This window comes from Anabrus simplex, chromosome 2 (genome assembly GCF_040414725.1).
Source record: "Anabrus simplex isolate iqAnaSimp1 chromosome 2, ASM4041472v1, whole genome shotgun sequence".
NCBI classification, from domain to species: domain Eukaryota; kingdom Metazoa; phylum Arthropoda; class Insecta; order Orthoptera; family Tettigoniidae; genus Anabrus; species Anabrus simplex.
Window position 1 is genome coordinate 148,737,143 of NC_090266.1, and position 144,179 is coordinate 148,881,321.

Sequence of the window (144,179 nt, forward strand, 5' to 3'; positions counted from 1 at the left end):
ATTAACCCTCCCTGTCCTGTCATGAGTTCGCCTCTCATACACACTTTGCAAACCCATCACATGTGCGTAATATGCTTACATGCCTGGTATCCATTCTGTGGATGGAATCACACCCAGGAAACTGCTTGCGCGTCAATATATCCTTACCCGACTGCATGCTGTCTGATGCAGCATGCAAAACCATGCATGTTGTTCTTATTGATACCTCAAAAAGTAACTGTCCAATTTTGAAAATACTTACATATTTGAACTTGTACACGGTTGAACTTTTAGGCCAGATGTATGAATTTCTGCCGTTCCATTTTAAAATATGGAGTTAGTATCAATATCTCGGTTATTAATCACTCCATGAGAATACGTTGCACATTATTTTACAAGCCCCTGGGTATCATTTACAAATATGAAAACAGAATATAATATCTAATGGTTTAGATGCTAGGCCTACTTCCATGTAACATTTGAGGTGAATAACCCTGTATATGTAAAAAGTCCAAGAATATTTTGATAATTTATGCTGCTGAAAAAGAGAGCAACTGAAGCTTCTTGAAACATATATGGATGTTAATGACAAACTGTTAAATGTACTGACAAGGTGGAATAAGTGTGTTAAAAATATATGAATGTATGATAATACTACTCTTCTGTCGGAAATCATCCAGAACAAATTGTGCTACTTTCCTTTCGATCTCTAATTGGGGTTTTACCAGTCACTTAATGCCCTTTCTTTCATATCCTTACCAGAAACCCTAAATACACATATAAGCTCATGAAAATATCCGTAACATTTATTAACAATCCTGTTTATGTGGTAACACCAACAAAGAACTTTCCTTACATTAACACCTAGGTACTTGCAGTAATCCCCATCAAAACAGTAATTAAAAGTGAGAAAACTTTTCTGTTTAGTGAAATATAAAACCTGACTTTTCACCCCATTTACCATCATACTATTGTCTGCTGTCCATCTCACAACATTATCGAGGTCTTTTTGCCGCTGCTCACAATTCTTTTCCATATTTATTACTCTATACAGTATAACACCACCCGCAAAAAGCCTTATCTGAGATCACAGTTCTTTACACATATCATTTATATGTATACGTACGAATATGTACGAAGAACATTAAAAAAAACAGGGTGCCCACTAGTAATCAAGGTCTGATTTCCCTGTATTCTCCTTGTGATTTCTCTGGGATATTCCCAATTTCCCTGCATTCAATTTAGTGGAACATGGTACATACGAGTGACGCTCGTGTATGGAATCTTGAAACATATTTTGCAAGGACACTTACAATGGCACAAAGAACTTGAAATAACTGTATCACAACTCAAACAAGCTAGACCTTCACTAATCCCATCGTACACAGCCACTACAAGAAACACTTCCACCAACGAAGTGACTACATTGTTCACTGCAAGCCATCAGTCAATCACTCTTCAAACCAACAGCTGTATTCATCATGGACGTAATTCTTGAAACTGGCATGAGTGAGCTTGCCAGTTTATAAACACGCTTGTAACAGAAACGTGTGGGTTAGTGGTCAGAAACTCAGGAATAAGTTTCCAGTTCCTTTAGCAAATGGAAGTGTCATTCAAATACGTAAGCTGGTCAACTAGTAAGCAGAGAAACAAGCACCACTGACATTCCATTTGTAGTAGAATTCTTTTCTGTAATAATTTCGCTTTTCCATAATAATTTCTCCTTATTGGCGAGGCAAAATCCGTAATAATTATGGCAGTACATAATAGTTCGCACCTCTATGTTATGTAAATCAAATGGGTAACCTTTAAAACACTGGACCTTTAAAAAGAACATTAAGAAGATAGGAGTTACTGTCTTTCAAAAACAGACATCTGAATAACATGTAACGCTACATATTCGTAGACATGGAGGTAATACACACAGTCTTATCTCAGAACAGTCTAGAGGAGTGTGCTGTTACTGTCATCTGTGGACACAACATGACAAGAGCACATCTGTGTCCTGTGCAGTAGGGTTGGGCAGACCGGAACATTCACTTGTTCCGCAACATTAGGAACTTGAGGCGGAGTGTTTCGGTACAGAGTGCCGAGACACGGGACACAGGACACAGGACTGTAACTGAGTCCTAGAGAGAACTTCGAGAGGCAACAGGACATGCTCCGCTTCAGCTGGAATGTGCCTGAACCGAACGTGCTGTGCCAAGGCCGCACTAGATAGATTAGTTGGCCTTGGCTGTGTCTGCCTGTCGATACCGGCTGTGTGCCGCCCTGTGTTGGAGTGTCAACATTTTTTCATCCAGTTATATCTTTAACTCCAAAGCGATGACCCGTATTTTTCTTGGGCTTAAAAGTTTCCTTAAAGTCCAAATTAATTTTTAACATCATCCCCGAGAAAGTGTTGAGGGAAATTTTCGAGATATTGAAGAAAGTAAATGGAAGTTGAGAGGGAAGGAATTCGAAGTGCAGCTAAAGCAGTGCAGCGCAGAGCAGATTTTTGTAATCCACACAAATCATTGCACCATCGCAAGTTGACAGACAGGGCAGGACAGAGCAGAGCAGGCCGGTTCTGCACGTACTTCCGCCTACCATGCGATGTCTTCGAAACATAGTTTCCTGCGCACGTGTCACGCAGTTAAGAAATGGAGGAGAAAATTACCACAGCCATTCAGTCTCACCATGTTTTGTAGGTACTATATGAATCATGTGGACTGCAATGCAGTATGTACGTATATATGTATGTATGTATGTACGTACGTACGTATGTATGTATGTATGTATGTATGTATGTATGTATGTATGTATGTATGTATGTATGCATGTATGTATGTTCGTGAGAAAATGGCTGAACAGAATTTAATGAAAATCGGTATGTAAATTCGGGGAATAAGGCACTACAGTCTAGGCTATAAATCATTTTATTCACGTTGCGTAACAAGGTAGTTTAGAGAAAGGCCTAAAATGTAATCCACCGAGCAAGTGGCCGTGCGGTTAGGGTCGCGCATCTGTGAGCTTGCATTCGGGAGATAGTGGGTTCGAACCCCACTGTCGGCAGCCCTGAAGATGGTTTTCCGTGGTTTCCTATTTTCACACTAGGCAAATGCTGGGGCTGTGCCTTAATTAAGGCCACGCCCGCTACCTTCCCAATCTTCCACCCTTTTTCCGTCGCCGAAAACCTTCGATATGTTAGTGCGGCGTTAAACAAACAGTAAACAAAAGAATGTAATCCTTATAGGATGAAACAATCCATGACCCAAGTTCTCGCAACATATAGAATTTAAGACAAAGATCTAATGCTGATTATGGAGAGCATCATCGCCGACTCCGTCGCCGTCATCCATCATCACATTTATGTAAAGAGATAAATACGGAAAATCATTTATCATGTCTTGTCAAATATAAATGCAAACGCGTTCACAACAGATTGTCAATGTTGATTGATTTTAGTATCTTGTGTCTTGTGACAACTAGATGAAAATCTAGCAGTACATTTGTAAAGACATATTTTTCCCTCTCCCCCACTGTGATCCTATTAATGAATTTACCATGCAAGTTGGTCGTGCGGTTAGGATCGCCTTGCTATGAGCTTGCATTCGGGAGATAGGGGGTTCGAACCCCACTGTCGGCAACCGTGAAGATAGTTTTCTATGGTTTCCCATTTTCACACCAGGCTAATGTGGGGGGTCTGTACCTTAATTAAGGCCTCGGTCGCTTCCTTCCCATTCCTAGCCCTTTCCTATTCCATCGTTGCCATAAGACCTATCTGTGTCGGTGCGACGTAAAAAATATATGAAATAATCATGAATTAAATTCTTTGCTTAGTCCATATAAACGCCGAACATCGGTAACATAGAAATATTGTTCAGTCTTGTAAACTGGCGAAGGTGGTTGTTTTTATTGCGATTGTCTTAACCTGAATAACTGCGTTGCCATCAGCACAAGGAAAATTGTGAAGATGACTAACAAAATGAGAAAAATCGCGAATGCTTGAAGAAAAAGAAAAAAGAGCCTCTTTATACTGGATGCCCCAGTATCACAGAGTCTAAAGAAAACATGTTATTTCTGAAAACCGACGAGACCCTGCGTGGCAATGTGCGCTCACGTCCACTTCGCAATTTCGTAAGCTTCGCGGTGTTCTGCTCTGCTCTTCCCTGCTCTGCGGCCAACTGCTTCTCAATGTGCGCCCGGCCTAACAGCAGGAAAGTACAACAATGTATTCATCCAGTTATATTTTTAATTCCAAAGCGACGACCCATATTTTTCTTGGGCTTAAAAGTTTCCTTAAAGTCCAAATGAATGTCTAACGTCAATCCCCGAGAAAGCGTTAAAGGAAATTTTCGAGATATTAATTACTCACTAATTTTTTTTTTTTTTTTGCTAGGGGCTTTACGTCGCACCGACACAGATAGGTCTTATGGCGACGATGGGATAGGAAAGGCCTAGGAGTTGGAGGGAAGCGGCCGTGGTCTTAATTAAGGTACAGCCCCAGCATTTGCCTGGTGTGAAAATGGGAAACCACGGAAATCACTAATTATTCACAATACAGGCCAATACATTCAACTGGTGAAAATATTCTTGAATTGGTTACTTTTAAACACCTGCACTGCCATTGTAACTGTGTTATGTGTATTTTATATTGACCGGAAAACTCTTAACCTAAAAGCAGCCTTTGAACGTGATTAGTGGGCGCGAATTTCAGTGTTCCGACTGTTCGTTCACGTTCCCTGCAGCTTTATGCTGGACCATGGCCATAACTACACACAGGCACACACCACACAGCACGTTCCGTACAGGCACACTCCCAGTTCCCACTGGCGCGGAGCATGTAATGTTGCCTCTCGAAGTTCTCTCTACACTGCGCAGATGCAGTCCCGCGCGCCCGCTGCACAGTTCAGCTAGTAGGCGAAGGGCAGTGCATAGTGGCGCTTCTGATGGGACAGGGAGTCAGTGTCTCCGGCTCGCTTGAGAATGTTTCGGAACAATTGACACTCGGTGTTCTGGAACAGCGGAACATAACTGTGCACCGGCACCTTGTGCCGAAACAGGGACATAGTGCCCAACCCTACTGTGCAGTAGACACACAAGCCTTGACGAATCATTACCATTTTTGTGGTACATAGTGACACATCGTCAGCAAGGCCTCTCTGTGAAGGCAATTGCTGACCTGGTTGGTGTACACCATAGCGATGTTGTCAGGACATACAGCCACTATTGTGCGACATCATGCGACAAAAAAATGTTGAAGATCGTCCTTGCAGTGGTCATCCGTGGTCATCAACGGCAGCTGACATTACGTGCAAATCCTTGCTCACAGGCACCTGAGAAACACCGCAACAGAACTGCGTAATGCCTTATGGCAGGCAACTGGTAGGGCTGTGTCTATGCAGACAATCAGAAATAGTCTCCATACCAACACAAGAGTTCCTTGGTGAATACCTGCACGTACATCCCAACACCATGGTGCCAGTTACAGATGGGAAAGGAAGCACCTGGACTGGACTATGGATGAATGGCAGCGGGTCCTCATCACGGATGAGTGCCGAATATGTCTGATGCTAGATAATCGTTGGAGGAGGCTTTGGAGAGCGCAAGGTAACGCTAGATGAGTCCTGTACACCATCTGATATGCCCATCAGAGAGGCGGATCCATCACGTTTTGTGGCACCATTACATATGGGCATCGGATGACACTCATCATCATAGAGGGCAATATGACTAGTGCTCAATAGCAAAACAGAATTTTTTTATTTGCTTTCCATCGCACCGACACAGATAGGTCTTATGGCGACGATAGGACAGGAAAGGTCTAGGAATGGGAAGGACGTGGCCATGGCCTTAATTAAAGTACAGCCCCAGCATTTTCCTGGTGTAAAAATGGGAAACCACGAAAAACCATCTTCAGGGCTGCTGACAGTGGGGTTCGAACCCACTATCTCCCGGATGCGAGCTTACAACTGTGCGCCCCTAACCGCACGGCCTCTGTTAGTACAAAGACAAATGTCACCATGGAATCATGTAACAATGACTCTTATTCAATGAGACTCTGCAGCTTCTTCTACCTAGACCCATAGTCACTCGTTGACGTACACAGTTAGAAGCAGTAGTGTAGATATTATTATTAACTTTATTGGCCACATTGGACCACTTGTGTCATTCCACATTCATTTTCTTTTTACAGGTTGTCCTGTTTGGTTCTTGTGATGTGCCAACTATTTTTCCATTCATTCTGATCGTAATTTTCTCTACTAATTTGAAATTGTGATAGCCCTTCTATGTGTTAATTCTGCTGAAAATTTGTGAGTCTTAACAAAGGTACCAATTTTATTTTTGTTCTCTACTTTTGCTCTCTCGAGTCAAACTGCTCTGAGATCTTGCTGAATTTCATGGATCCATTGCCCTCCTGTCTTCTTTCCAAGATGTCTCATCACTAGTTGTAAAAGCCGATTTTCTGGCAGTTGCAAGACGTGAAAGAAATGAGATTCTTTTCTTCTTCATTGTGCTGGTGATTGAGTAAATCCTTCGACAGACAGTCACAGATGAAATAAATATGGATGATGCACCATCAACCGATCTTCAGAAATTACTAATGGACAGTTAATTAAAAAATGAATTATATTACATATCTGCAAACTTGGCTTTTTGTTTCATTCTACTGTATACAGAAATTAAAAACATCAACCAACTTGTTGACTGAGACAAATAATGAGGTCATTGGCAATAAGAAAAATTCATTCATTCAAAGGCCCCATAGCAGAAACAATAGAAATGAAGGTAAACGAATCATACATACATATTCATTCTAGTGTGTTACGCTTTTCAACATTCAGCCTGCAAGCCTCTGTGAATTAACCTGTAAGGAAGCGTGTATGGGTAAAAATTACCTAGGCGAAACTGAAATATGTATTTCACCAGTTATTTCATAAGTGCTCTTCAGGCCGTCTCTCTCAGCACCTTTCGAATGAACCCACCCAAATGTTTTGATCTTGAATCAGCTGCGCAGGTTTGTTAGTTCCGCTCTTAGTGTGAGAGAAACATCAACTGGGTAAATTTTACCCATGTGCGCGCTCATACGTTTCAGAATGCCATTCTTGTTTATTGTTAACTACTTCGTCTTTACGGAAAAACAGAGCAGTAACTATTATTAAACAAGTGTACGTTATAGTATGTGTGCATTGTTTTTTTATGGTGAGTTTATGTGAAATTTTAGTGGATTTCAGGAAATGAAGATGTATCACTATTCTGTAAAATTAAATTATAAGGAAGACAGGACATGGTGGCTACTGATGGCTGAGAAATTGACAATGTCGAAGAAAGTGATCAGCAGGCACATTCCTAATATGTTCATTTCCTCTGTAGGAATTAGTAATCGGCAACTGTAACCTATTTCAAATGCTCAAGTCACCTATACACAATGTCCAGATAGAGGTGGTGACTAATACTAAAGAAGTATTAAAACTTGCCTATGATAACAATGACATTTACAATAAGATACAAAAGTTGAAAACTAGAAAAGCGCCTGGAATTGATAAGATTTCTGGGGATATACTAAAGACAATGCGTTGGGATATAGTACCATATCTGAAGTACTTGTTTGATTATTGTTTGCATGAAGGAGCTATACCAAATGAATGGAGAGTTGCTATAGTAGTCCCTGTCCAGGTTGTGAGTTTCACAAATAGGAAAAGACTGCGTTGATGGGGTGAAGGTTCCTTTCGGGGATCACTGTAAGTACCTAGGTGTTAATATAAGGAAAGATCTTCAATGGGATGATCACATAAATATGATTGTTAATAAAGGGTACAGATCTCTGCACAAGGTTATGAGGGTATTTAGGGGTTGTAGTAAGGATGTAAAGGAGAGGGCACATAAGTCTCTGGTAAGACCCCAACTAGAGTATGGTTCCAGTATATGGGACCCTCACCAGGATTACCCGATTCAAGAACTGGAAAAAATCCAAAGAAAAGCAGCTCGATTTGTTCTGGGTGTTTTCCGACAAAAGAGTAACGTTACAAAAATGTTTCAAAGTTTTGGCTGGGAAGACTTGGGAGAAAGGAGACAAACTGCTCGACTAAGTGGTGATACCAATATAAATGGTCCGTTATTGGACATTATAAATTTTCCACCTAACTTAATCCTGGTTGCCAGCGTTTTGCGCCCGTGTGCTGAGTTGGGGTCATCAGTTGGTACATAGCACACCCACTAAGACACATGGCTAGTGCATACCGTGGAGGCCACTGCGTAGGCTATTTGGAGCCACCAGCAGTACCAAATGCACTGAGAGACTTTGTCTCATTACCCAAAACGCTGGCAACCAGGAATGAGTTAGCTAGAAAATTTATAATCAATCAATACTGATCTGCATTTAGGGCAGTTGCCCAAGTGGCAGATTCACTATCTGTTGCTTTCCTAGCCTTTTCCTAAATGATTTCAAAGAAATTGGAAACTTTATTGAACATCTCCCTTGGTAAGTTTTTCCAATCCCTAACTCCCCTTCCTATAAATGAATATTTGCCCCAGTTTGTCCTCTTGAATTCCAACTTAATCTTCATATTGTGACCTTTCTTACTTTTATAAACGCCATTTAAACTTATTCGTCTACTAATGTCATTCCACGCCATCTCTCCGCTGACAGCTCGGAACATACCACTTACAAGTTACAAGTAACTATTCTCATTTTGGTTCCGTATTGAAGTTGACGTATGTCTCAAGTATTATTACAATATTATAAGTCCACCTGTTCAATACCAGGTGCATACCGTGGAGGTGTATACCAGGTGTATTGAACAGGTGGACTTATAATATTGTAATAATACTTGAGACATACATACCACTTAGTCGAGCAGCTCTTCTTCTTTCTCTCAGTTCTTCCCAACCCAAACATTGCAACATTTTTGTAATGCTACTCTTTTGTCGGAAATCACTCAGAACGAATCGAGTTGCTTTTCTTTGGATTTTTTCCAGTTCTTGAATCAGGTAATCCTGGTGAGGGTCCCATACACTGGAACCATACTCTAGTTGGGGTCTTACCAGAGACTTATATGCACTCTCCTTTACATCCTTACTACAACCCCTAAACACCCTCATAACCATGTGCAGAGATCGGTACCCTTTATTTACAATCCCATTTATGTGATTACCCCAATGAAGATCTTTCCTTATATTAACACCTAGATACTTACAATGATCCCCAAAAGGAACTTTCACCCCATCAACGCAGTAATTAAAACTGAGAGGACTTTTCCTATTTGTGAAACTCACAACCTGACTTTTAACCCCGTTTATCAACATACCATTGCCTGCTGTCCATCTCACAACATTTTCGAGGTCACATTGCAGTAGCTCACAATCTTGTAACTTATTTATCACTCTATAGAGAATAACATCATCCGCAAAAAGCCTTACCTCCGATTCCACACCTTTACTCATATCATTTATATATACAAGAAAACATAAAGGTCCGATAACACTGCCCTGAGGAACTCCCCTCTCAACTATTACAGGGTCAGACAAAGCTTCACCTACTCTAACTCTTTGAGTCTATTTTCTAGAAATATAGCAACCCATTCAGTCACTCTTTTGTCTAGTCCAATTTCACTCATTTTCGCCAGTAATCGCCCATGATCTACCCTATCAAATGCTTTAGACAGATCAATCGCGATACAGTCCATTTGACATCCAGAATCCAAGATATCTGCTATATTTTGCTGGAATCCAACAAGTTGAGCTTCAGTGGAATAACCTTTCCTAAAACCGAATTGCCTTTTATCGAACCAGTTATTAATTTCACAAACATGTCTAATATAATCAGAAAGAATGCCTTCCCAAAGCTTACATAAACTGCATGTCAAACTTACTGGCCTGTAATTTTCAGCTTTATGTCCATCACCCTTTCCTTTATATACAGGGGCTACTATAGCAACTCTCCATTCATCTGGTATAGCTCCTCCGACCAAACAATAATCAAATAAGTACTTCAGATATGGTACTATATCCCAACCCATTGTCTTTAGTATATCCCCAGAAATCTGATCAATTCCAGCCGCTTTTCTAGTTTTCAACTTTTGTATCTTATTGTAAATGTCATTGTTATCATATGTAAATTTTATTACTTCTTTGGCCTTAGTCTCCTCCTCGACCTGGACATTATCCTTGTAACCAACAATCTTTACATACTGCTGACTGAATACTTCTGCCTTTTGAAGATCCTCACATACACACTCCTCTTGTTCATTAATTATTCCTGGAATGTCCTTCTTGGAACCTGTTTCTGCCTTAAAATACCTATACATACCCTTCCATTTTTCACTAAAATTTGTATGACTGCCAATTATGCTTGCCATCATGTTATCTTTAGCTGCCTTCTTTGCTAGATTCAATTTTCTAGTAAGTTCCTTCAATTTCTCCTTACTTCCACAGCCATTTCTAACTCTATTTCTTTCCAGTCTGCACCTCCTTCTTAGTCTCTTTATTTCTCTATTACAATAAGGTGGGTCTTTACCATTCCTTATCACCCTTAAAGGTACAAACCTGTTTTCGCATTCCTCAACGATTTCTTTAAACCCATCCCAGAGTCTGTTTACATTTTTATTTACCGTTTTCCACCGATCATAGTTACTTTTTAGAAACTGCCTCATGCCTGCTTTATCAGCCATATGGTACTGCCTAACAGTCCTACTTTCAAGACCTTCCTTTCTATCACATTTATTTTTAACTATCACAAAAACAGCTTCATGATCACTAATACCATCTATTACTTCAGTTTCCCTATAGAGCTCATCTGGTTTTATCAGCACGACATCCAGGATATTTTTCCCTCTGGTTGGTTCCATCACTTTCTGAATCAATGTCCAATGTCCAATAACGGACCATTTATATTGCTATTATACATTTACTGATTCAGGACAAATATTTCAGGTTTCCTATGGGAATCAACATCTATATCATTTGATGGCCAAGCAGGCATCAATTTTTGGTAATGAGACAAAGTCTCTGATAGTGCACTAGAACTGCCGGTGGCTCCAAGTAGCCTACGCAGTTGCCTCCACAGTATGCACTATCCATGCATCTTGGTGGGTGTACTATGTACCAACTGATGAGCCCAACTTAGCGCACGGGGGCAAAACGCTGGCAACCAGGAAATGAGTTAGCTGGAAAATTTATAATGTCCAATAACGGACCATTTATATTGGTATTATAAATTTACTCATTCGCGACAAATATTTCAGGTTCCCTATGGGAATCAACATCTACATCATAAGTGGTATGTTTTCTTTTTTTGCTTTACATCGCACCGACACAGATAGGTCTTATGGCAACGATGGGACAGGAAAGGGCTAAGAGTGGGAAGGAAGCAGCCGTGGCCTTAATTAAGGCACAGCCCCAGCATTTTCCTGGTGTGAAAATGGGAAACCACGGAAAACCATTTTCAGGGCTGCCGACAGAGTGGTATGTTCCGAGCTGTCAGTGGAGAGATGGTGTGGAATGTCATCAGTAGACAAATATGTTTTGAGTGATATCTTTAAAAGTAGGAAAGATCACAATATGAAGACAAAGCTGAAATTCAAGAGGACAAATTGGGGCAAATATTCGTTTAGGCCTATAGATATGGGAGTTGGGGATTGGAATAACTTACCAAGGGAGATGTTCAATAAATTTCCAATTTCCTTGTGATCAATTAAGAAAAGGCTAGGAAATCAACAGATAGGGAATCTGCCACCTGGGCGACTGCCCTAAATGCAGATCAGTAGTGACAGATTGATTGAAACAATCTCAATTCAAATCTGAAACTACATTCCATCGAAATTGCTTGAAAATGCTGTCCTTTGACCTCACTAAGGAACATTTGGCATCACGAAATAAAATACTGACTCTACTAACAAATCTCCGAATTTGGGTTAATTGGCTCTCTGGAAAATCTGAAGAAAGGTAAAGTACAGTTCTCAGAAAGCTTCAAGCAGGAAGATGTGAAGACCATGGAAGTATATATATTTTTTTGCTATTTGCTTTACGTCGCACCGACACACATAGGTCTTATAGTGACGATGGGATAGGAAAGGCCTAGGGATTTGAAAGAAGCGGCTGTGGCCTTAATTAAGGTACGGCCCCGGCATTTGCCTGGTATGAAAATGGGAACCACGGAAAATCATTTTCAGGGCTGCCGACAGTGGGGCTTGAACCCACTACCTCCCGATTACTGGATACTGGCCGCACTTAAGCAACTGCAGCTATTGAGCTCGGTCGTGGAGGTAAAAAGGACAGAAAAAAAGAACACAATGTGTTGCGTAATGTGCAAAAAACTAATTTGCCAGGAATATGTGAAGCCCGTGTGTGGAGAATGTGTGGAACAAGCGAACAAGCAACAGGAAGTAATGGATCAGATGTGAAATGTAATCAAATCTGATCTTTTAACACTCTCCACAGCTCTTACCTTCTGCTCATCCCTCTATACCCAATGGGTTTTTATCATATGCGACTCTTTTGATGCAGAAAATGTGTGTCTAATATAAATGATGTATGAAAAAACAACTGAGCCATGCCAGTGTATGTGTAAGCATTATGAGAACTGATGCTTGCGATGCTTGTTGTTTTAAGGGGCCTAACATCGAAGGTCATCGGCCCAATTATGAGAACAGTAATATTTCAATATCCATTCTTATTATGACACGTTGCAGATTGCCATAATTACTCCGAAACTACTACAATTGATTAACGACATCAGTGTATCATCATTTACAGGGTTTCCAATAATTACAATTTAGAATTAAGGAGTATTATTGCTTGTGGGTAATTTTCACCCATCGCTCGTCCTTGCGTCTTGACAGAGAGCGCATGTCCTGCCGGGTAAACTAAATGTAACTAGTTCTGTGGTCTTGTTTAGTCCCATTCACTAACCTTTAAATCATTACAAAATGAGTCTAAATCTGTTGTCTTTGTCTCGCTCTACTTCTCTTGCCCTCCATGTTTGAGTCCATTATTCTCCAAGGTAACCTATACTCATCAATTCACCTCACAAGACTGCACCACCGAAACTGATTTATGCGCTTCATCCTTCTAGTTCATTCCTAACTTAACCTTTACTTCCTCATTCACTGTACCATTCTCCTACTGTTCCTATCTGTTTGTATCACGAATAGTTCATGTTACTTTCATGTCGGTTACTTCTAACTTATGAATACAATTATCTATGCCCATCCATCTTTCACTCCCATACAGCAATGTTGGTCTGAAAACAGACTGCTTCGTGTGCGAGCCGACTTCTTTCTTACAGAATACCGTTGTTTGCAACTGCGAGCTCGCTGCACCTCACTTACTATACAGGCATTCTGGGAGAATACATACCATAAATACGTGAAATGATCTACCTGTTGCATTTTTGTATTCCCAAATTGACATTCAATTCTCTTATGTTTCTTCCCTACTGGCAGTGCTTTAGTCCTGGAAATGCTAATTTCACAGGACATTTTTTTCAAGGTCCAACATATTAGATTGCAGGCTTTCAGAACAGCTTGCCATTAAGATCAAGTCACCAGCATAGACCAAATTGCTCACTATATTTCCACCTAACTCCCTGCCAATTCATAGTTTTCGGTACATGATCCATATCAAGTATGAACAACAAGGGTGAAAGATTACAGCCTTGTCTAACCCCTGTAAGTACCTTGAACCACAAACGCATTCTACCATTCAATTCTCACTGCAGCCCACTTGTCAAAATTAATATGTCTGCTTGCTTTGAATAACCTACCCTTAGTCCCATAATCCCTCAGAGTGGCTAACAACTTTTCTCATGCTACTCTGTCACATGCCTTCCCCAGATCTATGGAACCATAGGGAAGTGACTTCTCATTTCAAAAATACCCCATGCATTGCCTGGGAATGGAACTACGGCCACCTTGGTAAGAAGCCATTGACTAACTTAGTCGGCTATCACGACCCCCCACGATCAGTTAAATGTTTCTTGTTTTTACAAGCTGCTTTGTGTTGCACTGACACAGATGGGTTTTATGGCAACGATGGAATAGGAAACGGCTAGGAGTGGGAAGGAAGCAAATATAGCCGTAATAAAGATACAGTCCCAGCATTTGCCAAGTGTGAAAATGGGAAACCACGGAAAACCATTTTCTGGGCGGCCGACAGTGTGGTTCAAACACACTATCTCCCGAATATAAGCCGATAACTATGGCTTAAATCCCACAGCTACTTGCCCAGTCTTTAAATGTCTCTGTTAGGCCTTTCCTATCCCATCGTCGCCATAAGACCTATCTGTGTCGGTGCGACGTAAAGCCCCTAGCAAAAAAAAAAAAAAAAAAAAAAAAAATGTCTCTGTAACAAATACCTGTATTAAGAGATGTCAGAGTGCCAGAATTGTGCCCTAAAAGGGATTCTTTTATGTTCCAGTAACTCTGCCGACAAAAGTCTGTAACAACTGTTAAATGCCAAACTACCGTAGTGAACCCACTGCCTTGAGTATATCTATGACCAGAGCCTAACCCCCCCCCCCCCCCACACACACACACACACACACACACACAGAGAGAGAGAGAGAGAGAGAGAGAGAGAGAGAGAGAGAGAGAGAGAGAGAGAGAGAGAGAGAGAGAGCTGGTTGTTAAATAATAAATCTAGAACACTAGCCCGTGACCGAAAATATAAACTATACGGTCACATAATGGTCGAAAAAGCAACAGATAGCGAAAAATTAATTTACCTCATTTGCAGCACATATCTTTATTATGAGATCCACCGCAGTTTTACAGTAATACCGTCCATCTCCACCAACGACAAGCACACTGTTCTTTAATTTATCCCCCAACGTGTTCAAAATCGATTGAACGAAGTTTTCCGTGTAATTTTCCTGCATAAAAACTTTCACGGCCTTTCGCAAGCCACTAGTACCCGGCTTCTGCCCATCATAAGGTTTTGTGGCTTTAGTAATAACTTCCAAAGCCATAATTACACGAATATAATTAAGACTGTTTCAAAAGAAAAAACTAAATTATCAGATCACGCGACACTAGTCCTCAAGTCTTATCACACCTCACAGAAAAATGAGAATCATTCAACTCATGAACCAACAGTATCACAGTACTACAGTTCAAGGGTCATTTGAAGAACATAAGATTTGAAGGGCATTGAAGGGGCGCCACTAAATTACCACCTGTATTTGTTACCACCACGGAAACAAAACACTACCGGCTAAAAATGACCTTATAGTTCATAACAAAGTATTCTAAATTAATACAACGCCCGCAGGGATACTGAAAATTTTATTGCATACATGATACAAGATTTGGATATCAATCAAGCAATTACTGACAGATCTCAAAAAAATAAAAAAATAAAATAATAAAAATCGAAAAACTGTACACTATGTCAAAAAAAAATATGTAGAAAATTATTGATCTACATATATTAGCTTTGAGATCAAAAATTTGTTAAAAGTGATAGCAGAAATTCTTTGATTGTTAAAACCACCACCGTCTCGATCCTCCTGCACGATGCAAGGATTTTGCGAATAGGCTGCGACAAAATATCTCCGCTAGATGGCAGGCAAGGACACAATACAGCAGAGACAATACGCGACACTGAGCGAGATATCGAGGGACAGCTATTGGAGCTCTCTCTAGCGAGTAGACCTGAAAACTACTGATTCTCTCTTAAGAGCACGTGTATTTTTGTGTGACGTTTTTGGTGTTATTTATTCGTTTTCAGTGAGTTGACGTAATTAAATAGTAGCGTGTGTCATTCCTTGATATCTCCTCTCAACATGAGGGGAAAGGTATGTGCTGTGCTTAGCTGCATTAACTATGAAGTAGAGACGAATGCGCGGTCGTTCTTCAGGTTCCCTCGTGTCAAAAAAATGTAAGTAATATTGTGTTTGCATATATATTTTTCCAGTGACAGAGGTTTTTATAGTACTTTTATAGTATGTTTGTGGGTTACTGTAGTCACGTCCTAGTTCGTGAACCATAGGCAACGGCTGAGTGGCCTAGTAAGTGGTCCTGAGAGTCGGGATACCAGTTGCTATGGAATGGGAGTGGGCATCTCGGACATATTCTGAGTCGTGGCGCTCCTTGTGCTCAGGCGGCTAGGACTATACAATTCACCGGTGGTCCAGAACCCGTTAGAGGAGAGATCCTCACTTGGACTATGTGCAAGTAGGGCAGCATCCTGCTTCATGAATTTACCGAGCTCAGAACACTTTAAGCAAGCCTCGGACCTATGGGAGTAATGGAGTCCCACTCCCATTTGACAGGCGAGGGACTCCTTGGAAACAACTTGGCGAACGAAATGGAATTCGATGGGGAGCTGTCAATATTAATGGGGCTTATGAAAGAAAGAAGGTAGAACTGGCTGAGTCAGCAAAGAGGATGCATCTGGATGTGCTAGGAGTAAGTGATATTCGGGTAAGGGGAGATAACGAGGAAGAGATAGGAGATTATAAAGTGTACTTGACGGGTGTTAGAAAGGGAAGGGCAGAGTCTGGGGTAGGGCTCTTTATCAGGAATACCATTGCACGCAACATAGTTTCGGTTAAGCACGTAAATGAGCGAATGATGTGGGTAGATTTGTCAGTGGGAGGAATTAGGACTAGAATTGTGTCCGTGTATTCACCATGTGAGGGTGCAGATGAGGATGAAGTTGACAAGTTTTATGAAGCATTGAGTGACATCGTGGTCAGGGTGAACAGCAAGGATAGAATAGTGCTAATGGGCGATTTCAATGCGAGAGTTGGGAATAGAACTGAAGGATACGAAAGGGTGATTGGTAAATGTGGGGAAGATATGGAAGCTAATGGGAATGGGAAGCGTTTGCTGGACTTCTGTGCTAGTATGGGTTTAGCTGTTACGAATACATTCTTCAAGCATAAGGCTATTCACCGCTACACATGGGAGGCTAGGGGTACCAGATCCATAATAGACTATATCTCAGCAGATTTTGAATTCAGGAAATCTTTTAGAAATGTACGAGTTTTTCGGGGATTTTTCGATGATACAGACCACTATCTGATCTGTAGTGAACTAAGTATCTATAGGCCTAGGGTAGAGAAAGTGAAATCTGTCTGCAAACGAATGAGGGTAGAAAGTCTCCAGGACGATGAAATTAGACAGAAGTACATGGATATGATTAGTGAGAAGTTTGGAACAGTAGACAGTAAGCAGGTTCAGGATATAGAAAGTGAATGGGTGGCATACAGGGATGCTGTAGTAGAAACAGCAAGGGAATGCCTAGGAACAACTGTGTGTGATAAGATGGGAAAAGGCGAACATCTTCGTGGAATGATGAAGTGAGAGCAGCCTGTAAAAGTAAAAATAAGGCTTATCAGAAATGGCTCCAAACAAGGGCCGAGGCAGACAGGGATTGGTACGTAGATGAAAGAAACAGAACGAAACAAATAGTTGTTGAATCCAAAAAGAAGTCAAGGGAAGATTTTGGTAATAACCTGGAAAGGCTAGGTCAAGCAGCAGGGAATCCTTTCTGGACAGTAATAAAGAGTCTTAGGAAGGGAGGGAAAAAGGAAATGAACAGTTTTTGAGTAATTCAGGTGAACTCATAATAGATTCCAGGGAATCACTGGAGAGGTGGAGGGAATATTTTGAACATCTTCTCAATGTAAAAGGAAATCACCATGGTGGTGTGGCAAACAGCCAAGCTCATGGGGAGGAGGAAAATGATGTTGGTGAAATTATGCTTGAGGAAGTGCAAAGGATAGTAAATAAACTCCATTGTCATAAGGCAGCAGGAATAGATGAAATTAGACCTGAAATGGTGAAGGATAGTGGGAAGGCAGGGATGAAATGGCTTCATAGAGTAGTAAAATTAGCGTGGAGTGTTGGTAAGGTACCTTCAGATTGGACAAAAGCAGTAATTGCACCTATCTATATGCAAGGGAACAGGAAGGACTGCAACAACTATCGAGGTATCTCATTGATTAGTATACCAGCAAAGTATTCACTGGCATCTTGGAAGGGAGGGTGCGATCAGTCGTTGAGAGGAAGTTGGATGAAAACCAGTGTGGTCTCAGACCACAGAGAGGCTGTTAGGATCAGATTTTCAGTATGCGCCAGGTAATTGAAAAATGCTACGAGAGGAATAGGCAGTTGTGTTTATGTTTCGTAGATCTAGTGAAAGCATATGACAGGGTACCGAGGGAAAAGATGTTCGCTATATTGGGGGACTATGGAATTAAAAGTAGATTATTAAAATCAATCAAAGGCATTTATGTTGACAATTGGGCTTCAGTGAGTATTGATGGTAGAATGAGTTCTTGGTTCAGGGTACTTACAGGAGTTAGACAAGGCTGTAATCTTTCACCTTTGCTGTTCATAGTTTACATGGATCATCTGCTGAAAGGTATAAAATGGCATGGAGGGATTCAGTTAGGTGGAAATGTAGTAAGCAGTTTGGCCTATGCTGACGACTTGGTCTTAATGGCAGACTGTGCCGAAAGCCTGCAGTCGAACATCTTGGAACTTGAAAATAGGTGCAATGAGTATGGTATGAAAATTAGCCTCTCGAAGACTAAATTGATGTCAGTAGGTAAGAAATTGAACAGAATTGAATGTCAGATTGGTGATACAAAGCTAGAACAGGTCGATAATTTCAAGTATTTAGGTTGTGTGTTTTCCCAGGATGGTAATATAGTGAGATTGAATCAAGGTGTAGTAAAGCTAATGCAGTGAGCTCGCAGTTGCGATCAGCAGTATTCTGTAGGAAGGAAGTCAGCTCCCAGACGAAACTATCTTTACATCGGTCTGTTTTCAGACCAACTTTGCTTTACGGGAGCGAAAGCTGGGTGGACTCAGGATATCTTATTCATAAGTTAGAAGTAACAGACATGAAAGTAGCAAGAATGATTGCTGGTACAAACAGGTGGGAACAATGGCAGGAGGGAACTCGGAATGAGGAGATAAAGGCTAATTTAGGAATGAACTAGATGGATGAAGCTGTACGCATAAACCGGCTTCGGTGGTGGGGTCATGTGAGGCGAATGGAGGAGGATAGGTTAACTAGAAGAATAATGGACTCTGTTATGGAGGGTAAGAGAAGTAGAGGGACCAAGACGACGATGGTTAGACTCTGTTTCTAACGATTTAAATATAAGAGGTATAGAACTAAATGAGGCCACAACACTAGTTGCAAATCGAGGATTGTGGCGACGTTTAGTAAATTCTCAGAGGCTTGCAGACTGAAAGCTGATAGGCATAACAGTCTATAATGAGAATGTATGTATGTATGTTTATAGTACTTCTGACCTGCTCGACTCATATTTTAACTGGTTTAAAATATAATACGCATATTTTATTGTATTGTGCAGCAGTTAACCTTCAATACCGATGTGTTGTTGTAGGTGTGATCTGTGGGTTTTGAAATGTCACAGAAGTGATTTGGATAAGGTGTACAAGAAAGACCGGACGTTACGCTTATATAAGAATTATAAGATGTGTTCAGATCATTTCCAGGCCAGCGACTTTAAAAATCCTCGACTATACAGCCAACGGTATGTTACATTTGTATTCTAATTGTACGTAAATATTCCTCAAAGCATCACTATCGACAACATTTTCATACTTTTCTTTCTTTTATCCCTCTTCTCAGATTAAAGCCGGGATTTTATAGATTATCTTTCTGTTAGTAGGCTTCAAGTTAAGAGGATAATTGTTTATATATTAAATGTTAATTCGCCCGGCTGAGTGGCTCAGACGGATACGGCGCTGGCCTTCTGACCCCAACTTAGCAGGTTCGAACCTGGCTCAGTCCGGTGGTACCGTATCATCCCCATGTTGATTAATTGTAAGTTTGATGAATTAAAATATAGATTTCTAGGAATAGACCCACGCTGTATCGCTATTTGTCAAAAAGTTCACCCTAGCAGGGAATCCGACTAAGCGCGCGGAAAGTGGAAGACAGAAATCGAGTAATATCTTCGTGATCTCCGAACGATATGGGATCAGAATACGATACGTGAATGTTTACCGCCAGTTTATTAAGTGGGATAAATTAAGAGATCCAAATCAACGTGCAAGTGTCGATTTAGGATAACCAACACCCCTCCCTCTCGAGTGACCGCCGATGACCCACGCGGGAAACCATATCGTCCATAAATACTAGGAAGTGGAACCTCACAAGATCAGTTGTGTGGAATAGTTTGATACTCTGACACGTTAACACTGCAAGTCAGTACCCTGGGACGCATTCTAAGTCAGTCAGAGCAGAAGGTACGTGAGTCGTTAAGAAAGTGAAGACGAACAGTGAGATTATTCATAGTACTGAGTGTTAATAATCATTATAACTGTATATTGAAGTTAATACATTTATAAAGGTTTCACATGATTGAAAATAAATGATCAACGGAAAGCCGATAGTACTTTTCGATGGCGGTGTGTGGAGCCTGAATTAATAAGTTCAAGATAGACGGTGAAACAATTATCCTAGGAATATGTCAGGAAGTGCCGGGTGACAATCGCGGATCGCTCCGGGTCGAATAAAACAACACCTCGCCGTAAAGTGTCACGGCTTGTGGTTCGGGCGCAAGTGAAAAAAAGAATTGTGAGAGTGTAATGGGCCTTTAGGCACCTAGAAGTGTTTTGTTGTATAAATCATTGTAAATTCATTATTAAGGTGTTAATAATGGGTTATCGCCCAGGAGTGTTTTTTATGTTAATATTATAAAGTGCGACAAGATGCACGAGTATACAAATATGGGGCCATGAGGGTTCTCAACCGCCACGAATCAATGGAATTCTACACAGGAATGAGTACACAAAATTGATATATTTGGGAATGTTATCGCGATAAGACGGGGATAAGTGTAAATTAATCATGGTTACTTAACGTAACGCATGACTCGCTTCCCGAATCCAAGATTTTATTTAAGATAGACGGATGAACTATTTTACATTAACGTAATTATGGGTTAGACTAATTAACTGATTATTTGTTTGTCGTATATAATGTAAATAAGGGTTATATCTTTCAATTAATGCATGCTGTTTGTGAATACTTTGGTTGAAGTTCATTTCAAGTGTCAGGTTTTTCTTTTATGCTAACCCATTTTATTTTGATTTTTCAATCACTGCGGTGATTATTTGTACCTTAGTTTGGCATATTTGTTACCAGACATCCAGATATATGAAAGCGGCAGGGTGTGTAATTATGTGTCTGCGTACGAAAAGTTATGAGAAATAATAATAATAATAATAATAATAATAATAATAATAATAATGCAAGTTAAAGTTAAATAATAATAATAATAATAATAATAATAATAATAATAATAATAATAATAATAATAATAATAATAATAATGCTTGCTGGGTTCGCAAGTTAAATGATAATGATGATAATGCTTTGTAAGTTCGCTGGTGAAAGTAATAATCAATGTGGATATAACATGTGGCGTAAAAGACTTTAATTCGAGCAGTAAATTTGTTTTTTTACATAAATTGTTGATTTAATGTTTTTGGACTCTATAATAATCATAAATATTTCTTTAGAAGCGAAAGAGGCATGTGTATAGGAAGGTCACGCTATGTTCAAAGCCCAGAGTGGTTTGAGTCCATTTTTGATGTAGAGATTCGTGCGGGACAAAAATCTGACTTGAGGTGGAAATTGAGCCGTGCTTATGTTGATGAAGAAATAGATTATTCTCGAAGACTAAGACGATATAATATGCCGATTCCGGTGTTACGAGTGGCAGAATCCACGCACCAAGGATTAATTACTGAAATAAATGTTTGAAGAGTTCCAGTGGAATAAATGGACTTCAAATGAAAAGGAAGGAATAATTTAGCAACCGCAGGCATCGGATGTATTTGCTCAGCCGCGATGTGCCATGGGATTTGGGATTTGTCTTGGGAGGACATACAAGTTTTATAATTCCTGAGCTCTCAGCTCACAACCACAATTTACCAAAGTGCAGAAAACCCCTAATTACATGGAGCACTTGCTCTCACCTAGTAATGTCAAGCCTCTTAGAGGCACCTTTCAAAATACCAGAAAGAGCTGACCCGCTCTCAATCTTTCAAGCCTATTAAAGACAATACCACACTTTTACACATGATTGCCATCAAGGCACGACTTATAATGAAACAGGGGTATCTAGTACCCAGCCTACTGGGCCTAAATAGAAAATTAACAGGTTAACTTAAATGGCCCTAAACGTAAAAAGAATGGAGGCGTGTACTTGCACTCCTACATGAATACTTGTTAAAACCTAAGGGGCACAAGGCCGATTAAACAGGGGCTATTCCCACACTAGGGAGGTGACTCGTATACGAAAAGTTTAATACATTAAGAGTAGAAAATCAGTTATGAAAACGTAGTCACCTCAACTCAAATGAAGGGGAGCTCGAGAGGGTAAAGCACTCTCTATCCCCGATTTACAGTTAAAGTAATAAGAAATTTTTACATAAGCCGGCACTAAGTTACATTTTTAGAGAGGTAGGTTCCATTGAAAGGTTTCGGACCTGCCCCGAGGGCTAAACTTCTGAGCTAGCAAGAAATAAAGATGTTAAAAGGCTATTACCTTTGTTGAAGAGCTGCTGCCCGAAGGAAGAGGCGCTACCCGCCCCCTGCTGTACTTCCATACACTAAGCTAGATGGTGTTGAAGTGGCCGAGAGCCAGAAAAATCAGCAGTTTTTATACTCTCGGGGAAGATTTGAGACCTTTCATGAATAATTAAGATACACCCACAGTCGTTTATTGGCTGACTTACAGTTACATATCAAAATTGGAGAAGAAAGACGCAATTGGCTGAAAATTAATGACAGAAATTATTGATTGGCTAACTTCAAAACTGGCGGAAAGAAAAGATTTATATTGCCAACCCACAAATGAAAGAACGAAATTTAGTAAAGAACAAACTATGAATACAAAATTTCTTCAAATACAGTTCCACCACTTCGCACCAGAGTGCATTGTCATAGTTTTGTAGAGAATGTCCACACTTCTTGATAATTAGTAAACAAAAGCAGTTCGAAATTGACACAGTGACATCTTCTGAGAAACTGTTGAGATAATTAAGTTTTTAAAGTTCCGAGTTTCAGCTGTAGGGGAGTACTTAAAGGCGGAAAATTCAAAATTGTGGCGTAGAGGTGTACCCACCGGTACAGACCTCCCGCCCCCCAAGTGTCCTTCCCTGGGGTGACACAGAAGAAGTTGACGAAAATTAGTTTCCAAAGCAAAATTCCAAGTTTTTTGTTTAACCAAAATTAATCCTCACTTGAAGAAAATTTCTGCTTCCTTGCAAATAGTTTTATGAGAGGATGAGACATTAAGAAATTTTCAAAGTCTTGTACGGGAATTTTTGAAAAACCATTTAAAACACCAAAACCTTTTTTAAGTCTCCTTTGTTTTGAAATAGGTAGTTAGGAGTTAGTTGAACTCCGACTTGAGACTATCTTTGTCGTAGAATGCCAACCACACAATGAAAATTTTGACGGCAAAACCAGCCGCCGCTGTCGATGTCCAGTCGAGGTCCTCCGGACCCCTCAAGCACTCTGAGATACCTCTCTCCCGCACTACGAGAGGGTTAGTCGTGGTGAATGACGCCGCAGATGCGAAGTTTGTTTACAGTCCCCAGATACGTTTGCGGTTGGTGCGCCCCACTTCAGCCTGTGCCGGGAGATAGACTCCGGCGCGTCTTACACTGTAGGACATCACGGTAGTGGAGTGGGCCCTTACCCCACCACGGTGGCGGTAAGGCGCCAAACGGCTGCGGGGCACTGAAACTGTAAGATATCGGCGGCAGAATTGTTGTTGACATCTCATTTCTTATTTTAGGGTACGATCTTGTTGGTGAGGCTGAGGGGTCAGCTGCGTGGGAATTTTTTTAGCCACTTGTATGGTTTAGCAGGAGACGGGAGCTTGGTAATGGCCGCAAGGAAGGGACAGCAGAGTAACCATATGAGGTCTTACATACTTATACAAGGTAGATGAGAAGGCAAAGGGCAGAAGGCCTAAGAATTAGCGAAAAATATAACCTTCAGATTTCCAGCAAAATGTTAATGACTAATTTAAAAAGGGTTTTACACAGGCTTAATCTGTGATATATGTACCCCAAAGATTCTCTCGGTGGCTGGATTGCTCACTAATATTGTTACCGGAGTTAAGAAATCCAAAACGCTGCATGGCCCATGAAATCTGGGGGCAAGCTTGCCCGCGGGAAAAAAGTTTTTGACCATAACTTGGTCTCCTACATTTAAATTGGTGGGTCTCCGTCCACGATCATATCTTTCCCTAACCTTTTCATGAGAAATTTTAAGATTGGCCTTAGCCTTCTTCCAGAGATCTCTAATATTATCTGGATCTATCGTCTCAAGTAGAATATCACTGAGAGACCAAAGGTTAGAGAGCGGCGTGTTGGGAACAAACTTAAACATCAATGGAGCTGGAGTGAACTTATGAGATTCATGAACCGCCGAATTCAAAGCGAAGGCTAACCAATGCAGAGATGTGTCCCACCTGGAGTGATCGTCATGATGGTAGGCAATGAGAGCCGATCTCAGATTACGACTGACCCGTTCAGCCAGAGATGGTTGAGGATAGTACGCTGAGGTTGTTACATGTGAGATGGATAAATCAAAACAGAATTTACGGAAGAGATTGGAGGTAAACGATTTAACATTATCAGAAACAATATATTGACACGGACCAAAAGAAGCAAAGATGGAATTTAAACAAGAAATGGTGGACTGAGCGGTACCCAGCTTAGTCGGAAATAGCCAGGAAAATCTTGTGAAACGATCTACACACACAAGGATGAATTTGTTGGCATTCCCCTTTGATTGGGGGAAGGGTCCTACGTACGGGGCGCGACGCTTGATGAGAAGACAATAGCCCTTGCTTAGTGGACATGTTGGATTTACTAAGCCAACAAGATTTACAGGCTTTTACCAATTCACGAATTTCACCGTCCATACCTTTCCAAATGAACATCTCTCTGATCTTTTCTCGAGTTTTGAAGATGCCTAAATGCCCCCCTAATGGGGTCTCAAGGTAGTACTTGAAGATCATCGGTACAAGAACAGCTGGAACGACAACTTTCACTTTCTTATCATGCCTCGACGGGCAACATAAAACACCATTCCTCAACACATAAGGGACAACATGTTCCTCAGAAGAAAGGGTTTCCATAATAGGAGCCAGCACTGGATCTTCACTTTGATATTTTTCAACATCCCTAAATAGCATGGGAGCATCAGTTAGAATGGCATTAACACCGGGAGGTATGGACTCGGGAAGCGAAGACTTGTCTTCCTGTTCAGAGGTCTCTACATCATTGGCAAACATACGGCTTAGTCCATCTGCCACAATATTTTCAGTTCATCTTATATGCCTAACATCAAATTAGAAGGCAGAAATGCTGATGGCCCAGCGGGCTATGCGACCAGTGCGACGCGGCCTAGCTAAGACACAACTTAAGGATTGGTTATCTGTCTCCAAGTCGAACTTGACATGTTCCAGATAGAGGCGGAACTTTTCTAGCGCAAATAAGACTGCCAAACCTTGAAGTTAATAAATGGAATACTTGGCTTCTTGAGCCGATAGTGTCCTAGATGCATAGGCGATGGGTCGCCTTCCGAGTTCAGTCTCTTGAAGGAGGACTGCAGCCCCCGACGACGACGACGACGAGTCGGTTTGCATGATGAATTTCTTCGAGAAATCAGGCATAACAAGGACAGGGGCGTTACAAAGCGCTAACTTGAGGTCTTGGAAAGCGGCTTGTTGAGAAGATCCCCACTCAAATTCGACGCCTTTCCTACGGAGTAAGTTCAAGGGCGCCGCTCTATTAGCAAAGTTAGGAATAAATTTCCTGAAGAAATTCACCATGCCTATGAACCTGGCAATACCTTGGATGTCTTTAGGAGGTTTGAAATCACGGATGGCCTGTGTTCTAGAATGATCTACTGCGACAACATCGGGCGACACAATACGCCCTAGAAATGACATGGAAGGCTTAGCGAAAGCAACCTTGGACAACTTCACCGTTAACCCTGCCTTACGAAGGCGACTCAGGACCTCTTTCAGATGTTCTAGATGTTCTTCAAAGGTCTCAGAAAATACGACGACATCATCAAGATAATGGTATAAATACTCGAATCTGATGTTGGAGAACACCCTGTCTAGCAGTCTCGTAAGCACAGCTGCTCCCGTGGGGAGCACAAAAGGCACGCGGTTGTACTCATACATGTTCCATTCCGTGGCAAAAGCTGTCAGATGTTTGGATTCTTCGGCTAGAGGGATCTGATTATACGCCTGATTAAGGTCTAAGATGGTGAAGAACTTAGCTTTTCGAAACCATGAAAAACAAGAGTGAAGGTCGGGAAGGGGCACAGATTGTAACACCACCTTCCGATTTAAAGCCCTGTAGTCAATCACAGGCCTGAAGCCACCTTGGGGTTTCGGGACTAAGAAAATAGGCGATGAATATGCAGACTTAGAGGGCCGAATTATACCATCTTTTAACATTTGATCTATGATTTCCTTCAAAGCCTTCATTTTAGGAGGAGATAACCTATAAGGAGGAAATCGAACAGGAATTGAATCCGTAACTTCAATCTTGTATTCCATAAGGTCAGTAACACCAAGAGTATCGGAAAAGACATCTGGAAACTACTGACACAACTTACGAATACTATCAGCTTGCTCCTTAGGTAGATGTCTAAGGTCTAACAACATCTTATCCTGGGTAGGCGAAACAGATGAACATGACACAGAACTACATTTAAGTAAGGGGATTTTGAAATTACTAGCAAACTTGAAAGTGCACGACTTGCTCTGTATGTCGAGCACTAGACCGGTGTGCGACATGAAATCCGCTCCCAATATAATGGGGCAACGACAAGTGCTTGGCCACAAACAGTTTAACTTTCCAAGTAAATTTTGCAATTCTAATTTTGGCATACAGAAACCCTAAAATTTCTAATGGAAAAGTGTTAACCGAAATACATTGAACAGAAGACGAACAAAAATCAGAAAATTTACAAACAGATTTTAATTTGGAATACCATTCAGCTGAAATAATGGAGCACACGCTCCCAAAGTCTAATAGCGCAGTAACAGGTTCATTACTCAATTCAATTTTGAGAAATGGTACCGGTGTGGGGGAATTCGCCGCAATCCTAAGACATTCTTTGGGGCCTTCAAATGATAAATTAGAATACTGACTTTTCACTGAGATTTCGTCGGAATTAACAGGGACTGAGCCTGAAGAAGGTAGGCACGCTGACTCAGCCGATGCCGCTAGTCACTTTTGATTATTTTCGTTGTTTGAAGGTGCACCAGAAGTTGAGCAGGATGGAGTGCTACTAGAATTCGGGCAATTCTTGGAAATATGGGAAAAAGCGCCGCATTTAAAGCAACCTCGGTAAGACCCTGCTCCATTCTTTGTCCCGCTAGATTTAATCAATGGACACTTGTTCCGAAGATGGTTAGGCGACCCACAAGCATAACATTTGCGGGGTGTGAAGGTTCGGCGGGGAGGAAGCCGAAGACTACTTGAAGAAGTAGGGGGCTCCCTCGCGACACGTAGTGTGTCAACATATCTAACTCCCTCGACTGAGACAGCCATAGCTTCTAATTCGGCAAAAGTTTGTGGACGTGACGCAAGACACAAGTATGACCTGTAGGATGGTGAAATACCTTCCACATTGGCCTGTAAAATTTGATATTCAGGGAAATGTAGAGCAAATACCCTAGTGTAAAATTTAATATCTTAGATGAAGTCTGCCAAGTTTTCATCCAATCGCTGTACTCTATAATAGTACTTCTGTATTAGAGAGGACCTTGCCCTAGCCGGAATGAAGTTTGCTAATAGATGGGCGTGGAAGTCTTCTATAGAGGATTGATCAGCAATGGCTCGTACTATTTTGTCTGAGAGAACACCAATGGAATAGCGATAAATAATCTGAAGGATTTGACACGGGGAAAGCGAAAATACAAGAGCATGATCTTGGAACTCAACTAAAAACCTTAGGAATGAAATAACATCACTGGTGGAGTTAACGGAAAATTTAGAAATACCCCTGATTAACATTGCTAATGGATGAGGCAAACTACTGAACCCGGGTGACATAGAAGGTAACGGCCTAGGGAGTGGAGAAGCTGTTTCAGAGGGTGCATTATTCAACACAAATGGAGGGATGGATGTACGACGACCTGACTCGGTTTCCAATGGTGCAGATGTTTGTTCAGTTTCCACGGATTTTCTACCTCCTTCCCCCGTGGGAGAATCCTCCTCGCTAATTATGTTTACCAGAGAGGGTTGGTCGGTTTTGCGGGTAGCCTATCCAGATAACAATTGGCTAACCTTACTGGACAATTTAGAAAGGTGTTCGAGAAGAGCACAAGCCTCCTTCCCTTGAATGTCATTTAACTTAAGGGACAATAGATCAGTAACCCTATTGTAAAAATGGAACAATCTAGCTTGTACACGTTTAAGTTGATTTGGGGATGGATCACCCACTTCAAAAAAAACTAACTACAGTACAGATGCTAGCTCAGTAGTATGGTCAGTGATTGTGGAGAAAGCCGCATCAATATCCTTCTCTCCCAAGGTAGGGATACTAATCGGCGAATCAAGTGAATCCTTAAGTTTGTTGGTATCTACCGCAACCCTGCCTCCAGATTGAACATTTCTAATGGTTAATTCATAAATTAATTCCTCCTTGCGCAAGTAGCCGGGATGGAGGACTTCGCGACAGCCGGACATGATGACAGAACTTTATAAATTTAGAAAACCCGAAAAATTCCAGCGACTGAGAAAATTGTTAGAGTTCAAAACCAAAGCAATGTTTAGCCGTCAAAAGGGGCTTAAATGAGACCCATTCAACCACGCTCTGCTACCACTTGTTACGGAGTTATCCGTGGAATGCAGAGGTGAAAGAAGGTGCGGGCTGGAATGGGTCTAACTACAACTCCGAAAGATGAATCAAAATTTCAATAAAGGTTATATTTTCAATAGACAACAAGATTTAACAAATTTTCACTAGGTGAAATAACAATTAAAAACCACAGGTACAATGATAACTTTACAAGCGAAAGCACAAGTTGTACGGGATCATTACAAGATCTGGGCTACGAGCCCCAAGTTTTATAATTCCTGAGCTCTCAGCTCACAACCACAATTTACCAAAGTGCAGAAAACCCCTAATTACATGGAACACTTGCTCTCACCTAGTAATGTCAAGCCTCCTAGAGGCACCTTTCAAAATACCAGAAAGAGCTGACCCGCTCTCAATCTTTCAAGCCTATTAAAGACAATACCACACTTTTACACATGATTGCCATCAAGGCACGACTTATAATGAAACAGGGGTATCTAGTACCCAGCCTACTGGGCCTAAATAGAAAATTAACAGGTTAACTTAAATGGCCCTAAACGTAAAAAGAATGGAGGCGTGTACTTGCACTCCTACATGAATACTTGTTAAAACCTAAGCGGCACAAGGCCGATTAAACAGGGGCTATTCCCACACTAGGGAGGTGACTCGTATAAGAAAATTTTAATACATTAAGAGTAGAAAATCAGTTATGAAAACGTAGTCACCTCAACTCAAATGAAGGGGAGCTCGAGAGGGTAAAGCACTCTCTATCCCCGATTTACAGTTAAAGTAATAAGAAATTTTTACATAAGCCGGCACTAAGTTACATTTTTAGAGAGGTAGGTTCCATTGAAAGGTTTCAGACCTGCCCCGAGGGCTAAACTTCTGAGCTAGCAAGAAATAAAGATGTTAAAAGGCTATTACCTTTGTTGAAGAGCTGCTGCCCGAAGGAAGAGGCGCTACCCGCCCCCTGCTATACTTCCATACACTAAGCTAGATGGTGTTGAAGTGGCCGAGAGCCAGAAAAATCAGCAGTTTTTATACTCTCGGGGAAGATTTGAGACCTTTCATGAATAATTAAGACACACCCACAGTCGTTTATTGGCTGACTTACAGTTACATATCAAAATTGGAGAAGAAAGACGCAATTGGCTGAAAATTAATGACAGAAATTATCGATTGGCTAACTTCAAAACTGGCGGAAAGAAAAGATTTATATTGCCAACCTACAAATGAAAGAACGAAATTTAGTAAAGAACAAACTATGAATACAAAATTTCTTCAAATAAAGTTCTACCACTTCGCACCAGAGTGCATTGTCATAGTTTTGTAGAGACATCAGAGAATGTTCACACTTCTTGATAATTCAGTAAACAAAAGCAGCTCGAAATTAACACAGTGACATCTTCTGATAAACTGTTGAGATAATTCAGTTTTTAAAGTTCCGAGTTTCAGCTGTAGGGGAGTACTTAAAGGCGGAAAATTCAAAATTGCGGCGTAGAGGTGTACCCACCAGTACAATAATAATGATAATTTGAAGAGGAATAAAAGCAAGAATTTATTAAATTATTTCAGAGAATAATAACAACGGCGAAATAAAATTAAAATATTAAATCAATGATGAATAAGTGATACGATAATGATAATCTTCACTGATGGAAATAATAATAATGATTTATTACAAATTTGATCATTAATTTGTGTTGATTAATTACGAGGAAACACGATCCTTCATTTGAAACATCGGTGAAGGTTAGCATATAATCATCCTGGATGATAAATTATAATAATAAAATATAGGATGATAATTGAAATAAATGATACTAATAAAATAATTGATGGTAATAAAAATATGTGATAATCAGATAAATAATGATATAATAATCATAGGAAGATATGATAGGGAGAGTCGTCATGTGTCGGATTAGTCGGAACCATGATTGGTTTTCCATATGGGACATTGTTGGCAGTATGTGCAAAGTAACCCAGCATAATAAGAAACCTTTCTGTACGTTGTCATATTGACAAATGTAAATATTGAGATAAGCTTTGAGTTGACAAGCTACCTCTGGCATGTTTGTAAATCTTGTTATATAAGCTAGAGTTTGTCCGTACAATTAGTTCCCGTTTTAGATAAAATAACATTTCCACAGTGGGAATCCAGTCTACTAGAATGTAATTACCCGGTAGTGACTCATATCCAACGGAACGTGGAGATGACTGTAAATGGTTTACTCTCATGCCCACATCTCCGAAACAAGATTTCCAGCGGTGAAATGACCACTCATACGGACATTGATTCGACCCCCAGTGACCAATGGGGCGAATTCACCAAATATTATTCACACTACCAGCGTAGTGATGTGAACCCAAATTTATGTATTCTTTTTCAGGATGGAAATTTCTAAGTGTAATAATTGTCATCACTCGCAGCTTGCGAATTAAGTTAATAAATTGCTCCTTATTGCAAATTCAATAGGAAAACAGTTTTCATATCTTTTTATTGTAGTTAGTCCAGTATGCCCATGGAATTTAAGTGGTCACTTCCCAGTCCTATAAATGGTATCTATGATTGAGCCATCCCCCTACCTTAATTTGCATGTCCCATTCATCCCTGTGTTTACTTGTGCGCCTATTTTTTTTATTGATTAAATTTTTGACATCTATTACGAACTGATCACCCCTGAGATTAAGGCTAGTCTGGGACTCAGATGAGCGGGTACAATATAGAGCAAAAATAAAAAAACAATAACATATCCTTCTGGCATTCGGCTGTGCAGGGACCTGTGTTGTCAGGGGGATACTACTGCACGGGTACATGACACCCCCACCCGCAAGATCCCTGGGTGGTCACAAGGGGGCTTTAGGGCATAATTGCACATGTAAGAAGCCCATCTCCGAGCAGCACGCACATTAAGAATTTTGAATCTGTCTACAACCAACCCTAAAAAAAAAAAAACCGGAGGGGACCAATGGCCATATGACCCTTTTAGTTGCCTTCTGTGAATGTATTCAGCCCCTCCCATCCACAGGGGTTCCAAAACATTATACCAAACCGCAATCTATGTCCGCGCCTAGGTCGCCCCTTACGACTGGCAGGAGATACCGTGGTGTATTCTACATCGGTGTTCCCCAGCTGCAGGTTATTTTAAACATGTAACAAATAGGTTGAAAATCTACCAACATTATGCTTTAATAAAGGAGCTTCTCACAATTAATTCTGGAGCCATAATTTTTACAAATTTTATTAGGTTAAAGCAAAAATATATCTTATTCCTAAAACTTACCTGTTTTTGAAATGTACTATATTTCCCATTGATCCTTAAAAATAAAATCATTGAACATCCAGTCCAATGGATTTATACAAATGTGACCTACTACCGAAATGAAGTTAAATGAGGGGGTTTCATGATGGTTTTAAAGGAAATGACCGGTGGCACACCAGGAAGTAAAAAGCAATAAACAAGACCTTAATTGACATGCTAGTAGTAAAAGGTTTGCCATCCCTGGTCTAGTTTTACTATTTGTAAATGCTTGGTGCTCACTTAGAAATATATTTATGAATCACTTGGCTTAGGGATACATACCATAACTTGTGTCCTCAGTCTCCCTGCTTTGTAGGAGTTGCTGGTAGGTCAGCTGCAGTTTAGATTTGCAGTATGGGGCTGTCCTAATTTTTTCCTCATGAAGATCTTCCCGTTCTTGGTACATGCAAATTTGTAGTCCAAGGAGTGTTTCGTATTTTTGGCTAGCAAATACAGACTTCGGTTCTGTTTTGTTGGTTGTTTATTTAAGTATACTTTTGTGTCCCCACTGACTTTTACATCTGCACAGAGAAGTGCTCCACGTTTCCTTTTTTTTGTCCATGATCATCTTTTTTGTTTTCCGCAAATAGAATTTTGCAATTATGAGAGGAGTCTTCTTCCTTCCATCTATATCCGTTACAGCTGGGTGTCGGTGGCAATATTCAATGCACCGGTCAGGTTGAATTTCCACTCCAACTGTACCTGCAACTTGACTTACTATATCACATACATTCTTGTCCGTAGAGACTCAAAACTATAATTCTTAGAGTATTGCTCCAGATCACTGATTTACGCCTTCAAATGATTTTGTTCTTTGAGAGCACTATTTTTAGCCTTGCTTTTGTCGACTTCACTGGTTAGATGGTCTATGCACTTTTTTATTTCATTGTTTTGCTGTAGTAGTTCAAATTTTTTTGGATTGGAATGCCGGAGACCTGCACACGTCTTTCAGGACTTGTTGCATGCTGTTTACAGCTTCACACAGGCTTGTATTGTCTGTTTTAACCTTATTCTGCTGAGAAGTGTATGAAGATGATTTAACAGAAGTAAAATCCAAAGAAATACAGCTCGATTTGTTCAGGGTGATTTCAGATGAACGAGCAGCGTTACAAAAAAGTTTTCAAGATTGAGCTCGGAAGACTTGGGAGATAGGTACGAGCTGCTCGACTAAGAGGTATGTTCCAAGCAGTCAGTGTAGAGATTGTGTGGAATGACATTAGCAGCGGTGCTTAGTGAGATAGTGCCATGGTGACTACTGGGAGAGAATTGTCACCAATCATGTGTAACACATTCTCTTCCACAATGAGCATAGCCAGTATCTTCCATTCTAACACAGAAGGATCCGGTTTCTTGTAGGCGTCTATGTACAGATGCAAACATACTAAGATGTGGTTGCTGTCGCTGCTCAGCATACAGTGGTCGTACTGCTCTTCCATTGTATTCAGTGACCCCATATATGTGGTGCATATCAGTCAACTCAAACCTATCCATACTGCTGTGTATCACTGTTAATGTACAACTAGCACTGTTGGAAAAACAATACCTGAAACAGAGCTGTGCAGTACTGAATGCAAGCTTTGAAGGTGAACAGTTTAAAAAGGGGCATTACTGTTAACAGTAAATACCGTGAGTGAATGGAAACATTCTATTACCAAACGTGTCACACAATGCATACCGTCAAGATTTGTAAGTACCAAGAGTGAATGGAAAAATTCTGTTTACCAACAAGACACTCTTCAGATACAGTCTACAATTGAATGAACGGAAACATTTTATTTACAAACAAGGCAGACACACAGTGCATACTGTCGGCATTTGCAAGTACCGTGAGTGAATGGAAAGGTTTTGTTTACAAACACACACTTCGCATACCAGTACCATTGACATTTGCAAGAACCGCGAGTGAATGGAAACATTTTATTTATAGACAAGACACACAGTGCATACCGTCGTCATTTGTCTGTACCGTGAGTGAATGGAAACATTTTGTTTACAAACAAGACACACTTCACATATTCTCGACGTTTGCATTGTTTAATTTCAGTGCAAGCCGGCCCAAGTGGCTCAGTTGGTTAATTGTTGGCTTTCTAAGCCCAAGTTTGCAGGTTCATACCTGACTGAGGTCGGTGCCTTTAAGGAGTGCTTTAAATGATAACAATTGTGTTGGTGGTTTTCGGCATGTTATGTTAAAGAACTCCTGCAGGACAAAATTCTGACACCCTGGTATCTGTCAAGAATTAGCATTTAGGATGAACATAAAACAAATATTATTTTAGTGTAATACACATACAAAGCTAATTGTGGCAAGAAACCAAATGAAATGCAATTATTCTGTAATGAGCCACCAGAGACCACGTGTCCCTCATACTAATATACTCGGAAGGTATGCCCGTACAACCTGTGAAAGTTTGCTGGAGTTCTCGTTCACCCTGTGTAACATTTCAAGAAGTACAGCTATGAGTGAAACAATTTTTGTGGATAGGTCATGAACTGGCTAAGTCTGGAGCTCTAGATATGTGAAATGCAATGTGATCACTATGACAGAACCTTGTAATAGCCATATCTAGGATCTTTGATCTGCGAGGACTTTAAATGCTCTGCAAAATCACCACCACCACTGCCACCAAAATCATCAAATATGTTAAGATACTTTTAAGAAAGAAAGCACTTAGGTGAGAGACTGTGGCAGTTTCAAAGTGAGTCAAAATTCATACTTAATTCTAGTGTAAATTTATTCTGATTAAGACATAGTTATTCATTATTTTTGTTTTTCATAAAACCAGTCATGACTACTTTATAAACTCATTTTTATTGTTACAGACACAACAATAGCTGCATCTCATGAATCACAGGGACACTGATGAAATTAAGTGGGAATTTCATAAGATGTTAAATCTACAATAATACCACAGGAAAGTGGTTTGAGCCTACAAAATAGCAATATTTGAAAACCAATCTCTATGTGCGTGGCTATCATGAAAGATGATTCCAAGTTTCAAGATTCCTTTCTTAATCCCAGTCTTAGACAATTACAGATACAAATAAGACACAGAACAGAATAAAATAAAGGAAGACCAAACCATTTACACATAGTGCTAGTGATGTCGCTAATACTTAAATCCGATCATAATGACGGCTGAATTAAATATTCAATATTCTGTTCAGCGCTTATGGCCCAAAAAGTTGGGCGTGGGAATTTTACCCTGAAAGGGGTTCTTATCCCTGGCAGTAAATCAAACATAACACACTTGCATTCAAGCACTCTTAAACACAGACTGTTAAAATTCATTCTTCCAAGTTCAGGATGCAGGTGTCTAACCAACTATGCAACACAGCCAGCCATATAATTGCTATTCTAAGGACTCTAACTGCAATGTAATTCATCCCAGCTAAGGGCTTAATGGAATATCCCCTTAATGTCTTCTGAACTCTGTAGCTGAAGGATGAGGCATTCCAGAACCTACGTAAATCTGCTGCTTTGTAGATGAAGTAAGGGACTACTAACGGCTAAGGGAGTTCACCCTGACAGAAGTGTATTAGCATAGCAAGCCAGCAGATGAGGAAAAAGAGGGATTGCTTTCAATAATAATAATCTTCACACCTGCCCTGCTGGAGCAGAGAATCAATGATAATGGCACAGTCAATGGTCAATAAACAAGAGAGAATGTGTGTTTAAGGGGTTCAACAAGTCACAGGAAAAGAATAACACAAATACACTCATGAATTCCTCCATAATCCAAGTTACAGTGGTTCCCCATTACTAGCCCCTGAGGACATAATCACTATGAAGCAGCTCACTATCCCTTTAATCAAGTAAGGCATATTTAAAACCTGCATCGCAGAGAAGGGAAAGAAGGTTTCTTAGGTTAGAATAGGCAGGTAAATGGATTTTCTTTTCTTTTTTTTTGCTAGTGGCTTTACATCGCACCGACACAGATAGATCTTATGGCAACGATGGGATAGGAAAAGCCTAGGAGTGGGAAGGAAGCGGCCATGGCCTTAATTAAGGTACAGTCCCAGCATTTGCCTGGTGTGAAATTTGGAAACCACAGAAAACCATCTTCAGGGCTGCCAACAGTGGGATTCGAACCCACTATTTCCCGGATGCAAGCTCACAGCCACGCGCCTCTAACTGCACGACCAACTCGCCTGGTGAAAACGGATACATGTTAAGCCTTGATCGATGAAACTTGCATCACAGAGAAGGGAAAGGAGGTTTCTTAGGTTAGAATATGCAGAAAAATGGAATACATGCTAGACCTTGACTGATTACTAATCAGACTGCATGACAAGAAGAGTAAAATAATAAAAATTGGACAGAAAGGGAGGAGTGTCGTCTAGTAGAGGTACGCTCGAGGAGCATGAAAATTACTATTGCACTCAGCTTACTGGTTAATAATATAAATAGAACTATATCACCAAGTCCATTCATAATGCCCATAAAGGCACCAACGTACAATTCAGTTGTCAAGAGAAGTCACAGAATATTTGATCATATGTAATACAGTAACCTCATAGTCATACATATTTTCTTTATTAAAAAACTCAACAGAACAGTTTTATAAAATGTAATTAGCATTCAACATCAAAAATAATATATTATAAAATAGCAGAAAAGATAAATCCAATCACTCCAAACTCATTTCTCTTCAAGCATTCTTGACTGAATTAATTTTGAAATGCAAGCACCTGGATCAGCTTGATAATGTGGATCATTTAGAACATTTTGGAACACAGCAATATCTTGCAACCTGAAATAAAATACCGGTAATACATGTTACATAGTTATGTAAAATGCATAAAAATTAGGTAATAATGGATAAATATGATGAATTTGTTATTAGCTTTGATTTTATTCTTTTTCCGTATCTATATTTAATTTATAAGTTTTTCCAACCTGACAAAACCCAAAACACAACATTTATAACATACCTATAAAAAAGTATTAATAGCAAAAATGACATGTTTTGTTCAAGACGAACATCCTCCGATTCTATCAAATTACTTAACCATGCTTATATATGTACACTCAACTACACAAGTTGGCCGTCACAGAAGATGAATTCCTTTCAAAATCCGTCTTAAATAAAATGAACACACAGTATTGTGCAGGTGGTAGGATTCCAAGTATCAACTCTTCAGCCACCAGATTACCCACACTTTACAGATATCAAGTTTCAAGTATGTATAAAATTAAATATTTCTTTGCTGGCCAAAGTTTGTGTGGATGAGCATACAATATTATTTACATCACGTAAACTTGTCAATGACTATGAATGGGTGATATTATGAACAAGTGTGACAAATTATACGAATGTTGAAGTCCACTATTAACACTTTAGTAGATTTGAGTCTCTTCTGTACTTAAAACTAACTCTGGGTTCACATCTGTTATCTCCAGTGCTCGAGTCTGGATTGATTTCAGGTCATTGGCCTCTATTGTGGCTTGTTAACAGTAACACGTCTGTAGGGAGGTTAGGGAAGGTGCAGCGGAGTACAACTCTATTGAGCAAAGAGTGAGAAGTGCTACATGGCTATAGTCTATTTGTCATTACGAGTATTAGAAAATGAATTCAAGATAGTGATTTTTTTAAAGCAATTAATGTGCAGCAATGTATTAATGAGTATTTTGTAAGACTTTAACTCCAGTGATAAAATAATAGCCTACAAAACGGTCCTGAGTGGTGAGCCGCTGCCCAAATGCACAGCATTTAGTACAGAAAGGTATATCTAATCCATATTCCAGAAATACCCTGGATGAGAGCAAGTCTCTAGGCAATGTATTAAGAGCTTAAAAAAAAAAGAGAGGATAGCGCAAAAAGTTGTTTAACCAAAATTTGAATTAATTTAGCAGTGCAAAATAGGGGGAGAATTTTTCACGTGTGTGTACAATCACTGAGGTTGGATTGGTTGGCTCGTTTTGCAATGTGTATCGCTATTGCTTCCCTTATGTTTAATGTTTTGCTTCAATTTTTGATGTGTAAAATTTTATGACCTGTGATGACTATTGTAAAATGGTGGGAGCTGTCATATACATGTTCTCCGAAGGCTGAATACAGACTGCATCTAGCAGCATTTTTGTGTTCTTTGTATCTGGAGCAAAAGTTGCATTTTGTTTCGCATATATGTGTGATGTTGCAGGTTAGTTCTTGACATATGAATTCATAAACTGCTGAGTTGGATGAAAGAATTATTTCTTTAGGTTGCATTTGCTAATGTGTCTTTGAAGCATGTTAGTTCTGAAGGTTATTTTTAGACTTCATTTTTGAAAATTATACCTACCTTATACGTGGTGTCGCTCATGTAATTAAGGACAATGTATTTGTTATTTTCAGGTTTGCTTTTCTCGTGTTTTTCTTTGTTTTCTTAACAATTGATCTACTGTGTCAGGTCGGTGGTTGTTTTATTTCACAATTTGTTTTATCGTCAGTATTTCATTTTGGAAATCTGTTGTGCTTATTAGTACTGATATTGCTGTATATCATTGTATTCAGCAATTTGTGCATGTTCATGTGGTTGGATACGTTGTCTATTGTGTGTGAAGCCTGAGTGGGTTTTCTGTATTATCCCCTTCAAATTTGGCCTACAATGAACATTTTATTGTGTGTTAAAATTAGAGGCTATTATTTCATTAGTATGGGTGAAATATTTCCAGTCCTGTGTTATAAAGATGTGCTTGCATGCACGGAACCGGTTTTCACCAGCTGAAAGCGAAGTATTGATTTTCTGATTGACCAGTCAGCTGTATAACATGACCCAGTGGGAACTTTCAAGGCCACCGCAAGGTGGATTACGCATGTCAAAATCTTCGAGTGAGAGTACTTTCGAGAATTGTAATAACCTATCAGGTGTAAGACGACGGCCAATTACAAGTCGAAGTGGAGGTACACCCACCTTGATGAACGCTTAAATACTCAAGTTTTCCGAAGAAACTCTCTTTTACTTATTTGTTCTTATTGGCTCTTACTTGCATTCTACTACCTGGATTTTACGACGCAGGCACTCTGTCACTTCGATAATTGAACTCCACAATATTTCAACTCTGCTGCATTATAAATTCACTACCCTCTTACAGTACAACAGTCAACGAGTCTGGCAGATTTTCGCAGGCTAAGTTACGTGTGTTCATCTATAAAACTCGACGTATTTGTGTGTGGAATATCTCCTAAAAATTTGTGTCAGTTTCAGCCTTAACCGCACTAGACGAAAGAAGAGGACTGCCACGTGGTTACTGGAGTTCGTCAAGATGTTTCATCTATTTGAAGAGGAAACCTACAGTATTTCTGCTCTGGACTTGGCTGCTGCGATGGTGTACTAAAATGTAGCCGACATCTAACATGGGGAGATAACGACAGAAGCAGATAACTAACAACATGTGATCCAGTAATTCCAGATCATCGGCAAGGATCCAGTTTCGTCATACATTTAAGTACCCCTTTATAATGTTTTACCAATACATCTTTGTAGAAATAATGCTTACTTACTCATTAGTGGTAGTATTTCTATTAGAATTGCAGAATTAGTTAATATTTTTATTCTTCATTCACATGGGAAATGGTAGAGTTGTCACGTTGTGTGTAAGTGATTATTGGATTCTATTAGAGTATCCAGAATGTGTGCATGTCTTCTATGATTACTCTACATGTCTCAATTAATAGTCCAGTGTTATTTCAAAATCATTGTCCTCATCGATAAATAATAATTTAATTTTGAAATTATTTTCAATGCGGAAGCCATGTGGGACAGATTTACGGCATATTTGTGACGCCGAATTTCAATGTAAATTTTCTTCTTGTTGGATTTCACGCGTGTTAGTGTCATCTGGTTTATTGTTGAACTCTGGTTTATATAAAATTAACATCTAGCACATATAATAATAATAATAATAATAATAATAATAATAATAATAATAATAATAATAATAATAATAATAATAATCATCATAACAATAATAATAATAATTGCAGTTCGGGTTAAATAAATGGGTAAGGGTCATGAGTTTAAATATAACTTGATCTGGTTGTAAGATGTTAATGTGTGCTCAATTAGGATGAATATAAGCAGGAATATGGCAGAATCCCAACAGATCATTTACTGTATTTGTTGAATTATTGAATTCATTTATTGAATTTTATTTGAAGAGTATGTGTTTGGTGAAACAATTTCTTCAAATATGGAGCACGTGTTGATTGACGAGTGTAGATTTGAGTAATAATAATGTCGTGACGCATGAATCATGAATGCGAATGCTAATGTTTGACCCATACTATGTGCGCATCTGTAGACAAAAATTCTTCCAGATATCAACCGCTGATATTATTATGACCAATGTTGTAAAATTTTCATCATCTCTGACCGAGTGATCACTCAGATTTTCATCATATTTCTGAGAGTCGTAGATGAATTTTTTGACCGATACCATCATCGTGATATTTCATGTGCTTAGGGTAAAAATCAAAATATAAAATTCGAAGTAAATAATGTAAATAATACTTGTGCCTTTGTGTGAATGATGTGTGTGTGTTGTAGCGATTCAATTGACTTGTGATATTTTTTTGAAATGTGGGTTTGACATGGCCACGTGTTCATCATGTTGGGCCCAGGTTATCAACACTGTTGTTGGAGTTGATTTGATTTATTGGAAGTTATATCTTTAGTGAATTTTATTTTAAAATTAAGTTGAGGCAAGGTCAAAGTATCCGACAGCAATGAATAAGTAGGGATTACTTCAATTCTCTGGACAAAGTTCACTGTTATTGTAAAGCTTGTAATGTTAATTTTTTTCAAGGCGTCAGTCAGATGTTAAAGGTTAACTTCACGTGTTGTTCAGTCAAATATTGAAGGAAGTTTCATGGAAATAATTATTGTGCGAGTATAATTTAATGGAAATAAGTCTGATAGAGACATCTTTAACTAATATTTCTTCCAAATAAATTTTTAAGTATAGTTCAATGGATCTCATGTTTGATGAATGAGACGATGTAATGTAAGATTATCCACGAGTAGGACAACATGATAAAAAAAATTTTTTGAGAAGACTTTGTAAAATAATCACACCATAATTTATTTCATTTACTTAAAGAATTTAAAGTTTCATTTTGAAGGAGTGGATGTTGTCATGAACGAACCCGATAATTTAAATGCTTAGGATCATTTACGAGTCAGATAGCTCAGCGAGATTTGGTTTTTGCAACTTGTAAATAACTACAGTATTATTAGGAGGAGGTCCTCCCAAAATGAAATTTTTTAGTTTCATTAAGCCACAAGTAGGCTAATATTATTTTGTTGTACTTGCAGCGTAATTCCAACTTCAAAAGGTCAGAGAATAATAATGCTGTGTCTAAGGGAAATGGCTGAGAAGATTTTTAATGTTGAATTACCAACAAGATTTAATTAGTGTTAATTTGTTAATTGTTACCGAGTACTAGTTGTGAATAAATGTCAAAACCTGTCATTTGAATCTTTTTGTATCATTGTCGCTAGTCCTTGTCTCTTTCCCTGCCTTAAAGAATAAGCGAAGCCAGTCAGCGAACGGTACCCCCTTGGGACTCTCGCTCTCCGACCGAGCATGTCGGGAATAACAGAGGCAGTATATAGTGCAACCTTCGATTGCGAGCATAATTCATTCCGGCAACATGCTCGTATATCAAAGCAAATTTTTCCATAAGAAACAATTGAAACACGGACAATTCGTCCACAACAGAAAAATATATGCTCACATAACATTTCTAAAACAAAATATAACCTAAAACAAATTAAACTGCACTTTTCCTTACAATAGAATCATTGTTGACGTGAGGAAGATGATGACATGAGAAAAGTTATTGTGTAGCACGAATTTCACTAACGGAATCACTGCTGTCTGTTAGCTCACTGGGCCGATGACCTGCGATGTTAGGCCCCTTAAAACAACAAGCATTATCATCATCAACATCTGTTAGCTCACTGGAATTGTTTTCTTTGCATGCAACTTTTACGAGGAACCTGTCCAATGACTGTTGCTTTTGCCTCTGTTTGACGATTTCATGAAAATGTGACATTGCATTGTCATCGAACAGATTCATCGCTCGCACTGCTACAGCCTTATTCGGGTGGCGTTTTTCTACAAAATTTTGCACCGTTTCCCACATTTTGCACTTTCCCCGAATCTCAGTTGAAATGAGAGATTCCACTGACTCTTCCCCTGAAGAGATCTCCTCCATAACCTCCTCCTATTGTTCGCGATGCAGGTCCATCAGTTCGTTGGTGGTGAGTTCCTGGCTATGTTCTTCCACCAGCTCTTCAATTTCCACGTCATTCATCTCCAGTCCCATGGTCTTCTCTAAGGACACTATTTCAACGACAATCGGAGGCTCATTGTCACCAACAATCCCCTCAAAGTCATGTCCAAGAACACAGTCAGGCCACAGCTTCTCCCAAGCGGAAGTGAGAGTTCTCATGGTGACCCCATCCCAGGCTTTATCGATGATCTTCAGACAGTTCACGATGCGGAAATGATTTCTCTAAAACTCTTGGAGGGTAAGGTTTGTTCCTTCGGTCACTTTGAAGAATCGCTGAAATAGTGCTTTGGTGTACTGTATAGCTTCTTGAAGTTCGAAATGATTTGCTGATCCATAGGCTGGAGAAGTGGAGTAGTGTTGGGAGGATGGAATTTAATCTTAATGAACTTGAATTCCTCCAGTAAGTCGTCCTCAAGGCCTCGAGGATGAGCAGGAGCATTGTCCATATCCAGCAAGACTGAGTGGCAAATTATTTTATTAAAAGTATTTCTTCAGTACAGGACCAAAGACCTTGTTCATCCATTCAACGAAAAAAATACACATGATCTTAGCCTTAGTGTTGGACCTTCACATAACATCCAACTGGTTCTTTTGCACCTTTCATTTCTTGAAGGCTCGTGGATTCTCGGAATGATACACAAGCAGGGACATTACTTCTAAATCTCTGCTTGCATTAGCACACAATAGTAGGGTTAAACGGTCTTTCATTGGCTTTGACCGGGCGTTCGACTCGTTGGCTGAGTGGTCAGCGTACTGGCCTTCGGTTCAGAGGGTCCCGGGTTCGATTCCCGGCCGGGTTGGGGATTTTAACCTTAATTGGTTAATTCCAAAGGCACGGGAGCTGGGTGTATGTGTTGTCTTCATCATCATCATTTCATCCTCATCACGACGCGCAGGTCGCCTACGGGAGTCAAATAGAAAGACCTGTACCTGGCGAGCCGAACCTGTCCTGGGATATCCCGGCACTAAAAGCCATACGACATTACATTACATTACATTATTACCGGGCGTTGAATTCTCTTCTGCTGTAGTATAGGTCCTCCGGCATCTTTTACCAAAAAAGTCCCGTTTCGTCACTGTTAAAAACTTGCTGTGGCAGGTAACACTCTGTAACAATGAGCTTCTGGAACTCAGCAGTGAATGCTTCAGCTGCCATAGCATGTGAACTAAAAGCCTCCCCGTGCCTCACAACACTATGGATGCTGCTTCCCCTCTTAAAGTTATCAAAATACCCCTGCTGGCCTTGAAGCATTCGACTTCAGTTGACATACGTGTACTACATGGTAATTTACTTACGATGTCGGCGTACAACCTCTCTGCCTTCTCGCAGTTTGAATTCTCGGTCAAAGTATCGCCTGCTAGTTGCGTATCATTTATCCGAACGAGAAGCAACTTTTCTACATCTTCCAGAACTCTTGCGACTCCTTTTGCTGCAACTACTCCTTTTATTTCTTCTTTCTTCTATAATATCGTGCAAATCGTTGACATAGACTAGTTATAAAATCTCGCGATATCAAACACTCTCATACCTCGTTCGTGCTTTTCGATCATATCCTTCGTAACTTCCATCGTAACCATCATCTTATTCCAAATGAATTCCTTTTTAGACTTCTTTTCGTTCACTGGGCCCATTGTTGCAGAACAGTTATAACACTAACGAAAGAAACAGAACATGTACACTCGTACGGTGTTGACTATGCGAGCGAGGCACGCCAACTGAAGTCCAGCGTGGGAGATGATTATACACACTTGCCCAGGAAAGAGAAAGGCAGGGGGGAGGGGAAAACGTAGGCACACACGACGCCCGTATTGCGGAACCTCACTCACTTATCAAGTTACAATTTATTTTAAATGTTTGCTCGTCTTGCAAAACACTCATAGACCAAGTTACTCGCATTCTGAGGTTTCACTGTATTTTGTATGACAGGTAATCAAGAACGTTTAGTCATACCAAGTGCAACGTTCAAAATTTCCATGAAAAGACACTTTACAGTGAAAAAGACAAGAGTACTACTCAAAAAAAAGACTACAACATCCATGTAATGAAGCGTAAAACTGATATGAATGTGTCTATTTTATACAGCGTACTATTCTTAATCAGGTAGTCCTCGAAAGGTCTCTCCTTCAATACTTTTATTGTTTCAGCCAGTCCCTTAACCTCATCCTGAGCATTCATGATTTATAGACACATCCCATTGGCTGTAACCAACATTACTGGATACTGGTTTATTGCACCTATGTTGCTCATCCTTTGGTAGCTCCAGAGCTTGCTTGATAATGTAATCAAAGTTTTTCAGGAATAGTTTTGCTTGCAAATCTAGTAATGATGTATCTATTTTTTAGTAGTTTTCTGAAAAGCTTGGCAGTCTCTGACTATCTTGAAATGGTGACCTTGGAGGTATACCTCAAAGTGCTTTAGCCCCCTGACTAATATCCGCGTGGAGTTCCATTTCACTTCCTCGCCTACATATGTCGATAACCTCTTTTCAGAAGTCAGTTGTACGCGTTTCTTAAAAGCGTACCTTTCTTTTCCTTCAAACTTTGACATTCCCCATCTCGCAGTAAATCACTGAGTGGTTCTGCTAACATGGAATAGGAGGGAATAAACTTCTTAAAACACCTTGCTAATCGATGAAAGCTTTGGATTTGCTTAATATTTTGCATCTCAGTTGAAGTTTTATCTTGAGATGGATAAACCTTTCCTCTTTCAAAAATATGGCCCAAAAATTCCAACTTCCTTTTCATAAATTAATATTTTTGGTTTTTATCTAGTCTATGTTTTTCATTGCCTGACAACAACAACACATGCACAAACACACACAGTAGTATTATAAATACAACTGTTACTATTGTACTCTATGCTGCCATTTCTTGATGGATACAGTACTTTTGTATCCATCTCTTGGCACAGGCCAGAGTAAAGTGTAGCTTTCACTGAAGTCCCAGTCTAATCCATGGCTGTGACAATATGGAAGCTGCTGGGGTATGGGTGGTGCTGAGTAATGGCATTCAGAGCACGACTAGTGCAGCTGCGTGTTATGAAAGGTGTTGCTCATAGGGTCATTCGTGCTGCAATAGCACTTTCTGACCCAGTGAGGAAAGCAATGGCAAACTACCTCGCTCCTCGTCTTGCCTAGTACGCCTCATTTTGGTGCTGCCATTGGTTTTTTGCGGTTTCCTTATAACCGCATAACCTTTGGTGGTGCTATTTGAGGATCCAACCAGCCTCTGGGCTGATGACCTAACAGACAGACACATTGATGTTGAAAAAACTGAAGTAAATTTCAAAACAATACATTAAAATAAGAGCAAATCAGAACAAGTAAAAATGTTTACATACCAAGTCAATGGGAGGTACAAACTGACATATTTTAGAATGAATAGTTCAGAAAGGGGACTCTGTGTAGTGGTAGACAAATACACTATATCAAAACAAGATTTTATTGACAATGAGCAGACTCGGCTCTCTACTGAACTGCTCAGTGAAAACAGAGGCTACAATAACTTTGCATACCCATTCAGACGACCCCGTACACATACCACATTTTGAATACCACTGGTCTAAAGGGAACATCAGAAATTGAAACTACCCATTATATGTCACACGCAGTGCACTTTCTGTTCTCTAGGTTAATTGAAACGTGAAAGAACCCATTCTTCAGCCCTATGGTGTTGAACACCTGCACTTCTTCAAGTCCGTCAAGAAGTCTTTAGCTAGAATGGCCAGCATGTATATTGCTCCTTTATGTTCAATGCAGACTGTGAAAACCAGTGGCGTATGCTGGGATCAAGACACAGGCTGCAACTAGACTTAGGTTACCCCTTTACGATGGTTTAGTGAACATCAAGGCTGAAGCGTTTTGAGCTGCAGCCAATAGCCAATGCAGAAACCTGCTGTGCTTCACAAGCTACTGCCCTGGCACCTGCTACTATCAATAATAAACACCTGATCAGTGGAGATGGTGACCTAAGGTTTAGCAAATTTAAGTCCAGCTTTGTGGCTAAATGGACAGAATGCTTGCCTTTGGTCCAATGGCCCTGGTTCAATTTTCAGAATCAACCCCTCATACTGTTAATTCCCATGGCTTGGGGGCTGGGTGTTTAGGACGTCTTCGCCATTCATTTTATCCTCATTAGGTCACCACCAAGCCTACAAAGATGCCATGCACCATTATTATTATTAAATAAAAATTAAATTTTACAGCAGTCGTGCCCATCGTTCATTGGTTAATTATCCTCCTCGGGAGATCAATGGTGGTCTCCAACCCACGATCGCGAGTTTGATTCCAACCAACGAAAGAGAACACTAACCTGAGAGATGGCATTTCATTTTAGCAGATCTACCTATAAAAATAAGACTGTGGTATTACAGTACAACCTCGTTAATTCAAAGTCGTTGGGACTAAAAAATCGGACTTCGAATTAACTGCCAATTCGCAATTCAGAAGTACCAACCCTTGCCGCGTTACAAAATATTCTGTGGCCCGTTACTGCATGCAGTTAACCTTGATTCACAGTTTATACCCTTCAAATGCCACGAAAAAAGAACTGGTCGAATGCCCTCTAACATTTCATTTATTTTCTCTGTTGCTGTTTATTCTCTTCTTGAATATCTGTACAGATTTTGGAAAAGGATCAAACACTATCCCTGGTAAACTGTTCCACTCCTTTACACCCTTCCCAATGAATGAAAATTTACCCCAATCGCTTCTACTAAAATTTCTTCTAATTTTACATTTGTGGTCAGTCCTGCCGATATAATTATTTTCCAACTGAAGCCTCTCACGGATATCTCCCCATGCTGCTTCTCCTGTATAGGCTCTATGTAACCCTATAAGTCTAGTTTTCTCCCTTTTCTTACTTAAAGTTTCCCACCCTAGTTCCTTTAACATTTCTGATACACTACTCTTTCTCCTGAAATCCCCTGTTACAAACCTTGCTGCTTTCCTCTGCACACTGTCTATTTCTTTTATTAGGTATTCTTGGTGAGGATCCCAAACACTGTTTGCATATTCCAATAATGGACGAACCATACTTAGGTAACTTTTCTCTTTTAATTCTTTGTTGCATCCTTTAAGTAGCCTCATTATGACATGTAATGATCTGTATGCTTTCCCGACAATGTCATCCACATGACCCTTCCAGTGCAAATTACTTTCAAATTTTACACCTAAGTATTTGCACTTGCCATCTTTCGGGATAACTACCCCATCCAAAGTATATTCAAATTCAGTTTTAAAACTCCTGTTTGTAAATGTTGTAACAGTTGATTTGCCTCCATTAACCTTCATGTTATTCTCTTCAACCCATTGTTGGATACTCTCAAAGTCCCTTTGTAATACTGAACAATCCTCAATGGTATTTATTTCCCTATAAACAATTATGTCATCTGCATACAGCCTTATTTTTGATGTTATATTATTCCCTAAATCATTTACGTATATTAAGAAAAGTAACGAACCGATTATACTACCCTGTGCAATTTCCTTCCAAACTTTCTCTTCCTGCGATACGTTATTTCCTACTTTGACTTTCTGAACCCTTGAATTTAGAAATGTTTTCACCCAACGTGTAACCCTTACGCCCAGTGCATTGCAACGCACTACTATGACCCATTTAAAACCATAAGACCGTTTGGGCTTGCATTAAAATAAAGCAATGCAGTTTCACCGGCAATGACAATATTGTTCGGTGCCTACGAATTTATTATATGAGCTACCGGTACATTTTTTCGTCAACTGTAGGCATCGCCAGTGTTCGCGGATTCTGTTTTTCTGCACACTGCCTGGTGCGTGATATTACGGTGTTCCTTAAAAGGTTGAATACAAAATAATTCCGATTTCATTCAACTTAGTAATCATGAAGCGCACTGTAGACCCACCGAAGTGCGGAAATCTACCCTTCCAAGTTCCGGAATGCGCGTTCTATTATGACGCGGAGCGGATAAACTTCAAGTTGAAATTACTCTGTAACATACTATTGTTTTAAAATGTAAAGGCAGTTTCGAATTAAAAGTCTGAATTTCGGTAATGGGGCCGAAATTGTACTTTGAATTACGAATTATACGTATTTCGAATTAAACAATTTAAATAACATGCAAAACTGTATCTCGTGTTTCCGGGAACAAGAGCTGCTTCGAATTAGGCGGGATTTTGAATTAACCGATTTTGAATTATCGAGGTTCTACTGTACTCCTATAACAGCAGACATTGCAGTGGCTTCCTACAAGGATGTAGAAGTAAACGGGAGTGAACTACCAGCACATCTGTATAACGTCAGAAGTATGAGGTGAGGAAGTACATACGATGAATAACGCATGGTTGACAGTTAGCAGTGGCGATCTGACAGACCGAAGCCTAGCACACCTATCCCCGCTGGTCACCGCACGTATCAGACATACAGCGGCGAGGGGGCAGGGACAAGAGTCTGGGCTGCAATATCAGTCTCCGATGCCTTGCTCTCAGAAATACGTGCAACATTTTTTCTCAATGCTTTCAAGTTTTATAAATGGAACAATGTGTCAGATGCTTACATTATAATGTGCTTCCTTGATAGCCTTGGTAGCCCTCAGTATACGCCACTGGTAAAAACATACTGTATTTTTGTTTTTCAACTTGCACAGGATTGTTGAAGTAACCAAGAGCTTAATTTCCATCTCCCAATTCCTGAAAATTATTGCCCTCCCTCATGAAGCTTAGGAGAAGCAATGGTTTCATAAAAATCTGCTCCTTATAAGTTTACTCGACTTTCTGTATTGATCCAAGCTACAATTATCGAATTACTGACCTAAATACACTGATGAGCACAAAAAATAAAATTAAAAAAATAAATCCAACATCTCAAGGTATTTGAGAAACTGAAATACACTGTAATATAAATTATAACATTTCTCACGTTCTCCTATGAAACGTTTTACTATGTACTGAATCTTAGAAAATGTTATCAATGAATGAACTCAACAAGAGGCAAAAATAGCCAACCAAATAACCCAAAAGTACAAAACTTTGTTTCCTACTTCTCTGACTCAGTGTTAAATTTTACCTACTCTTTCCTTTTTTAAAGTTCATGAATTTATAAAACAATCCATACTATCCACACTCTTGTTCTCCCACACTTCCCACACAAAGACTGAAGATCTATCAAGCTAACACCTCAGTGAGTAATGAAGCCTGCCCTCTTGATGAAGTTGGGAGGCAGAAACAAGTTTTTTGGGTCTGAGAAAAAATAAATTTAGGAAAATGACAATTAATGAGGAGACGGCCAATCTATTTGAAGACCACAGTGTATGAAGAAATGGAGATTGCCCTTGTCCTTTTGTTTTACTCTCCTTTTTTCCCTTCCTATTTCTCCCTCTTCCTACATCAACCTGTCACTGTGTTTATTCTACTGAGTGTTCCTCTTGATGTTCTTGTCTTTCTAAACAAGTCTTCAATTGAAATTGGTCGTTCTTATCCATCACATTAATTTCCAATTAGTTTTAGGTTCTACTGTATTATTATTGTTGTTGTTGACCACGTGGGAAAAATTGGACAAGATTATAAAATGCACACTGGTAACAAATGCTCAAGCTACTGTATGCACGTGTTGTTAGTAAATTCAACTTACATTGATTCCTGTCTCTCTTGTGACTTACATATACCCCCGTGTGGCTGCTTTCTCACTTTACCATTCTTACTAACTGGCCTTGATGCCTTGATAGTAGGTAGTGCATTAACAAGTGGCTGTAGGTCTCCCACTATAGGCGTCTTTCTACGTTTCTGTAATGCCTTTTTTGCCTGGCTTGCTTCTTGTTCTCTTACTTTCATGCGGCTCATTCCTGAAAGATAAATTACTCATATGTTCCTTTACTTCAATACATTAAATCCTCATTAAGACGTTTCTGCAGGGGACAACGAAAATGAACGTGTTAAGCAAGAAAACATACTACTGAATACACAAATAAAAACTATCCAACAGGTTTATGGAAACACAACACCCTATCTCAAATTACGGGAGAAAAGAATAACAAGTCCGGCCATGTGTGCGTTGCAGTACTAGTCACATAAAAACATGAATTAAGAAACCGTGAGATTGATAATTATGTCAAATAATCTGTAACTAACATGTTACAGATGAATACAACATTTATACAGTCACCAGAATGAATCAAGATGATATTCAATACAATACTGAAGGTTAATGTACTCAGGAATGTCCACACCGTCGTCGTTCACATTCATCAATATCAGTTCAATGGCATCATCTACTAACTGTCCGGCTCCATGGCTAAATGGTTAGCGTGCTGGCCTTTGGTCACAGGGGTCCTGGGTTCGATTCCCGGCAGGGTCGGGAATTTTAACCTTAATTGGTTAATTTCGCTGGCACGGGGGCTGGCTGTATATGTCGTCTTCATCATCATTTCATTCTCATCACGACGCGCAGGTCACCTACGGGTGTCATATCAAAAGACCTGCATCTGGCGAGCCGAACATGTCCTCGGACACTCCCGGCACTAAAAGCCATACACCATTTCATTTTTCATCTACTAACTGGTCTATTTATCACATTTGTTTTTCTTCGTCTAAGTGACGTGTTTTACACACATTTCCCAACGCTGAGGGGTCATGGTTCAATCCCTTCCAGCAGCAGTTTTCTTACTTCCGCAAGGGTGCAAGTTTTGTTGTTCCTAGCCACATGGCCCTTAACTTGGCTCCACACACTTTCAATTGGATTTAAAGAACAATGGTATGGAGGTCACCCTAAAACTTGCCTTCCCGATTGCAATGCTATATCATCTACTCTATACGTGCCACACAAGTCCTTAACATGGTGTGGGATGACATTAAGAAGTTCCAACTTCACAGTGTTCAGTTCGTAAGGGATTCCCTTCCCGTCCAGAAACTTAATTATATCTCCCTTTCTCCACAATAGATTGGGCAGTTTCTCAGTTCTCCAAGAAAAACAGGAAATTCAAATCAAAGTAGAATATGGAGAGGTCGTTGCTTTCTCAACAGACAGCATGTTAGCTATCATGTGGCAGGACAAACAACAAATTCAAGTGATCACAACAATCCATCCATCAAAACACAACGTTGCCTTCCGGTAAAGTCAACCAAAAAACAAAGGATGAAATTCTCAAACAAATATGTGTATCAGAATACAATGAGAAAATGGGCACAGTTGATAAAGTAGACATAAGTACATCTGAAATCACATGAATGCCCATCAAATGTATGAGAAACTAATTTTCCAATTATTTGATCTAGCCCCAGTGAATGCTTTTGTCCTTCACGTAATGAATATTTTGAAGAAGTAATCATTAGCATCAATGCAGTTGGAATTAATAAGGGCGATCCTCCAGAGATATTACCACCCTAGACCTTTAACAATTGGTGAAACATCTTTGTCAGGTGAACAAATGAAGCTACCCAGCGCATAGACAAAATTCTCCCTACTATTGCTACTTGCAGTAGCATCTTGAAAAGGTGTGCATGTCTAACTGATGAACCCAAATGGCACACTCTGGGCAAAATCCTACCAACACACGACTTAATAACCCATTCTATTGTTGTTATTTTTAGGTATTCATCTCCTGTTGTATACTGTACAAATTCACCAAAACTCTTCATATATTCTTTCAATTTCTTCATCACTGGCATTCATAACACTCCTTTTAGTTGGGTGTTTATTCATATACATCTCCAGAACAGAATTAGAAAAATGTAGATTCACAGGCCTGTAGTTAACTAATACTGACTTTTTGCTGATCTATGGTATAATTAATATACTTCATCCATGAAAATCTCAAATATACACTCCAGACACTGAGTATATGACATCACCAACACTCGGCTCCATTCCATGACACAGTCAATGCCAGCAATTCAGACTAATTTCAGTGCACTATATTTTCTTCCAATCATAGAACTTGCACCATCACTGCATACACCAATTAAATCTTTTGATAAATATTTCTACGATATGCCACTAGAATATCGTCGTTACCGGGACAAAACCTTGTATGTGATAATATTTTTGGAGATATACTGACCCGCAGCACATACGTTATGAAGAGCGGGAATGCCTTGACCATATTCACACAATATTGCACCTTAGATGACAGAACCTTACAGGCCAAAGTTCTAAGCAAAAATATTTCACATAGGAGGTTTTGTCCCAGCAATGACGATATACTGTAAGCAATTCACTATACTCTCAGAAGAAGCAGACTCCAATTCCAACAAAATAAAGATAAAAACATTATTGGTTCATTACCACTGAAAAATGCATGGATATGTACTATTAAAATTGTTTTTGAGGATATCGTTATAGATTAATCTATAACAGACAATTTAGAATTGCCTGCAACCGTTTCCGTGCGTAACTTCTTTTGCATTTTCGAACTAATACAGTTAATTATACTGGCGGCAGATGTATGACTCTGGAGGCCTATACCATATCCAGTCCATTGGCTACCTGTAAACCTATAACAGTATGGTATTTGTTACATGAAATGCAATTCTTTGCTACACTATATGCTGTACAAAAACCCTTATTGTTATTGCACGGTGTTTAAGCTGTTGATCGATTAGATGTGGCATGTGTCACTTCTCAGCAAGGTTAACTTTGAAACTGTTCTGCGCACCTTTGACCTCCTTACGATCAAATCTTTTTCTTCCTTTCTGCTTGTGTGCTATGTAACCTGTGGGTTTGCCCATTCTTTTGAACTATACAGCCCTGATTCTTTTTCAATGCCCAAACTAATTTCCAGTCCCCTTGAACATACCGTACAGGTAATGTTTTGATCTTCAATAAGTAACCAAGGCTTGCATTCAAGTAAGTTTTCTGATTGTAGAGCAGTCCAGCATATTGGATATGAAGACAAACTTTCACTTACAGATTTTAGATTCTTCAGCATCCTCACAGTCCATTTGTTAAAATAACACAAAAAATACTCTTCCCCTTCATAAGACATTTGTGGTTTATTAACCTTAACTTTTTATGAACTTGGTAAACACCCAAGACTTTGAGAAGCAAAAACCAATCAAAGCTGGACCAAGGTAAACAACAAAATAAGAGATAGAAACGGTACTGCTGAAAACTGCTAATTTTTTTCCATTAATTAGGAAGTTCTGCCATGCCTGGAAGTCTGAAGAAATATTCAGTACCATGCATTCCAGAGACTGATGAAGCAATGTAAGTAGAAATACTGTTGCGGTACTGGTTAGATATGGGTTGCTTCAAACAGCATTCTGCCTTTCCAGATAGGATTCAGACTCACTCAGTTCTGGTGCATTCCGGCACTACAGCATCCCTGCACGTAACATTATTATAAAACAGTTTACCACAATACATATGATTATAAACCTCTTATGAAAATCACAATTAACGGATTGAGTTAATCATTCCCATAGTTGCTAGGACACTTGGCCAGATTTACAACTGATACCGTATGCCAGATGCTTCCTGCAGTGGATGTGGTGAGGATAAGGGGGAGGAAGAGGAGAGAGCCTATTTTCACATTCAGAGCACACAAACACATAATAAAAACAATGTATTACATTCAGGAATTTTTGTTGTATGTAATTAAATTGTTAAATTTCTTATCAATACAAGTACTCAACAATACCTTTGTTAAACAGTTCTTAAACTGACTGGCATGGCATCATTAGATGCTATACTTACTATTCGACATTATAGCATGGATATTTCATGAATGATATTGTTTCTGAGTAGTGATATAAAAAACTGGACTTACTCTTCAGAGAATGAACAAATTCCATATTCAAGATACTTACTACAGATGAACCATTATTCAGTTATCTACTGTAGAATGCTCATGGAATGGTAAAAATATTGTTCATGTTTAACAAGATTTATAAATTTAATAAAGGCCCTTTTACACTGCAGAGAAATAAATAAATACTCACCAGAAAGAAACATTGTATGCCGCAACTTCCGCTTAAATGTCTTTTTCAAAGTTTGACCCTTAAGTATGCGACGACTGTTTAGAAGTACTGAAATTTTTGTAGGGATTTGTTTTGGAGAAGTATCTTCCTTGCTCTTAAATGGAACAGTTGAAGAGTTAAAACTGACTGTAGCTTTCCCATGGTCATAATTTTCAACATGCGATTGCGTATGTTTTTCTGAGTTGTCTTCGTGTTTGTCAGAACTTTTAACCTTGGAAATGAAAGTCTTAGGCTTTCCTTTCTTGAATTTACCCATCTAAATTACCTGAGGAAAATAAAAGCAAGAGATAATCAGTTTAGCGATATGATGGAAATAGAAGACCTTTACAGCCTAGAATTAACAGTTTCTGAAATAGTTTATTATAAGACAATTTTACTATAAGTAAACTGGCTAAATACAGTGAATTATGTGTGTGTCCAACCCTTGTTCAGCTTCTCTATGGGGTCGAGTATGACGTGAGATGAATCTTCGTAGCGAGTTTTTATGACCGTATACCCTTCCTGACGTCAACCTTATTAGAGGAGTTAATGAGATGAAATGAACGACGTGAGGAAGGGAGAGGGCAAAACCCTGTGCTGGCACATAGCCTATTCCTGCCGAACAGCACCGAGATGACTGCTCAAGGCTTTATGTTCCCATCCGACAAACGAATCACCATCAACAGCATCATATGCCCTCATACAATATGAGCACTGCAGAGAGGTTTGGGATTCAATCCAGGCTTTTGGCATGCAATTTAGTGATTAGAAATCGTGTACCACCACCTCCCCTACAATGCCAGCCAACATTCAGATGGTGACATTTTCTTCGAACAATGGAACTCAAACAGGCTAACCATAGCGTTAGACCATGGGCCAGCAGGCTACTGAATTACATGAAGATTACTAAATTCTTCACTATTTAACATGAGAAGCTTGCCCAAGAGGAAACCATTCGTACCTGAATCTGGATGTCAAACAAACAAACAAACAAACAAACAAACAAACAAACAAACAAATAAATAAATAAATATATAAATATTCACCCCAATTTGCCTTCTTTAACTTAAATTTAATTTTCATACTCTGATCTTTCCTACTTTTAAAATCTTCATTCAAACCTTTCATCTACTAATGTCATTTCACGCCACCTTTTCACTGACAGTTCAAAACATACCGCTCAGTCAAGCAGCTCGTCTCCTTACCACCAAGCCTTCCCAGCCCAATGTTTGCAATGTTTTTGTAACACACTCTTTTGTGAGAAATAATCCAGGACAAATCGGGCTGCTCTCCTTTTGATCTTTTCTAGTTCTCAAATCAAGTAATCCTGGTAAGGGTCCCATACCATATTCTAACTGGAGTCTTACCAGCGAATTATATGCCTTCTTAACATCCTTTTTTCAATTTGTTTTACGTCGCACCGACACAGCGAAGGTCTTATAGCGACTACTTTACATCCTTACTTCAAACCCTAAATAACTTCATAGCCATATGAAGAGATTTGTAATCTTTATTTACAACAATCAATCAATACTGATCTGCATTTAGGGCAGTCGCCCAGGTGGCAGATTCCCTATCTGTTGTTTTCTTAGCCTTTTCCTAAACGATTTCAAAGAAATTGGAAATTTATTGAACGTCTCCCTTGGTAAGTTATTCCAATCCCTAACTCCCCTTCCTATAAATGAATATTTGCCCCAGTTTGTCCTCTTGAATTCCAACTTTATCTTCATATTGTGATCTTTCCTACTTTTATAAACGCCACTCAAACTTATTCGTCTACTAATGTCATTCCATGCCATATCTCCGCTGACAGCTCAGAACATACCACTTAGTCGAGCAGCCCTTCTTTCTCCCAATTCTTCCCAGCCCAAACTTTGCAACATTTTTGTAACGCTACTCTTTTGTCGGAAATCACCCAGAACAAATTGAGCTGCTTTTCTTATGATTTTTTCCAGATCTTGAATCAGGTAATCCTGGTGAGGGTCCCATACACTGGAACCATACTCTAGTTGGGGTCTTACCACAGACTTATATGCCCTCTCCTTTACATCCTTACTAAAACCCCTAAACACCCTCATAACCATATGCAGAGATCTGTACCCTTTATTTACAATCCCATTTATGTGAATACCCCAATGAAGATCTTTCCTTATATTAACACCTACATACTTACAATGATCCCCAAAAGGAACTTTCACCCCATCAATGCAGTAATTAAAACTGAGAGGACTTTTCCTATTTGTGAAACTCACAACGTGACTTTTAACCCCGTTTATCAACATACCATTGCCTGTTGTCCATCTCACAACATTATCGAGGTCATGTTGCAGTTGCTCACAATCCTTTTTTTTTTTTTTTGCTAGGGGCTTTACGTCGCACCGACACAGATAGGTCTTATGGCGACGATGGGATAGGAAAGGCCTAGGAGTTGGAAGGAAGCGGCCGTGGCCTTAATTAAGGTACAGCCCCAGCATTTGCCTGGTGTGAAAATGGGAAACCACGGAAAACCATCTTCAGGGCTGCCGATAGTGGGATTCGAACCTACTATCTCCCGGATGCAAGCTCACAATCTTGTAACTTATTTATTACTCTACAGAGAATAACATCATCCGCAAAAAGCCTTACCTCTGATTCCACTCCTTTACTCATATCGTTGATATATATAAGAAAACATAAAGGTCCGATAATACTGCCTTGAGGAATTCCTCTCTTAATTATTACAGGGTCAGATAAAGCTTCACCTACTCTAATTCTCCGAGATCTATTTTCTAGAAATATAGCAACCCATTCAGTCACTCTTTTGTCTAGTCCAATTGCACTCATTTTTGCCAGTAGTCTCCCTTGTTAATGTGATTACCCCAAAGAACATCTCTCCCTACATTAACACCTAGGTGCTGACAATGATCCCTGTGAGGTACTTACAACCCGTCAACATAGTAATCAAAACCAAGGCGACTTTACCTCTCAGTGCAATCTGCCTTTTCATCCTGGTTACTATCATACATTTGTCTGCTGTCCATCTCAGAACTTTGACGACGTCCTTTTGGAGTCGCACACAATCCAGTTACTTATTTATTACTGTATACAGTATATCATCAGCAAACAGCCTTATCTGTGATTGCAGTTCTTTACTCACATCATTTATAGTATGTGAAAACCTACAGGTCCAATAATACGGCCTTGCAGAAACCACCCCCACCCCTTAATTACTACAGGTAATGCTTCACCTAATCGGAATTCTATTTTCTAAAAATGTAGCAACCTATGTAATCACTCTTTTGTCCGGTCCAATAGTCCTCATTTTCGTCAGTAGTCTCCCATGATCTACCCTATCAAAAGCCTTGGAAAGATCAATAATGGTACAGTCTCTTGACCTGAAGCTAAAATATCTCCTGTGTTGCTGGAATCCTGTAAACAGAGCCTTAATAGAATAACCTCTTTTTTAAATTTATGTATTGAGAACCAAAAACAGCATAGTACTGAATTACAACAATTATTCTAAAATGAGAAATATACAAACATGTACAAAAACAGAAATACACACAAAATCCAAATTGCCTTCTATCAAACCAGTACTGTAATTTTGCAAACGTGTCTAAGGAAGAATAGTTTCCCAGAGCTTACAAGCAACATTTGTCATGCTGACTGGCCTACAGTTATACAATTTTTGTTTATCACTCTTTTCTCTGTACACTGGGGCTTCTATAGCAATTCTAAATTAATTTCATATAGCTCCTTCATGCAATAGCAGCGACTGGGAATTAAAAGTGCGGGAGCAAAAAAATATAGACAAACAGTACCCAGGTTTGTAGGACATAGCGGACGGATGGGGCGGGGGTTGATATACATCAAAACTGAAAAAGAAAAAGCTACAAAAGTGTAAGGTTTTTTTTGAGCTCTCTGAGCAAATTTCAACAGAGGGGCAACGGTTGACAGTATTGCAATGTAAGTGAGGTAATAATAATTTTTTTGAGACTTTGATTCAATACTGTACAATAAAACTTTCATCAAAGGAACAATATTACACATTTATTACAATTAAAAGAAGTACAGTGTGATTATACAATTAAAATCATTTAGTATTTGACTACACAGTAAGAAACTAACACACTAAAGAGACTGGCAGACTGATGAATGCATGCAGCAAGCGGGTGAACCACCATACCTTAGTGTCCATGACCTCGGCAAAAAAATGATACCACTACTACCCTTCCTCACAGCACATGCAAAGTATCCACTACTTGCTGTGGCGCTATACAAATCAGTTAGCCGGGACGAACGATATTTTGTGCATATTTTTGCTAATAATTGTGTTAATAATTGAAGAAAATAAAGGAAAGAATTAGCTGATAAGACAACAAGGCTTGTACAAATTGTTTTCAGTAATTCCTAGGTTCAGCCGGCCAAAATGTAATAAAAATATAATATACTTTCCAGGAGGGGGGGGGGGGGGGCAGGGCCGCTCAATCGCAGCTAACTGCCTTTGTGCAAAAATTAATCAGATACTTCAGATATGGTACTATAACCCAATTCATTGCCTTGAATATATCCCCCAGAAATCTTATAAATTCCAGCTGCTTTTCTAGATTACAAATGTTATATCTTTTTGTAAATATTTTAAACAGGATAATCTCAGTACTTCTCTATTTTAAGTTACATCCTCGACCTGGAAATTGTCCTTTTGTCCAACTATCTTAACATACTGTTGACTAAGTACATCTGCCTTCTGTAGATTCTCACATACACACTCCCCCTGCAAAGTACGTATATATACCCTTCCATTTTTCACCAAAATTCATATTACTGACATTTTTCTTAAAAACATTTAAGCTCTTTAGGCTTTTTCAATCGTGAAATTACCAGTGTTTCGCCCCAGCGTAGCAGTGGGCTCATGAGCCCATTTGCAATCGATGAAATTAAATTAAGGTTTCCTTCTAGGAACCTTATTTTTTATATAAAGGCCAAGGCAGACATTTATACAAGTGGAGGCACATGCTTCCCCTAGTGCACCGTCACTGCATTGTCCTACATAAGAAGCTTGGAGTAGTGTCTCAACGGCCCACTAGCTGCCAGCGTCTTGGAAAGGTGTAGCAATCCAACTGATGAGCCCACTGCTACACTGGGGCGAAATCCTGGTAATTTCACGATTGAAAAAGCCTAAAGAGCTTAAATGTTTTAAATATTTGCAATCGATGAAATTAAATTATGGTTTCCTTCTGGGAACCTTATTTTTGAAATGTTTGTTGTTGCTAAATTCAATTCCTCCTTATGTTCCTTCTCTCCCTCCATCTACAATCATTTCTCACTATTTTTTTCTATCCTCCACCTCTTTCTTAAACTCTTTATTTCTCTGTTATATTATGGTGGGTCTTTGCTATTCCTTACCACCTTTAAAGGTACATATCTGTTCTCATACTTCCCAACAATTGTTTTAAGGGGCATCATACAGTAGCTTTTTTTTTTTTTTTTTGCTAGGGGCTTTACGTCGCACCGACACAGATAGGTCTTATGGCGACGATGGGATAGGAAAGGCCTCTACGCGCACGGCCATACAGTAGTTTATACTAAAAAATGTTATTTTAAAAAAATTAAATATCAGACGAAAGGTTGAGGTTTTCTAAACCTTGATACGAAGTTTTATGTAAAAATTCCTCATAGTTTTAGAGATATTTCCATTTTAGTGACAGCTTGCAAATTGTCATGGGCGTGGCTACGAAACAATGGATGCAAATGTACAGTGCCAGATGGTTGGTTGGTTTCTCTTTTCGTCAATTTCTTATAACACTGGCTGCATGGGTAGTATACACATAGGCCATGCCTGTATCCTTGGTTTAGTGAGTTGTCTTTGAGACTGGAAAGCTTTGAACTTCTGTTTCCAAGGTTTCTGTTGTGTACTCCTTGGCGGTAGTAGCATTTTGTTTTGAAACTGTTCACGTGCTTTTATTACACTGTGTTGTGAATTGTGATCATAATGACTAAGAAAGGGAACGTTGCTAGACAGAAAAAGAGATTTGCTGGAAATCGCTTTTCTAATGAAGAGAGAGGTGATAATGGCAATGTTGTTATTGACGTAACCGGCAGGCCTAGAGCATCAGCCAGGAAACTTGGGCCAGAGGTTAGGTCACCTGTCAGTGATGCTAAGGATACTGACAGCATGTCATATAGGATTATAGATTTTTCTTCTTTAGTGGATAATATAAGTGAACATTTGTGTTGCAAATTGTGTAATGGAAATGTGAAATTAACTGAAAGTAATATATTTCGGTTGGCCAGCATATTTTGTTTATTGTGTGAGAATTGTGACTTCAAACATAATTTCAAGAACAATCCTTCAAATAATAACACAGTCACTGAAATAAACAGGGCAATAGTGTGTGCTATGCTGATTTTAGATCTTGGTCTTAAGGGGTTAGAAACTTTTTGTGGTCTTACGGATCTCCCACCAGCTATTGTAACTGTTCCACCTCGTCAAAACACTTGAGGAGATGAAAGTTATTATCTTGGGACACATGAATATTAAATAAACTATTTGTGACTTGCCCGCAAATTGCCACGCAAATAGAAACAATTAACATTCCATGGTTTCCCATTTCTCTATGTAATGTTTGGGCGCCATGGTGAAACCAAAATTTATATTTACTAGCATAGAGACTTATACTTAAATCACAGGGGTAGGATTTTAAATAATTAACCATTAAGTATCGCTTAGGAAAGAAAATTAACACAATATAAAATACAAATTAATTTATTATACAAAAAAAATGAGATGAATCGGAAAAGTTTCCTTAAAGCGTGGGGGAATTTATAATTTACTGAATTTACTATTGCTTGCTTTATCTAATTGAAGCTCACCAATTGCAGCTTCCGTTGACGTCATCTGGTTTCCGTGGTTACTCGTTCTCTTCTTCTCGATGTCGAAATTGCTCCATGGACATCCTTCCTTCCGTCTCTGATATGGTACGGGCTATCTGGACTAACACCCCCTGCTTGCCTAGTCTTTAAATTAGAATTGGCCCTATACTTGTAATAACTGATCAGCGTTGATCGTATGAGGAGAAAATTCAGAGATATGAATTTTTCCATATTAGTAGAAATCTCAAACCAACTGAGCTATACTATTTATACGGTACAGCCTTGTACCAAAATTCCATGGACTTGAACTAAACATAGTTCTTCGTCCAGAATATTTACTGAAAATAACACAAGCCGTAAGCTTGTTTCATTTCTCGTAGATCCGATAACATAACCGAAGCTGAGTACTGTATCGAAGCGATAACACATTGTACAAAAATAACTATGTCGCGGAGCGACCACACACTATATCAAAAATCAAATCACGTCGTTCAAAGTAGATGTTCACAGTAGAAGTACTAGTGATGGAGTATCACGTAGTTAGGTTGTAAGGTTGTCAGCAGAAGTTGTGCTTAGCTGCCGTTCTCGTGTTGAGAATCAGTATATATCCGGGCTCACCCCCACTCTTGGTAACAGTTCAATCTCAAAACTCATATACAACGAAGTATCTGATTCGATAGATCGAAGCATCAACTCCCCTTCTCTTCTTCCTCGACAAGTCCAGAAGGCGTGGCGATGATATGTCTGACCATCTTGCAAGCCTCGCGCACGGGTTGCTGTTTACTAGCCTTGGTCATAAGATAAACCCATGACTAACGCAAAATCCCAAGCTTTAAGAATAACCCTCCGTATACACAAACATGAGACGAAATGAAAACAACTATGTCTCAACATATTGACCGTATTTACAACATAATGAATTCTTATCCTACACAATATAATAATTTAAATACTAAAACGATGTTATTATATACACAATATGATTCCAAAAAGCCTTGATTACAAATGATTGACGTTGAATAAATATGTTATTACAAATAATTGCCGATGGCAGATAAACTTGATATCAAATGACATCGTGTAAAATGGTATTATATTAAATTAGTAGGGCTGGAGAAGCCTGGACGGTTACACTATAAAGCAACCTACATACTGTATATATAACTTTATTTGCCCCGATTGCACTGCCATAATAAACTTGCAGTTTGTCTATTATGGTATCTGTAAGTCTACATGTGCCACCTACACTCTTGTTATCAGACAACTTTTTCCCACTCAGGCTCTTGAGATTTCTAAGTCTACTCCCCACCCTTTTCTGGATATGACCTACACATTCCACCTTCCTTATTTCTACTTCAGGACCATATGTCTTAGAATCATGTGGCATTTTAAAGGCTTCAGTATCTCCATCACCAATATACTCTAAGTATTTCAAGCCATGCTTTTCAACTGAGTGTTTGAAAATGTCTACCATACTATTACACTCCATGCTAGCTGCTAAGATCTTTAAAAACAGGCTTTATGGTGTCCATTACAGGTTTGGGAATTGGATGTGGGTACTTGTCAGTACTACTAACTGTACACTCTGATTCAGCTCGTCGATAGCCACCCCCGAGATTCTGAGCCCTGAGGACAAAAGTAATGAGTGGGATTCAGGTCAGTTGAACACTCGTGGTAACAAATTGCCCACACTGCAACACTCATGTCATAGGTTAGTCTGTCCTAGGATGGAATAGGTTACCCCGCCCACTGCTCCCAATACCCACCCGAGAGGGTGAGACTTCATAGGTGGTAGTAATCTGGAAACAGTCCCGTTGATGAATGGCTTGCTTGGCTGTTGAGTATAGCTGAAAAGTTCTCGTTGCCAATCCTCAAGACGGGGGGGGGGTTGGCCTATTCTTGTCACAATCTGACCAATCCCTCTCCTACTTGACCAGGGTTGCTCGTCTGTCAGGTCTTGAGGCACATTCCTGATCCCGATCCCATCCCCCCCTCAATCCAGAATGGGCTGGACCTAGTTTTCCGACGTCAAGGTTGGGCACTTGTTCTTCAGGTGTCCCGCTCTCCCACACTGGTAGCACTTCCTAACTGCACTAGGCTCTTCCGTAGCTTTGCTCTTGCGTTCTTCCTCCAGCTGGGCGATGATTCTGCGTAGATCATCAAAGGATCTCGGTCGTGATACTTTCACTAGGGGTCAAATCTTATCGTGGAGTAGCTCTGTGATGGTCTGGTAAGATCTCATTTTTGCTTCCTTCCGGGTGCAGACCCTTGAAGAGTTGGCACTTCTGTAGGACAAAGGCGCTGGCTCTCATGCCAGTGGGTTGTGCCTCAGTCAATACTTTCCTTTTCATGGAGCTCTTCACCCCTTTGGAATTAAACCTAGCAAGATATTCCCTCTTGAAGTCCATCCAGTTTAAATTTAGACCCTTCAAGTTATTCCACCAAGTAGCTGCTTGCCCCTTTAATCGCAGTGTAATGAGTTGCATGAAGATGTCCTCTGGTAGGTTAGTCCTTCCTAACAGACTAACCGATCCTTCGATGAAGCTAGTTTAGTTCTCTTCCAGTCGCCTGTGGAATTTCGGAAGGCTCTCTATAATCACCTTCGGGTCTAGGTGTCCTGTATTGCTGGATAGGTTTGAGGGGGTTAGAGGTGTGGCGGTACATCCTATTTGAATTATTTTCTACTGCGCGAAGGATGCGTTCCCTTATATTCTGCACATCTCCCTTGATGGCCGAAATCCAATTTTCTAACCTTTCTTCAACAGCAGAAATACGGCTCTTGAAATTTCCCTCGAATGCAGAGATACGGCTTTCAAAATTTCCCTCAAGAGTAGAAATTCTCTCCTCAGCCTGTTGCTTTATGCCAGAAACCTGGATTTCCACCTCCTCCTTGAGGTTTAAGATATCCCCTTCCAGACACTACTATCGATCTGGTCAACCTGTCCCAATTTTGACCCGATGTCCGATATCTGCCCTGTTAATCAATTGGTGACGTTTCTAATTTGTGATGAAATTTCGTCATTTACGGTTGAAATTTTCGATTCTAGGCCCTGTTCAACTTTGTAAACCTGCGTGTACACTTGTGATATTTGTCCGGTTAAAACTGAGTTAGCTTGAGAAATTTTGTCATTTACTTTCGGAATTTGATCTGCAATCTGTCCTGTTAGGCCGGAATTGACATCTGAAATTTTGTCATTTAGTGCCTGCATCATGGTCATAAAGTTAGAACACATTTTAGGGATATTTACCTCTTCTTCTGTCTCGGAATCTTCGTCGACTTCGATGAAAGACTTTGAGATCTTCTTTTTCCAAGAGATCTTTCCGTAGCCGCGCCTATACCGATTTCTTCTTCCTGTCCATCGAAAGATTCCTCTTGGTAAGTTCATCTTTGAGCTGTTTCAGCGACATATTCTCTATCACTTGCATTTAGATCTATTACACTCGTATTCACTCTTAAATTCTTACGTACTGTCCCACGGTCGCCAATGATGTATCCACAATGATGCACACAAAATGCTGTCAACTTGTGTACAAGGATTTATTTACAATTATTTACAAATTGAATTCACATAACCATAACCACTGTATCACAAACAAAATACTTCACTTCGAGAACATCCACAAAGCTGCCATTTTAACAACTGCCTATCGCTTCAACATGGAGACTGCAACCACTGCATGTCAACTACCAACTTTACTAAGCCAATTCACATACTTCAAACACTCGATAGTACGACGCACGTCCGGTCAACAACTCCTGTTGAACCACGACTCTTACTAAACCATAACTCTTCTCTACCACCAACACCACCTCTTTATATGTGTGCCTGGCCAGGCTTCTAGAAAGATACATTTTCTCATAAATTCTAGAGTGTTTAAGGCCAAGATATAATGTATAGAATATTCTACTGAGTTCGCATCTAGCCAGTACCATTCTGGATGTTACAGTGTGTTTCACAATTCTGTAGTGGGTTACAAATCATTAATACAGGTAATAATAAATTATATACAGGTTCTTACATTAACTAAACTCACATATATATCTATATACAACAAACGTTTCATGACATAACCTCACAAATAATGCGATTGTAACCCAATAATGATAAAAATAAGTGGATGTACATCACAGGGCATAATGTTTGTCCAACCCTTGTCCCGTTTCCCTACGGGGTCGGGTATGAGGTGAGATGAATTTGTCGTGGCGGTTTTTTTATGACCGGATGCCCTTCCTGACGTCAACCTCATCAGAGGAGTTAATGGGAGATGAAATGAATGACGTGATATATGATAGTAGGGAGAGGGTGAAACCCGGTGCCGGCACATAGCCTACTCCTGTCGAATAGCACCAAGGGGTCTGCTCAAGGCTTAACGTCCCCATCCGACGGACGAATCACCATCAACAGCGTCATATGCCCTCACTCCATATGAGCACTGCGGAGAGGTTTGGAATTTAATCCAGGCTTTTGGCACGCAATCTAGTGATTAGAAATTGTATACCACCACCTCCCCTACCCTGCCGGCCAACATTCAGATGGTGAAAATTTTTTCGACCAACGGGACTCGAACCGGCTAACCTCGGTGTTAGACCGTTTTAGACTTCAGCGCCTTAACGATCATAGCCACCAGGCGGGCTATCATAATAATATAAATTCAAGCTCAATACTTGCACTATTTACCCATGGGTGAGAGAATATTGTTTTCAAGTTATATCAGTTTATAACACATGCGTCAGAATACGTGGGTTGTTCTAAAGATAAAAGTCACAAACAATTAAGTTGGGGGACCAAGATGACCAAAGTATATGGGCAATTAACCGTTCATTGAAAATCTTACGAACAACTTGCAGTGAATATGCTTACAGGTGAGCTGTTGCAAAGGCCTGTTGAAAGTAAGCGGACTAGTTTTCTTCTTCTGTGAACAATTGAGCGAATGGTCACAAAATGTCATTCACATAATGCTCCAAAGTCGTTGTCTCTTGAAAAAATATAGGACCGATTATCAGTTCTGCATTAATTCCTTACCATACTCTGACATTTGTGTCGTGCAATGGAACTTTGTGAACTGCATGAGGATTTTCATTGTTCTAATACAGACTTCTGACTGTTCAAATTAACACTCAAATGAAACCAAGCTTCACAGCTCATAAAGATGTGTGGGAGCCACAATTCCGTTGTGTTCGTACATGAGCTGGGCTATAGGCCAATTTGGTTGTCTTCAGCAACTGACTCCCATGGCAGGAATACAAGATGCCATTCCATGTCATGTGTTCATTACCAAAATTACAGTTAGAAAGTCTTGTAAAGTCCATCTGCAAAACTTTGAGCATTCACCTGGGTCAGTAGTATGATTTAATTTGTGAACTGCAGATATTTTGCACAGATGAATCTAAATCATTTTAAGGCCTTTACCATCAGAACCTGTAGACATGCCACATTCTTGGGAGAGCCGCTGGATCAATATTTTCGGACTACTCCATATTCACTCGTGTATCTTGAAGCCATTCCTCAGTAAGAGCTTGTTCAGGACACTGCTTCTTCCTTAAAAAAAAAAAAAAAATAAATAAATTGCCTGCTCCTCTCCACTTCTTAAACAGCATTACACTCCTTTTTGATGGCCAAGGAGCCTCCAGGTAAAGAAGGTAAAATTTAAGCAAACATTTTTCATGTGCTTTCTTTAAAAGATATGACTCATTGAGAAATATCTGCCGCTCACCTCAGTGTTATCACATGTCTGACACTTTCATATAACCCCACACAAAAGCAAATAACAGATGGTGTGGTACAGCTTAGTGTTGCCAGCCTGGCGGAGCAAGCGTTGCACTAGATTCTGGAAGTCCAGTATCATATTATGAAGAGACGGCCCCAGGCTCATTTAAGTCATGAGAGGGGCAGCAGAGGCTGGAATGGATTGTGAGCTATATCACTGCGTTACCTTGCTACTCACCCCACAGTGAACCAATCAGGAGACAGCCAGGCGCACATTGGCCACCGCTTCCGCCATTTGCTATCTCCATCTCCACAGCCCTATCTTATTGGAGGTCTCTGATGTTATGAAAAGGATCTGGATGCAGAGATGCCAACTTTCAAAAAAAGCAATTTGTAATGCAGCCTGAGCGGTGGCTACAGTAACTGTGGGACTGAATGAGATTGTGTTAGCTCAGGAAAACCAAGTGTGAATTAATGTGACTGAATACTGAGAAGAGTGCAGAGAGAGAGAGAGAGAGAGAGAGACTGTGTATTGGTGTGTAATGTTGTGTAAATTGTGGTGCTGGTGTGCCTGTGTTAGTCTGTTTGATTTAGTAGTTCATTAATAAATTTTAGAGCAGTTGTGCTCATCTCTCTACACTGTCAACATGCTAGTTGCTTTACGTCGCACCGACGATGGGACAGGGAAGGGCTAGGAGTGCGAAGGAAGCGGCCGTGGCCTTAATTAAGGTACAGCCCCAGCATTTGCCTGGTGTGAAAATGGGAAAACACGGAAAACCATCTTCAGGGCTGCCGACAGTGGGGTTTGAATCCACTATCTCCCGGATGCAAGTTCACAGCTGCGCGACCCTAACTGCACGGCCAACTCACCTGGTAATTCTACATTTACAATAAAATGTGCATTTAAATCTTTCTAGACTTATAAGATATAAATTGACAAGTGGGTCCACCTTTTCTATACAATATATCAAGTACATGATACAACATTAGTCTTGGAAGCCAAATAAAAATTAAAGAGATTACATGATAACTAAAACATATGTAAACCAGACAAGGACAATGTTGCAGGAATAATTATAACATTAAAATACATATAATAACAAAGTAGGTGGAAGGGAAAATGTAGGAAAGGGAAATGTAGTGGAAAGGAAAAGACTGGTGGCACAGGGTCATCGGAGGGAGAAAAGGAAGGAGGAAGTAGCTTCTGCAGCTATCAGGAAAGATAGGGCTGACCAGCAGGGGAGGGGATCAAACGAGGTGGGTAGGGTTGAGTCTCTGGTCATGGGGGATTCCATCGTTACACATGTGGGGAAAGTGTGTTGAGGAAAGGGAACCAGGGTAGAGTGTTATCCAGGAATTAGGTTGAGGCAGATGTTGAGGAAAGTAGAAGAGAAGGAAGAGGGAAAGGAGAAGGTGGTAGTGTTTCATGTTGGTACTAACACCGTAAGACAAGCAGGTATAAGTACCAACATAGTTGGGGATGTGTGGGATCTGGTAAATGCAGCACAGATGAATTTTAAGGAAGCGGAGATTGTTATCAGTGAAATACTGTGTGGGAGGGATACTGACTGGAAGGTGATTGGGGATTTAAATGAGACTATGGAGTGGGTATGTGGGAAACTGGGAGTGAGATTTCTAGATCCTAATGGGTGGGTAGGAGACAGGGATCTGCGCTCAGATAGCCTTCACTTAAACCACAGTGGTACATGTAAGTTAGGAAATGTGTTTAGAAGGGTTATAAGCAGGTACATTCAGGAGGGGAATATAAACACTAGTTAGGGACATGTTTTGCCCTAATTTTGGGCATCTTCAGCCTAATACCAATCTTAAGGTCAAGTCTTAAATCTATTAACAATGGAACTTAATACTAAACATAAATTAATATCAAATACTAAATATAATGGTCTTATGTTAATTACATATTTACATAGTTTACAATATGTACATCAACTAAATGCCAGAATTTGTGAACAAGGAAGCAATAAAATATTTTATTTTACGACTAGAAAACGTCTGAGACGTCTGGATGAAAGTTTATACAAATGTGTACATATTGGCTAGAGATTGATCACAGCGTGAATTGGAGTATCTCCAACGGTTTGAATAGAGATTGATCACAGCGTGAATTGGCGGAGCTGAATTTCATGTAGAATGTAATCACTACAAACTATAATTGTACTGAATACGTGGCCACAGTAATTTTATTCAAGAAAGAATTTTACTTCTTGTATCTTCAATACGGAACAAAATAAGATTAGTTACTTGCAACTAGAGTGTGTATCGTAGAGATAGGGTAGGAATGGTAGGAGGGGGAGTATTCATTCTCGTGAAAAAAGAATTTGTAAGCTACGAAAAAGTTAAGGATGAAAAACACAACATTCTGGGTGTAAGACTCATCTCTAAAGATAATAGGCAACTTGATGTCTTTGGAGTGTACAGACCGGGAAAGGGTAGCGCTGATGCTGATTCAGAATTATTTGATAAGATAATCAACTATGTTGGAAATGATATGGAAAGGAATGTGGTAGCAGCAGGTGATCTCAATTTCCCAAATGTCAATTGGTAAGATAATGGGCGATATGAATAAAAATGAGATGTAACTCGGAGACAAGTCTCGAAGGAGGATTGAGACGGAAGTCACTTGCGAGACAGAACTTGTCATGTATATGAATAAAGTTTGTTTCTCGCTAACGAGACTTGTCTCCTTCCGCTTGAGACGAGTCTCGTACACTGGCTCTGGTTATCTGTCAGCTGACGAGTGAATTACTACAAAAATTGGTTTTGTTGGAACAGATGGAAGTGTTAGATGTACAAGCGAAAAAGATTGAAAAGCGACAGTGTGTTCTCGAAAAAACAGAAGAACTCATCAGTGCAAAAACAGATTTTGCAACTGCAAATGGAAAATCTTTTACATGAAAGGGAGAAACGAGCAGAACAAACAAGTACAACCGAAGTGGAACACCCACAGATATTTTTTTCATTTAGAATAGTTCTTGACAGACTTTTCTTCTTCTTCTTCAGTTGTGTTTCACTTGGGAGCCTATTCTGCAAACTATAGGCTACCTTTCGTATTAATCAATATTCAATAATCACTAGTTCTTATTTCAATTCTTTCCAGGCTTACATAAACGTAGTGGCTCGTACACTTGGTATACTTGAACCCCAGCTTGTGAACGACTGATTTAAGGTTTCTTTTCTTGTAAGTTTCCTTCAAGATATTGTGTAAGAAGTTACATTGTATTTATCACATTCAGGATCCACATACAAATGCACAATTTTCTGCGGTCATTGAAAATTACTCAAACACTTTTTAGCACACGCTTTGTACTTCATTCTTCACGAATATGAAGAGTTTATTGACCATACCTGTGCATAGCTAGGGGTGTTTCTGCATATAACGTACTTTTTCTACAATTTGTTTTACGTCATATGGCGACGATGGGATAGGCTTAGGAGTGGGATGGAAGCGGCTTTGGTCTTAATTAAGGTACAGTCCCAGCATTTGCCTGGTGTGAAAATGGGAAAACACGGATAACGATATTCAGGGCTGTCGACAGTGGGGCTTCAACCCACTACCTCCTGGATGCAAGCTCACAGCCTCGCATCCCTAACCGCACGGCCAACTCACCCGGTATATAATATACTACCAATACCTATATACTGTTGTATAAACTGTCTAAATTGCAAACTTAGAAACAATACAAAATGCTATCCATATTGATAAACGAAGGGAGTTGTTTGATTTGGACCGGACAAATTGCAATGAAACTTAGTAACATGATGAGCTAAGACATCCGGAACTCAATGGTGAGAACCGTTCTGCCGTGAAATAACAGTTTCGTACCGGTATTTATTGACAGTAAATTTTTGCTCCAGTTTTAAATGGAATGTGATGTGTAGATGGCAGCGATTTCAATGAAACATGGTAGGATGGTCAATTAAAACATCAGGACATCGCTGCATGACGTTGTTATATAGGTTACCCGCAGTGTGACAAAATTAATCACTTTCAACAAGAATCCGAAAGTTTAAGGCTATTTGTAGCATGCAAGTTTATATACAAATGACGATGACTTCATATTACATATTTTAGCCTCAATTGTAATCGACAAAGAAGTATTAAAAGCCTAATATTTTGAAATATTCATATACTGTGCATGTTAGTAAAATGGATTTGACGAGCAAAATCTAATTTTCACTCTATAGCGCACTGTTTAATGTAACTTTAAAATATAACCATCAGTGCATTTCTACAGTGCATACACAAGGTCAATACAGCTGCAAACCACCCAGCTGTTCTTTAGCAATTAATTATAACCATGTTGTTGATTTTATGACAAAGTGAATATCAGCAATAAATTTAAGACAGGTAGATTGACAATTCATGGAAGTTTCATCGAAATCTGTCTGATTCAAACCAAATGCTTCCCTCGTAGTATTCGGCGCAAGTGAGATTTTGGTGCGATGGTTGAGAAAGAGCAGCACTCATAGAGGCAGTAAATCATTGGTTGAATAAAGTCATTATGCAAATTTGTTAAATGGTGTGAAGCCAGTTACAGCATATTTTTTTCAAGGGCACGAGCCGCCGGTTGAAACTTTTAAATAAACTTAGAAACAGTGCAATTGAAAAAGGCATGGACAGGGAATTTTACGGCACTTAAACATAAATGGGATAGCTTACACCAGGACCAAGGATACTCGAACATTCGTTCAGTACCATTTGGCCGACATGTGATAGAGAGCGATAATTTTCAGACTTGAAAAAATATCCTTCCAGATATCAAAATGTGAATAATAATCATAATAATAATAATAATAATAATAATAATAATAATAATAATAATAATAATAATAGGTAATAATTTCATGTGGCTATTTCTAGCCCGGTACAGCCCTTGTAAGGCAGACCCTCCGACGAGGATGGGTGTCATCTGCCGTGTTATTCTAGTGGAGGATAGTGTTGTGTGTGAGTTGCAGGGATGTTGAGGATTTAACGTTAAAATCTCTGACCCGACAGCGAATCGAACCCGGAGGCCTCCTGAACCGAAAAGTACCACGCTGACCATTCAGCTAAGGAGCAAAACAAAGTGAATAATGAAAACCTTGAATAATTGTAAGTCATATCTTAAACATAGCTATGTTTCGTTTCGGCCTTTTCCGTGATTGTGAATTAATTTTATTTATAAAATGTTAGTCGTGTTGTGAATGGAAAAAATGTCAACGTACAGAAAAAAATCACAAATGTAGAATAGATTAAGAATAATTAAAGTAATGTAACAATTACTAAGAAAATTATTAGAAGTGTATGTTGCACGGTTTTGCATATTTCTGGTTTGATTTTGAACATTTTAGACTTTATGATGCATGTAAATACTATCGCAAATGGCTATCATTGTCGTCATCATTATCATTATTATTATATGAATGTATCGTGTAATCGCTCCAGAAAATGTGCTAAGCATTCCACATTTTCTTTCCGGTAACGGTAGAGATATTTATAATCATGTTCGAGAGAATTTCTTCGTGGTTTATAAAATTTTCTTCTCCGTTGTAAAACCATCATAAACTCCGCCATCATGTTTTCAGCCTGATTCTATCGGCTTGAGTCACCTTCTGGGCTGTCTCAAGAAATTCTGAGACCAGTCTCCATTCAGAGAGACTAAACTCCAGTTTATTCATATACATTTGGAGTTGTCTCTCCGACAGAATCCGTTAACGAGCTGTGTCTCAAGGAGCAAAGGTCACTGCTGAGACATGGCTTTTTTATTCATATACATTTGAGACATGTCTTAATATTTATGAGACAAGAGACACGTCTCCAGTTTATTCATATCACCCAATGTGAACAACAGGAAGCATGACCAACAAATGGCAAATAAGTTAATATGGGAAGGGCAGCTCATTCAGAAAGTGATGGAACCAACTAGAGAGAAGAATATTCTGGATGTGGTGCTGGTAAAACCAGATGAGCTCTATAGAGAAACCGAAGTAATAGATGGTATTAGTGATCACGAAGCTGTTTTTGTCGTAGTTTAAAATAAACGTGAAAGAAAGGAAGGTATTAAAATTAGGACTATTAGGCAGTAACATATGGCTGATAAAACAGGCATGAGGGAGTTTTTAAAAAGTAACTATGACCGAGCTCGATAGCTGCAGTCGCTTAAGTGCGGCCAGTATCCAGTATTCGGGAGATAGCAGGTTCGAACCCCACTGTCAGCAGCCCTGAAAATGGTTTTCCATGGTTTCCCATTTTCACACCAGGCAAATGCTGGGGCTGTACCTTAATTAAGGCCACAGCCGCTTCTTTCCCACTCCTAGCCCTTCCCTGTCCCACCGTCGCCATAAGACCTATCTGTGTCGGTGCGACGTAAGGCAACTAGCAAAAAAAAAAAAAAAAAAAAAAAAAAAAATTGTAAACAGACTCTGGGATGGGTTTAAAGCAATTGTTGAGGAATGTGAAAATAGGTTTGTACCTTTAAAGGTAGTAAGGAATGGTAAAGATCCACAATATTATAACAGAGAAGTAATGAGACTAATAAGGAGGTACAGGTTGGAAAGAAATAGTTAGAAATGGCTATGGAAGTAAGGAGAAATTGAAGGAATTTACTAGGTAATTGAATCTAGTAAAGAAGTCAGGTAAGGATAACATGATGGCAAGCATAATTGGTGGTCATACAAATTTTAGTGAAAAATGGAAAGGTATGTATAGGTACTTTAGGGTAGAAACAGGTTCAAAGAAGGACATTCCAGGAATCAATGAACAAGGGGAGTGTGTAAGTGAGGATCTTCAAAAGGCAGAAGTATTCAGTCAGCAGTATGTAAAGATTGTTGGTTACAAGGATAATGTCCAGATGGAGGAGGTGAGTAATACTAAAGAAGTATTAAAATTTACATATGATAACGACATTTACAGTAAGATACAAAAGTTGAAAATTAGAAAAGCAGCTGGAATTCATAAGATTTCTGGGGATATACTAAAGGCAATGTGTTGGGATATAGTACCATATCTGAAATACTTATTTGATTATTGTTTGGTTGAAGGAGCTATACCAAATGAATGGCGAGTTGCTATAGTAGCCCCTGTGTATAGAGAAAAGGGTGATAGACATAAATCTGAAAATTACAGGCCAGTCAGTTTGACATGCATTGCATGTAAGCCTTGGGAAAGCATTCTTTCTGATTATATTAGACACGTTTGTGAAATTAATAACTGGTTTGAGAGAAGGCTGTTTGGGTTTAGGAAAGGTTATTCCACTGAAGCTCAGCTTGTAGGATTTCAGCAAGATATAGCAGATATCCTGAATTCAGGAGGCCAAAAGGACTGTATTGCAATTGACCTATCTAAAGCATTTCATATGGTAGATCATGGAAGACTACTGGCAAAAATGAGTGCAATTGCACTAGAAAAAAAGAGTGACTGAATGGGTGGCTATATTTCTTGACAACAGATCTCAGAGAATTAGAGTAGGCGAAGCTTTATCTGACCCTGTAATAATTAAGAGGGGAATTCCTCAAGGCAGTATTATTGGATCTTTTTTGTTTTCTTACATATATCTATGATATGTGTAAAGAAGTGGAATCAGAGATAAGGCTGTTTGCAGATGCTGTTATTCTGTACAAGATTGTGAGCGGCTGGAAGGTGACCTCGATAGTGATGTGAGATGGGCGGTGGGCAATGTTATAATGATAAATAGGGTTAAAAGTCAGGTTGTGAGTTTCACAAATAGGAAAAGTCCTCTCAGTTTTAATTACTGTGTTGATGGGGTGAAAATTCCTTTTGGGGATCATTGTAAGTACCTAGGTGTTAATATAAGAAAATATGGTTACGAGGGTATTTAGGGGTTGTAGGAAGGATGTAAAGGAGAGGGCATATAAGTCTCTGGTAAGACCCCAACTAGAGTATGGTTCCAGTGTATGGGACACTCGCCAGGATTACTTGATTCAAGAACTGGAAAAAATCCAAAGAAAAGCAGCTCGATTTTTTCTGGGTGATTTCCGACAAAAGAGTAGCGTTACAAAAATGTTGCAAAGTTTGGGCTGGGAAGACTTAGGAGAAAGGAGACGAGCTGCTCGATTAAGTGGTATGTTCCGAGCTATCAGTGGAGAGATGGCGTGGGAGGACATCAGTAGACAAGTAAGTTTGAGCGGTGTCTTTAAAAGTAGGAAAGATCACAATATGAAGATAAAGTTGGAATTCAAGAGGACAAATTGGGGCAAATATTTGTTTATAGGAAGGGGAGTTAGGGATTGGAATAACTTACCAAGGGAGAGGTTCAATAATTTTCCAATTTCTTTGCTATCATTTAAGAAAAGGCTAGGAAAACAACAGATAGGGAAACTGCCACCTGGGTGACTGCCCTAAATGCAGATCAGTAGTGACTGATTGAACAATATTATGGTTATGATATTTTTTTTTTTTGCTAGTTGCTTTACGTCGCACCGTCACAGATAGGTCTTGTGGCCACGATGGGACAGGAAAGGGCTACGAGTGGGAAGGAAGCGGCCGTGGCCTTAATTAAGGTACAGCCCTAGCATTTGCCTGGTGTGAAAATGGGAAACCACGGAAAACCATTTTCAGGGCTGCCGACGGTGGGGTTCGAACCTACTATCTTCCGAATACTGGATACTGGCCGCACTTAAGCGGTTATGATCTTCTTGTCATAATATGTCTTTAAGTTAACTTAGGACCTCAGGCAAAGAAGTAAATCTGGAAATGATAGCCAGAATTAGGAACGAATATACAGAAAAGAAATTAAAAAGGAGAAAAATTATTTATGAAACTCACCTCTAATGTCTGATGTAGAACAAGCATCGACTTACTGGAGGAAGCAGGCAAGCCATGTAAACAAATGAGTGGATAGGGACCAAGCACTGACTTGCTGTAGGAAGCAAGTAATGTAAACAAAGGAGTAGATAGGGAGATGAGAGGAGAGGAAGGGGTAAAAAAGGGAGGGGAAGGGAAGCCGAGGAGTGGGAGGGAAGAGAGGTGTGTCTAAGGTGGGGCTGAATGATGAGGAAAGAAAGACTGCTATGAGAAGGGAAGTTAAAGAGATTATGAAAGATTTTTTTTTAGCTGAGACATGAGTACTTGAGTACTAAAGAGAGGAATTTAAAGGTCAAATAAAACATTTGATTTCTCTGAAATTTCATTTAGATTGAAGTTAGGATTGAAAAACTGTTCCAGTCAACTTCTTTATTCTGTTAGTAACTGTGCAGCACGTCGCAAAAATGATGTAGCGGCATTAAGAGAAAAAATAATTTAATTTTTGCTTTGACTGTTTGTCAATAAAGGAAAAAGAATAAAATTATGGTGAAAATAAAGGTTCATCAGCATAACAAGGGACAGTACATACGAAAGCAACTTACTCTGTCTAATTCCTGCAATAATGTTGATCATGGTAGAAATGTTGAAAGCGCAAAACGGTTCTACACAAACCATACCAATTTTTTTTATTACAAGTTGCTTTTCGTCACACTGACATAGATAGGTCCTATGGCGACAATGGGATAGGAAAGGGCTAGGAGTGGGAAAGAAGAGGCTGTGGCCTTAATTAGGGTACAGCCCCAGCATTTGCCTGATGTGAAAATGGGGAAACCATCTCCAGGTCTGCCGACAGTGGATTTCGAACCCACTATCTGTGGAATGCAACCTCACAGCTGCGGGCTCCTAACTGCATGGTCAACTCACTCCATACCACACATCTACTGAAGCAAGAATAAGGGCAAGTGAAACATTTTTAAGTCACTGCTGTCAAAACAATACTGCACAGGACGCTCAAAGGCTGGTTTATGGAAAAATACTTGGTTCAATACCAGGTGTATTGCCACATGGGACGAAAATGAAAAGATGACGGTTGGTCAGAGATTGAATTTTCAAGATGGGTTTCTCTGCACCACAATATCCACATTCAACAATCGAACAGTGTCAGATAATCTACGTACAAAGCCCTTCCGTACTCTAAACTTGTATACGTCTAGTGGTTGACAGTGAGCTGTGGCACCAGAATGGATCATCAGCTGGATGGTATCTCCATTTTGTATAGATTTAGGTCCAGAAAAGGAATCCAGAATGATGCCTACAAGTTCGTCTTTAATGTTCCATGTTTAACTATCACCTTCTACCAAATATTCCTTTTTTTTTTTTTTTTTTTTTTTTTTTTTTTGCTATGGGCTTTACGTCGTACCGACAGAGATAGGTCTTATGGCGACGATGGGATAGGAAAGGCTTAGGAGTTGGAAGGAAGTGGCCGTGGCCTTAATTAAGGTACAGCCCCAGCATTTGCCTGGTGTGAAAATGGGAAACCACGGAAAACCATTTTCAGGGCTGCCGATAGTGGGATTCGAACCTACTATCTCCCGGATGCAAGCTCACAGCCGCGCACCTCTACACGCGCGGCCAACTCGCCCGGTCCAAATATTCCTAATTGGAATCATTTGCTTCAGGATCACGCGACATCATTTGAGGCAGAAGTGAGACATGACGTGCTGTCTATGTAAACGTCTTCATTTTCGAGGCAGCTTCCGATGACACCTGTAAATATCAGTACGTAACGAGTTAAACACAAGCTCTGAAACAGATGCAAACCAATGAACAAACAGCCCCATCAACCTACTGTCAATAGCGTCCAGCACATCATGTTCTTGAATGTTTAAAGGCTTAATATCACATGTTCCATATTTTTCCTCCAACTCAAAAATAACTGTCTATTTTGATTACCATTATACAAACAACCACTTGTTCCATACAGTGACCATATGCTTATGTAAGCGGCGCCTGAAATCAGTTGTTGGACAGACCGAGTTGCAGGCAGGGTACGGAGTAGCGGCCTCGCGACGAGTGAACCCAGCACGCGGTGCAGTACTGGGTAGCTGGGCGGGCTAATTCGAACATACAAAATTAAAAGCTTTCTTTAGTTTGCACGAGTTAATTTCCGAAATTGTGTTATTCTTGGCTTATGCAAAACTTATGTAAGATCAGTGGTTCCCTGGTACGTGCCTTTCCCTTGTTAGATTATATTTATGATTGGAGTTAGCGTGGACTCTCATTCCTCCACAAGGTGTATTTGACAACTCAATTTCAGCCATATGTGGAGTTAACTCATGCTACCCACCCACCTGCCAATTATTTCAACCACACTAGCTAGAATATAATGCATTGGAAAAACATTGTCTTCTTTAAAAGACTGCCAAACGACATTCAATAGGCAATTATATTCCAAATAGGCACAAACTCCTTAGACATTTACAGGCACAAAAACCAGTGAATTATTGCTTTTAAAAAAGCCTAAAACGGATTTATATCTTACGAGCCTACATTTCTGTACACAGGAATAAAATAGGCAAATTCACATCCCTAATTATAAGGCAACCACAGCCCATATGAGGAACTACAACAGTGGCAAGCACAAAGAAAAGGCATCTGTTCATATGATTACTGCACTTATGACAAAATTTTGAAAGGTAAGTATACATTACATATTACCTTTGTACATGATAATCAGTGAAACAGTCTACACATAAACCTACATAACACTTTATGTACTGGGTTTTAGGCCTAGTAGGGTAACTTTGTGGTGCATATCATCTTCTTCTTCTTCTTTGCTTCTGGAATTGTAGAAGGCAAATGATGCTTTCCATCGTGCATAAGATCCTGCACTGTATTACATCCAAAACAATGAGGTCTGCTAAACATGGAAGCAGCTTTATAGTATGCGATATAAGTTTGGACAATTGCCTGTCAAAAATTAAGGTAAGAAATCCCTTTACCATGCATGTTTCCAGTTGCCATGCATTGCGAGTTCCTGCATCACCGAACCAAGCAAAAATTGCCCACCACCACTTTTTTCCTTGTATTCCAACACACATATGTACAGTTACAACCAATATGATCAGTGCCTCCCATACTCAAAGTTCGGTGAAATCACTGTTGGGAAGTATTCTTGAACACATACTGAGGTTTTGTTTTCCCCATTTTGCAGGAATTTGAGGGATTTTTCTAGTCTTCACTTGTCCCAACTAGGCTTGATATACTTCAGCAGCCACATTTTCAAAGTCTTGATGGTCAGTTGATATTTCAGAGGTCACTATTTCCACATTTGCATGAAGCTGGCTACCAGGTAAGGAGACGAGCTAATCAACTAAGCGACATATTCTGAGCTGTCAGTGGAGAGATGGGCTGGAATGACATTAGTAGATGAATTTAACTGAATGATTTTTTCAAAGTAGGAAAGATCAGAATATGAAGATAAAGCTGAAATGCAAGAGGACAAATACCGGTATTCATTCCTAGGAAGAGGAATTACCATGGGAAATGCTCGACAGATTTCCAACTGCTCTGTAATTATTTAAGAAAAGAAAAGGTAAACAACTGAAGGCCGGTTCTACCACTTAGGGGTAAAGTAGCGCGTAACATGCCCTCCACGTAAAAGGATATTCACAATTACAAAGAAGGATATTTCCGTTCGACCACTCCCAGGTAGAGCTATCGGCAGTATAAATTGTTAAGCGGAGCGTAATTTATCAGCCACTTCGAGGGCCCGATAAGGCTTTATCTTACAAAGATGTTTCTTGAATACGGCTGGTTCAGGAACCTTGAAGCTGATTGCTGTTTTGCTATTAATAAAGGAGCTTCCCCATGATTTTTATTTATTTATTTATTTATTGTCTTGTTTTATATGGCGGGACTCAGGCTATGAAGCCTGCTATTCTGTCCGACCATACATACACCTACATGAAGAGTTAAATATACACTAAATTATCTACAGTTTAATATCTTAAGGTAGCAATTAAATGTTTTAATTAATCTAATACTTAGCTATGATCTAATCCTACTATGTTATAAGAAATCATTATTATTCATTAACCAGGTTTGACAGAGTTTCTTAAAGCGGGTGTGGTTTGACACGCTCCTAATTTCAGCGGGTAGGGAATTCCAAATTCGGCTGGCGGCGGCTATAAATGATCTACTGTAGCCAGTTGAGCGGTGAATGGGAATGCTTAGTAGTGCGGTGGACGATGATCTGGTAGGAATACTAGAAGGTGATGCTAGGTAATGGAATTGTGTGGCAAGGTATTCAGGTGTGTTAAGGTTCAGTATATGATGTAACAGGGAAAGAGTGTGTAAATTTCGTCGCTCTCTTAAGCGTAGCCATGAAAGCCTAGCAAACGCGGGAGAAATATGGCTAAACCTTGGTATATCTGAAATAAATCGAACGCATGCGTTACGTGCCTTTTGGAGCTTGATGGAAAGTGAGGCATTCAGGTTACTGTATACTACGTCACAGTAGTCGAATATTGGCATTACCATACTTTGGATAAGCAGTTTTCTTACATTTTGGGGGTGTAAATCTCTGAGTTTTTTATAAGGGAATGTAAGGAATAAAACACTCGCTGACATATACCTGTTACATGATCGTTCCAACTAAGGTTTTTGTTGTTGTTGTTGTCGTCAAAATCCACGCCTACATTTTGTAAATTTAAAACAAATAGCAGCCACCTTGGAGGGAGTAAATGAAGTGAATACACAGCAACATTCAGAACAGTGACAAATTGAAAGTCATATCTTTTCAAAAACTTTGTATTAGAAGACAAGCAGAATATTTTAATGATAAAAGTGCTGGAAACATTTTTATAACATCTGTTCAAATGAATAGAAATAATTTTTTACAATAGGCTAAGTATAAGTAGATCCATCTTCCTCTCCTTTCACTACCCCATTCAACCATCCATCATTGTTTTTAATTCATTTTATTTAATTTATTTTAAATTTACGTAGTATTTAAGAAGAAATAAGGTACCTGATTACAACGTTCTTAAAAAGATAAACTTAGTGAATCACCTAAGCAATGTAAATAGCTGAAGATGTTCTACAAAAGAACAAAACATGTACTGTGTATGATTAATTGGTTTGCCAAAGTGCAAATATAAGTATCAAAAAGGTGGAAGATTTTTAATTGTTATTAAGTATTTGTAAATAGTATTTGATACGGAAAATGAAGCCGATTTCTTGCAAAGGCTTTACCCGCCGGCAAAGTTTTGAGAGCCTAACATTATTAGCTGTATTTCTGGTGACATATAGCTTATATTAGCTTAGTACATTGATAAAAGCATGATACCGTAACAGCTATCAATATTGCACTGCAGGAAATTGAACATTAATGCTTACCTTGAGTTGCAACAGACACACTAGCCTCTCGCATCGACAGCGTCAGGGACACACATACGTCAAGCTGTCACAAATTTTACAAGGATATAAAATCAAAACCTATTTGGAAATCATCTCAAATGGGCCTTAATTTTCTAATTTTTATTTTTCAGTTTTCAGAATCCAGATGTAAGTAAATATATGTATCTCAATTACCCCAAGCATTCACATAGTGTTATGGCTAACGGGCTCGCTTCGTAATATAAGGTATGCAGGTTCGAGTCTTCATCATGCCGAATATTTATTAGTTTCATTATTAGTGTTGTATTCATCTGTATGCCTCTTTTCATACATTCTTTTGTTAATATATTTAAATGAATGTTTTTTGCTATTTGCTTTACGTCGCACCGACACAGATAGGTCTTATGGTGACGATGGGATAGGAAAGGCCTAGGAATGGGAAGGAAGTGGCTGTGGCCCTAATTAAGGTATAGCCCCAGCATTTGCCTCGTGTGAAAATGGAAAACCATCTTCAGGGCTGCCAACAGTGGGGTTCAAACCCACTATCTCCCGATTACTGGATATTGGCCGCACTTATGCAACTGCAGCTATCGAGCTCAGTAATGAAATGTTTAATAATAATATTATGTCTACTAGGAAAACGCTTTATATGTGTGCTACTTACAGAAAGTGTCCGACTCGTTGGCTGAATGGTCAGTGTACTGGCCTTCGGTTGAGGGGGCCCCGGATTCAATTCCAGACTGGGTCGAGGATTTTAACCTTCAGTAGTTAATTCTAATGGCTCGGGGGGCTGGGTATTTGTGTTGCCCCCAACATACCTGCAACTCACACACCACACATAATACTACCCTCCAACACAATAATACGCAGTTATCTAAACATGGCAAATGACGCCCACCCTCATCGGAGGATCTGCTTTACAAGCGCTGCACCTGGCTAGAAATCGCCACACGAAATTATTATTATTATTATTGATGATGATGATTGTTGTTTAAAGGGGCCTAACATCGAAGGTCATCGGCCCATTATTATTTTTATTATTATTATTATTATTATTATTATTATTATAGAAGGTGATGTTATGATAAATTCCAATCATTTCAGTAGTAAAGCATATAGCATATAGGACTGTCGTCCAGGTAGCAGATTCTCTAACCTAGTATTCTCATAAACGATTTCAAAGAAATTGAAAACTATTCCATTCCCAAAGTCCTCTTCCTATGAATGGATATTTATCCCGATTAGTTCTACATTTACAGTATCTTCCAACTTTATCTTCATAAAGTTAAACATTAGAATGAAATGCATTATCAATAAATGGAAGCATGTTGAACTAAACGAGGTCACAGAGCTAGTTGCAAATAGAGGATCGTGGAGATACTTAATTCCCAGAAGCCTGCAGATAGAATGCTCAAAGGCAGTAAGTCCGTAAGGAAGATGTGTGTGTATATACGTATATGGAAGCGCGTAAAATAGAGAGAACAAGGCAGGGAACGAAAATAATTTTTTAAATGTAAAATAGAAAGATGAAGAGAACCTGTGTTCCTTCTATTACGGAGCGAGCGACTTGACCAATCCACTACAAGAATACTTTCCAAAATGCTGCCTTGCATGACAGGTTATAACTGGCGTAAGAAAATGTAATCTCAAGATTTTAATCCCAATTAGGTATTGATTTTGAAGCTCAGAGATTAGAATCATGAAAGCTTGACATAAATCGTCCGTAACTCTTAAGACTCCCCTCATTAAGCTTTCTTGGGTGATTATCAGCACATGCAAACACAGGAAAACAAGGCAATCAAAATGAGCTTCATACATCTAACGATATATACCACCTCACTCGAAAGCGAGAAGTTGCTTAAAATCAGTCTAGCCAAACCCGTATAACGGTGTCTACACTAATGTCCAAAAGTTAAGCATAATTACTAAACGAGACCATACTGCCTGATAGGAATGACAGACGGATTGCTGAACAAACGGAAGCTGAATCTCGCACTATATGTCTCACTACTTATCCAAAAAAAAGTCAGAAATGTTCTGATAGCTAAGGTACACCTGTGACAGCAACTAACAAAACTTGACAATGTCTTCCACAACAAAATATGCTGTTAATAGGTTGTAATATTACCCCAAACGGCCACACATGCTCTGCAGCAATGTGGCATGCTCTCTATCAGATGGTCCAAGAGCTCTTCTGGCAGTCGATCCCATTCCTCGGAAACGGCAATGCAAAGGTCTTGGAGGGTCCTTGGTGGAGGCTGACATGATGCAATTTGCCTCCCCAATGCATCCCAGGCATGTTCTATAGCATTCACATCCGCAGACCTCGCTGGCCAGTCCATGCAATGTCTTCCCCAGCCAGAAATTCATCCACCAGAGCAGAGCAGAGCGGTGCGGTCGGGCTTTATCGTCCATTAAGAGGAGGTCTGGACCAACCGCACCTCTGAAGAGTTGAACATGTGATCTCAGTACCTCATCCCTGTATCTCCGAGCATTAACAGTGTTCCTCGGACCACCCATGAAGATGTGCAGGTCCGTACGGTCATTTGACATGATTCCGCCCCACACCATGACTCCACCACTACCACCATACTGGTCCCGTTCCACAATGTTCCCGAGGTTGTATCGGCTACCCAGTTCTCTCCAGATTAATGTGCAACGGGAATCGTTCTGCAAACTGAAGCGGGATTCATCTGTGAAGAGCACATGCCACCATTCATTCATGGTCAAGTTTCGATGTTGACGGCTCCATAGTAAACGGGCCTGTCTCTGTGCTGGAGTGAGTGGGATGCACACCACTGGACGTCTGACAAATATCCCTGTTGTTCTAAGCCTCCGGGTACACAGTCCGCTGGGAAACGGCAATCCCAGAGACGGCTGCAAGCTCCGCCGACAATCGTCTTGCAGGTGCACTCCGATTTCGTCAGGCGGTTATGGCCAGATATTGGTCCTGCTGTGGGGTGGTTACCCTTGGTCGACCCGGTACTGGGCTACGACTAACATCTCCTGTGTCTTGAAGTTGTCTCCAAAGCCTGGAAATGACACTTTGTGGCACATTCAAGGATACGGCGACTTCAGTCTGTGTCTGGCCTGCTTCCAGGCGGCCAAGTATTCTATCCTGCAAACCGGGGTCCAAATGGCGTCGTCGTGCCATTATGTTGTCATGTTCACCACGAGGCCAAACTCCGCACACTATAACAGGGCAAACACAACTGAGGGAATATGGGGCGCAGGCACTGGCTGTGTTTACCTTGCGGTTATGCCGCTAGTCAAAGTAGAGAACACTCCTTTCGTATACAGAGCGAACGCGTAAGGTTGGCAGGTGCATATGTCGTGCAATTTGCCGTCTATTTCCTGTTGCCCTGCTTACTCGTAACTTACGCTAATTTTTGGACACTAGTGTAGCTCCGGGTAGTTACCTAGCGCTTGATCGGAGGTGATTGGCACGCAAGCCAATGTACCAGCTGATTTACACCTCCAGGTAGTTTACCTACCGCGCAGCTGCGAGCCAGTTTACCAGCAGATGGTCGAACCGGTCCTGAATGGAATCTTCCAACTGGACAACCATGCTAAATGAACATCAGTACAGACTGACTGATAAAGTAAATGAAAGACCACAACACATAAAACATAGATATGAACTAGTACAACTGATGCTGGGTGGATACTGGCTTAACAATGGACAATTGTTAAAATTGTTTAAAGAGTAATTGTTGTTGCAATAACAGAATAATAAAGTAGTACAAATAGCAGGAATAAATAATAAAAAATAAACATACTGGTTCAACAAAACAATTGGTTTAAATCATAATTTTCATCATAACCAGCCAATCCTGATCAAAATAAGTAGATTAAGAAACGATCTTAAATCTTCAACATGCAGTTAGAGAAATAAATGCAGATGATGGCGGTTTCTTTCTTAACGGCAACCATTAATTATAATCAATATGAAAGTGATAGCTGAGTGAAATATCTACAGTCTCTCAGTGTAATTCCCAGCATTGCGAGGAACCCGTTGCCAATGATGTGGATGTCATAGTATCCTTGTAGCAGCGCCTCTTCTCTGTATGGTGCAAATGGAGTGGTCTGTATACATAGCAATATTCAGAACAGTGACAAACTGAAAGTCGTATCTTTTCAAAAACTTTTTATTAGAAGACAAGCAGAATATTTTAATGATAAAAGTGCTGGAAACATTTTTATGTTATCTGTTCAAACGAATAGAAATAATTTTTTAAAATAGGCTAACTATAAGTAGATCCATCTTCCTCTCGTTTTACTACCTATTCAACCATCCATCATTGTTTTTAATTCATTTTATTTAATTTCTTTTCAATTTAGTAGTATTTAAGAAGAAATAAGGTACCTAATTAGAATGTTCTTAAAGAGAGAAACTTCGTGAATCACCTCAGCAATGCAAACAGCTGAAGATGTTCTAAAAAAGAACAAAACATGTACTGTGTATGATTAACTGATTTGCCAAAATGCAAATATAAGTATCAAAAAGGTGGAAGATTTCTTGTTGTTATTAAGTCTTTCTAAGATAGAGCCTTATCGGGCCCTCGAAGTGGCCGATAAATTACGCGCCGCTTAACGATTTATGTTGCCGATAGCTCTACCTGGGAGTGGTCGAACGGAAATATCCTTCTTTGTAATTGTGAATATCCTTTTACGTGGAGGGCATGTTACGCGCTACTTTACCCCTAAGTGGTAGAACCAGCCTTCAGTTGTTTACCCATGCCACAAAACAGTTCCTTCATCTTCAGTATCAAATCAAAATCAAACGGGCCTAAATCCAGGAAGTATGCAGGATGATAAAGCACTTCACAACCCCATCAAGCATATAAATTTGGAGAGTCTGATGCATGACACACAACCGAGCATTGTCCTGCAAAATGATGGGAGGCACCTGCATAAAATGTCAATGCTTACTATTGAATGTCAGTCAGAGTAAAAAAAAGTAACACATTCATGGTCTGTTCTTGGGGTACAGTATGGGTTAACTCCATTACAGTCAGACACCAGTATCACCAGCACCTTCACACTGCCGGGGTTTTGACACACTTTTGACTTCCTTGGTGACCCTTAATGAACTGTCGTTACAGTTTGGGCTCATACGATGAGGAGTATGTCTCATCAATTTTTATGATACAGCAGAGAAAAACCTCTCCTTCGGGCTCGTAGCATTCCAACCGAGTTTGCGCAGCATCATATCGTTGCCATTTGTGACATTCCGTCAAAGTGTGCAGAACCCATTGCGATGCATATTTTATCATGCCAAGGCAGTCTTTCAGGATATGAAAGTCTAAGACATTATGCCTGTCTCTCAGCCTATCTACTAAACTGTCTGGATTGTATCCACACCCAGCAACCTGCCAAAAAGCTTTTCTTCTGTCGTAGCGACACAGACAGTTCTTATGGCGACGATGGGATAGGAAAGGGCTAAAAGTGGTAAGGAAGTGACCATGACCTCAATTAAGGTACTGCTCCAGCATTTGCCTGCTGTGAATATGGAAAACCACAGAAAACCATCTTCAAGGCTGCCTACAATGGGGTTCGAACTCACTATGTCCTGAATGCAAACTGATAGCTACAAGACCCAAACATTGCAGCTACTTGCTCGGTAACAGTGTTGCCACTAATAAAGGAAAAGCTCCCATACTTCCTAATATGAAATCACTTCTTGATCTTACATTGACACAGGAATAAGTTATGAACATTTTACTTGAACATACACTACCAGATGAATGATACATAATCATGTTCAATGTTGTCTGATCCATGTCAGAGTCTCTGCTGTCTCCATTTAATTAATTCATGGGCCATGTCATGGGGTAGATTTAAACTCTTCATGTTGCCATGCAGGGCATCAGCCCAGTGTACTGCTTAGGTAATGGGTACTTAACCAGGGCCCCATGAACCCCAAGGGGGTCTGTGGATGGGCTTCAGGGAGTCCATGAAAACCAAGTAATTAACATTTCTATTCACTAATAATTTTAATACAGGAAAATCAGTTTGGTTTCAGAAGTGGAAGGTAAACAATAGAGCCCATTTTCATTATGAGACAACTAATGGAAAAGCATTGGGAGTACGGGAATGATATGGTGACGACATTCATTGATATTGAAAAGGCATATGACAGTGTCCCTAGGACGAAAGTTTGGGACAGTCTGGTGCAAAAAGGAATTGGACAGGGATTAATAAAAATGATCATGGCATTGTATAAGGAATGTTGTAGTTGTGTGCAAACACAAGTTGGCAGGACAAGTTGGTTCAAAATAACTAAAGGGCTGAGACAGGGAAGTGTTCTATCACCAATCCTGTTTACAATAGTAATGGATGACATCATGAGAACAGCAAAAGCAGCATATGGAGGAAGAGAAATGAATATGATGTTATTTGCAGATGATATTGTGATTTGGGGAGAAGACGACAGGAAGGTTCAAGAACAGTTGAATGTGGTGAATGGGAAGATTGAAGAATGTGGATTGAAAATAAGTGTAGAAAAGAGTAAAACTCTTGTTATGACTAGAGGGGAGAAAGAAGGGAAAGGTCAGATTAGACTTGCAGACAAGCCCCTGGAAGTAGTGGAAACGTTTAAATACCTGGGGAGTGAATTAATGGAGAATGCTCGACTGGATGCTGAGATTAGTAAAAGGATTCAAGCTGGAAGTTGTTTCTATCATAGTGTAAGAAATATGTTATGGGACAAAGATGTGCCAATGGAAGCAAAGGATACTATGTACAAGATGTATTACGTACCCATAACAACTTATGGAACAGAAACTTGGACAATGACAAAGAAGGATAAGAGTCGAATACAGGCAGCCGAAATGAAATTCTTGAGGAGTATGATACAGAAGAGTCGAAGAGACAAAATAAGGAATGAGAAAATCCGGGAAGAAATTGGAGTGGAAAAAATGAATGATAGAATAGAGAAGAGCCGACTAAGATGGTTTGGGCACATAAAGTGAATGAGCGACGAAAGAATGCCAAAAAAGGTGATGGAAATGCAAATCCAAGCAAGGAGAGGCCGTGGACGACCACGATTGAGATGGAAGGATACCATCCAACGCAGCATTATAGAAAGAAACCTGGACTGGGACACAGTGTTGGAGGAGGAGTGGTGAAAAGACCGAAGAAAGTGGAGAGGAACCATATTTGTCCCTACCCGGCTACAGCTGGATAAAGGGAAATGATGATGATGATGAATAATTTTAATGTGGACAGCAGAACGGTATTTATGAAACTTTATTCTTAACAATGCAAAGTAATAATTAAAGCATCACAGTTAAACAGTTAATATTCATCTGTTTATATTATGTGTTTTCAATACAATATTTTGTAACTGGCTGGCTGCTGCTTATGAATGCAAGCGATGTGAATTATGTCTTATGGCAACGATGGGATAGGAAAGAGGTAGAAGTGGGAAGGAAGCAGCCAGGTCATTAAGATACAGCCCCAGCATTTGCCTGGTTTGAAAATAGAAACCATAGAAAACCATCTTCACGGCTGCCGACAGTGGAGTTCAAACTCACTGTCTCCTGAATGCAAGCTTACAGTTGCACGCATGGCCAACTCGCTCATTAATAATAAAGACTGAAAAAAAAAGATAATTTCTGATTAAGACTGTTTAATTTGTGCAAATCGCACTGTATGAGGTAATCAGTTTTCAATCAAATAAAATATATCCATTGCCTACAAAGTTGGGTTTATGTGTTTTTTTCATTTTTTTAAAGGGTTTCATCAGATTCTCAAAGATGTCCCTTATACGAAAAAAATAAAAAAATAAATAAATAAAGAAAGAACCCCTTGCTGAGCTTACCCCTTGGGTCTCATTTAGATGACTTCCAGAGTGTAGTATATCTTTGCAATCACATGTGCTCAGCTCACAATACAACCCAAACCATCAAAGTCAACCTTTATATATTTCTTCACTGATCCTTCCAATTCCAAATTGTTTTCTTACATTTATATTACAGGCACCATCCACACTGGTTATGACAGCTGACTGCCTTTTCATAATCGGTCAACATTCAGTACCATAGAGCGCTACAGGATATATGATGTACGAGTGGTCACAGATTTCAGGTAGTCCTTCATTAAGCAATTACAGACAATGTCCATTGTCATTTGCCATTTCATCCAGTCACCATAACCCTCATGTTTATCTCTTAGATAAGTTGATTATCATCAGCAAGCACGGACCCGAGATATTTATACTTAGTCATCTGCTGTAGTTCTTTCCAACAACTGGAACTGTCCCAAATTTGTGTGGGTCGGATTTCATACAGTCTGTTTTCTTTTTGTCGAGTCATAGCCCATGCTGTCCCTATCATTCTTGGGTTTAGCGTTGTAGACCAAGTTTGTTTTCAAGTACTAGCATGATGATCTCAACACAAAGAAGGGTCCACGGTCTTGGCTGGTGTGGGTCTACCATAACAGTGTCCTTCACAAGTAAGAACAGCAGCATTGTTAGGACAGAGCCCAGTTGGATATCAACTGGGTAAAACATCAGCAGGCCTCGTTAACTAAAAATACTTATGTTAGGAAGTTGAATGTTATCAATTTTACCTTAAGAGATGTACAAGCATTCGCTGTGACTGCTGGGGACCCACTAACCCTCCTGGCCTTGCTTCACATTTATGTTGAAGATAATCGAACGATAAGGTTTCTAACCCCCTATGCCTCACCTCACTTGGCATATATGCTGAAAATAAACAAATGGCAATAAATTAATATACATACACAAATCTAAACAAAGTCTAATTTCTTATACTGTAAAGAAACCAACAGTGAAAAGTTATCTTCATCTTGCAACCTGTGTTTGTAACTATAGTTGGTACCACTGTCTGGTGACATCAGTATGCTTTCTGAAGTGCTACCATGTTCTATTTCATGTAAGTTAGTGTTTGTCCCTCTTCAATAATTTGAGTGAACAGCAATGCTACCCAGTCTACAACATGCCAGCTTTGAAAGTGCTAAGAGAAACTTGCTGCAACAACAGTGTTTGGGCCAATATGTTTTCCAGGCTGGATTTGCTTTAAGGTAGTCTTGACTTCAGCAATATAGATTTGTTTGTTGGGTCCTTTGACAGCTTTGTTGGCATTTGGAAATGGTAAGTGGGGAACTCCTAATTTGAGATCTTAACCACAACGTAATTGGTTTTATGTTTCACTACTTTCTTTATGGTTTTCAGAGACGCCAAGGTGCCAGAAATTTGCCCCGAAGGAGTTCTTTTACTTTTTAATGCTGCTCGTCGCACCAACACTGATAGGGGTTATGGAGACAATGGGACAGGAAAAGGCTAGGAATGGGAGTGAAGCGGTCATGATCTTAATTAAGGTATAGTCCCGGCATTTACCTGCTGTGAAACTGGTAAACCATGGAAAACCATCTTCAGGGCTGCCGACAATGGGGTCTGAACCTACTATCTCTCTAATGCAAGTTCACACCCGCGCCCCTAACCACACGACCAACTCGCTCTATAGTTCATTTACTGCCTATAAATCTACAGACATAAATTTGAAGCATTGAGCACCTTAAAATACATCGGACTGAGCCAGGATCAAACCTGCCAACTCAGAGTCGTAAGGCCAGAGCTACTCAAAATAAATTAATCTGACCAGTTTTATTAGTCATTTTTGGTCCATACTGACTTTTACCTAACAATCTCACTACACTGAAAAAAACAGGAGTGGATATTACAAGACTGACGTAAAATCACTTACTTGATATATTGTCAATTTATTTCTTATAACTGGACTTCAATACAGAACAAAAATGAAATTTATAGCTTATAATAGACAAAACTATTTTAATACAACTGTAGTGAGATTGTGAGCTACTCAACCCAGCAATCTGAGATATACCAGAACTATTCCCTTGCAAATTCCAGAATGACATGGCATCAGTGTCAAAAAATGGCTGAAAGGAGTAAAACTGTACACATGTGCGCTGTCAAACAAATGCTAACCATAACACAAAAAGGACCTCCCTTCCATTTCAGTTATCTGTTATCCATGTAGAAATCATAATGCTTACTTTAATGTTAATTATTCACTTATTTCCTTTAATCATTATGGTGCATAACTTAGTGCACCCAAAAGAAATTAATGGCACCTAGAAGAGGAAACTCTTCCTAAAATAACATTACTCTTGGTCTGCGAACATCAACTCGCCAAACACGTCATACATGACGTCATACAGATGCACGAGCAGCAGCCCCGGAGCCCGTGCTCACCCGTGCCAGCGGATCCTGGACTTATACCGACACGTGACTGACCTGATATCATTGATGGAAGCGAATGTATCATATATCATGTATCATATATATGAATTTCAAAAATTAGAAATAGAGGTATGTACGAGAGTGCTGACTGCTCACATATGTAAATACGTATAAGAAGCTGTATTCAGAATGATATAATCAATCCAAATGGGAACTAGAGCCTTGGGGATTGTTCTGGGTAAACTGTAAGCAAGTTAAGAATAGGTACAAACACAGTTCAGGCTGTATGGGATCTGGTTATGACAGCACAGGAGAAGTTTAAGGAAACAGAAATTATTGAGGGGAAACTGTGTAGGAGGGATTTATATACCAACTGCAGCGTGACCAGGGATTTAAATGCGACTAAGGAGTGGGTATGTGGAAAATTGGGAGTGAACTGTAGATCCTAATGGGTGGACAAGAGATGCAATCTATGCTCATAAGGCCTTCATCTGAACAGCAATGGTACAAAGTTATGGAGTTTGTTTGCAGGAGACACAGGGAGGAATACTCAGGAAAATAGTGTAGATCAGGGGGCAGTGATGACAGTATGGGGTGGGGGAGGGGGTGGAAGTCAAGTAAGGATGACAAAAAATTGTTAGTGTTAAACTGTAGGAGTATTATAAAGAAAGGAACAAAATTAAATAATTTAATATATATAAACCAGATATACAATAGGAGTTGAATCATGGCTGAGAAGTGATATTATGGATGTAGAAATTCTCATGGAACTGGAGTGTTCATACAGATGAAAGAATAATTTGAAAGCCACAAAAAAAAAATGTTACGGATGTGGAACACAAGACCTTAGGTGAAGGCTCATCACTACAGGTAATATGAAATAACCAGCTTGTGCATCAACATAATGTATCATTACAATTATAGACATTGACCTGGCTGCATATTTTATAACGGGTAATTTTAAGTGAGGTGGACAACCTGACATAACATGTCAACAAAAATTGGACTGTCCAACTCTAATTGTGGAGATTAGCGAGGCAGATAATCTTCCTCAGAACCTCCATAAGAAGTAGGATGTAAAAGTCATGATTGCAGAAAGGATGAAATATCTGTTCAACAACATTCAAGAGCATTGCACAGCAGAAAGGGGGAATTCATTGTGCCAACGGCCAGGCAACAGACCTGTAAATGGAGGTGCTGGCGCTGATGCAGAATTATTTGATTTTATATGTGATGCTCTCCAGGAAAACATACCTTAAGTCGTATGACAAAGTTTTGCGCTACGACGGAAAAAGGCAGGAAAGGCAAGAAATATCAATTTTTAGCCTGATCCTTGAATTATGTAATAGAAGGAGTGACAGTGACGTGACCATATGGAAAAATCATCAAAATAATCTTGGAAAAAAGCTGCGCAGTCTTTCAAAATGGGAATTTAACACTAGAGACTTAAGGTATGGTTTCTTGAATGAAGTTTCTGCATTGTCTTCTTGTACCAAAATATAAATTAACCAGCTTGTGCATCAAGATAATGTATAATTACAATTATAGACATTTACCTGGCTGTATATTTTATAACAGGTAATTTTAAGTGAGGTGGACAACCTCCACAGGAGCCCGGTCATAGTGCTGTGATTTTGTTTCTTCACACTGACAAGTGCATCGCACATTATCGTGTGGAGAGTTGTCAAGTTTACTTGAATAAAAAACAATTTTGTTTCTGCCAGTGCAACATAGCCTACAATTTTTTTTGTGACTGGACAATTGGTCTCATGAAAAGGAAGTACTGCAAGACAAACCGTCTCGGTCATTTCAGATAGCACCGCTGAGTCAAAACTTATATAAGCTGTTATCATCACGAAAGAAACTGGTTGAGCTGTTAATAAATATGCAACTGGCAACATGGTTAATAAAAAGAGTTCCTTAGATCACTTCTTTCAGTCAATTTACTGTGAAAAACAATATACCCAGGGTCAATATATGCCAACAAATATTGGACTGTCAAAACTGTAATTCTGAAGATTTGCGAGGCAAATAATCTTCCTCAGAACCTACCTAAGAAGTTGGACGTAAAAGGCACAACTGCAGAAAGAACGAAATATCTGTTCAACAACATTCGAGAGAATCACACAGCAGAAAAAGGGGATTCATCGACCAGGCGACTGGGCCAAGTAGCGAGACTGATTGTGTTCAGAAAAGGAAAGGCTGTACGTAATTAAGGATATTCCAGAAAAATGAGCAGCAATTCAGTTTTGTTATTACAGGATACAACATAGATTAATAATGTAAGTTATTAATCACTAATTAACTGGATACTGTGCGAGTTTCAGAAACATTTTTAAAACAAACATTATTTTTATTATTATTTATGTAGAAATGAAAAGTTTAGCACAGGATATGGTGGCATGGATGGCTGTATCAAACCAGTCTATTTTTACTTATTTATTGACTTGTTTTATACGGTATGGCTCAGGCTATGAAGCCTGCTGTTACGGACTGATGACTCATACAACATCATTATTATTATTATTATTATTATTATTATTAACATTAGCATTACTAGGCCTACTATTATTATAATTATTGTATCCTTATATTATTTGTCCTCCTCTGCGAACCATGTGACCTTGCCGCGGTGGGGAGGCTTGCGTGTCCCAATGATGCAGATAGCCGAGCCGCAGGTGCAACCATATCGGATGGGTATCTGTTGAGAGACCAGACTAACGAATGGTTCATCGAAAGGGGGGTAGCAGCCTTTCGATAGTTGCAAGGGCGGCAGTCTAGATGATTGACTGATACGGCCTTGTAATAATACTCAACATGGCTTAGCTGTGTTGATACTGCTACACGGCTGAAAGCAACGGGAAACTACAGCCGTAACTAACTCCCGAGGACATGCAGCTCTCTCTGTATGAATGATGTACTGATGATGGCTTCCTCCCGGGTAAAATATTCCGGAGGTAAACTAGTCCCCCATTCGGATCTCCAGGTGGGGACTACACGAGAGGGGGCGATCATCAGGAAGATGGATACTGAATTCTGCGAGTCAGAGCGTGGAATGTTAGAAGTTTGAATCGTTGTGGTAGGTTAGAGAATCTGAATAGGGAAATGGATAGGCTAAAGTTAGATGTAGTTGGTATAAGTGAAGTACGTTGGCAGGAAGAAAAAGATTTTTGGTCAGGCGACTACCGAATTATCAACACAAAATCAAACAGGGGAAATGCAGGAGTTGGTTTAATCATGAATAAGAAAATAGGGCAGCAGGTAAGCTACTACGACCAGCATAGTGAAAGAATTATTGTCGTCAAGATAGACACCAAACCAATGCCCACCACAATAGTGCAGGTCTATATGCCTACTAGTTCAGCGGATGATGAAGAAATCGAAAGAATATATGAGGAGATAGAAGATTTAATACAATATGTAAAAGGTGACGAGAATCTAATTGTGATGGGAGACTGGAATGCAGTGGTAGGCCAAGGAAGAGAAGGTAGTACAGTAGGAGAATTTGGATTGGGACAAAGGAACGAAAGAGGAAGTCGGCTGGTTGAATTCTGCACTGATCATAATTTAGTCCTTGCCAATACTTGGTTCAAACACCACAAACGACGGATGTATACGTGGACGAGACCTGGAGACACTGGAAGGTATCAAATAGACTTCATTATGATTAGGCAGAGATTCAGAAACCAGGTGTTGGATTGCAAAACTTTCCCAGGAGCAGACGTGGACTCTGACCACAACTTGTTGGTCATGAAATGCCATCTGAAGTTGAAGAAATTGAAGAAAGGAAAGAATGCAAAAAGATGGGATCTAGACAAGTTGAAAGAAAAGAGTGTGAGGGATTGTTTCAAGGAACATGTTGCACAAGGACTAAATGAAAAGGCTGAAGGAAACACCATAGAGGATGAGTGGAGAGTCATAAAAAATGAAGTCAGTAAGGCTGCTGAAGAAATGTTAGGAAGGAAGAAAAGATCAACTAAGAATCAGTGGATAACTCAGGAGATACTAGACCTGATTGATGAACGACGAAAATACAAGAATGCTAGAAATGAAGAGGGCAGAAAAGAATGGCTGAAGGAGAAGTGCAAGGATGTCGAAGGTTGTATGGTCCTGGGAAAGGTAGATGCTGCATACAGGAAAATCAAGGAAACCTTTGGAGAAAGGAAATCTAGGTGTATGAACATTAAGAGCTCAGATGGAAAGCCACTTCTAGCGAAAGAAGACAAAGCGGAAAGATGGCAGGAGCATATCCAACAGTTGTATCAAGGTAAAGATGTAGATAATTTGGTTCTGGAACATGAAGATGCTGTTGATGCTGATGAAATGGGAGACCCAATTTTGAGGTCAGAGTTTGACAGAGCTGTGAGTGACCTCAATAGGAACAAGGCACCTGGAATTGATGACATTCCCTCTGAATTACTGACTGCCTTAGGAGAAACCAGCATGGCAAGGTTATTTCATTTAGTGTGCAAGATGTATGAGACAGGAGAAATCCCATCCGATTTTCGGAAGAATGTTGTTATACCTATTCCCAAGAAAGCCGGTGCTGACCAGTGTGAAAACTACCGCACTATTAGTTTAGTATCTCATGCCTGCAAAATTTTAACACGTATTATTTACAGAAGAATGGAAAAACAAGTTGAAGCTGAGTTGGGAGAAGATCAGTTTGGCTGCAGAAGAAATGTAGGAACACGTGAAGCAATCCTGACTTTACGTTTAATCTTAGAGGATCGAATCAAGAAGGACAAGTCCACGTACATGGCATTTGTAGATCTAGAAAAGGCATTCGATAATGTTGATTGGACCAAGCTATTTATGATTCTGAAGACGATAGGGATCAGATACCGAGAACGAAGAATTATCTACAATCTGTATAAAAATCAGTCTGCAGTGATAAGAATCGAGGGCTTTGAAAAAGAAGCAGCAATCCAGAAAGGAGTGAGGCAAGGCTGCAGTTTGTCCCCTCTCCTTTTCAATGTTTACATAGAACAGGCAGTAAAGGAAATCAAAGAGAAATTTGGAAAGGGAATCACAGTCCAAGGAGAGGAAATCAAAACCTTGAGATTTGCCGATGATATTGTTATTTTATCTGAGACTGCAGAAGATCTCGAGAAGTTGCTGAATGGTATGGATGAAGTCTTGGGTAAGGAGTACAAGATGAAAATAAATAAGTCCAAAACAAAAGTAATGGAGTGCAGTCGAACGAAGGCAGGTGATGTAGGAAATATTAGATTAGGAAATGAAGTCTTAAAGGAAGTAGATGAATATTGTTACTTGGGTAGTAAAATAACTAACGATGGCAGAAGTAAGGAGGACATAAAATGCAGACTAGCACAAAGCAAGGAAGAGCTTTCTTAAGAAAAGAAATTTGCTCACTTCAAACATTGATATCAGAATTAAAAAGAAGTTTTTGAAGACTTTCGTGTGGAGCGTGGCATTGTATGGAAGTGAAACATGGACGATAACTAGCTCAGAAAGAAAGAGAGTAGAAGCTTTTGAAATGTGGTGTTACAGAATAATGCTGAAGGTGAGATGGATAGATCGAATCACGAATGAAGAGATACTGAATCGAATTGGTGAGAGGAGATCGATTTGGCTAAATTTGACGAGAAGAAGAGATAGAATGATAGGACACATCTTAAGACACCCAGGACTTGTTCAGTTTGTTTTTGAAGGAAGTGTAGGTTGTAAGAACGGTCGGGGTAGACCAAGGTATGAATATGACAAGCAGATTAGAGCAGATGTAGGATGCAATAGTTACGTAGAAATGAAAAGGTTAGCACAGGATAGGGTGGCATGGAGGGTTGCATCAAACCAGTCTATGGAGTGATGACTCAAACACACATATTATTTGTAGGCCTACATCTTAAGACAGAACTGCATATATGAGTGCCGCAAGACTAAAACAACCTTTTTAACTTTTTTAAAATTTTGAACAGGTTTACACATTTAATTTCCGGAGAACAAAACTCCTAAAAATTAAAATTATTTTACTATGCAAAGCTGATATTCCTTTATCTGGTGAAAAAATCAGTCTTTCTTAAATCTTTAATACATGGTCTGAGTACTTCACCCTATTTTCCAAATGATTTTCTCGAAATTCAATAAATTTTGTCTTTCAAGTTCAAAGTTATATAAAGTGGTCAGTTTTTAAGCTAGATACTTCCAGTTTTCACAAAAATGTACGCAAATTTATCTATCTAATTATAAAATGAACTAAAAATGCATTTTTCCGACTTTAAGGCATGGTTTCCAGGGGAAACACCACATGTAGAAACGGCACAGAAAGGAACGTTATTGTAGTGGGTGATCTCAATTTACCGAATGTTAATTGGGAACGTACAGTAATGCAAATCACAGAAAGCATGATGCTAAGTTAATCTGCAAAGGACAGTGAAATCAGAAAGTGATGGAACCAACTAGAGCAGGGCCTCTCGAACGCCCAAAACCTCACGCGTGCAAAATGAGGTGCAGAGTTCCTGTGCACAGTGCATCGGTCCCATTCTGCTCGGACCAACGCTTCAGCTCCTGGTTACTCGGCTAAGCTCGGCTCGGATTTGGATTGCTACGGAGCAAGTAAGGAAGAGGGAGACAGGCGGAGCGAGCGAGACAGGCGTGAGGAAAGAGAGAGACAGCGCTACTGCTCCAAATCGAGGAGTGGGAGTCTCCACTCTGGTCAACCAAGCGAACATTTAGGAGCGAGGGTAATTCTTTCCACCTATTCGGTCCCAATGTTGAAATCTAATAAATACGTGACGTATTAATGAAGTCACATTGTTGTAGTATTGAACAGGTGGAAACAATTACCCTCCCTCCTAAATGTAAATCTGGATTCAATACGGACTAAAAACGAAGTTTTTGACATTAAAAAACAACCAAGCGAAGTCGTCTTTTGCACCGTGCACAACTCTGAGAGACCCTGAACTAGAGGACCAAATACTCTAGACATAGTGCTGATGAAACCAGATGAACTCTATACTGAAATTGAAGGGACAGATGGTACAAGCAATCACAAACTTGTTTTTGTCGTAGTTAAAAATAAATGTGATAGAAAGGAAGGTTATAAAGTAAAACTATTAGGCAATATTATATGGTTGATAAGAGAGGCATGGAAGAGTTTAAAAAAGTAATCACAAGTGAAAATTATAAATAAAAATATTAACAGCCTACGGGATGGTTTTAGCCGGCCCCACGATGTAGGGGTAGCATGCCTTCCTCTTACCCGGAGGCCTCGGGTTCGACTCCTGGCCAGGTCAGAGAATTTTACCTACATTTGAGGGCTGATTCGAGGTCCACTCAGCCTATGTCATTACAACTGAGGAGCTATGTGACAGCGAGATGGCGGCCCCAGTCTAGAAAGCCAAGAATAACGGCTGAGAGGATCCGTTGTGCTGACCACACGACACATCATCTGCAGGCCTTTGGGCTGAGCAGCGGTCAGTTGGTAGGCCATAGCCCTTCGGGGCCGTTGTGCCATGGGGTTTGGTTTTTATGGGATGATTTTAAAGTAGTTTTTCAGGAAGGTGAAAACAGATATGCACCATTAAAGTTAGTAACAAACAGTAAAGACTCACTACATTACAAAAAAAGAAATAAAAGAGTTTAGGAAGGAGGTGCAGGTTAGAATGAAGTAGAGTTATGAATAGATGTGGAAGTAAGGAGAAACTGAAGAAACTTTCTAAGAAATTGAATTCAGCCAACACAACAGCTAAGGATAACATGACAAACATAACTGGCAGTCAAATTCATTTTAGGGAAAAATGGAGGTGTATGTATAGGTACTTTAAGGCAGAAAAAGGACATTACATTACTGAACAAGCAGAGTATATATGTGAGAACTTACCAAAGACAGAATTATTCAGTCAGCAGTGGGATTTTTGTTTGTACAAGTTGCTTTATGTTGCATCAACACAGATAGGTCTTATGGCAATGATGGGATAGGAAAGGCCTAGGAGTTGGAAGGAAGCGGGCGTGGCCTTAATTAAGGTACAGCCCCAGCATTTGCCTGGTGTGAAAATGGGAAACCATGGAAAACCATCTTCAGGGCTGCCGACAGTGGGATTCGAACCCACTACCTCCCGGATGCAAGCTCACAGCCACGTGCCCCTAACCACATGGCCAACTCGCCTGGTTAATCTTTAAAAAAATACAAACGTTCAAAGCCAGAAAAGAAGCTGGGATTGATAAGATTTCTGGAGATATACCAAAAAGTCATTGGGTTGGCATATAGTGCTGTATCTGAAATAATTCCTTGACTACTGTTTTCACAAAGGAACCCCAAATGAATGAAGAGTTGCTATAGTCAACCCCAGTGTACAAACAAAAGGGTGATAATCATAAAGCAAATAATTACATGCCAGCTTACTTAGCTTTACATGTGTTGAACGTAAAACATGGAAAAGAATTATTTCTGATTATGAGACACTTTCTTAAAACTGCTAACAGGTTTGATAGACTTTACAAAGGAAAAAATTTAAATGTATCCTCCTAATTCAATACAAAACATAATTCCATCATTAGATGCAGCAATAAAATTCAAACATGTTTAGACTTGTTTGAGCCATCTCAGTGAAATGGGGGGGGGGGGGGGGTTAAAGTAATCTGCATAATACAAGCTAAAAAGTGCTAAAATCATAATGAAGGAACAAAACAAAAAACAAAAGAGACATGACGGAAATAAAAACAATAACAATATACTATATTTGCATCACTAGATGGAGCAATAAATAACTTGCTGAAACAAATTCAGTGAAAAAAGTTTAATATATAACATAATTGAATCCAAAAAGTGTGCTAAAACTAAGAAGAAAAAATAAATGATACAGGCGGAAACGAAACAATAAATGCTAATGGCGAGGTTGCGGACCTCTTAGTCTAAACATTTTAGTTTGATAACAATTCAAAAACAAGAAGAAATCACTGTTGAAAATTCAGGCTGACAGTCTGTCTTTGTAGAAACACCATCACCACAAATGGCTCGGAGGGGAGCAAAAATTCTTGAGAAACCAAGTTTGAGAGGAGACAACGTGCCAGGTGAAATGCATGTTATAAGTGATGGAAAAACGCCGATGAATTTAAAGTTTTAGAATAGCAGCATTCTCAGTTTCTTCCCAATTTAGCAGTCCCGTTCTCGAAGATTGTTTCCAATGTTGGCTAGGTGTAATTGCTTTATTTTAAATGGTCGGGAGGGCAGCGACAAAACTGAGAAGCTGTGTTAGAGAAGTAAAGGTTTGATAGAATACAGTGTGGGTTTTTGGAAAGCTGATTCTAGTGCGGCTAAACATGGAGGAATTCAGGAAAATATAGCAGATAATTAAGATTAAGGAGGTCAAATGGATTGTATCACTACACAATGCTTTTGAGAAGGTAGATCATGGGAGACTGCTGATAAAAATGAGGGCTAACTGGCTAGATAAAAGCAGTTGAACATCTGGCTACATTTCTACAAGATAGAACTCAGAGAACTAGAGTAGATGAAGCATTATCCGATCTTGAAACGATTAACAAGTGAGTCCTGCAAGACAGTAGCCGTAATTATTGTTTTTGGGGATACTTGTTTAACAATGGGAAAGGGCTAGGACTGGGAAGGTAGTGACCGTGGCCTTAAGTTACAGCCCAAGCATTTGGCTGGTGTGAAAATGAGAAACTAAAGAAAACTGTTTTCAGGGCTGCTGATGGTGAGATTCAAACCCACTATCTCCCTAATGCAACCTCAGGGCAGCATGACCCTAACCGTACGGCGAACATGCTCGGTTTTCGTTTTCTTATACATAACTGATATGAATAGAGAACTGGAATCACGGGAAAGGCTTTTTGCGGATGATGTTCTGCATAGAATTACAGGATTGTGAGCAACTGCAAAAAGACCTTGACAATGTTGCGAGATGGACAGTAGACAATAGTATGATGGTAAATGGGATGAAAAGTCGGGTTGTAAGTTTCACCAAGAGGAGTAGTCCTAACGGTTTTATTTACTGTGTTAACAGGGTTGAAGTACTTAGGTGTTAACACTTTTTTCTTTACAATTTGCTTTATGTTGCACCAACACAAATAGGTCTTAAGGCAACAATGAGATAGGAAAGGGCTAGGAGTGGGAAGTGGCTGTAACCTTAATTTACAGCCCCAGCATTTGCATGTGTGAAAATGGGAAACCACAGTATAAAACTTCAAGGCTGCTAACAGAGGGGTTCGAAACCACTATCTCCTCAATGTAAGCTGACAGCTAGATTACGTGGCCCAAATTAGGTGTTTATATAAGGATCTTCATAGGGGTAATCACATTAACGAGGTTGTGAAAAATGATTACACACTACTTTTTATGGTTATGAGAGTTTTTAAGGGTTGTAGTAAGGAGGTAAAGAAGAGGGCATATAAACATCTGGTAAAACACCAGCCAAACTAAAGCAGAGAGATTGGTTCAGGGTAATTTCCAACAAATTACTAGTCTTAAGAATATGTTGCAAACTTTTAGTTGGGGAGACTTGAGGATATGGCGGCAAGCTGCTTGACCACGAAGGATGTACAAGCTGACAATGAACAGATGGTGTGAAATGACATTATTAAACAAATAAGCTTCACTGGAGCTTTTAAAGATCGAAAAGATAACAGTGTGAAGATACGAAGATAAAGGTGAAATTCAAGAGGACAAAGTGGGGCAAATATTAATTTATAGTAAGAGGAATTAGGAATTGGAATAATTTATTCAGGGAAATTATTGTTAAATTTCCAAGTTCTTCAAAATCATTTAAGAAAATACTAGGTAAACAAGTGATTGAGAATCTGCCAATTGGGCAACAGCCCTAAAGGCAGATCAATGATTGAGAGGGGCATACTGCAGTGCATGGCTGAACATTCTTAAATTTGTTGTTGTACTATAGTCCCTAATATCAGTATCACATTTATGGTAAGAGCAGCAGATTCACAAATGCAATTTCTAGATCTTTTTTTTTTCTTTTTAGGTGCTCTGGCATAGGCCTATCCAAAACGTTCTTCTAATTATGTTGATAGGCACCTAGAAAAATCTTCCACTATATTCTTAAATCACAAATCAGTTTTGGGGACATCACAAACGATATTATGAGAAAATCACCGTAAAATGTGAGCTCACAAAGTTGCATTTTCTGAAAGTATAATTATGTTATATAATTTACGTGCCACCCACTACTTTTACCGTTTTCGGAAGACGCCGACGTGCCGAAATTTTGTCCCGCAAAAGTTCTTTTACGTGCAAGTAAATCTACGACACGAGACTGACGCGTTTGAGCACCTTCAAATACCAGGATCGAACCTGGCAAGTTGGGGTCAGAAGACCAGTTCCTCTACCGGCTGAGCCACTCAGCCCGGCATTTCTGAAAGTCTCTATGCAACTACAGCTGTGAATGTATGAAAATGAGCTCGCAAGATAATATTTTCTCCACGGGAAATATCTAGGTTAACTCCAGAATTTTCGATCCCAACTAACATACAATGCTATAATTAAGTTGAGAAATGTCAAAAGCGAATGAACATGTCTTATCTGGATCACACGGTAAATCTTAACATCCATATTAATTCACAACGTAGAAAAATTAATATACGCATACCCTCTCCACATGCATTGGTAAGTCGAACACGCGCGAACAACACCAGAGAGTATCACCCAACGAGCTAGAAAGAGGACTATAGAGTGGCTAACGTGGCTGCTACAGCGCTCTGGGTGGTGCCAAGACGAAATAGCGACTCCATAGTTTAAGCGCCATTCATATAATTTCTTCCGCATACGGTGCGATACTTTTAACAGATTAGATCGAAGAAATTATGCTCTCTACGTGTGTGGCATGAAACTGCATAAATTGTAGAGAAAACACGAAGAATAAATATCATATTTCAGATAAGATTTTCTTTTCTTTTACTAAAGTACACAGTTTTGGGCGATTAGCAGAATTACGTTGCCTGTGTAGCACAATCCAGCACGTGCACATTAGGCCTACTTTTATTTTCTGGTAGGAACTGGCAGCCAAACACGATAAAAATGTATCCTGTCTGACTAAGTGGCTCAGACGGTAGAGCGCTAGCTTTCTGAGCCCAAGTTGCCATATTTGGTATTTGAAGGTGCTCAGACAGGTCACCTTTGTGTCAGTAGATTTACCGGCCCGTAAGGGAACTCCGCCGGGGCAAAACTCCGGCACCTCAGCTTCTCCGAAAACCGTACTAAGTAGTCGGTAGGACGAAAAACCAAGACCACTATTCATTATTACATTGTATCCTACTGAGCACATTTCCCCAGCATTTTGAAAATAAATATAAAGTGAACAACGGTGTTACAAGACGCCTGCTGTCCAACCCCACACCTACAATATTTAGAATTTCCTAGTCACCCCATCCCCTCTGCCAACGATACGGAGTAATATGAGGACTTTCAGTCCTACATCACCACTACTATTGAGCGAGTTGGCTACGTGCTTCGCGGTATATAGCTCTTAGCTTGCATTCGGGATATAGTGAGTTCTAATTCCACTGCCGACAGCACTGATAGCTGGTTTTCCGTGGTTCCCATTTTCACATCAAGCAAATGCGGGGGCTGCTGTACCTTAATGCCACTGACACTTCCTTCGCAGTCCTAGCATTTCCCTATCCCATCGTAGCTATAAGGCGTGTCTGAGAGGGTGCTACATAAGGCAAATAAAAATCGGCGTTACCGTAATCTTCTTCCAAAGATAATCGAAGTGAATTATTCAGGAAAGTTACCTTATGTGGTTTAAGATCATTATCACAAGAAGAACTGTTCTCTTTTTCAACAATTATTTCAAATTGTTTATCCTACAAATTCTTGTTATGTTATTATTATTATTATTATTATTATTATTATTATTATTATTATTATTATTATTATTATTATTATTAAGGGATACTTTATTACACCATTGTTCACTTCAAACCTTGTACCCCACGGCTCTAGAATACATATTTTTTGTAAATTATTATTAGTTTTACGTCCTAGTACTACTTTTTCGGATAAGCCGAGGTGCCGGAATGTTGTCCCGCAGGAGTTCTGAGGGATATGAGCACCTTTAAATACTATCGTACTGAGCCAGGATCGAACCTGCCAGTTGTTTAGTGTCGGCTCCTTGGCTGAATGATCAGCGTGCTGGTCAGAGGACACCGGATTCGACCGGGTTGAGGATTTTAACCGGGTAGTCGACAGTTAATTACTCTGGATCCGGGACTGGATAACCTTCTTCATCTACGCACAACAGAACATACTACAAACCACTACAGAAACACGCAATAGTAAATACATCACTCCACCTAGGGTTGGCGTCGTCAGGAAGGGCATCCGATTGTAAAATTAGGCTAATCCATACACAATTGGGAACATGCATCATTTTCAAAAATATTTTTTTTGAAAAGTACACCAATGAAATAGTACGTAAACGTATTACATTGTGGTATGTTGCCTTGTTTTCTACCATTAAAAAATATTTAATAGTGCCTTTCCGCAAGGCGAGTGAAACGGCCTCTGACGTAAGCGGCGCGCTGTGACGTCACGATCCAGTACCGCATGGAGCTCTACCAGCCGTTGTGCATCAGCCGTTGCTAAAAGCCGATTGTTTATTATTCATGATCGCGAATAACTTCAAAATGACAGAAGAAAGGTTCAAAACAGCACAATCAGACAATCTATCATGTGTAAATGTCATCATTCTTGAAAAATAGTTACTTTTGTGGCCGCAGAAATTCGCGGATATTAACAAGCAAGTTTGTAAGTGGCGTCTTTTATATACGTGCAATGTACTGTAACCCATAGTATTAGGATAACAACGAACCTGGATAGATATCACATCACTTTCAACATTTCCTTCTAGACTGATTCCCCTATTAAAGAATAACATTACATTTTCAGGCTTTCAGCATTAGTAAACTAAGAAATCGGATTTCAGCACTAACATAAACATATAGGTAGCATTATAGTACTAGTCCGCTTCTGTGATGTAGTGGTTAATGTGTGCCACTCCCGGAGGCCCGGTTTCGATTCCCGGCTCTGCCATGAAACTTGAAAACAAATAGTACGAGGGCTGGAACGGGGTCTACTCAGCCTCGGGAGGTCAACTGAGTAGAAGGGTTTCGAATCCCACCTCAGCCATCCTCGAAGTGGTTTTTCGCATTTTCCTACTTCTCCTCCAGGCACCTAAGGCCACGGCCGTTTCCTTCCCTCTTCCTTGTCTATCCCTTCCGATCCTCCCATCCTCCAACAAGGCCCCTGTTGAGCATAACAGGTGAGGCCGCCTGGGCGAGGTAATGGCCCTCCTCACCAGTTTCATCACCATACTCAAACTCTCACGTTCCAGGACACTGCCCTTGAAGTGGTAGAAGTGAAATCCCTCGCTGAGTCCGAGAGAAAACCAACCCTGAAGGATAAACTGATTAAGAAAGAAAGAAAGAAAGAAAGAAAGATCATAGTACTATAGGGCTATAATCTATCATTCCCAAAAAATATATATATTTATGGTTGGGACAACTGGCCTACCCACTTCCGGGGCCCATGAAAGAGAATTAAATATATTTGCGGAGGGAAAAAGTTAAACATGATAAAGATAAATATGACTTTATCTAGTTTTCACAAGTCGGGCTGAGTGGTTCAGACTGTTGAGGTGCTGGCCTTCTGACCCCAACTTGGCAGGTTCGATCCTGGTTCAGTCCGGTGGTAGTTGAAGGTGCTCAAATACGTCAGCCTCGTGTCGGTAGATTTACTGGCACGTAAAATAACTCCTTCAGGACTAAATTCCTGCACATCGGCGTTTCCGAAAATCGTAGAGGTAGTTAGCGGGGCGTGAAGCCAGTAACATTAATTACATTTGGCTTTTAACAAGCTGAGCATATCAGGAAAGAAAAGTGTCCTGGTGACATTTTAGTCGCTCAATACAGGAATGTCTTTGGGTGCTGTGACTTTTACTTTTTTTTTTTTTTTTTTTTGCTGTTTGCTTTACGTCACACCGTCACATATAGGTCTTATGGCGACGATGGGAGAGGAAAGGCCTAGGAATGGGAACAAAGCGGCCGTGGTCTTAGGTACAGCCTCAGCATTTGCCTGGTGTGAAAATGGGAAACCACGGAAAACCATCTTCAGGGCTGCCGGCAGTGGGGTTCAAAACCCACTATCTCCCGGATGCGAGCTCACAGCTGCGCGCTCCTAACCGCACGGCCAACTCGCGCGGTATTTTTACACTTCGGTTTATTGACTTGGCTTGTATAACCTAAAACTTAGGCTAAGTTGGATAATATTTTAAACACCTACATCACTATTTTCACCTGTGTGCAATTATGTTATTTATTTCATTAATATTATGATAATTATTGTAATTGAGCATTGTTAACTTATAAGACCCCAACAGACAAGCATTGGTTTTGTGTAGAGTTATACATTTGTTAAATTCACGTTGTCCCTTTCATGATGTACACGCCTATTCTTTGTTACATTGTAGAGTATTTAGATATAGCTTAAATTTTTTTACCAATGAAGCTCTTCAATAAAGACATACATAACTGTCCCATGCCAAGATATATTGGTAGAATTAGAGCTGTAAAAATGGTTCATAACCCCTTTGATTTATTATCTTGACATGGATCACCCAAAACATAGGTTAGGTTTGGAGAATACTTTAATAATCAGCATTATTTAATGCACTGTTTATTACTTTCATATTCCAAGATGTAATTGAAGCATTTAAATAAAGCATCATACATTAAAATTTAAAGTTTTACCACTAGAACAGCTGACATGGAAAAGTGATTTGAAAATTCAAACAAATTCATCTTACGTTAAAATCTTCAAAAAAATAAACTGTAGACTTTTCCGATATATCACTAGCATTTCTCCAGCTCGCCAAAATCCATTTCTCCCTAGTTTTAGCGTCTTTGGAACGTTTATAAACAATTTGTTTGGTATGGTATGCGATGTGCTATTGCACATCGGAACTCTACACCATTTATAAGTTTTCTGCCTCACTGTCTGCGCAGGATTCATTTTAAGTCTAAAATATACCACTCAGATTATTATCCAATGTATAGACCTCGAATTTAACCATACTAGACACTAACGTAAAGTAGAAATACGCGAAGTGTATCCTGCTTCTCACAGCACACTATGTGTTATTTCATCTGCTAATTCAGTCAACCTGTACGATGACGTCAGGCCAATGAGATCGCGTACTTGCGTGACGTGACATTTTCGTAGATTTTTATCATGTTTGGAGTTATTATTTGTACATTCTGATCACATTTTTGAATTCTGCATGCAATTTTGAATCAAATTAGCATATTTTTAATTAAAACCCCGGATCATGCATGTTCCCTATTCCAGTTCCAGGTAAATGGAAAGATACTAGGATTTATTATTATTATTATTATTATTATTATTATTATTATTATTATTATTATTATTATTATTATTATTATTATTATTATTATTATTATTATTATTATTAAAGTTATATGAATTATTTCTCGATGTTATATTACTTTGCTCAAGGTTTTCTGTTCTATATTTTCATTCCCTGTAAGTGGGTCTACATTTTTGGCAATGTCTTGTGATTTGTTTTGTAATTCGGACTACTGGAAATGCGCTAATTTTCTTTCTTTATACAATATGTAAGTACGTAGCCTGTATCTTGTATTTTTAATGTCCTTTTAAACAGACATTGCGCATCTTTGAGTGCTTCCCTAATAAAGAAAACTGTGAAACGGTATTTATTCCCGCAGCCTCTGTACTTGCTTCATCACAAGCCCACTCGATTTGATCGCTTACAATATGGCGGACGTGGCTTTCAAGTAGATTCAAATATGGTGGTCCAATAGCCACTCTATAGTCCTCTTTCTAACTCGTTGGTATCACCAAATACTTTCATCAACGAGCTAGCTAGAAAGAGGAATAGAGCGCCTATCATGGCTGCTAAAGCGCTCTGGGTGGTGCCAAGGCGAAATAGCGACTCCATAGTTTAAGCGCCTTTCATATAATTTCTTCCGCTTACAGTGCGTTACTTTTAATAGATTAGATCGAATAAATAATGCTCTCTACGTGTGTGGCATGCAATTACATAAATTATAGATAAAACACGAAGAATATATATCATATTTCAAATAAGATTGTTTAAACTGAAATACACAGTTTTGGGCGATTAGCAGAATTACGTTGCCTGTATCACGGCCGACTAGGGCTGGGACAGATACAACGCAACCGTTTCCGGAACACAACCGTTGTAGAATGAAACCGTTGCAGTTGCACTGGCGCTCTGCTGTTGCGTTCTTCACCAGCACCGATGGAGTGGCGTTTCAAGTTTCGCAACTGGTACCTATCCAAAACTGCCTTCCGCAGTCGTTGCGTTTCTTGACACTGCGGTTTTCCAGTGTAACTCACAAGTCATTCTTCTTCTTCTTCTTTTTTTTTGGTTTGTTCTTGGACTCTGCGCAGCGCACTACGTCCAGTCACTGGGTTGTTTTAAACTTCACCAATCAAAGTTTCTGAGTGGGAAACGGAAGTACACACTAGTGTATTGGGAGAGGTTGTGTAGGAAAGAGACATGAGGAATATTCGAGGCGTCTAATACTACAGATATGTACAACAGAACAAGTTGACATGTGTTAGGTTGCAGGGATTTAGCACGGGGACACAGGGTTCTACATCTTCACGCCAGTGTGATCTATCACGGCGATTTACTACTATAGACAAACATGACCAAATCACAAATAAAGGAGTCAGGATCGTCCAGATTAAATCAGGATATTACATGCGTGAAAAAAGTTAGTCAGTAACTCAGCTAAGCGAACAGTCGGATGGTATACTAAACAAGAAATAGTGAGAGGAAGTTGAAATCCGAGTGATAGTAAAGTGGAAATGAGATGTTGTTGCTGTCGGGGATATTTCTCACATTGAAACAAAATATGATTTATAGTGCCGACATGGTGACCACAATTACACAAGTTGTTGTCCTTAATCTTTAAACGATACAGATGTTCCGGTGTACAGGCATGATTCAAGCGAAGTCTGAGTAGAGTAGTGATATGACGTCGAGTGTACTTTCCTTTTGCGAACCATGGTTTAATATCAATGTTATTTTGAATATTGTAGAAATGTTTACCTTTAAATTGTGCAGATTGACGCCAATGTTCGTTCCACTTTTCTCGGAGAAATTTCTGACAAATTGTCCATACATCATTGTGTGGGAGTGCAATATGGTAGCGTAGGCCTTGTCCATCAGCTGCCTCATTGGCCAGTTTATCGGCCATGACATTGCCTGTTATGCCAGAATGTCCGGGCACCCATGTAAATAATACGGAACGATTTAGTATAGTTAGATCATACAATAGTTGTCTTAGATTTTCTATATACCAATTGTCCCCCTTTGTAGGATTTTCTAATGCTTGAAGAACACTGAGAGAATCTGTACAGATGGGGGCCTTTTGGATCGTAGAATGTTTAATATATATTAACACTTGACGAACTGCAAATATTTCAGCCGCGTAGATGGATGCGTATTGGGGTAAGATGAATTGTTTGGATAATTGCAGCAGAGGGGAATAAAAAGCAGCTCCTACGTCGGATGTGTCTTGATGTTTTGATCCATCAGTATAAAATGGAATGTATTGATTATATTGATCTACAATAATTTTGAATGACTTAGTTGCTATCAGTCTGTTTAAATTCTCGGAGATACTGGAATCGTCGAATTTTGTACGTATGATATTAGGTAACTGTATAGTCGCAGGAAACATGATAGAGTACTTAGGGTGAGTTCTTGTTTGAACAACGTGAGGTCGTAAATATATAAACTGAACATAAGCCCACAGGAGTGCCGGATATTTGTGTTGTACTACAGGTCCATTTCCAAAATATTCAGATAATAACTGCAGCTTGGGAAGAATCGGATGATGATATCGGGCCATTTTCTTGAGAAGATATTTAGTAGCTACATGTTTGCGTCGTAAATGTAACGGTGGTTCGGTAATTTCAGCTAGTAAAGCATTTGTAGGAGTCGAATTCATTGAACCTGTAATCAGTCGAGCAGCTTTGTACTGTACTTTGTCCAATCGGTGTTTTTGATCCAACGAAGCCATATCTATAAACTGACTACCATAGTCAAAAACAGACCTGATAATGTTTTTATATACAGTTAAAAGGGTAGCTGGGTCAGCTCCCCAGGTTCTGTTCGTTAAGGATCTTAATACATGTAGCTTTTGTTCCGTTTTGCGACAGATCTCTGCAATATGATTTTTCCACGATAGTTTATTATCAATCGTTACCCCTAGATACTTAACGGTTTCTTTGACGGAGATTTCCTGTTCACCGCATCTAATGGGAGACTTATCATATATACGTTTGTGGGTAAATATGAGAATTGAACTTTTTGCCGGTGCTATCTCTAAACCATTTTGTATCGTCCACGTCTGCAGGACTTCTAAAGTCTTCTCTAGAGTAAGACGACATTCTTCTATGGTATTTTGAGTGCAGTAGATTACTATATCATCGGCATATTGCAGTATCCGAGCCGTTTTTACAATTTCCTTTTCAAGATCCGCAGTATACAACATATACATAATCGGACTTAAAATGTCCCCTTGTGGAAGCCCAACGGATACAGAGCGGCAATTGCTTTGATGAGCGATTTGAGGGAGACTTACGCGTCGATACGTATATAATTGTCCTAAGATATTAAGCAACGTGGAAGGAAAATCCATAGTACTTAGTTTCTGGAGTAGGATGGGAATATGAACATTGTCATAAGCACCATTAATATCTAAAAAGGCAGCCATAACGTGTTGTTTTCTGAATTTTGCTAACAATATATCGACTAATAAGATATTCAAAGCATCTGTCGTGCTGCGGTCTTTGAGGAATGCAAACTGGTACTTGGGTAGTAAGTCATAATATTCTAGAGCCCATATTATTCTGTTCAGTAAGATCTTTTGAAACAGTTTCCGAATACAAGAACTTAGACAAATTCCTCTGTAACTAGTTGGATCATATTTCGGTTTACCAGGTTTCTTGATAGGTACTAATACGAAATAGTTCCACTCCATAGGTATAGTACCAAATTCCAAGATATAGTCAAATTTGTGAAGGAGGATATTCTTAGCTTGTGGAGGTAAACTTTTAAGCATATGATAGGATATATAATCCATTCCTGGGGAAGTGGTTTTCGTATGATATAAAGCAACATCGAATTCCGATGGGATTATTGGTCGCAGCAAGGTTTGAAATTTAATCGTAATACCAGTTATCGGATATTGGAGCTGAGGTACGACATAATAAGGAGTTAGAGTTTGATAAAATTGAAGGAGAGTCGTACTATCCCAGTCGTTATGGGGTGGATTATTGCGGTTGGAGTTGCATAAATTTCGAATTGCAGACCAGACGTCTTGAAGAGGAGTTTGCCTATTTAATGAAGTTGTGAACATTTTCCAAGCCAAACGTCGTTTCTCATTGAATAAAATTTGGATCTGGGCGGCTATTTTCTTGTATTGAAGATAAGACGCCATTGTCCCGTCATGCCGGAATTTCCTTAAAGCATTTTTTCGACGCTGTACACATGCCGAACATTCTTCATCCCACCAACGAACGTGTGGGGAATATTGAGACAGGTATTTAATTTCAGGTGGATGGTACGTGTCTAAATACAGCGTTATAATATTTAGTAATGTCTGGTATTGATCATTATTCCCGTCGTTATCGACAATGGACAAGTTATCCTGAATATACCTTTGAAATAAGGAAGTATCCATATGTTTCATTTGTCGTACACTCTTCGGAAATTTTTTTGGCTTTCGGAGCTCGGTTGATATGATAGTAATAAAAATAGGAAAATGATCACTTTGGTGGGTATCATTCCCTGTTTGCCACAAAAGCTTATGAGCCAAATCAATAGTTGCAATAGTCAGATCGACAGCACTGGGAGTAGTATTGGGCGCAGTGATCCGTGTTGGTGATCCATCATTCAAAATTGTAAGAGGGGATTTATTTATGATGTTCTCGATATCCCGGCCTTTTTGTAGCAAGAAACACTTCCCCAAATTGGATTATGGGCATTGTAATCGCCCCCAATAATAGTGGACGTGTGGAATTGTGCGAAGAAATTCTTCCATTGGTCGTATGTCGGTCTAATTTTAGGAGGACAATATAAGGAAACGACGGTTAAATTATTGATAGTAATTGCGATTGTTTGAACATTGGGAATTTCATATTTGATCTCTCTGACTTGGAAATCGATACTATTTTAATAAGGATACACACACCATTCGCAACATAACCATCTAAACTTATGACATTGAAACCAGTGACTCGGAAGTGATAGTTTCGTTTGAGCCATGTTTCACTAAGGATAACGATTTGTGGATCAAAAACTTTTATAATCTGAATTAACTCGTGTTTCTTGTTTAAAATACTCCGACATTTCCACTGCAAAATTCTCATTTTTAGTGATGTGTTAATAGAGTAATAACTTCATCGTGTAAAACTTTAAGTAAATGACGCCACTGAACATCTTGTCCCATTTGATTCATTATGAAGTCAAATTTTTTCGATAATTCTTGAAATTTCCCCTCAGACTGAATGCGTACATTAGAAGATTCACCCTTCTTAGAGACAGAAGCCTCAGGAACACAGTTCCCAGAACGGACTTGGTCTGTACTAGTAGAACTATGAATTTGGGGTACATTCATAGAGTTAGAAAGTAACTGAGATCTGATTGCCGGAATAGATTGTTGGTCTCGTGGAGGGTCCCTTATCAAATTCATGTAGTTACTTCTATCGAAACCTGGTCTACATGGTTTTCGGGGTGGGCTAGTTACAATAGCAGAAAACTTCCTTTTACGAGGGGTTAATGGTTCAGATGTACTAGAAGAAGGTACCAACGGGGGGAAATGTTGCGGTAATGTTAAAGGATTAAAATCCTGTTCCAAAGGAGCAAAATAATTTTTTACCTCCAAGAAGGACTTATGCACAACACTCATGATCCGTTTAATTTCCTTCTGTCTCTGATGTTCGGTACACCTTTCATCCCCTGCCGGATGATTTCCGTCACAATGGATGCACTTCACCAATGTCTGTGTACACTCCTGGGTGTTATGAGTTAATGCACATTTCCCGCAGCGAGGTTCCCTAGCTCTGCAATTTGTCGATGGATGGCCATATCTTTGGCATTTACAACAAATGAGAGGTGCAAAAATGAATGCTTGGACTTCCAGAATGACATTAAAGATAGAAATGGTCTTTGGTAGTTGTTGAGATTGAAAGATGACCTTTACCGTACCGGTAGGTATGTATTCGGTCTTACCCTCTTTGGACGATCTGCGATTCATTCTTTGAACCTTGATCACTGGGTATAGTGAATCAATGTACTGTAATAGTTCAGTCTCTGATATAGTTGTATCAACCCCCCGCACCAGACCAACTCTGTGGATATTTGAGGAAGGTACAAATGCCTTCAAGCGTTTCTCTTCAAGAATCGGGTTGGAAAGAAAATTATTGGCATCCTTTCGAGTGCTAAAAGTAATTTGAATTCGATTTCGGCCCTTTTTATGAATGGCTTTGATGTTGGGAATCTGCCGTTCATAAAAAAGTCTGCCTAAAGCCATCGGGTGTAGGTATCCTATTTTCTTCCGGATCATCCGATTCGACATAGACAATATACGGCCCTATGTGCATGTCTGAATAAGTGTTGGGTTTATCATTGTGAGACACTGTATTATTATTATTAGTGTTAGGAGTTGTAACTCTGTCTCTATCCATAACTTCTTGATTAGGTATATCTTTATCCACAATCATCCCTTCTAAAGAAACTTGTTCCAGGATTAGGTTTTCTTTCGATACCGGAATCGAATCTGGAGGTCTACCCAAACCACCACCTCCACTATCTAGAGACATCCCATAAAACTATGCACTCTATTACTTATCTATAGGGAGCCAGTGACAGGACGTAGTCGCTTCACACACTCCGAACAGTTCAGCACCAGTCAAGAACAGCGAACACTTTCAACGATCTGCTTCAGTTGAATGCTCGCACGACACTGATGAACTCACAAGTCAGATGGGCCATTCTGGAGAGCTGCCCTGCTGTTGAATGAAGCGCCTGACGTCACCGAGAGCCACAATAGACAGTGCTACCCCAGATTCAATGGCCTGAGTGTTGTAAGATGCAGTTAGTTGAGTATTTTTAAAGTTAATTTTGTTAGTTAATCTAATTAGCCTCCATTCAGACATGAAATACAGAACTACTGGATATTTATATGCCGTGACATTTAACCTTTAAAACTAATACGAAAAAATAACATGACTTCAAATCCGACTCTGTAATGACAGACACACTCACAAAGCCGTGACATTTAACCTTTAAAACTAATACGAAAAAATAACATGACTTCAAATCCGACTCTGTAATGACAGACACACTCACAAAGGCGATCGTGAGTTGAAAATCAACCGTTTACGAACAACTAAAAACCTAGGTATTAATCAAGGCTTATTACTGCCCCAGTTTAAAGAAGGAAGTTATCTACGAGCATATTCCACTTCTAAACCAAACCAAACCAAACCCCATGGCACTACAGCCCTTGAAGGGCCTTGGCCTACCAAGCGACCGCTGCTCAGCCCGAAGGCCTGCAGATTACGAGGTGTCATGTGGTCAGCACGACGAATCCTCTCGGCCGTTATTCTTGGCTTTCTAGACCGGGGCCGCTATCTCACCGTCAGATAGCTTCTCAATTCTAATCACGTAGGCTGAGTGGACCTCGAACCAGCCCTCAGGTCCAGGGAAAAATCCCTGACCTGGCCGGGAATCGAACCCGGGGCCTCCGGGTAAGAGGCAAGGACGCTACCCCTACACCACGGGGGCCGGCTATTCCACTTCTAGGTTGCAGAAAATACAGTAATTTAAGATTATTTGGTTATGAATTTGTAAATTATGTTGATATTCAGATATAAATATTTGTAATTTCTATGTTATGTGCGGTAGTAGATTTTTAAGACTTTCAATCGGAGATTAGGTAAAATGCAAGCACACGTTAATTTTAAATTCTTCTAGCCCACATTTCCAGTAGTCTGAATAGGTAAAAATGTATAGTAGATTACATTAACGTTAGAAAAACTAGTTATATTACTACTGTCGACCAAACTGTTATGCTCATTCGAGTTTGGACGTTGTTTTTTGTTGTTATGATGTAACCAATAGGCCTATAAAAATCCAAGCACACCATAATTTTTCTCGTTTTATTTCACGTTAGTCACGAACGTTTGGAATTTTTAATTTGTACTGTAATACTTTTAATGGCAAATGGAACGCAGGAAGTGCCCGTTTTTAAACGTGTTTCAACCATACGTCAAGTTTAAGAAATTATTTCTCAAAACACGTCATCAGATCGAATCAAAATTTTAACACAATATACAGTGTAATGTTTTATGCATTATTTATACATTTAAGAATTTTATGTTTCCAAGAAAAAGAGCTGTTATCAATTTTGTAAGACTACTTTTTCACAGATTGGTTGGAAACTCCATTCTTGGTCGCGTTGTGATCTTTATATATCTAATGGTTATGGTGTATGACTGAAACTCGTAAATGAATCAAATTCCTTTATATCAGTTTGTATTTATATCGGATAGAATGATATACATCACTGACTGGCCGGTGCAAGGAAAGACATGAGGCGTTACCGCGTACTCCCTCATTTGTTCGGGAGGAGTACGTTATTCTGCAACCGTTTTATACAACGGTTGTCTGCGCGCAACGGTTTCGGGGACAACCGTTCTCTGCGCGCAACTGTTTTGCCAAGCACTACGGCCGACTAGATGCGTCGCTCTAGCTCGCTCCTTAAGACCGGTCTCCACTGTTTAACATTTAACACCAACATGTTGAATTTAACATGTTACAGTTGACATGTATATTGTGATTGTGTCTTCCAATTGACTTTGCATGTTTACTCAGAATGTTGAGTTAACACTTTTAACATGTTGGCGTGTTTTCCGCTCCAAGTGGAAAACATGTCAAGTCAATTCTTTGTTCGTGCGTTGTCGGCACAGCTTCGGCAACTTCCATGATGTTTCCATGCCAACACATAACCTAAACGACGAAAACGACGTACTCCTCATGAAGTAGGATTATAATTACAACACTCCGCAACAATCCTTCTCTTTGTTATAAGCTACAAATACAGTACACGCACGTGTGTCGTTCTCTCTGCACTATACTAAAATGTATAGTCAGGAATGGAGTAGAGCAAGAAGATTAATCTGGACTTAATTAATGATATAATAGAAAGGCCTTATTTGTGGGATGTCTCATCAGAGGAATACAGATATAAAGCGAAGAAAGCAGACAGTTTCCAGGAACTCGAAAATATCGATAATTGTTCCCGCGAGTAAATGGAAAAATAACTAGCGTCCCTCCGCTCCCAGTACAGTCGAGAATTGCAGAAAGTTCAGAAAATTCGGTAGTCGGGAGCGGACGAAGTTTATACTTCAAAGTGGTTTGCTTTTGAAGCAATGAGTAGAGTGAGGGGAGGAAATGTGCCTAATAAAACTGCTTTTCTAAATTGTAACAGTGGCAATAACAAAGGCCAATTCCTCTTCATCTGAGTCCATTGTCCTTATTTAAAAATACTAGGCACCATCTAAATGTAATACCATAAATTGATATGATGAACTACCTGTATATAAACAAAGGATGTTAAGTTTAACATGTTTATTAAGTGTGGACACAATGTTAAATGAAACAGTATTTAACATTTAACATGCTGATGGTGTCACCAGTTAACATTTAACACTTTTAACATTTAACATGTTGGTGCTAAATGTTAATCAGTGGAGACCGGCCTTTACCGGCCTTGACAATCGGGTCAACGCACTGTAATCGGAGTAGTTACACAGCTCGACACGAGGCTCTGGCGGCCGACCTATTTGTGGTAGAAATGCATACTTCTTTATGGAAAATATATTGACTTTGGATGCCGATTTATCATAATTTAGAGCTATGGAGAATGTTACATGGGTTAATACTGTTAAAATGATTAATTTTAAAGGTTACTTTCGTTGATATTTGCCAAAATGATATCGTGAAATGAAACTGCGGGGAGATGACAGTCCAGCTGACGTTCTGATATTGACTCTGATTGCCGATGTATCTTCATTTAGGGAATAAAATAGTATGTTACATTGACTAATGTTGTTAAAATGATTAATCCTAAAGGTTACTTTCATTGATATGTGCCAAAATAAATGAAACTGCAGAGGATGGAGTAGTCCAACTGACGTTCCTTAATTGTGAGGAATAACAGCAATCGTTTTTATTATCATGGCATTTAGATACATAGCAGAATTTACCACAATGCTTTTGTCCTCTGATGTTAATATTGAGATTAAGAGTCATTGTTCAATTAGAGTTTTAGAATTCTTCAAGCGCTGCTCTCAGGGAGGGGCTGGACAAAATATAAGAGTCTTACTTTTTCCATATTCGTTGTATGCAGAACACAAATATTTTGACTCAAACATGTTTAAATGTTAATTTCAATATATATATAGTTTCAGATTACATTTCATTCATAACTTTCACTAGAATATTAAATACCGGGCAAGCTGGCCATGCTAAATTCAGACAATAAATTTTACTTGAAATGCAGTAGGGTGGAACAAGTTGGCCGCGCGGTGTGCAGCTGTGAACTGTGAGCTTGCATCCGGGAGATAGTGGGTTCGAACCCCACTGTCGGCAGCTCTGGAGATGGTTTACCGTGGTTTCCCATTTTCACATCAGGCTGTACCTTAATTAAGGCCACTGCCGATTCCTTTCCCCTGCTAGCCCTTTCCTATTCCACCGGCGTCATAAGACCTATCGGTGTCGATGCGACGTAAAACAAATAGCGAAAGCAGAAGAAGAATTTTGAAAAAGAATTCAGTGAGAGAAATGTATTTTGAGTAAATAAATTGTAAACTGTTCTCTGCTCGATGATGATGATGCTTGTTGTCTAAAGGGGCCTAACTTCTAGGTCATCGGCCCCATTGCTCAGGTAACAACACTTCATACGTTGGCCTTACCGTCATAGCAGTAGTGACTTAAATGTTAAAGTTCAGATTATCTTGAACAAAAATGTGTTGTGTTGCTGTCATATGGCAAATACGACACCGCCTAAAGGATTATTCTATGAAAGAAAATTAATGGGTAAAAATACCTGATTAGCGTAATTAGTGGCCACTCCCGGAGGCCCGGGTTCGAGTCCTGGCCCTGCCACGAAATTTCAAATGTGGTACGAAGGCTGGAACGGGGTCCACTCAGCCTTGGGAGGTCAACTGTGTAGAGGGTGGTATCGATTCCCACCTCAGACATCCTCGAAGTGGTTTTCATTTGTTTCCCACTTCTCCTCCAAGCATATGCCGGGGTGGTAACTAACTTAAGGCCATGGCTGCTTCCTTCCCTCTTCCTTGGCTGTGCTTCGTCGATTAGAAGAGTTATTATTTTTAATATATTGCTGCTCAATATCCCACATGGTATGTGCATTTGAAAAGACTGTACTTGTGTTTACATTGTTTATTTTTTCTTCGATATTTACGCTTTAATTTACTTCAGGCTGATGATGACCTATTACTAGGTCGAAACTAGTCCCTATATAATTTAAACTATTTACATTTTGTATTGAAAAGGTGGACCCAAAATAATATATTAATTTACTCTATTGGCTATGCCTTCCAATCTTCCCATCCCCAACACAAGGCACCTGTTCAGCATAGAAGTTGTGGCCGCCTGGACGAGGTACTGGTCATCCTTCCCAGTTGTATCCCTGACCCGCAGTCTCACGCTCCAGGATATTACCCTTGAGGTGGTAGAGGTGGGATCCCTCACTGAGTCTGAGAGAAAAGTTAATGCTGGAGGGGTAAACAGAGTAAGAAAAAAGAAAGAAAGAACGAAGATAAATACCCGACATAGAAACGGAAAACTAAGACGAGAGTGTTACCTGCTTTTATCCACTCCGTAGTTTTGTCCTGGTCTACAGAGAATTCGTGAAATGATAGTGTCCCTTTCCTTTTTTTGCTGTTCGGAATACAAAAAAGGCACACTACGGAGTGGCTAAAAGCAGGTAACACTTTCGTCTCGTCTTAGTTTTCGAATATTTCCTTACACAGTTAAAGAAAAGCAAATCAACACACCATTAAAAACGAATTAGCACATAAATTAAAATTCTTGTTCAGGACGAAATCACTTTGTTCTTGTTTCCATAGAATTTCTGCTCGAAGTACGAAAAGGTGCACAAGAATGTCTCAAATTCCAAGATTTGTAAACACAATTTAAAAAATATAATCACCACACTACACAATAAAAGAATAAACTCACTAGCGCATAACTATCAGATCTCATTATCAAGCCAACAAGCACCTCATTGCGAACACATTGCCAACATTTACGACAGCAAAACAAAAAAATAAAACTGGAATTGCGGCAATTTGCGGTATACAGCTTCCTGTCAGTGGATAGTAGGCCAACGCTCCAACGGCATTATGGTGAAACTTTCCAATTACAGCTTTATGCTGGGCTTCACAAGCGATTGTCAAGGCCGGTATAAGGAGCGCAGCGAGGTATCCAGTCGGCCGTGCCTGTGTGTACATTAGGCTTACACTTATTTCCTTGTAGGAACTGACGAAAAGGCCAAACACGACAAGCGGTAGCCTATCCTGCCTGACTGAGTGGCTCAGACGGTAGAGCGCTGGCTTTGTGAGCCCAAGCTGGCATATTTGGTATTTGAAGGTAATCAGATAGGTCACCCTTGTGACAGTGGATTTTTTGCTAGTTGCTTTATAATGCACCGACACAGATAGGTCTTATGGTGACGATGGGACAGGAAAGGCCTAGGAATGGGAAGGAAGCGGCCTTGGCCTTAATGAAGGTAGGTACAGCCCCAGCATTTGTCTGGTGTGAAAATGGGAAACAACGGAAAACCATCTTCATGGCTGCCGACAGTGGGGTTCGAACCCACTATCTCCAGAATTTTCGATCCAAACTAACATACAATGTTATAATCAAGTTGAGAAATGTCAAAAGCGAATGAACATGTCATCCCCAGGATGCGAGCTCGCAGCTGCGCGCTCCTAACCGCACGGCCGACAGTGGATTTACCGGCTCGTAAAGGAACTCTGGAGTAACAAATCTCCGGTACCGTACTTCAGCTTCTCCGAAAACCGTGCGAAGTAGTTGGTAGGACGACAAATCAATAACACTATTTATTATTACATTGTATCCTACAGAGAACTTTTCCCCAGCATTAAGGAAATAAATATAAAGTGAACAACTATGATACAAGACGCTTGCTGTCCAACGCCACACCTAAAATATTTAGAATTTGCTAGTCACCTCATCCCCTCTGTCTACGATACCTTCAGTCCTACATCACAACTACTACTGAGCGAGTTGGTTACGTGGCTTGTGGCATACAGCTCTTAGATTGCATTCGGGATATAGTGAGTACTGATAGCTGGTTTTCCTTGGTTCCCATTTTCACATCAGGTAAATACGGGAGCTGCTGTGCCTTAATTAATGCCACTGCAACTTCCTTCGCCGTCCTAACCTTTTCCTATTCCGTCGTAGCTATAAAACGTGTCTGACTGGGTGCAACATACGGCAAATAATAAAAATCGGCGTTACCATAATCCTCTTCCAAAAATATCGAAATGAATTATTCAGGAGATGAACTTATGGGATTTAAGATCATAAACACAAGAAAGACTGTTCTCTCTTTCAACAATTATTTCAAATTGTTTATCCTAAAAATTCTTGTTCTGATTTTAATTTTATTATAATTTTTATTATTATTACTATTATTATTATTATTCGTAGTAGTAGTAGTAGTAGTAGTAGTAGTAGTAGTAGTAGTAGTAGTAGTAGTAGTAGTAAGGGATACTTTATTACACCATGGTTCACTTCAAACCTTGTATTATTTCTCGATGTAATTAGGCAAAAGTCATGGAAACTATTTTTTCTTGCAGATATGTGAACGGATCACAAACGTATATGTGTCGTGTGGAAGTCCTGCGGGCATAGTGTGTATGCAGAACAACATGGCTCTGTGATAACTGGTAGTAGCGCAGCGAGGGCTGTGAAATCAGTCAGTTGGTGAGTGTCGTGCGAGATGGAAGTAACCCGTGTTGAGCAGCGCGCTTACATCATAATAGCCGTTCTCCGAGGGAGAAATCGATTGAATGTCACAGTGAATTAGTAGAAGCCCCTGGGAATAATGCCCTACCATACCGTACAGTAGCACGGTGAGTAGAAAAGTTTCAGCAAGGACGTGGGTCAACGATGAGCAATGTTCGGGATGACCTGTCAGTGTGTGGACAAACGTGGCACGTGCCGTCATCGAGCAGCTCCTGGATGAAGACAGGCGATGGACGCTACTGGAGTTAGAGAGGGAGGGTGGCATCGAGAAACCCACCGTCCACAGGTTGCGTAATGTGCTGCAACTGTGCAAAATCGCATCGCGGTGGGTACCGGATGCACTGACGGAAGTTCAAAGGTGGGTGCGCTATGCAATATGCTCCGAACACCTTGCACGCTGGCAAGAGGACGGCGATCAGTTATTGTCACGAATAAGCGCTATCGATGAATTTTGGGCCAGGGTATACGAACCAGCACTGAAACGTCAGTCCGCTTAGTGGCGACATGCTGGATCACCAAGGAGGCAGAATCCTTCCCCAGTCAAATTGATGGTGATCGTCGCGTATGACATCAGGGGTGTCATTGTTTGCCACTTTGTTCCACATGGCAGGCCAGTGACCGCACAGTACTACAGTGACTTCCTGGTGTGACAGGTACGACGTGGCTTTCGGAAGAAACGTCCGGATCTTGTGGACAGTGCAATAATCCTGCACGACAATGCGAAACCACATAAAGCAGAGTGTGTAGCGACGTTGGGGATGGGAAGAATTGGAGCACCCACCGTACTCTCCCGACATTTCGTCCTGTGACTTTGATCTTATTCGCAAGGCGGTTTGCAACACGAGAGGACATTGGTAATGCTGTGCGCCAACAGATGACCCGATTCACACATGGTGAGGCAAATGCTGAGACTGATGGTATTCAGCGCCTCCCACATCGTTGGCTGCGTGTGGTGTTAGTAGCAGGGGACTACTTTGAGGGTCTTTATGCCCAGGTTTGTCATGTGAACGTTATATGTATAGTGCTGTCATCTTTTCCACCGGAAAGGCGACATTGCCTTGTTTACTACCGTAATAATTAGTGTGTTACGATATTTCAGTGCTATTCAATGTCCTCACATGTAGATAACACCTTGTCCTTTCGTCTGTATATGTCACATTTTCCAACCGGACTGGTATCTCAAGAAAAAAATAGTTGCCATGACTTTTGCCCCAACCCTCGAAAAATATGTAAGTATGTAGCCAATATCTTGTATTTTTATGTCCTTTTAAACAGACATTATGCATCTTTAAGTGCTTCCCTAATAAAGAAAACTGTGAAACGGTATTTATTCCCGCAGCCTCTGTACTTGCTTCATCACATGTCCACTCGATTTGATCGCTTGCAATATGGCGGACGTGGCTTTCAATAGTTTCAAATATGGCGGTCCAATAGCGACTCTGTAGTCACCATTATAGCTCGTTGACTTTAATACACATATATCGGACAGCTCTATCTCAACAGCATTGAGCGGAGTGCGAACAACGACGGTGGTGACATCTAGCGCCTTGGTGTGAACTACATACTTGTCAATGTTACAGTTCAGTGGAATGCAACCACACTCATTGGAAATATTCTTGTTAAAGTAATTGAACAATCATAATTGATACGGGGATACCCGTGGAGCAGAAAGAGGTTAAAGAAGGTGCCGGGGTGAATCGGTCTAACTACAATGTCAAGAATCGGATTTAAAATTTAAATTGAAGGTTATATTTTCAGAACTTAAAACTTAGAATTTTTCATGATAATATTACACGTACAAGTAGCAATCATTAAACAAGATTGGGAAAAAGTCCAAGATTCAGAACCTTAACACTTTGGGCTTTAAGCCCCTAGTATTACAATCCCTGAGCTACAAGCTGTAATTTACAAAAGAGCACAAATTATTCAGGGGCAGAAATCCCCTAATTCAATAGCCCATGCTCTCCAAAATCTAAATATCCAGCCTTCCAGAGGCACTCTTTAAAAATTTTGAAAAAGAGCTAACAGGCTCTCAGTTCCCCTTACTGCCTACTTAAGGCAACATCAACTTACAAACACTGGCCTCTCAAGGCACAACTTGCGATATGAAAACTGATTAATACAGGGGTATTTAATACCCAACCTACAGGGGCCTTCAGAGGAAAGGAACAGGTTAATTAACTGACCCATACACAAACTGAATGGAGGCGTACACTGCACTCCAAGATCATAAACACAAAAAACCTACAGGGCTCTAGGCCGATGAAACAGGGGCTATTCCCAAACTACTGAGGTTGCACGGATGGAAATAACTTTAATACATAGCAGAAACGTGGGTACCTCAAACCAAGATGAAGGGGAACTGGAGAGGGCACATTACACTCTATCCCTGATTTACAGTTAAGGATTTTATGAAGTTTATACATTAGCCGGCAGAAAGTTACATTTTCAGAAAGTCAGGTTACATAGTTAACGATTCGGACCTTTCCCTTGGGTTAAACTGCGGAGATAGCAAGAAAGAAAGATGTTATGCTGCCATTACCTTGTAGATGTACTGCTGACCGATGTCCGCCCGCCTCCTTCTTTGACACACACACACTCAATAATATGAAGATCAATTGGCCAAGAAACATGAAATCCGCAGTTTGTAAAACCTCAGGGAACGTTCGAGACCATTCCAGATTAAACTAGCCACACCCCCTCAAGTTTATTGGTTAATTTCAAAGTTACACTCAGAATTGAAGAAGAAGCCGGTGATAGGTGGAAAATTAATTACAGAAATTAGGGATTGACTAAATTCAAAACTGGCGGAAATGAAAAGGAAATATTGCCAACCCAAAAGTAAATAAACAGCATTCAGTTACAACAACCTATAAATACAAAACTTCTTCAAATTATAACTTCTTACACTTTGTACCAGGGTGCGTGATCACCGTTTTTTGGCAGTGTCATCTATGGGAGAATGTCCAAACTTCTTGATGAATGGAAAACTAAACAAGTAGAAATTCACTCGGGTAGGAAACAGCACAATAACAAAATTACTCAATATTTTAGTGGTGACCTCTTCTAATTAATGTTCCGTGTCGGTGTAGTTTCAGTTTCACAATTTTACCAATAGCGGAGTTCATTTAGGCGCTAGTTTTGAATGCGCGGCGCTGAGGTGTACCTCCCGATACAATAATGTTTATGAATGACATTTTAAAATATGGAATACCTCCTTCATGAACCTCCAAACGAGCTTTATACTAGCCGTGCGTTTCGGTACATCTTAGAAATTAAAAGCAGAATTCCTTTGAGGATATTATTATTATTAATATTATGATTATTATTATTATTATCATCATTTTATATGTTTTACGCCCTCCCCCTGAAACGAGCGTGAATACGCTGACCATTCAGCGAAAGCACCGGACGGGGAGGATAACTTAGTAACATAGATGTTTCATTAAGGTTTCGGAAATGAGAAGCTGTAATTAAGGAATAGGATTGACGGTGGATGCTTTCCTTGTGGTTGGGGGCGGTAGAATAATATCCACGGCATCACCTGCCTGTCGTAAGAGGCGACTAAAATGGGGACCAGAAACTCTCAAGTTGGGAGTGGGTTGGCGACCACAGTTCCCAATCTGAGTCTGACATTGTTTCCACTTAATAGTGTCAGGCCCTTAAATTTCATCTTTCTCAGTAGTATAATTGGAGAGTTCGGCGGCCTCCTCCTCCGCCCGCGGCGCGGGAAATATGAATTTTGGCGGGAAATTTGAATTTTGGCGGGAGATTTGAATTTGTAAACAAAGCCACGTGCTTTTTGACAGCTGTCATCGACAACAACGCATCGCTAACCTCACTGCTGCCATCTTGACGGGCCTAACCTCAGTAGTGCCAACTTAACATAACTAGCATGAGGTAAACAAAGCCACGTGCTTTTTGACAGCCACGTGCTTTTTGACAGACAACAACGCATCGCTAACCTCAGTACTGCCATCTTGACGGGCCTAAAACTCAGTAGTACCAACTTAACCTAACTAGCGCGAAGTAAACAAAGCCACGTGCTTTTTGACAGCCACGTGCTTTTTTGACAGCTGTCACTTAACCTAACTAGTGCGAGGTAAACAAAGCCACGTGCTTTTTGACAGCCACGTGCTTTTTGACAGACAACAACGCATCGCTAACCGCAGTACTGCCATCTTGACGGGCCTAAACCTTAGTGGTACCAACGTAACCTAACTAGCGCGAGATAAACAAATCCACGTGTTTTTTTGACAGCCACGTGCTTTCTTGACAGCTGTCATCCGCCATCTTTAATCCAGAGAGCACTGTGCTGCCCTCTTTATCGCAGTAGCTGCAAATTCGTCACCTGTCATCCGCAGTGCTGCTATCTTGACGGGTCTAAACCTTAGTGCTACCAAATTAACCTAACTAGCTTGAGGTAAACAAAGCCACGTGCAGCTGTCATCCACCATCTTTAATCTATAGAGCACAGTGCTGTTCTCTTTAGATACTTACCTTTGAAATGTGGTGGCGGATAATTTGAAAAATGCTTTTTGACAGCAGCCATCTTTGAGCACCGTGCTGCCCTCTTTAGCTACTTACCTTTGAAATGTGGTGGCGGTAAATTCCACGTGCTTTACAAACCCATGCGCTTTTCTGACAGCTGTCATCCGCCATCTTTAATCCAGAGAGAACAGTGCTGCCCGGTAGCGGCAAATTCCACGTGCTCTTGTTTGGAAACAAATCAACATGCTTTTTTGACAGCTGTCAACCGCCATCTTTAATCACCGTGCTGCCCTCTTTAGCTACTTACCTTTGAAATGTGGTGGCGGTAAATTCCACGTGCTTTACAAACCTATATGCTTTTCTGACAGCTGTCATCCGCCATCTTTAATCCAGAGAGAACAGTGCTGCCCGGTGGCGGCAAATTCCACGTGCTCTTGTTTGGAAACAAAGCCATGTGCTTTTTTGACAGCTGTCATCCGCCATCTTTAATCAACAGAGCACCGTGCTGCGGGCAATTTCGTCAGTTGTCATCCGCCATCTTTAATCCACAGAACACCGTGCTGTCCTCTTTATGACATGTAGTAGCGGGCAATTTGAAAAGTTCTGTTAGCTATCATCCGCCATCTTTAATCAAGAGAGCACCGTGCTGCCATCTTTAGCTAGATACCTTTGAAATGTGGCGGCGGATAATTTGAAAAATGCTTTTTGACAGCAGCTATCTTTGAGCACCGTGCTACCCTCTATGTGGTGGCGGCAAATTCTACATGCTTTACAAACCCACGCGCTTTTTTTGACAGCCATCATCCGCCATCTTTAAGCAACAGACTACAGTGCTGCCCTCTTTGTTGTGGCGGTAAATTCCACGTGCTCTTGTTTGGAAACAAAACCACATGCTCTTTTGACAGCTGTCACCCGCCATCTTTAACCAACAGAGCACTATGCTGCTATCATGCGGGCAATTTCGTTAGCTGTCATCCGACATCTTTAATGAACAGAGCACCGTGCTGCCCTCATGCGGGGCAATTTCGTTAGCTGTCATCCGCCATCTTTTAATGAACAGAGCACCGTGCTGCTCTCTGTAGTAGCGGGTAATTTGAAAAGTTCTGTTAGCTGTCATCCGCCATCTTTGAGCACCGTGCTGCTATCTATGTGGTGGCGGCAAATTCCACGTGCTTTACAAACTCACGCGCAGCTGTCATCCGCCATCTTACATCGCAAACCTCAGTGCTACACTCTTTAGTTGAAAAATGGTGGTGGATAATTTAAAAAGAAAAATTCTACAGCAGCCATCTCTCGACGCTAATTGCACAAGATTGTGGCTATACATGACTCCTTAAAGGTGCTTATGCAAGATGATCGCTATACATAGACGCCCTTGGTATGCTTGCGCAAGATGGCGGTTATACAAGGCTCCTTATGAGACACCCTAGGGATGCTTGCGCGAGATGGTGGTTGCTCTTATGAGGTGGCTTAAGGATCCTTGCACAAGATGGCTAGAGACGCCCTAAGAATGCTTGCGCAAGATGGCGGATGCAAGATGGCGGCTATACATAGCTCCTTATGAGACAGCCAGTACTCGATACAACATGTGATCAGAACATTGATTGATGTGTTCAGAACACAAAATAAGTAGAATCGAACACTGTACTCGATACAACATGTGATTAAAACATTGTCTGGTGTGTTCAGAACACTACATAAGTAGAATCGAACGCTGTACAGCATGTTAGGGGATACCTTTGTTCTAAGAAGATCAGATTGAAACATAACAAGACTAGAATTGAACACTGCACTCGATGTCGTTACATATGATCAGAACAATGATTGATGTGTTCAGATCACTAAACAAGTAGAACCGAACACTGTACAACATGTTAGGGGATACCTTTGTTCTAAGAAGATCAGATTGAAACATAACAAGACTAGAATTGAAAACAGCACTCGATACAACATGTAATCAGAACATTGATTGATGTGTTCAGATCACTAAACAAGTAGAACCGAACACTGTACAACATGTTAGGGGATACCTTTGTTCTAAGAAGATCAGATTGAAACATAACAAGACTAGAATTGAACACAGCACTCGATACAACATGTAATCAGAACATTGATTGATGTGTTCAGATCACTAAACAAGTAGAACCGAACACTGTACAACATGTTAGGGGATACCTTTGTTCTAAGAAGATCAGATTGAAACATAACAAGACTAGAATTGAACACTGCACTCGATGCAACATGTAATCAGAACATTGATTGATGTGTTCAGATCACTAAACAAGTAGAACCGAACACTGTACAACATGTTAGGGGATACCTTTGTTCTAAGAAAATTAGATTGAAACTAACAAGACTAGAATCGAACACTGCACTCGATGTCGTTAACCTTAACATGTGATCCGATACAACATGTTCGGGGATACCTTTGTCCTAAGAACCGAACACTGTACAACATGTTAGGGGATACCTTTGTTCTAAGAAAATTAGATTGAAACTAACAAGACTAGAATCGAACACTGCACTCGATGTCGTTAACCTTAACATGTGATCCGATACAACATGTTAGGGGATACCTTTGTTCTAAGAAAATTAGATTGAAACATAGCAAGCCTAGAATCGAACACTGTAAGAACATTGTTTGATGTGTTCAGTACAACTTCAATGATTAACACACACTGTGCACATATCGCATAGCTATCTCGCCTAGTATGAAAATCAAAAAACACACTGTGCACATATCGCATAGCTAACACTTCAAATGATTTGCTTAGTACGAAAATAAATAAAAAATCTATACCGCGTAGCTAACTCGTTCATCGCACTGCTCAGACGCTTAGTAATTGCGAATACACTCATACGAAAATCAAGAAAGCACACTGCGTAGCCAACTCGCTCGGCTCACTCGCTTAGTAATTGCAACACTGATACACACACGGATAAGAATGTTCCCAGATACTACATACTTACATGTTTTTTAAGGGGGGTGAAAGATCATAAATTATATGTACACATGTTGTCTCCTCCAAGTTGTAAGATGAAATAGACGCAGTACTGCGAGTTTCCGCTCTAGCTAGCGAACGGAAGTAGCATGATATCTCAGCAAAAAAAAATATGCCTGAGCTTGCAAGTCAGACACAATGATGGATACCGCGATTCAAATCCTGGCAACTTATGCCGTCGGGAAATGCATCCGGCTAGATCATGTTATGACGATCGCGCAGGTCCCTCGCCTAGCGTTTGCTATTTTTTACAGCTTCCAGTTCGAACCCGCTATCATCCGAAGTAGTGAGAATGATTGAGAGTGTTTGAGGGTGATTCATTTGTTGGATGGAGGCGTTAAGCTGTGTGCAGGCTTCTTCGGTAGGAGTAGGCCATGTCTGGACATCTAGTTATCGATTTAAAATCCTAGTCAGGAAGGGCAACCTGTCGTAAACTATGGTGTATGATCTAATAGGCGGGGTGTGCAAAAAAGCTAGCAATAAGTAAGGGCTGTTGATAGGGGGCGTTAAACCTTGTACAGGCTCCTTCGAAAATGATTTTGAGTACAAGACGTTGAGGGTGATTCATCTGTCGGATGGAGGCAACAAGCTGTGTGCAGGCTTCTTCGGTAGGAGTAGGCTATGTCGGGACATCTAGTTATCGATTTAAAATCCTAGTCAGGAAGGGCAACCGGACGTATAAAACTATGGTGTATGATCTAAGAGGCGGGGTGTGCAAAAAAATCCAGCATTAAGTAAGGGCTCTTTATAGGGGGTGTTAAACCTTGTGCTGACTCCTTCGAAAATGATTTTGAGTACAAGACGTTGATGGTGATTCATCTGTCGGATGGAGACAATAAGCCTTGTGCTGGCTTCTTCAGTAGGAGTAGGCTATGTGCCGGTACGAGGATATCTAGTTATCGATTTAAAATCCTAGTCAGGAAGGGCAACCGGTCGTAAAACTATGGTGTATGATCTAAGAGGCGGGGTGTGCAAAAAAGCCAGCATTAAGTAAGGGCTGTTGATGGAGGGGAGTTAAACCTTGTGCAGGCTCCTTCATCAGGAGAAGCCTACATTCCGGCACCGCGCAGGCTCTTTCGATAGGAGTGTGCTATATGCTGACACTGTGTGTGTTTTAACCTCTCCGTACAATCATGATATTTTACGTTAGGAACTTACATAGGCTAAATGCTACACATTCCGTGGCAGAGCCGGGAATCGAACTCGGACCTCCGGGGGGTAGCAGCTAATCACACTAACTACTACACCACAGAGGAGGACTATTTCAGTTTTACAGAACAGAATATTTAGAACCTTAATTGGTACTGTATTTTAACCTCTCCGTACAGAGCTTACATGGACTGAATGCTACTCAGCTAAGAAGACGTTCGTGAGTTACAAGTCGCTTATCAGCACACCGTGTCTTCGTTCAAGGTTACTACTACAGCCGGAAGATACGTGTACAATTTCAGCTAACACATGCATTCCGCGGCTCGCTCAGAATGACTGCGTCGATACAACTTCAAAGACTGTAGAACAAAAAAATGTAACCCATAGCCTACAGTTTAGTTTAGTGTGCATGCCTCTCACCCGGTAGTCTCGGGTTCGATTCTCTTGGGATTAAACATATGTTTTACAGAGTTTAAATCGCAAGAATTTGTTGAGTTGCCTTTCCTGACGCAAAACTAGCAGTATCTAGCCTTTTACATCATACACTATTGTTTTCGACCGGTAGCCCTTCCTGACGTCAAAGAACTCGGATTAAGAATCTGTTTTGTTTTAAGACTAGTTGCCCTTCCTGACGCAAAACTGGTAGTATCTAAGCTCTTACATCATACATAATTGTTTTCGACCGGTTGCCCTTCCTGACGTCAAGTAACTCGGATTAAGAATCTGTTTTACAACTTCTAACACGAGAATCGGGGATTTACAGCTAGATGCTCTTCTTAGATTTTATATCGCTGTATCACTACAGCCGGATGCCCTTCCTGACGCAAAACTAAGATTTTAAATCGCAAGAATTTGTTGAGTTGCCCTTCCTGACGCAAAATTGGCAGTATCTAGCCTCTTACATCATACACTATTGTTTTCGACCGGTTGCCCTTCCTGACGTCAAAGAACTAGGATTAAGAATCTGTTTTACAACTTCTAACACGAGAATCGGGGATTTACAGCTAGATGCTCTTCTTAGATTTTAAATCGCAGTATCACGAACTATTGTTTTACAGCCGGATGCCCTTCCTGACGCAAAACTAAGATTTTAAATCGCAAGAATTTGTTGAGTTGCCCTTCCTGACGCAAAACTGGTAGTATCTAAGCTCTTACATCATACACTATTGTTTTCGACCGGTTGCCCTTCCTGACGTCAAAGAACTCGGATTAAGAACCTGTTTTACAACTTCTAACACGAGAATCGGGGATTTACAGCTAGATGCTCTTCTTAGATTTTAAATTCGCTGTATCACGAACTATTGTTTTACAGGAGAATGCCCTTCCTGACTAAGATTTTAAACCGCAAGAATTTGTTTTAAGACTAGTTGCCCTTCCTGACGCAAAACTAGCAGTATCTAGCTGTTTTACAACTTCTAACATGAGAATCGGGGATTTACAGCTAGATGCTCCCCGGATGCCCTTCTCGTCGGCATAAGTTGCCAGGATTTGAATCGCGGTATCCATCATTGTGTCTGACTTGCAAGCTCACGCATACTTTTTTTTTTGCTGAGATATCATGCTACTTCCGTTCGCTAGCTAGAGCGGAAACTCGCAGTACTGCGTCTATTTCATCTTACAACTTGGAGGAGACAACATGTGTACATATAATTTATGATCTTTCACCCCCCTTAAAAAACATGTAAGTATGTAGTATCTGGGAACATTCTTATCCGTGTGTGTATCAGTGTTGCAATTACTAAGCGAGTGAGCCGAGCGAGTTGGCTACGCAGTGTGCTTTCTTGATTTTCGTATGAGTGTATTCGCAATTACTAAGCGTCTGAGCAGTGCGATGAACGAGTTAGCTACGCGGTATAGATTTTTTTATTTATTTTCGTACTAAGCAAATCATTTGAAGTGTTAGCTATGCGATATGTGCACAGTGTGTTTTTTGATTTTCATACTAGGCGAGATAGCTATGCGATATGTGAATAGTGTGTGTTAATCATTGAAGTTGTACTGAACACATCAAACAATGTTCTTACAGTGTTCGATTCTAGGCTTGCTATGTTTCAATCTAATTTTCTTAGAACAAAGGTATCCCCTAACATGTTGTATCGGATCACATGTTAAGGTTAACGACATCGAGTGCAGTGTTCGATTCTAGTCTTGTTAGTTTCAATCTAATTTTCTTAGAACAAAGGTATCCCCTAACATGTTGTACAGTGTTCGGTTCTTAGGACAAAGGTATCCCCGAACATGTTGTATCGGATCACATGTTAAGGTTAACGACATCGAGTGCAGTGTTCGATTCTAGTCTTGTTAGTTTCAATCTAATTTTCTTAGAACAAAGGTATCCCCTAACATGTTGTACAGTGTTCGGTTCTACTTGTTTAGTGATCTGAACACATCAATCAATGTTCTGATTACATGTTGCATCGAGTGCAGTGTTCAATTCTAGTCTTGTTATGTTTCAATCTGATCTTCTTAGAACAAAGGTATCCCCTAACATGTTGTACAGTGTTCGGTTCTACTTGTTTAGTGATCTGAACACATCAATCAATGTTCTGATTACATGTTGTATCGAGTGCTGTGTTCAATTCTAGTCTTGTTATGTTTCAATCTGATCTTCTTAGAACAAAGGTATCCCCTAACATGTTGTACAGTGTTCGGTTCTACTTGTTTAGTGATCTGAACACATCAATCAATGTTCTGATTACATGTTGTATCGAGTGCTGTTTTCAATTCTAGTCTTGTTATGTTTCAATCTGATCTTCTTAGAACAAAGGTATCCCCTAACATGTTGTACAGTGTTCGGTTCTACTTGTTTAGTGATCTGAACACATCAATCATTGTTCTGATCATATGTAACGACATCGAGTGCAGTGTTCAATTCTAGTCTTGTTATGTTTCAATCTGATCTTCTTAGAACAAAGGTATCCCCTAACATGCTGTACAGCGTTCGATTCTACTTATGTAGTGTTCTGAACACACCAGACAATGTTTTAATCACATGTTGTATCGAGTACAGTGTTCGATTCTACTTATTTTGTGTTCTGAACACATCAATCAATGTTCTGATCACATGTTGTATCGAGTACTGGCTGTCTCATAAGGAGCTATGTATAGCCGCCATCTTGCATCCGCCATCTTGCGCAAGCATTCTTAGGGCGTCTCTAGCCATCTTGTGCAAGGATCCTTAAGCCACCTCATAAGAGCAACCACCATCTCGCGCAAGCATCCCTAGGGTGTCTCATAAGGAGCCTTGTATAACCGCCATCTTGCGCAAGCATACCAAGGGCGTCTATGTATAGCGATCATCTTGCATAAGCACCTTTAAGGAGTCATGTATAGCCACAATCTTGTGCAATTAGCGTCGAGAGATGGCTGCTGTAGAATTTTTCTTTTTAAATTATCCACCACCATTTTTCAACTAAAGAGTGTAGCACTGAGGTTTGCGATGTAAGATGGCGGATGACAGCTGCGCGTGAGTTTGTAAAGCACGTGGAATTTGCCGCCACCACATAGATAGCAGCACGGTGCTCAAAGATGGCGGATGACAGCTAACAGAACTTTTCAAATTACCCGCTACTACAGAGAGCAGCACGGTGCTCTGTTCATTAAAAGATGGCGGATGACAGCTAACGAAATTGCCCCGCATGAGGGCAGCACGGTGCTCTGTTCATTAAAGATGTCGGATGACAGCTAACGAAATTGCCCGCATGATAGCAGCATAGTGCTCTGTTGGTTAAAGATGGCGGGTGACAGCTGTCAAAAGAGCATGTGGCTTTGTTTCCAAACAAGAGCACGTGGAATTTACCGCCACAACAAAGAGGGCAGCACTGTAGTCTGTTGCTTAAAGATGGCGGATGATGGCTGTCAAAAAAAGCGCGTGGGTTTGTAAAGCATGTAGAATTTGCCGCCACCACATAGAGGGTAGCACGGTGCTCAAAGATAGCTGCTGTCAAAATGCATTTTTCAAATTATCCGCCGCCACATTTCAAAGGTATCTAGCTAAAGATGGCAGCACGGTGCTCTCTTGATTAAAGATGGCGGATGATAGCTAACAGAACTTTTCAAATTGCCCGCTACTACATGTCATAAAGAGGGCAGCACGGTGTTCTGTGGATTAAAGATGGCGGATGACAACTGACGAAATTGCCCGCAGCACGGTGCTCTGTTGATTAAAGATGGCGGATGACAGCTGTCAAAAAAGCACATGGCTTTGTTTCCAAACAAGAGCACGTGGAATTTGCCGCCACCGGGCAGCACTGTTCTCTCTGGATTAAAGATGGCGGATGACAGCTGTCAGAAAAGCATATATGTTTGTAAAGCACGTGGAATTTACCGCCACCACATTTCAAAGGTAAGTAGCTAAATAGGGCAGCACGGTGATTAAAGATGGCGGTTGACAGCTGTCAAAAAAGCATGTTGATTTGTTTCCAAACAAGAGCACGTGGAATTTGCCGCTACCGGGCAGCACTGTTCTCTCTGGATTAAAGATGGCGGATGACAGCTGTCAGAAAATCGCATGGGTTTGTAAAGCACGTGGAATTTACCGCCACCACATTTCAAAGGTAAGTAGCTAAAGAGGGCAGCACGGTGCTCAAAGATGGCTGCTGTCAAAAAGCATTTTTCAAATTATCCGCCACCACATTTCAAAGGTAAGTAGCTAAAGAGAGCAGCACTGTGCTCTATAGATTAAAGATGGCGGATGACAGCTGCACGTGGCTTTGTTTACCTCGAGCTAGTTAGGTTAATTTGGTAGCACTAAGGTTTAGACCCGTCAAGATAGCAGCACTGCGGATGACAGGTGACGAATTTGCAGCTACTGCGATAAAGAGGGCAGCACAGTGCTCTCTGGATTAAAGATGGCGGATGACAGCTGTCAAAAAAGCACGTGGCTGTCAAAAAAACACGTGGATTTGTTTATCTCGCGCTAGTTAGGTTAAGTTGGTAGCACTAAGGTTTAGGCCCGTCAAGATGGCAGTACTGAGGTTAGCGATGCGTTGTTGTCTGTCAAAAAGCACGTGGCTGTCAAAAAACACGTGGCTTTGTTTACCTCGCACTAGTTAGGTTAAGTGACAGCTGTCAAAAAAGCACGTGGCTGTCAAAAAGCACGTGGCTTTGTTTACCTCGCGCTAGTTAGGTTAAGTTGGCACTACTGAGGTTTAGGCCCGTCAAGATGGCAGCAGTGAGGTTAGCGATGCGTTGTTGTCGATGACAGCTGTCAAAAAGCACGTGGCTTTGTTTACAAATTCAAATCTCCCGCCAAAATTCAAATTTCCCGCGCCGCGGGCGGAGGAGGAGGCCGCCGAACTCTCCCATTATACTACTTTTCTCATATGACCTCTCTTCGTCATGTTTTGTTTTCTTCCAACCCCGACGGTGTTACGTTTGCGAGGCCGAGGGATTATTTCATTTTCACGACCTGCGTGGCCCTTGTCTTTCATTTGCCGATACCTTCATTCTCCGCAGTGTCAGTCCTTTCCCATTTTCTTTCCGAATATTGTTAATGGAGGATGGTTGTACAGTTCTATTTCCTCTAACAATAATCACAATATATTTTGTACAAAGCCACTTAGTGCAAGTTACAAATGCACTATTTTCTTCTCTTTTCTACTCGTGTTTTGTCCCTCCTGTCTTCCACATACTGTACCCGGGTCAGATGGGCAATAGGCAACATGATTTGATATTATAAGATCAGGATTACGAGAACATTGAAATACACAATGGAAGTCAGTTGGGTGGACGGAAAGATTTCAACATTTTCAGAAATAAACGCGACAAGCTGGAGCCAGTAGATTTAGGCCTGTATAATGGGTGGTGTACTTCCATGTCGAAAGTTAAGAGGATTACTCGAGTGAGAGGTACACGAGATAGCCGATCCATTAGTTACGAAATTAGAAAGGGAGAAATTTAACACAAATGGGTTGATTGCTACAGAGAAGTGACGGAGAGTTATTCCTGAACAAGGCTGCTCGCCATACGTCACAAATACTGAGAAGTGTCGCACGAAATTCCCGTGCCTCCAGGCAAATTTGTTGTCAAGTTGTCGAGGAGAAATATTTAAACAACCCGCTGCAGTTTTAGCCAATGACATAATTTCTAAAATTCCCACAGATGCACCAACATGACAAAATAAAATGTGAACTCCAGTTATCTTCTGTATTAATTATAATTAAAATATTCCAACCACTGAATTGAACATGTGGGAACTTTTAGATGTCATTCCCTTGTTAATTGTTTGCAAGTTTAATAAATTAAGATATAGAAGTCTAGGAATAGGTCCCCGCTGGATCGCTATTTACATGAAAATACCATGCTCACATGGACGCCGACTTAGCGCGCGAAAAGAGGAGGACAGAAATCCAGTAATATATTCGTAATCTACGATAGATGTGGGATAAGAATACGACACGGAAATGTTTATCGCCGGTTTATTAAATGGCATAAGAATACGACACGGAAATGTCTATCGCCAGTTTATTAAATGGGATAAGGTAAGTCATCCAAATCAGCTTGCAAGTGCCGATTTATGTAAATCAACACCCCTCTCTCTGGAATAACCCCTGATGACCCCCCCGGGAAGGCCCAGCATGCATAAATACGATGGACTGGAACCTCACGGATCGAGGACGAGCTCGACTGCGCTAGTGGAAGGATGTATTCCTCTCACTCGCTCTCTCTCTCTCTCCTCGCCAGGCGATCTGTACTTTCGCTGTACTAGTTAGGCAGCTGTACTTGTTAGTACACCTCCGAAAGTGCACCGTCTACTGTGTACTTTTAAGTACGCAGTACGAGCTTGTCAGGAAGCACTTCATAGTGCTATTTCTCTTTCAGGTTTTTATTTCAGGGCGCAACAGGTATGATGGAACTACGAGACGACCTACCAGAAGACTACAGGGAAGCAGTGGCGGATATCTTTCAGTGGGTTGACCATAGGGCCGTCTCACTCAACGTGCTCCTCCCTGCTCTACTGGTGCAGTATTGACCGGGACACGACCCCAACAGGGAGGCCTACCTCATCGTCGACCTTCTCACCAGGCTAGAGTGGGCCCCCGGGAAAGACCTCTTAACCGACCTCGTCGAGAACATCCTGAACTGGGCGATAACCATTCGTCCCAGGGGCCCACGCCAGATCAGCCGCTACGAGAGGAGCTTTTCTACTTACTTTCAGGTCACCCGACTACCAGGATTGAGAAGCTGCCCTACCGGCACAGGCAGTCATGAGACAGCCACCCAGACGTCACAGGGGACGTCTACAAATGGGACGCAGACAGCCAGGGGGCAGAGGCACAAGCAGGTGGGAACGGACCCACGCTTCTTGGCTCCTCTGGAGCAGAGGACCGAGGACGACGACGGCGCTCCCGAGCGCTGCGACGGTGCGACCCAGGTTGATTTGCTGTACTTCACAAAGTACACGCAGAGCAACAAGGCCGCTAACCACGAACGTCCACCATTTGCTCGGGCCACTCAGGGAAAGCCCACCTCCCGGGCGCATACCAGGAATGCGACCCGAACGGTGGAATACGGCACGGACGCGGACGCCCCCGGGCGTTCAGAGGCTGCAAACCAGGCCCGGCAAGCTAGCACCTCGTTTACGATGCAGACATCCATATGCGCCCTACAGGACAGGGATCGCACAGAGATGCCAGCAACGAGCAACGCCGCCGCCAGCCAGGAGGAGGGAGAAGACGGCGACGCAGTGGGGCCACCCGCTGCCCCGTGGTCCGTGAGGAGGGCCACTAGGAAGAGGCCTCTTCCCTTGCCGAGAAGAGACCCCGGGAAGGAGACGCCGCCCCATGACCAGGAGGAAGAAGAAGACGACGGCCCACCTTGAGAGGGCCCCCCAGCCGCAACCTAGGACTGCTCCCAGGACAGCAGTCGACCGAGGAGGTAATCAGGAAAGGACCTCAGCGGGTAGCGCCAATCAGGTGAGACTTAAACGTCCCCCTCAACAGCTCTTGCAGTGCTTCTGCTGTCTGAGGTGGGGCCATCGGCAGGTCAGCTGTGGGCTCCAAGTGAGGTGCAACCGCTGTGGTGGTGATCATCGTTACACGGTCTGCGCTACACTTATGGAGGCGCCGGTGTGCGCCAACTGCGCCGGGGGCCACCCGACCTCCCATCGCGGTTGCCCTGTATACCGGGCCATGGCGCGGGCAGAGAGGAAAGTGGCCCGGCGCCATGTTCCGCATCCATCCAGCAGGCCTCCGCCTCGGCGGGCTTGGCCTCATTCTCCGGGATCAGAGACTGGGTACGAGGGACCCCAAGGATGTCGGGCAGTGCGACAAGCCCTAGTGGCTATCGCCGTATGGCTTGGCAGCCGGAAAGGCCCGCGCTACTCACAGCAGTGCCCAAAAAGACTGATCGCCTGAATAACTGGAGTGGCGTGGAATAGGTTTTTGACTTGTGCATGATACCTAATCCCAAATAACGCAATTACCTGGACCTCTCCAGAACCACATCCTTGCATGTGCTATCTACAAAATGTGAGGTTTTACATGTAGGCATCTTTCTATTTCCGCCTATGTGGTTTTGTCCTGGCCCTTATTAGCCGATTACACCACTATTGATACCCACCACCATATCTGGCCTGGTAGCATGCTGAGCATGGGGACAGGCAGATACTCCTGTAGTATCGCACTTCCATTCCTCCCTGCTATCTTTCTCTTCTTAGAACTAATAGCATGTCGGAGGCCATGTAGTTTGAATCGATGGTCACGCGGGGGGGGGGGGAAGCGGGCTTCGGTGGCCCCCCCGAAAAAACCTCACGGGTCACTTTAACTCAGTACCTCGAGACACTTTAAGTCAGTCAGTTAGAGCCGCAAGAACGTGGAGACGGTTCCGCACCGAAAGTACGTGAGCCAGTATGGAAGTGGAGATGGGTAGTGATATTATTCGTAGTGCTGAGTGTTAATATCAGTTTAACTTTTATGATGAATCTTATATACTTATAAAGGTTCAGTGATTTAAAATAAATTATCGACAAAGGCTGATAGCGCATTATGAAGGCAGTGTGCGTTGCCTGAATTAATAAGTTTCAAGATAGACGGTTAAAACATTTCTCGGAGCAAGAAAATGACTAAGCGTGGCTAACACTTGACGGCCGAGGAATATTTCGGGAAATGCCGGTTGACAACCGCGATACGTGCCGGGTCGAATTAAACAACACATCGTCGTAAGTGTCAAGGCTTATGGTTCGGGCATAAGCGAAGACAAGAATTGTGATAGTGTAATGAGTAATAGGTACCTATCATTGTTTTGATATGTAAATTACTGTAAATTCATAATTAAGGTGTTGGTAATGGATAATCACCCAGGTGTGGTTTTCATTAATATTATGAAGTCCAGCAAGATGAACGAGTAGACGAAGATGGGGCCATGGGGCTTCTCAATCGCCACGAGACACTGGAATTCTACAGAGGAATGAGTACACAGATTTAATTTATTTTGGGGATGTTATAGCGATGAGACCGGGATATGTGTAAACTAATGATGGTTACTTAACGTAACGCATAGATCGCTTCACGAATCCTTGATATTATCAAGATAGACGGATAAACTAATTTACATTAACATAATTATGGGTTAGACTAATTATTTGATTATTTGCTTGTTTTACATAATGTAAAAATGGGTTATATCTTTCAATTAATGCAAGCTGTTTGTAAATACATTGATTTGAGTTAATTTAAAGTGTTAGGATTTTCTTTATGCTAGCCCAGTTTATTGAGATTATTTGTACTGTAGTTATGCATATTTGTTACCAGAAATCCAGATATATGAAAGTGCCAGGGTGTTTAATTATGTGGTTGCGTACTGAAGGTCATAAGAAATAATAATAATATTGCTTTGAGAATTTACAAGTTAAAGTAATTTAAGTGTGGAGAAATATATGGCACGTGGAAGCCTTTAATTCAAGCAGTAAATTTGATTTTAATATTATTTGTTGAAATAATGATTTTGGACTCCATAATAATCAAATAATTTGTTTAGAAGCCACAGAAGCACTAATATATGATGGTCACGTTATGTTGAAGGCCCAGTGTGGGCTAATCCCATTTTTTTCGGAAGTTGAGCGGGACACAAATCCCTCATGAGATAAATTTAAGTCATGCTGATGCTGATGATAAAAATAGATGAATCCCGAGGCTTACGTCGGTGTTATATGCCGATTCCAGTGTTATGAGGGGCAGATGAGTCCACGCACCGAGGATTACTAAATAAGATGTTTGAAGAGTTCCGGTGTAATAAATGGACTTCAAATGAGAAGGAAATAATAATTTAGCACTCGCGGGTACTGGATGGAGATTCCCAGCCGCGAGGTGTCATGGGATTTGAGACTTGTCTTGGGATAGCATGGTGTTCCTATAAGTTAATAACAGTACGAAATTAAGTAAGGTTGCGGTTCGAAGACCGGTATGGTGTCCCGACCGATGTGAAATCGGATCTTGGTTGTTCATGTGGGATTTGACAGATGTGACTAAATTATAAGAATTGAACGTTAAAATTTAAAAGGTAATAATAATAATAATAATAATAATAATAATAATAATAATAATAATAATAATAATAATAATAATAATAATAATAATATTCCAAGTGATTTGGGATTTAACTGATCGCTTAGTGCCCAAACAGGATCGGAACCGTGAAGGTTACGGATTAATAATAATAATGGTTAACTGCTGTGAAACAACTAATAATAATAATAATAATAATAATAATAATAATAATAATAATAATAATAATAATTTGAAGAAGCGTAAGAAGAAGAGTTTAGAATATTATTTCTGAGAATAATAATAATAATAATAATAATAATAATAATAATAATAATAATAATAATAATGTGGAAGTGAAATTAAAATATTAAATAGATGTTGATTGAGTGTTACGAAAATGATGATCTACATTAATAATAGTAATAATATTTTTTATAACACTAATAATTCATTTGTGCAGATTAATTACGAGGAAACATGGGCCTTCATTTGAAACTTCGAGGAATGTTAGCATATAATAATCCCGGGTGATACATGATAATAATCAAAATAAATTATAATAATCGAAATAATGTTAATATAATTATCATAGGGAAATATAATAGGGACAGTCCTCGTGTGTCGGATTGGTCGGTACCATAATTTGTACTCCACATTGGAGATCATTGGAACTATGTGCGAAATAACCCATGGACGGCACATATCATATTTATGCGAGCATAACAAATAATTATATAACCTTCCTGTACGTTATTGTCGTATTCATAAATGTAAATATTGAGTTAAGCTTCGAGTTGACAAGTTATTTCTGGCATGTTCGTAAATCTGGTTATGTAGGCTAGGGTTCGTCCGTCCAATTAGTTCCCGTTTTAGATACGATAACATTTCCACGGTGGGAATCCGGCCTACCTGAATGTAAATACCCGGAGGTGACTCATCCCAAGGAACGTGGAGATGATGGTTAATCAAGTTTACTCTCATGCTCACATCTCCGAAATAGGATATCCAGTGGTGAAATGTCCACTCATACGGACGTGAATTCGATCTCCAGGGATCAGCGGGTCAAATTCACCAAATGTTATCCACACTATCAGAGTAGCAATGCGAAACCCAATTTACGTACCGGTATTCTTTTTCAGAATGGAATATGTAAATGGCAATAATTGTCATTACGTAAAAATTTGCGAATTGAAGTTAAATTGCTCCTTATTGCAAATTAAATAGGAAACATTTTTCATATCTTTTTATTGTAGTTAGTCTAGTATGCCCATGGAATTTAAGTTGTCACTTCCCAGTCCTACTGTTGAGTCCTTTAATTTGTGCCTATGAATGAGTTCCTCCTACCTTAATTTTCATGCCCCGTTCATTCCTGTGTTTATTTGTGGGCCTATATTTTATATTGATTCATTTTTGACATCTATTAAGAACCGGACACCACTGAGGTAAATGCTGGACTGGGACTCAGGATGAGCGTGTGCAATACATCATGCGTTTCTTTAACAAAAGAATTAATCATTACATTCAAATACTTATTAACATAAGTATTAAAACAATCCTTACAAATGTTGAGTTCCTTTGGCTCGTCAACCAAGGCACTCATTCCGCAGTTATCTTTAAAACAGGAAGCATTTAAAAAATTCAAAAAAATAATTGTTAAATATGTCTGATATTCTTCTTGATAACATCTGTGCTCGTAGAGGCGCGCGGCTGCGAGCTTGCGTCCGGGAGATAGTAGGTACGAATCCCACTGTCGGCAGCCCTGAAAATGGTATTCCGTGGTTTCCCATTTTCACAACAGGTGAATGCTGAGGCTGTAACCTAATTAAGGCCACGGCCGCTTCCTTCCAACTCCTAGGCCTATCCTATCCCATCGTCACAATAAGACCTATCTATGCCGTTGCGACTTAAAACCCCTAGCAAAAAAAAAGTAAAATGAAAAAAACATCTGTGCGTCCCTATTAGGGAAGGGCAGTTGTGCATCATCACACAGTTTCATAGAAATATGAACATCTTCTAAACGGTATGATTCTTCGTATGATGGCAATTCTTGCTTGCAATCATCATGAGGTGCCTTTTGTTGTGGTACCATACACAACTATTAACCCGACTCAAGAGAGGTAGGGCAAACTTCCCTATTCTCCACTTGAGTAACTTCTGCCTGGTGCATCAAAGTTGCGGGGATGGGCATCCTCTACTCCGGTAGGCCGGTGTAAAAACGATGGCTAAGTTCAGATGGGGACCCAGTCCCACGGGGTATAAGGTGGAATCCATGCCCAGGATTACGGGTGAAGATCTTAGTGGCGGATCCAGCAGAGAAGGAGACCTTCGGAATGGTGGAAAAGGCGGATGAGACAACCCATCCTCACTGGCGTTAATTAGTTGAGGACATAAGACGGGGTGGACTGGACCACTTAGTCGTGGTGAAGACAACCTTTCTAGGAGTAGGATGCTCCAAAATCATTGCCCCCAGTCAGTGGATAGGGTTGAGCGTGGGGTTAACGGCGTCACCTTGTAAAAAGCATTGTTCAGAAGACCTCAACCTAAAACCGGACGAAAATCAAAGAGGACAAAAGCACAGGAAAAGGACACGAGTGAGGAAAGCGGATATAAACATTGCGACGTGGAATGTAAGAACAATGTTGAAACCGGGAAAAATGCAAGAAATAGTTAATGAAACAACAAGATTTGGATACGACTTAGTACCTATGCAGGAAAAAAGATGGAAAGGGCAAGGATGCATTGGAAAGGAAGATTATAACCTCTATTACATTGGGCCGGAAGAAAGAATATGACAGTTCTGTGCGGTATTTATAGTACATGGGAAATTGAAGAAGAGTGTAATAGGATTTGAACCTACCTCACATAGAATATGTAAGCTTCGGATTAAGGGGAAGTTTAGGAACATGACTGTTATATCAGCACTTGCACTAATTGAAGATACGGATGTGGAAAGGAAGGAACAATTTTATGGTGACTTAGTACAAACCGTTGAAGAGGGACCAATATATGGCATGATTATTATTTTATGAGGTTTTAATGCCAAAGTGGGAAAGGAAGAGAGTATGCGACCAATAGCAGGAAAATATACACTGCATGAAAATCAAATGAGAATGGTCTTCATTTGGGACAGTTTGCGACCACGAGTGATCTTATAATTAAAAGCAACTGCTTTGATCATGAGAAAATACATAAAGGAACTTGGAAGATGCCAGGAAGCACAGTAATGGAATGGCGTATGGCTTTTTGTGCGGGGATGTGTCCGAGGACTTCGGCCCGCCAGGTGCAGGTCTTTTGAATTGATGCCCGTAGGCGACCAGAGCGTCGTAATGAGGATGAAATGATGAAGACGACACATACACCCAGTCGCCATGCCAGGGGAATTAACCAATTATGTTTAAAATTCCCGAGGAACCCTAGACCCCTGTGACCAAAGGCCAGCACTCTAACCATTTAGCCATGGAGCCGGACAGGAAGCACAGTGGTAAATCACATAGAGCATGTACTACTGACTGCGAGGCATGTGCCATCCATTATTGACGTAAGGACATGCAGAGGGCCAAACTGTGATTCTGATCATTATTTAGTAAAAGCAATAGTGAGACAAAAGTTGGCAGCCGGATAG

The 144,179-nt window shown here is 40.2% G+C and overlaps 2 protein-coding genes across 5 annotated transcripts in view; both read right to left on the minus strand.

Moving 5' to 3' along the window:
* Positions 1-15,192, minus strand: part of Pgm1 (phosphoglucose mutase 1) — a 182,848-nt gene extending 167,656 nt beyond the window's left edge. Inside the window, exon 1 of the mRNA XM_067140390.2 lies at positions 14,684-15,192. Coding sequence (XP_066996491.1) covers positions 14,684-14,926 — 243 coding nt within the window. The 5' untranslated portion in view covers positions 14,927-15,192. The remainder of the gene's footprint in view (positions 1-14,683) is intronic.
* Positions 15,193-36,619: 21,427 nt separating this feature from the next.
* Positions 36,620-102,912, minus strand: LOC136863943 (ribosome biogenesis protein SLX9 homolog). 4 transcript variants are annotated; one of them, XM_067140393.2, is made up of 6 exons: positions 102,853-102,903; positions 89,614-89,749; positions 81,704-81,857; positions 54,298-54,601; positions 49,994-50,204; positions 36,620-36,859 (listed from the first exon to the last, which is right to left on the minus strand). In XM_067140393.2, the coding sequence occupies exons 4-6, from the start codon at positions 54,590-54,592 to the stop codon at positions 36,748-36,750; spliced, it is 618 nt and encodes a 205-aa protein (XP_066996494.2). In that variant the 5' UTR covers positions 54,593-54,601; positions 81,704-81,857; positions 89,614-89,749; positions 102,853-102,903; the 3' UTR covers positions 36,620-36,747. The 4 variants fall into 4 exon arrangements, 3 of the variants coding, with proteins under 3 accessions (XP_066996494.2, XP_066996492.2, XP_066996493.2); XM_067140391.2 differs by lacking the exon at positions 81,704-81,857; XR_010859230.2 differs by lacking the exons at positions 49,994-50,204; positions 81,704-81,857.
* Positions 102,913-144,179: the final 41,267 nt, after the last annotated feature.

Bases quoted from the DNA above. Each gene is read 5' to 3' on its own strand.
- LOC136863943 (XM_067140392.2), bottom strand. From the start codon at position 54,592: ATGGGTAAATTCAAGAAAGGAAAGCCTAAGACTTTCATTTCCAAGGTT. The intron at 50,205-54,297 runs GTGAGTATTTAT...TTTATCTTTCAG, and splicing joins GCATACAATGTTTCTTTCTG to GAATGAGCCGCATGAAAGTA. The intron at 36,860-49,993 runs GTAAGTTGAATT...ATTTTATTTCAG, and splicing joins CAAGAGAGACAGGAATCAAT to GTTGCAAGATATTGCTGTGT.